At 32.3% G+C, this 120,058-nt stretch overlaps 7 protein-coding genes and 1 pseudogene across 14 annotated transcripts; 6 read left to right on the forward strand and 2 right to left on the reverse strand.

The window, feature by feature from the left end:
- The first annotated feature begins 9,560 nt into the window (after window positions 1-9,560).
- LOC25495493 (basic leucine zipper 43) lies at window positions 9,561-10,531 on the forward strand. The gene has a single exon (XM_013595716.3). It carries the CDS (start codon window positions 9,669-9,671, stop codon window positions 10,269-10,271), a length of 603 nt encoding a protein of 200 aa, XP_013451170.1. The 5' UTR covers window positions 9,561-9,668; the 3' UTR covers window positions 10,272-10,531.
- Window positions 10,532-16,232: 5,701 nt separating this feature from the next.
- LOC25495494 (probable galacturonosyltransferase 9) lies at window positions 16,233-20,071 on the forward strand. Its single transcript, XM_013595717.3, has 3 exons — window positions 16,233-16,657; window positions 17,773-19,011; window positions 19,427-20,071. Exons 1-3 carry the CDS (start codon window positions 16,505-16,507, stop codon window positions 19,700-19,702), a joined length of 1,668 nt encoding a protein of 555 aa, XP_013451171.1. The 5' UTR covers window positions 16,233-16,504; the 3' UTR covers window positions 19,703-20,071.
- A 2,712-nt stretch (window positions 20,072-22,783) lies between these two features.
- On the forward strand, window positions 22,784-26,796 carry LOC112422728 (uncharacterized; annotated as a pseudogene).
- Window positions 26,797-28,504: 1,708 nt separating this feature from the next.
- Window positions 28,505-49,860, forward strand: LOC112422613 (uncharacterized). Its single transcript, XM_024785851.2, has 7 exons — window positions 28,505-28,640; window positions 30,891-31,778; window positions 36,559-36,714; window positions 47,353-47,442; window positions 48,136-48,225; window positions 48,303-48,733; window positions 49,075-49,860. Exons 2-7 carry the CDS (start codon window positions 30,896-30,898, stop codon window positions 49,681-49,683), a joined length of 2,259 nt encoding a protein of 752 aa, XP_024641619.1. The 5' UTR covers window positions 28,505-28,640; window positions 30,891-30,895; the 3' UTR covers window positions 49,684-49,860.
- Window positions 49,861-56,463: 6,603 nt separating this feature from the next.
- LOC25495497 (putative disease resistance protein RGA3) lies at window positions 56,464-60,654 on the forward strand. Of its 3 annotated transcripts, XM_013595720.3 has the most exons (3): window positions 56,464-59,243; window positions 59,358-59,848; window positions 60,305-60,654. In XM_013595720.3, exons 1-2 carry the CDS (start codon window positions 56,766-56,768, stop codon window positions 59,844-59,846), a joined length of 2,967 nt encoding a protein of 988 aa, XP_013451174.1. In that variant the 5' UTR covers window positions 56,464-56,765; the 3' UTR covers window positions 59,847-59,848; window positions 60,305-60,654. The 3 variants fall into 3 exon arrangements, with proteins under 3 accessions (XP_013451174.1, XP_039682688.1, XP_013451175.1); XM_039826754.1 differs by lacking the exon at window positions 60,305-60,654 and adding an exon at window positions 60,079-60,279 and having other exon boundaries at window positions 56,464-59,848; XM_013595721.3 differs by having other exon boundaries at window positions 56,465-59,848.
- Window positions 60,655-64,892: 4,238 nt separating this feature from the next.
- Window positions 64,893-69,108, reverse strand: LOC25495499 (putative disease resistance protein RGA3). 2 transcript variants are annotated; one of them, XM_039835020.1, is made up of 2 exons: window positions 65,783-69,108; window positions 64,893-65,151 (listed from the first exon to the last, which is right to left on the reverse strand). In XM_039835020.1, exon 1 carries the CDS (start codon window positions 68,935-68,937, stop codon window positions 65,785-65,787), a length of 3,153 nt encoding a protein of 1,050 aa, XP_039690954.1. In that variant the 5' UTR covers window positions 68,938-69,108; the 3' UTR covers window positions 64,893-65,151; window positions 65,783-65,784. The 2 variants fall into 2 exon arrangements, with proteins under 2 accessions (XP_039690954.1, XP_013451177.1); XM_013595723.3 differs by having other exon boundaries at window positions 64,893-65,176.
- A 3,240-nt stretch (window positions 69,109-72,348) lies between these two features.
- Window positions 72,349-78,126, reverse strand: LOC112422609 (uncharacterized). 3 transcript variants are annotated; one of them, XM_039834951.1, is made up of 8 exons: window positions 77,992-78,126; window positions 76,095-76,959; window positions 75,707-75,862; window positions 74,188-74,277; window positions 73,821-73,943; window positions 73,500-73,724; window positions 73,294-73,373; window positions 72,349-73,029 (listed from the first exon to the last, which is right to left on the reverse strand). In XM_039834951.1, the coding sequence occupies exons 2-8, from the start codon at window positions 76,951-76,953 to the stop codon at window positions 72,427-72,429; spliced, it is 2,136 nt and encodes a 711-aa protein (XP_039690885.1). In that variant the 5' UTR covers window positions 76,954-76,959; window positions 77,992-78,126; the 3' UTR covers window positions 72,349-72,426. The 3 variants fall into 3 exon arrangements, with proteins under 3 accessions (XP_039690885.1, XP_039690884.1, XP_024641605.1); XM_024785837.2 differs by having other exon boundaries at window positions 72,402-73,029; window positions 73,294-73,724; XM_039834950.1 differs by lacking the exon at window positions 73,821-73,943 and having other exon boundaries at window positions 73,294-73,724.
- A 15,143-nt stretch (window positions 78,127-93,269) lies between these two features.
- LOC112422495 (uncharacterized) lies at window positions 93,270-98,235 on the forward strand. Of its 3 annotated transcripts, XR_005642263.1 has the most exons (6): window positions 93,272-94,075; window positions 94,252-94,357; window positions 96,171-96,427; window positions 96,502-96,920; window positions 97,753-97,802; window positions 97,963-98,235. XR_005642263.1 is itself a non-coding variant. In XM_039827191.1 (4 exons), the coding sequence occupies exon 3, from the start codon at window positions 96,165-96,167 to the stop codon at window positions 96,918-96,920; it is 756 nt and encodes a 251-aa protein (XP_039683125.1). In that variant the 5' UTR covers window positions 93,270-94,075; window positions 94,252-94,357; window positions 96,088-96,164; the 3' UTR covers window positions 97,161-97,745. The 3 variants fall into 3 exon arrangements, 1 of the variants encoding a protein (XP_039683125.1); XR_005642262.1 differs by having other exon boundaries at window positions 96,171-96,920; XM_039827191.1 differs by lacking the exons at window positions 97,753-97,802; window positions 97,963-98,235 and adding an exon at window positions 97,161-97,745 and having other exon boundaries at window positions 93,270-94,075; window positions 96,088-96,920.
- The last annotated feature ends 21,823 nt before the right edge of the window (window positions 98,236-120,058 follow it).

Genomic DNA, 120,058 nt, shown 5'->3' on the forward strand with positions numbered 1-120,058 from the left:
GCAATATACCTTTAAGATTCTTGCTGAAAAAAATGTCGTATGAAAAAGCTTATGATAAAGTACTAAAGTACTATATATCCAATATGAAAGATTCTTATGTCTTGATCCTTCATCCTCTTACTTCCCATGAATTCTGTAAAATTGTTTTTGTTTGATCTTTAGATGAACAATGTGTTATGCTTGGTATAATTTTGGTTGATGTAAAGGAAAGAAATGAATTGATTGATTAAATGTTTGTGTATATTTGATGAAATCTCAACCTTTCTTGTCATGAGAAATGTAGGTTGTGATAGTGGGGTGCACATATATATTTTCATGTGACATCTCCAACCCATGCTTACTCCCCAAAATTAAAAAAGGAGAAATAATAGACCCCACGACACGAAACCAAACATGTACAAGAGAAAGTAGAATGAATTATAAATTTCAAAACTATGTAATAAAAAATTAGCAAACTTGTGGTAACGGTTCAATATACATATAGGTGGAAATTAAATAGTGCATTAGAATTTTTTAAGGGGAATAGTGCATTAGATTTTTTTTTTTTTTAAGGGAGAATGTTTAAGTTGTTTTTTCAAATTAAAATACCTAGGGTGTATATATTCTTTTTAAAAAGTTGACGTACATGCGCCCGTAGAAAAGAAAAGTTGAAGTACATGCGCCGTCATTGTAATATGAAAGTAATTACACAAATTACGTTATAAAGAACAAAACAAAAATCGATTATTTTACATACTAACAATTACTCAGTTATGCCATAACATTTGTTTTTTAATCAAAACTATATAGTGTTTTCCCTCCCTAAAAAAAAAACCTATATAGTGTTTGATTGAATTATGGAGGTGAGGTGTTATTCATGATATACATCAACAATGATTTGAATTATCTAAATTGTAAAAAAAAAACAAATTGTGAGGGTTATAATTATGATCTCATTATTTGAATGTATTGAATCCCACTTAAAATTTTAATTTTGGGGAGTAAGTTGTAGAAGCAAATGCATTTCAAGAGTGAGATCATACATATAACCCTTTCAATTTTTTTCATAATTAAGAGAATTCAAATCCACGTCAACATTGTTGTGTTTTGTTTTAGAGAAATCGAAACCGCTAATCACTTAGTCTTAAGTTGTTGAAGACAATGGTAAATTTTGGATTGCATTTTCAAATTGATGGATTGGAATTCTTCATGGTGGGATGGGAAGCTGGATTGATAGAAATCTTTCTACTCTTTAAAGATGAATGCAAAAGCAAAAGTGGTAAGAATGTGTTTCGTTGATATGTTAGTTAAGATCATCTTTACTTCTCAAAATAATTGGAGGAATGTCATTTAGATATAGATACATATAAAAATTAATGGTGGATCCTATTATTAAGTGGGTTCCACCACTATTAAATATTTTGTATTTTTTTTTTTAACTTTTTAATGTCATTCTATTGCTAAATCGATGAATGGGGAGGATCATAACCCTTAATTTGACTAACAACGGTGTGGTGCATATGATTGAAGTGTAACGATATTCTCTTCAATGTAAAAATAGTGAATAATGCGGATGTAGTTAATATTATTATCTGATGTTTCTTTCCAATCTACCTTCTCAGATGGTTGGTAGTGGCTCCCGAATCCTTCAGGGAGTACTCAGTTCGTGATGTCTATGATATGCTCACTACTCAAGAGCACCCGCCTATGTGTTCAGACTTAGATTCCATTGACACAAACAGGTTTTGTTGAAGGTCTCCATTTTTACGTGGCGGTTGCTTCATGATCGTTTGCCAACTAAGGCGAATTTGGCAAAGCACAATATCAGTTCTATAGCAGATCACATTTGTATGGTTGGGTGCGGTCATGAGGAGGACGTTCAACATTTATTCCTCTCGTGTAGCACATTTGATACTTTGTGGCAGCTAATGCGGTCGTGGATCAGTTTTGATGGTGCAGATTCTCAGGTGATTACAGATCATTTTCAACAGTTCATTTATTACACAGGTGGTTTGAAATCGTGGTGGTCCTTTCTTAAGTTGATTTGGTTACTATGTGCTTGGATTGTGTGGAATGAGCGCAACAACATGTTATTTAAGCAGAAAGAAAATACTATGTTTCAATTATTAGAAAAATTAAGTCGTATTCTTTATGGTGGCTTCAAGATAAGAAAGTGCATTTTGTTATTGGGACTCGTATGTGGTGGTTGAGTCCGCTTGTTTATTTTGGCATCGGCTGATTTGTATTTGTATTCAGGTACTGACTTTGTAAATTCTTCGTGATCTCTTTGGTACACCTTGTACTGAAGAGATTTCTTATCAGTGCTAATATATATCATTTTTGCTTGTTAAAAAAATAACATGATCTTGATTTATTTTTAAAGAAGGTAGTTGTAATTGATTTAGAGTATATTTTGCACTCAACTCATGTTAATAAATAAGAAGTGCTATTTTCTACAACTAAAGTTTACAACAACACTATAAGAACATTAATTAAATTCTAAAAATATTAAATTTTTGACATAAAAATCCTTAATTTAAAAAGTTATATGCTAAATAATATTTAGGATATGAACTAAAAAATGGAACATAAAAATTTAGGGAATTAATGGTTGAGTTGACGGTATGAGCAATAGGGCTAGAGAATGGTGGAATGGGTAGCCATGCGTGCTTGTTAGCATGGACCCCACAAATTATATCTATCGTGCGCCCGCGTTTCTCCTCTTCTTTGTCCTTCTTCGTGGAATTTATCTGCCAAGTGTCAAATGTATGTAAAAAAGCTAAAACGAAAAGCAACTATAAAATTACACTAGACATGCAAACCCTCTAAAATGTCATCAAATAAGAGACTCAAAATCTTATTAGCCAGACAAAATAATTTGGGGTGGCTGTCATCAAAATAAATTAAAATATATAAATCATATTGTATATAACATATTTAAGTTATAATAAACCAAAAATCGATCATTTAAAATTTAAACTATATAATATATAAAATCAATAGTTAAATACTTAAAGAGACATTTTACGCTTTTCAAGTGACTTAAAATCATCAATAATTGACTCGAAACTAATACATGCATTAATTTTTCTTTTAATATAAATTGACATGCTATTGGCTAGAAACTTAGGTTCCATCTTGTTTCTCAATTTAACAATATGTAATGTACAATAATGATTGAAATTGGCAAAGGATCAAAGTTAAGTTTACTAGGCAAGAAAAATGGATTTATTAAAGTATCATTTACAATTCTGTCAAATTAATTATGCAAATTCTAGGGTATAATTTTTTTTTTTTTTTTTAAGATGGGGTGGCCAAGGCTCCCCCTTGCCACCCCGGTTCCGCCAGTGCTTATTAGGAGGATTCATGGTAGCATTGAATGTCAAAATAATGTAAAAAGAAGTTAAAATTAGTTAATCAATCAACACTTTTCTTTTCATAATATGTATGGTTGAATTGCATCTGTCAGTTTTACTTTAAAAAGTTTTGTGCACGACACATTAAGATATGCAGTTTTCCATTAATTTTGAAGTTGTTCTCTTTGATCATCTCAACTGAAGTTTTTGAGTCGATTTTCACTTGAGAGTGGTGAAATCTTAGTCTCCAAACCAGCTCTATTACCAAGTATATTTCTCATGTTTCACCACCAAAAGCATCACAAGTTTCTATTTTACGCGAGTATTCTTTGTACAAAATTAACTTTAATGTAAAATAAATAAATTAATACAGGTCTTACGAATTATAAGTAAAAGGATATTTCTTATTATTTATACCAAATCAACATGCGTAATATTATAATCTTCAACAAATAAGAACAAAAACTTCAAAGCTATCTCGTTTTGTTGATGTTATCTCTTATTTAATCCAACAAAATTAATGTATGCAAAGATATTCAAGTCTCTTAATTATCCAAGAACATTTATACGAGATAGTTAGGAATTATTCTTCTAATAATTTTTTTAAGTGAATTGCGCGTCTGAAGCTTACAAGAGTTAGAGCAGACTTTAGAACTCAAAGACCGTTTGCATAGGTACCTATATATCTTCCATCAAAGATGTTTGAGCTAATATAATAAGTGAGAGACTTCATAGTAAGAAATACAACATCATGATTGTTTTCAAATAGTTTGAGTTAAGTGATGATGAAAGTTATAAATTCAAATCCAGACAAGGAAGAAAAATACAATAACCTACTGATTTTTCTTTTTCATGATCCAACATATATATCATCGAATGTGATAGAATTTATTGATCTAATAGTAAAGAAAAAAGTGTACCATACTATATTTATATCATTTGTGTGCTATAGTTTTAATCCAAAAGTAAAAGTCAGTATGATATAGTTGTCCACTTGTCCTTATGGTTGAAAATCCTTTTAATTTTTTTTTTTTTAAGATAAGTTGGTTTATAGCATTTTGATTTGACAAAACCGATGCATGGTAAGTACTACTAAGTACATGTACAATGTAGAGTACAAGTATAAAGTTAAGTGATCGATATGCTGGTCATCTCAGTCTCCTAGATTAAATACAAGATTTTTATTTTTAGGAAGAATAATACAAGAATTAATAATTCAAGATTACAACTCTTTTATAAAATAATTATTCAAACAAAAAAGTTCAAGATACAAATTTTAGACATATTTACTCAAAAAGAAAAATTAGACATCTAAAGAAAATATATTAGACATATTATCTAGTCATTCTTTTTATATAAAAAAAGTAGTTAAACAATAAATTAATTATCATAATTAGCTTGGGTTCGAATTCAGCCTTGAATATGCAGCAGGGCCGTTCCTAGCCATGCGCAAGGGAGCTCTACGGAGTCGAGCCTCCAATTTATGGGGGCCTCAATTATTTATAGCTTGGGTTCGAATCCAGCTTTGAATATGCAGCAGGGCCGTTCCTTGCCATGCGCAAGGGAGCTCTACGGAGCCAAGCCTCCAATTTATGGGGGCCTCAATTATTTATAAGGGTATGAGTATAATTGTTGGGATGTAGGATAATATTTTCTTTTATTATGTAGGTCTAAATCAAACACTTATTATTTGACAAAAGTAAAGAGTAAATGGACAAGTTAGGTCAAACCCACACATCTATCAACAACAAAAATTCAACAAAAACAAATTAAAATCAAAATAATGCTTATTGTTAATTTACAATTATTTAAATTATCATTAATTATTTTTATTAGGGGTCATTTTTAATATTAGAGTCGAGCCTCCAATTTTATTGGAACGACCAACAACATTAAAACTCTTAGGAAGAGCTTGCCGTTCATTTGGGTCCTACAACGTTCGATGGATTAGTCTTCGCAGTTGCGTGCGAAAAATAACTAATTTATAAAAAAAAATAGTTAGCTTTTACTAAATTATATCCTCTATCCTCTATTAAATGATATAAGCATTTATATTTTTTTGGGAACTAAGCATATTATAGTACTTTGTAATCATATTGAAACACTTTAATGTAAGTTTCCACATGTGTGGAAAAATAAATAAAGACAAAGTAAAGAACAATCAAAAGACAAGAATGAAAGATGGGTCAAAATCTGTCTTATGATATTGTTGACCATTCAATCCACTCAACTCAACTAGACACACACGGGTAAGTGCATAGCATTTGTCTAACAAGATTTCATGTTTCTCATCTTTCTCAATGCATTTAGCTGGCTTAAGGGTTAGTGGAATATACAATTTAAAGTACAATTCTTGTTCAATAATTTCCACTACATTTGTTATATATGACTTTTTTCCATGAATGGTTAAGATATCCATTCAATCTCTTTTCTTTCCATTTTTCCTAAATGAGTAATTAAGCTTGTGTCAATTTGTCAAAAAAAAAAAAAAAAAAAAGATTAATCAAACTTGTGTCAATATAGCAAATAATATAACAACACTCAATAAACTATATGGATATCAATTTGAGGAAGTAGTTCAGAGAGACAATGATCAATGTATTGGATAACAATGTTTGAAATAGTGTCCCTCTAGGGATCACTTGTTCCCCATTAGAAATTCCCCAGCATTCATGTAATAATATGATTTTTGACACAATTTGAGATCTATGGTCCATATACTAAGGCTTTGTTTAGGAGTTTCAATGCAGGGGAAAGGAGGGTTTTGAAGAGTTGGAATATAAGGGTAAATGAAAAGATCTTTTACATTTTTTTATAGACTTAATTGCAGTTTTGACCTCCTAAGTATCATAATTTTGTGATTTTGGCTCTCTATAAAAAAAACAATAACAAATCAGCCCCTAAATTTACCCTTTTTTTACAACTTTAACCCTCGAAACCAATTTTGATTGATTCAATGCATACGTGACACCGAGATCAATCACCGGCCAAACATTACTCTACTCTAAACATTAGTAGTACGTTGCAATTATCTTAGCTTACTTTGGAGGATAGTCTATACTCTACACTAAAATAAAAAGCATCAATCACTGGCTATGGAAACTTTCTCAAATTAGCACCAACTAAAAGACAAAGATGTGGAAAAGAAATGTAACCAACTACTTTACAATTTAGAAAGTTTGCAACATAAGAAAAATGTATCCTTTACATTTACCTTCATAACATAAATGTTTGTTGTCTGTTTTTTATTAGCCAAAGCAATAATCTAACTTATTATTACATGAATGAATTGACTAACACTACTTGAAACTCACCTATATAACTGTGAGATCCTGAGTTTAAATCCAATAAAAGTGTTCAGTCTAACAATATTGATCCTACTAGTTGAGCTATACATTTTGGACGGTGCATAACCAAATATTTTAACAGTACACCTTATATTAATAAACACCTATTCATATCTTTGACTGTTCACCATCATGAAACCATGTTCAAGTTAATTAAGGGCAATTTGATGTAGAATAATCATGAGAATATGCCAGTAAATATGTAAATTATTTAAAATCAATGGTAACTTTAAAGTTTACTATAGAATAGGCATGTGGAACTAACGCAATGAGCATAATGCATTAATTCAACATTTAAGCTGGCATACAATTGGCATGTGGTCTTGAAACTTCTAGTTGTGTTCCCTTCATTGTGATTATACTGTTGAAGTCGTCATTACCATGGCTTAATAATATACTTTGATTATCAAGTACCTAACCCTACTAAATAAAACAAGTGATTGCTGATGGGTTAGTGATTTGGCTTCTATTTAACCCACATATACACATTTTGTTTGAGGTCCCAATAGAAGTGGTCATTGAGTCATCAATATTCTTAATCTTTCTTTATTTGTCTCTCATGATTTGTTGCCAATTTAGAAAGTTGTGAATTTCACAATTACCTTTTTTATTTTTTTTATTTTTTTTTATTTTTATCTAAAGTCTCTTACACCATGGTATGTATTGAGTCTTGTGCAAGTTCTCATGATTTTATCCTTTGTAAAAGACTTAAATAGTTTATAAAAAATCACACTCCTCAATTCACCGAGACGTCTTTAACAAAAAGCAAAACTGTGATATGTGAATTGGAATTGGTGTAGCGGACTTGAAATTGGAATTTTTGTACAAGTAATATAGGACCTACGCCACACTCGATTACTTAAAATATTTTTAGGCACGAAATTTTATTCTTATGTCCGTAAGACATACATCAACTGACAATGTTGATATTGTTAGGATGCATAACTTCACCACATTATAAACTTGAGACGTTATAGTTGTGTGTGTTTTAATAGTGTTTGTCATTTTGTCTATATGTATGGGGAATTTTTTGTGTCCCTATCCAATAATGTATTTCATATTTCATGAATGGAAGCAAGCTTCTAATCTTAATATAAATAAAATAAACCGTAATATTACACTCGTTCTTTGAAGATATGGACCCTCTTGATTAAAATTTCTAAAGTTTCCCTCAACTCAAATATCAAATTGCCTGCTTTGGACATAGTGTAATTTGTTACTTAAGATTTTATTTTCCATTGAGTAGTGATTGCAGTTATGATACAATCTTTCAAACAATAAAATATTACAACTAAGGATGATGCAACCTTAATTAATTACAATTGCAATGAATGATTGAAGAAACCTAAAAAAAACATTAACTTACAACCACAATTTTGATTATACTTTAAAATATTGATTATATTTAGTCCAATAAAATCTTAGCCAACCTAATAAGCCTTTCTCAACCTTGTTTTTCCACAATTCCACCAAAATCTTATGTCACTTAAGTGAATACTATCCACATCAAAACAGATAATAAGCTTGGAAGTACAAAACACATGTATTATAATAAAAATGACTTTAAACTCCAAACATTGTATTGTGCTTGCTTTCAACATAACAGTCTTCCATTATAGTTATTATACTCCCCATGATGTGAAATCCCTCTGTCTCTATATTACGTAAGCATATTTTTTTTTCTTCAAAATGATTATATCCACAAAACCAAATCGCATTCACCCTTTGGGCCACTTGTGTGCATCATCCATATACATAAACATGTCACATGTATGTTGTTATGCACATAAATACACACAAATGAAATTAGATTTTTTTTTTCCCTTGATGAAATATTCATACACATTAAACTCCTCAAGTGGTTAACACTACCAAAAAACCAAAATTAGTGAGGGAAAACAAGAAATTCCTCTCTAATTTTGTCATTAAATTTTGCGATCAAAGAATTTGTGAGAGATTTTATTTTTTCCGTCATTAATTTTCCTCCCTAATTTTGCTTTTCCTAATAGTGTAAGGCAAGAATCAATTCTTATATATAAGAACCCACCAAAGAGTCTACATTTAGAGATGTTCCAAGTACAACTAATAAAACTGTCATATATATTAATAAATTAATTTAACTCAAGTGGTTAACGAAGTTCAATAAAAGTCAAATCGATTAAGAGTATGAAGTTTGAACCGTGTTTTTTATAATTATTAGTCACACTTTACTTATTTTTCGTTTGATCAACGAATTCATAGAGCCACTTTTTCTTGAAAATCGTTGGGTTAAAAAAATTCACCACATACACATGATGTGCATCTCCAACATGATCGCGACATTATGAGCTTCAAATGATGCAATTACTCAAGTGAGAATCGATTCTTTTAAAGAAGTGTTAAGAGTCCCACATATCAGATATGTGATGGTCTGACAATGTGTTTATAAGGGGGCAATCCTCACCTGACAAGTTGGTTTTGTGGGGTTGTGTTAGGCCCAACCACAATTCTTAAGAATAAGAACCCGCACGCAAACGAGTATGCATAAATAGAGATGTTCCAAGTGCAACTAATTAAATTCATCATATATTAAGTTTTTGGATTCAGATGATCAATAAACTTCAATGAATGTTGATTTAATCAGATATACTTAGTTCGAATCTTGGTTGGAACAATTCTTTATCGGACTATATTTATTTCCCGGAAGAAATTTATATTAACAAACCCTTTCCCCTTAAAACCAAAAAGTTTTATTCAAAAATAAGCCACATATTCATGATGTGCATGTCATTCCATCAAAATACAATAAGCTTAATTATAACAAAACATCAACATTGTGAACTCTACTATTATCCAAGTAGGGCCAATTCATCAATTTCCCCTCCCTATATAATACCTACTCTGCTCACCTCACTCTTCAAACACAATTGAACCTTCCACCACTCTTATTACTCAACAAAACCCTTTCAATCCTTAAATTTTTCTCATATATTCCTTAAAAAAAACCATGCAAACAAGAGAAGTAACAACTGGACTCAATTACATGCTCCCATCAAACACATCACCTTATCTACAAAACTATAACAACATGATTCAAAACAATAACATTTCCTCATATCAACTCCAAAAATTCTCTAACCAAATATATGGTAATTACCTAAACACCCCTCATCAACAATTTCCTGACTTCAACTATAGTCCACAATCATCATGCATAAGCAGCAACTCAACTTCTGATGAAGCAGATGAACAAAACCTTAGTCTCATCAATGAGAGGAAACACAGAAGGATGATATCAAACCGCGAATCAGCGCGTCGTTCACGCATGAGGAAGCAGAAACACCTTGATGAGCTTTGGTCACAAGTTCTTTGGCTAAGGAATGAAAATCATCAACTTATAGAGAAACTTAACCATGTTTCTGAGAATCATGATCAAGTTGTTCAAGAGAATGCTCAGCTTAAAGAAGAAGCTTTGGAACTTCGACAAATGATAAAAGATATGCAGATTCATAGTCCTTTAATCCCTTCTTTTAGTCCTTTGGATGATACATATCTTAGAGATGATTCTTCAAACAATTCCATCTCAAGTTCAATGGATCTTCTTGGTTGATTTCAAGACAAATTTTTATCTATTTGGTTTAATTTCTTTACTTTTTTTAGTTTGTTTGTGTCTTGTGTTGATGTCAAAATCAGTAGTTTTCTCCTCCTTTTGAGATATGTATGAGGTGAAAAGGATAAATGGCAATAACTTGAGTTGAGTTTCATTATTTGAGCCTTTTCACTTCATTAACTATGAAACTACCTCTCATTGTATAAAAGAGTAGTATCTAAATTTGTATGTCTTTAGCAATAAAATTTTATGAGCCTCAAGAGTTAGAGTAAACAAGTGTATTCACTATAGTCTCTTAATGCATTTAATATTAGGGTTACGCTAACGAGTATCCTTAGGTCTTAAGGGCACTTGTTAAAGACTTAAAAAAGAAAATAATTGTTAAATTTCATGTAGAAAAAGTTTCTTTTTAATCGTTCAATAAGTTGAATACACAATTTCTAAGATAAAGTTGATACTTTATGTTTCTTATCAAGGGTCGTTAGGGCACTTGTTAGCATTTTTCTTAATATTATCATGATTGTGTTTCTGTCAATGAGTTTCATCTTCAAATGTATCTTTTGTTAGTTAGTTTATATTCCTCGGATTTATTTTCTGTTAGATAGTTTAGTTTTCAAATATCTTTTGTTAATCACTTTAGTACATGAAGTTACGAACAAAAAATGCACTTAGCGATTATTTAATAATTTTGATACATTCAGAGACTGCAATAACATGTTTGCTTCATATATTTAGTGATTAAAATGAAGGTTTACTCCAATAGTTATTTTTTTCTTATGTTCTTGAGTAATCTAAACATTTAATAAACATTTGAAGAAGTTTAGGAGTTATCTATAAGCATGTTGGCTTAATTTGTTGAACACCAACTTGCAAGACACACACAAGAGTCAGAAACACCATTATCATATTCATGTGTAGAAAAAAATATTGAAAGACTTAATAAATGACCTCATCTTCAAGCAATAACACTAGAGAATTGTGGATGGATAAAAAAGGAAACAAAAGAGAAAATCATATAATATAGAAGATATGAAGCCAAAAGAAATCTAGATGAATGTGAAGCCAAGAAATATATAATCAAATTAGTATATGATTTGTGTAGAATAATGGAAGTAATTATATCAGGTGGAATTGGATAGGGAAGGAGTTGGACATGACACTGAATTAAAAAGGTGGTGTAGTGGTCATTGGATGATATGATAGAAAAGTTGCCATAAAAAGGAAAAACATTTGGACATGCCAACCCACTAGAAATTATTATCACACTATTTATTGGCTTTTTCAAGAGCTACCTTGACTGCATATTATTGGAATATAACTTCAGTTTTGGTTTTTTTACTTTAGGTTTTGATAGGGATCCAACAGAAACTGTGCATATTAATCAGCTAATGATGTACCTTATATTCTATAATACTACCTCCGGTCCTATTTATAAGAAAAATTTAGGTCAATAAAAGTGAATGTATTTGGATTGAATTTTTAACTAGATACATCAACTTTTGTTGACTCAAAATTCTCTTATAAATAGGACCGGAGGGAGTATATGTTAATTTGTTGATAAAATAATTTTTTCTATAATTTATTATATATTACATTAAAAGTTATATATTTCCTGTCTCCAAGGTGTAACTCAAGTAGTTGTACAAAGAATTTTGAGAATGAACTCTAAATTCAAACTCTAACTACCAACATATATACCATGTTAATAATCGTAAATAAAAACATAATATGTTAATAGCTCTTTTAAAAAAACATAATATATTATTAATTGACATTTATTAAATACTCCATCTGATCCTATTTATATAAGAAATATTTAGGTCAACAAAAGATGAAGTATCGAGTTAAAAATTTAGACCAAATACATTAACTTTTGTTGACCTAAATATCTTTTATAAATAGGACCGGTAGATATATTTATTTACACAAATGAACATAAATATTATGTCTTGGAAATATGGAACTTTTCTTTCTTAATTTTGGAGGGGCATCTTTTTTCACATTGGTATTGTGATCCTCTTATGCTACAAAATCTTAAGAGACCAACACCATGAATAAGATATTAACATCATAAAATTAGGCACAAGTTTTCAGTTAGTAGTAGGTCGGTAATGCTTTGTTTGCTGCTACAAGCTAAAAGTAGTGGAAAAGCTAAACAGTCTTGGCCACAATTTAGGCCACAAATGGTTTTTATTTTTAAAATTGAAATGAAAGAAAAATGGGAGGATTGATTCTCCTTTATTCCTATCCTATTTTAAACAATTAAAATAATAAAACCTAGTATTATTTTCTATTTCACCTTTCAATCCCTTTTTAGAAGTTTAAATTGAACTTTAATCATCACTGTTGGCTAGTTCACAAATGTTTTTGAATGGTTTCCTACATATAAATCTATGTGTGAATCACATGTTCATGAATTATATTATTTCTAATATTTCAGCTAATCTATATATAGAGAAAACATAATCCATTTTATTTTGTTATAATGTTAATTTTATGTAAACAATTAGATATAAAAAACTGCAGACTACTTTATTATAGAAAATATATATGATACATTTTGTATACTATGACTTAATTTAACAAAACTAATTCATTAATCATCAATAAAAATGAGGTTTATTTTTAAAAAAATCGGGGAAGGTGAAAATTGCCATTAACTAAAAGTGACGATTTTCAGTTTTACTACTTTTTTAGATAGAATTTGAACTCCGTCTCTTGAGACTATAACTTCAAACTCTTATCGCTAAATCAATATCTCGCAAACATTAACACGAGGTTATTGCATGTATTTTCCATTTTTGATCCATAGATTTCCATTTCATTGACAAGGTTTTGAATCAAGTGGTAATAGATGGGCATGTGTTTTCTTTAACCAGGAGTCCTATGTTTAATCATATAAGTGAACCCCATGTAGGAGCATTAAAATATGTTTTGGGTTCAATATATTTTCGTTGTGTATAAGTATGGATCCAATAAGGAGCTTTGCTACAATGTGTGTGTGTGGAATTGATAGTGTTAAAAGAGTGATTGAGACTCAAGATTGATTTTGGGCCTTGAGTTTGAAGTAGAGTGACTTTTTGGGCTGCTATATATGTTTGATGATTGGCATAGAGTGGAATCTTTAACCCCACGTCATGTTTTTCTATAGTTTAAAAACATGTGCTAACTTACCTACTTACTAGTTGGTCATAACTCATATGCTTAATTTTATAACAATCTTTTTATTTTTTTTCTCTTTTAAAAGGCAAGTAAATTTGATATTGAGCCAAGCCATAAAAGGACTGTTCAATATTGGGATTACGCCTAACATTCATGAAGCAAAACTTGAGTAATTGTTTAGAACTAAAAACATAATGATACTTTAACCAATGCTTTTAAATATTTTTTCTGTCAGAAAGGCCATTAAAAATAAATCAATTAGTTTTTGTTCTTATTAGATTTTTGCAAATCTCAAACCATAGTGGCATTAAAAACATAATGACACTAATCTTTCTTGTGTTTTTATTAGCTTAAGGTTGCATTTTTCTATAGGGTGATTTTTATCAAAATTCAAATCCATTAAGGTGAGTCTGAAAGACACCTCATTCTATATCGCATAATCATAATTTATTATTAAAGCAAATATATATAGGAGGAGGAGGTGGTGGTGGATGGGGTGGGGGCAAGACCCTCCAAATGCAAGGGAAAAAAAATTAATAAATAAGAAAAGCAAAGAAAAATGGTCCTAGAAGAGAAGGTGTTTTACAACCACCCTTGGATCGAGTGTTGTAGAAATTGAGTTTATTTATTGTTGACGAAAGGTTCGATCGACTCCTTGTGTTGAAAGTCCTCCTGAAGGGTGTTCAGGCGGCGGGTTCTGTTGTGTACGGAGACAACGGCGGTACAAGTATAAGTGTGTGCGGATGAAAGAGCTTCCGTTTAAGGGGTGAGCATGATGAATTGATGGACTCACATTTGAGGGGAAGATTGTTGTGTGCAAGTGTGAGTTATATGTCCCACATTGAATAGAAAAGTGGAGGTTGAACACTTTATAAGTGAGATGATCCATAAACTCATTGCCTTAAGATTTTGGATAAGAGTGTGGCGTCTCTCTCGCTTGTATGGTTGCTCTGTCTGGATATGGAGGTCCCTCGGGCTACCCTCGTGACCTAACAAAAAGGGATGTCAACATTTTTACCTTGAATAAGATATTTGCTAACAAGATTAAGTTCCTTCTGAAGTTGCATATCAATATGCGCAGCTGCCTTTATGTGTTCCAAAGGCACAACTACTTCTTGGTTATATTAACCATCTACATGTTCACTACCAGTTGCAAAATAAAATGTTTGTGATTACGATTTTGTCCAACCAAGCCATAAGTATCAACAATATCATCAGTGACAATTTGATAATGGAAAGATGTGCTTGACTTTGGAGGTTACTCAAGACGAGCTATTTGGGAGGCAACGTGTTCATATGATACAGTGTGACCTTTTGTACCTTGTTGCAATGGTGTTTTTGTAGGCGTCACGAGTGCAGTATCCGGATCTACACTAGGGACGACAACAAGTTCTGCATGAGAGATAACTAGTACTGCATGTAAACCTCATTTTACCAACAATGGAAACACGGTGAACCTACCTAAAAGCAATTTAACTCCATAAAAAAAAATGTGTATGGTAACTTTTTGGAAGAATCAATTTTGGTGGATACAATCACTTCTACATCAAGCTACAAATACTCAATCCGATCGCATTTATAAGGAAAAAAAAACTTTTTAAGTACATTAAATAACTAATATATCTGAGATATAAATATGACCGAATACATTAATTATTCAATAAACGTAAAAAATCATTTTTTGTTTATAAATATGATCAGAAGGAATAGTAGCTTTTACGGTGCCCAATCTCAATTCTACTTGAAACTTCAAAATAATGTATATATTGTGGTTATGCGGGGACGAAATTTGATTTAGAAAGAATTTAATTAGTTTATTTTATCGGTGTACATTTATTTTATACATTAAATGATGTGTTGCTATGCCAATGAATAAATTTATAAGTTTTTGTATATTTATATTCATTAATTGACATGACTACACATTGTCTAGTATACGTGTAAAATAATAATACACCGACAAAATATACTAATTAAATTGTTTTAAAATTAATTAAAAAAATTATATCATCAAATGTTTTGAATAAATACTTGTTAAAAATCACAATTCAGCATATACAAGTTAAATCAATCCTAAAGTGAAAAAAATGTCTTACAATAAGTGCCACGAAAGTCTTTTTTTTTTTTATCACGCGAACTTGTGTTTTAAGGTATATGTCCGAAACTAGTAGTAGAAATATTCTTTTAAATTTTGTACATTAAAGTAATTAAAAAAATAAATTGAATATACAAATCTTCGTGAACATAACTCACTTAATAGAAACAATGAATCTTTATATGTAGAGGTCGGGGTTCAAACCGCTAGATTACTTAATTAAAAAAATTAATACACCAATTCCGACAAAATATATTTTACATTTGATTTATTGACTTACTTTTCTAGTCACATCTTTTTAAGTTTATTGAAGGACTTTTTCAAAAATAAATTATTGAATGATAAATATATGTGATCTTATTTTTAAACTAAATACATTAATTATTTAATAAATTAAAAAAAATTATTTTTTGTTTATAAATATAACTGAAGTAAGTATTCCTATGCATAAGTATGCAAAATACATTAAATGAGTAGTATATACTTCATGAAGTCGGCAGATTGTAAAAATGCATAATCACATTAATTTCCTACCAAAAAAAAGTCTTCCCTAACACATTAAATTGGTGCATTTGTACTTATCATTACCACTACAAACAAAAACACCACATCAAAGTCAAAATAAGAAAACAATAAATAAATTACAGTTACCAATTGTAATGTAATGATGGACCCCATAATCAAACAACAACTTGGATTCAACCTCAAAATCATTAACTATCCCACCTTCAATTAATTCTTCACATTCTACACATAAGTCAGAAAAAAATACACTCACACACACACACTTATCAAATTCATTCAATTCATTGCATGTTCTTATTTAAGATTTTCATTTTGTTACATTAATTCAATTCACTATTTCATCAAACAAAAACACTGAAAAGTGAAAAAAAGAACAAGAAAAAAAAAAAAGTACAAAACAGTTTTGTTTTTGGATCTGACACTGCTCTGTTTCAAGAGAGTACAAGATCCAATGGCGGTTTCTGGTAGAGGAAGCAGAGGTGGATCTACTCTTCGTGGATTCTTCTCTTACCGGATCTTTATTTCTGCTATGTTCTCTCTCCTTTTCATTGCAACTCTCTCTGTTCTATTCACTACAAATCCTTCTACAGAAAATGATGACTCTGTAAGTTCCTCTGTTTTTGTGTTTTTTGTGTGTGTTTTTGTTGTAAAGTTTTGATTTTTATGGAAACCTATTTTTTACTTTGGAAATTGGAAATGACCCTTTATTTTAGATTCAGTTTTAAGCATAACCCATATGTTAATTTCATGAATTGAATGAATCTTGTGGTATAACCTATGAAGCCCAGACACCAGACACCGGATACGATATTGACACTAATAATTTGAGAAAATGAATTATTTGAACGTAATCATAAGTGTCCGGACACCAATTTAATTCATCAAATTTTTGTGTTTTTGTTGCAAAGTTTTTGATTTTTATTGCAGCCTATTTTCAGTTTTGGAAATTGGAAACGACTCTATTTTAGATTCAGTTTTAAGCATAACCCATGTGCTAATTTCATGAATTGAATGAATCAATAAATCTTCTGCTGTAACCTATGAAGCACACGGGATAGGATAATGGACACAACACCGACACACATTCACACTAATAATAATAATTTGAGAAAATGAATTATTTGAACGTAATCATATGTGTAAGTTCGGACACCAATTCAATTAATCAATTTGTATGTTTTTGTTGCAAAATTTTGAATTTTATTGAAATCCATTTTCAATTTTGGAAATTGGAAATGACCCTTCATTTTAGATTCAGTTTTAAGCATAACCCATATGTTAATTTGATGAATCTTGCGGTGTAACCTATGATGCACCAACACAGACACGACACTGACACATGAACACCGGTGATAATCTCAGAAAATAAATTATATAAACATAATCACATGTGTTGGTATCGGACACCTGCCACACCTTTGATTAGAGTTGTTAGTGCTATGGAGGGTGTAACAAATTAGGTTTTTGTTTACTTGATCTTCCTACTACTGGTAGTGCATATGTGCATAGAACATTTTTGTTTTTGTTTTAATCTTATCCGCATGCTTAGAAAAAGGCGATTGTTACCGACACATAGATCCTGGTGATAATTTGAGAAAATGAATTAGTTGAACGTAATCACATGTGTTGGTGTTAGACACTTGACACACCTTTGATTAGAGGTGTCGGTACTACGGAAGGTGTAACGAATCAGGTTTTTGTTTTTGTTTTTGTTTACAGGATCTTCCTACTACTGGTAATGCATATGTGCATAGAACATTTTTGGCATTGAAATCTGACCCACTTAGGACAAGAGTGGATTTGATACATCAACAAGCTAAAGATCATATTTCATTAGTGAATGCTTATGCTGCATATGCTAGGAAGCTTAAGCTTGATATTTCTAGGCAGTTGAAGATGTTTGATGAATTGGCTGGTAATTTTTCGGATATTGCTTTGAAACCAACATACAGAGCATCATTGTTTGAGTCGGATGGTCCGATTGATGAGGATGTGTTGAGGCAGTTTGAGAAAGAGATTAAGGATAGAGTGAAGATTGCAAGGATGATGATTGTTGAGGCGAAAGAGAATTATGATACTCAGTTAAAGATTCAGAAGTTGAAGGATACTATATTTGCTGTTAATGAGTCACTTGCTAAGGCAAAGAAGAACGGGGCATTGGCGAGCTTGATTTCTGCCAAATCAGTTCCCAAGAGTTTGCATTGCTTGGCTATGAGGCTGATGGGTGAGAAGATTTCGAACCCGGAGAAGTATAGAGATGAAAGCCCTAGGCTGGAGTTTGAAGATCCGAGTTTGTATCATTATGCAATATTCTCAGACAACGTGATAGCTGTGTCGGTGGTGGTTAGATCTGTGGTGAAGAATGCAGTTGAGCCATGGAAGCATGTTTTTCACGTCGTTACAAACAGGATGAATGTTGCTGCAATGAAAGTTTGGTTTAAAATGAGGCCGGTTGAAGGGGGTGCATTTTTAGAGATAAAGTCGGTTGACGAATTCACGTTCTTAAATTCATCGTATGTACCAGTGTTGAGGCAAGTTGAGGCAGCAAAAATGCAGCAGCATTACATTGAGAATCAAGGTGATAAGGCTACAAATGATGCACGTGACATGAAACTTAGAAACGCCAAATACCTGTCGATGTTGGACTATCTTCAGTTTTATTTGCCAGAGATGTACCCTAAATTGCGTAATATCTTACTTTTGGATGATGATGTTGTGGTGCAAAAGGACTTGACAGGTTTGTGGAAGATTGATTTGGATGGGAAGGTGAATGGTGCCGTAGAGATCTGTTTCGGTTCTTTCCACCGATATTCACAGTACGTGAATTTCTCTCATCCTTTAATCAAGGAGACCTTCAATCCAAAAGCATGTGCTTGGACTTATGGTATGAATATATTTGATCTTGATGCTTGGAGGCGTGAAAAATGCACAGAACATTACCATTACTGGCAGAACAAGGTAATTTTTTCTTGCTTGTAGTTATTACCTTGTTAATATCTTTGCTTCTCTGTCTTTTGAAAGCCAATAGCTTGTAAACTCTTTGCTTTTTCGAAAGTCATTAAGTAAAAACAAGTGACATAGAAAAATTATTAGATTATATATCATAGAATCTAATAATTCAAGATTCAAGTCATAAATTAAATGACAAAAGAAAAGCGGTTGCCTATATAAAATTGCCAAAAATAGGTGTTTGACTACACTGAGTTTAGGCAGTAATTCATATTTATTGGGTAGAGTTTAGTATCGAATAGATATACAATTGGCATGTATTGTAAGATACTGATAACCGTGGTTTCTTGAATAATGATCAATATGTTCCTTTGTACAACCGTAAAGTGGAACTCCCTAATTCTTGTTTGTATTCTGTTATCAGAATGAAGACCAGACAATATGGAAATCGGGGACGCTTCCACCTGGTTTGATTACCTTTTACTCAACAACAAAGTCACTGGACAAATCATGGCATGTACTTGGATTAGGATACAATCCAAGTATTAGCATGGATGAGATCAACAATGCTGCTGTTATTCATTACAATGGAAACATGAAACCTTGGCTAGATATTGCTTTGAATCAATACAAAAATCTCTGGACTAAATATGTAGACAGCGATATGGAGTTTGTCCAGATGTGCAATTTTGGCTTATAGATGAGATTAACACACAATCGTTACTATAGTCACAATCTTGAGATGAAGTGTCCACTGTGGCTTTACCATATTCTTACTGAATTGAGAAAATCTCATGTTAAATGGTGCTTGCCACAGGAAAATTCTGCATTGTCATCAAGTATCGTCTATGCTTTGAATGCCATCTGAGAATTCGTTGTTGATTATTTTCAGATGCTACAAGGCAGTGATTTTTATTTGCTGAATTTGGAAATGTACACGAAATAGTGTTTTTTTATATTTTTTTTCATTTTCTAGTTTGGAGCATATTTATCATTTAATCATTTGCTGATAGTATTGTTATGACTTTAATTAATGAATAATGAGAAAGCACTACTGTTTATTTATATAGTAATACAATTCCTACATATGATAGTTTGTTTGTTTCTGGACATGACTCTTTATTTACATTATTAATTTTTGATAAGTTTGTTCGTTTTCCCACCTCCAACTTCTGTCCAGAAGTATACATCTGAAAAAACGATTTTTCACATTCAGGTGTGTGCTTCTGGACAATTTACGCGGTTTGGATGCACACTTTTTGAAACATAAGGGATTTTTAGTAGCAAGGGCAGGCAGGAAAATAGTACAAAATTGTTTGAGATGAGAACACTTTTTATGTGCTATTAATATTATCCAGAATTTGTTGTTCCATTCTAACTGGTCACAACCAAGTCTTCTTTCCTTCTACATAATGTTTCTGGGTTTCCTAGTTTAGCTTTAAGATAATAATTGGGCTAGTTTGAAGATGTTAAGATATATCTTTTTAAAAAACCTTGTGTACCATGTAGCTTCTTAGGTTGTGCTGCTGTGATATAAACACTTATGAATAATTGGATCTATTAGAAGAGTTTTTAAAATCCTTGTGATATGAAATGCTACTTCAGTTTTGTGAAATTTTAAATTTAATAAAAAAAATAGAGGGTGTTGACACAAGCATACACGTCTATCTATGTCCATGAGATATTAGTTCAATGGTAAAAGTTTGATTTGGCTAATCAATCTGTATATTGATTTTCTTATCTGAGAGTATGATTGAAAGAGAGGTTCATGTTACTTATATCTCAGTTTTATGCAATTCCATTCAAATTGTAGGTTTTCTTTAAACCTTGCTTTTAAGATTTAACCTTCTATGTATATGTTATTGAATTATTGTTGGATTAGTGTATATGATTAATGAACTTTTGTTTTTTATTAATGAACTTGTTTGCTTAGAAACTTTACCTCTATATTTTTTACTTCTGTACTTTGTTGTGGCCGGTTTTTCATGAAATCAACAAGACTGTAAATATTGTTGCTGATTTGAGTTTGTATCATAATTTCTCACCAATTAACACACTTGGTAAATGTATCAATTTTTTGGACCATGGTCTTGGTGGTGCTGGTTTAGAATTTTGCATGTAGTGGTGGGTGTAATTCTATTTTTTCTGATTTGTTAGATTACACTTTATAGTAATATATGATATTGAAGTAAACAGAAAAATGACAGTAATTGATTGCAGATGAATGAATAATTTTTGTTTGTTTGCAATTGACATAATTTGTAAATTTAGGATTCTTTGAACTTGTTTTGTAGTTGAGGTTAATACTTATATTTTGAATAATTGAAGCAAGGATCAACCCCCTAGACCTCCTACCTGTACCCCATCAACCAACTCATACCACTAGGCTACACCAAAACTTGTGTGACTCTTTTTAAGAGCTTATGAAAACTGCTTTTAACATGTGCATAAGTTGTTTTCAGATTATTAAAACAGCTTTATGAAAACAATTTGACTTTATTTTACCTTCTGTGATAGAAATAGCTCATACGTAACCACATGTATGATAAGCGCTTATGTTATAACCGCTTAATTAAGTTGTTTATCCAATCTGGACCTAAGACTCTAGTTTCCACATTACAACTTTATTTTTCTTCACAAGTCAGAAATGCATGCATGCTTAATGATTTTGTACTTTTTTTTCTCATGTAAATTATTGAACATTGAACAACAAATAAAATATGGCTACGTCTGAACCTACAAACCTTGCAAGAATAGGCCTAGCTGTAATTGGTCAAAACCTTGCTCTCAACATTGCTGAGAAAGGTTTTCAATTTCAGTTTACAATAGAAAGAGCAAAACAAGAAGGAAACCTTCCAATATATGGCTACCATGACTTTAAATATTTTGTTCAATCAATTTAAAAACCAAGAGTCATAAAAATGCTTGTTAAAGCCGATTCGTCTGTCAATCAAACCATCAAGACCTTATCTGCATACTTAGAAAAAGGTGGGTGTATAATTGACGGCGGTAACGAATGGTATGAGAACACTGAGTTAAGAGAGAAAACTATGAACAAATTAGGTTTCCTCTACCTTGGAATGGGAGTATCCAGTGGTATAGAAGGGAAAGATTGCCAGCAAATTTGGTCCAAGCTCAAAGAGATTACTTTGGTGCTCATACATATGAAAGAATTGACATGGAGGGTTCTTTCCACACTGATTGGTTCAAGATTGCTAAACAATCAAGAAGTTAGGTTTATGGTATTTCAAACTCATGGGAATTCTCAAGAAATGTAATGTTTATTCTCATGACTTCTCTGCTGATTTGAATTTACATAAATACAATGTTGTGACCTTTTATTCCATAATAGAGTCGAGAGTTGTCAAATAGTGGTTGTAGCAGCGCAATAGTACCCAGCGTATCAGAATTTGGACAAACTGCTATTGTTCCACTATGTGATTTGGTACAAAGTATTGTCAAATTGAGCTTATAGCACGTAGTAGAATTTTCTTTCTTTCAATAATAATAATAAAAAAAAAGCACGTAGTAGAATTTGTACAAATCACTGTTTTCCGCAATTCGCCATTGGCAACAGTAATAATATCCATTTGCATAGGTTTGAAACTGCCCTAGTTCATGGCGTAGTTTGAATGTATACCATTTGAGAAAATTTCACTAGCAACATGGATTGCATTATGAATAAATGGATTTTTACGAGGCCGGTCCCAAGCCCGGGTAAAAGGAGAGGGTTGCGTTAGGCCTCGACAGTCAACGTAAAACTTTGTCGAATCTCTATGACATGGACCACATACGAAATAGTGTGAATGCTAGGTCGTTGCCCGGAAGCAACTCGTTGTATGGCTCGAGTACAGTGTCAAATGAGCAAGGGCCGCTGCATCGCCGCTTGGATGTAGTGAAAAATAAGCAAGGGTTCCCGCATCTTCGTGAACGGGTGCGGGTAAAGAAGCTAGTTCATGAGAATAGGATTCGTTTTGGAACCTGGAATATAGGTACACTTACAGGAAAATCTATGGAAGTAGAAGACACAATGACTAGGAGGAGGATCAATTTCATGTGCCTACAAGAAACTAAGTGGGTGGGAAAAAAGGCGAAAGAATTAGATAGTTCAGGATTTAAGCTTTGGTATACTGGTCAAGTTAGATCGAGAAATGGGGTAGGCATCATTGTGGATAAGGAGTGGAAGAAAGATATTGTAGATGTTAAAAGGATAGGAGGTCGGATTATAGCCCTAAAGATTGTAGTGGAACAAGACACCTTTAATGTAATTAGCGCTTATGCACCTCAGGTAGGGTTAGAAGCACACCTTAAAGTGAAGCTTTGGGAGGAGCTAGAAGGCTTAATTTAGGATATCCCGTTAGGAGAAAAGATTTTTCTAAAAGGGGATTTAAATGGGCATGTACGGAGTGTTTCGAGAGGTTTTGAGGGTTTGCATGGGGGTATGGTATCGGGGAGATTAATGTGGAGGGTAAATCCATCTTAGATTTTTCATCGGCTTTTGATCTTACTATAGCTAATACTTGTTTCGGGAAAAGAGAGGAGCATCTTATCACTTACAAGAGTGAGGTCTCATGTTCTCAAATAGATTTATTTCTTATTAGGAAATCCGACAGGAAGATTTGTTTGGACTGTAAAGTCATACCTGGAGAGAGCTTAACTACCCAACATAGAGTGATGGTGATGGATATAAGGGTAAAGAGGAGGGCTAAGAGAAGAAGTCAAACTGGGGCTCCGCGAATCAAGTGGTGGCATTTAAAGGGTGAAAAACTAAGGATATTCCAACACAAGATATTAGAGGGAGGCTTCAGGCAACCACATGGAAGTGCAAATGATATGTGGGAGAGGATGGCACATGAGATTAAAAAGGTAGCAAAAGAGACGTTGGGAGAATTTCGAGGTTTTGGACCTAGGGGTAAAGAATCTTGGTGGTGGAATGACAGTGTTCAGAGTAAACTTCAGATCAAAAGAGATTGTTTTAAAGATTGGTCTAGGTGTAAAAATGTCGAAACTTGGGATAAATATAAGATAGCTAGGAAAGAGGTTAAGAAGGCGGTGAGCGAAGCGAGAACTCAAGTTTTTGAAGGATTATACTAATCTTTAGGTACCAATGAGGGAGAGAAATCTATATATAAGCTTGCTAAGGGACGAGAAAGAAAGACAAGAGAGTTGGACCAAGTAAAGTGTATTAAGGATGAAGAGGGTAGAGTTCTGGTTCAGGAAAGAGATATTAAGGGTAGATGGAAGAAGTATTTTCACAACCTATTTAATGAAGGATATGAGATATTACCAGACTCTAACAGGTTAGACATCGGACAGGAGGACCGAAACTATAATTATTATCGTCGGATTCAAGAGCATGAGGTTAGGGAAGCGTTGAAAAGGATGAGTAGTGGCAAGGCAGTTGGGCCAGAAAACATACCTATCAAAGTGTGGAAGAGTCTTGGCGATAGAGGGATTGTGTGGCTTGAAGTTGAAGTAAATGTCACTAGAAGGGGGGGTTGAATAGTGACCCTTTAAAAATTTCTCTGTACTCTTAGAGAGTTTGAACTCTCAAGACTTTGCTTAGAGTAAGATGATTAGTAAAACAATAAGTAAATATGTAATACTGAAATAAACAAAGCAGAAAGTAAAGAGTAGTGTTTAAGAGAGATCACACAGAGAAGTTATCCTGGTTCCCCCAATATGGGTTAGTCCAGTCCCCACAACTTTTGTGAGATTATCCACTAGTTCTTGGGAGTTTCTTCCTCCTCTTTGCAATGTGCAAAAAAATATGTATTCTCTAAGCCTCACCAGGCTTACACTGACTCTCGAGCTCTCTATGAGCTTGAGGCTAAAACAGCTATGTATTTTCTAAGCCTCACCAGGCTTACACTGACTCTCGAGCTCTCTCTGAGCTTGAGGCTAAAACAACTATGTCATTGTCCAAGATGCATCATTGTCATTGTCCTTGCAAAGCTTTGTCTCCAAGATACCATTTATAAATTATATTTGCATACTTGGTCACCAAGTCATTGTACTTTATGCCTTTTTGCTTGCTTGCTCATCAAGATACACAATAGGGCTTATGTCATCATCCTTTTCTTTTTCAAATGATTAGCACATGATTGAAACAAAATGTTTGTTCATTTTCCCTTGCTTGTGCGCATGGCATTTCCTTTGTAATTCTTCAATAATTAACCTTCCTTGATTAATAATGAATTACCATATTCTTCTTGAGAGCTTGAGCATAAGCATCCAAAGATACATGGCTTTAACAATGTGTGAGAATTGGACTTTCCTATCCTTAATAAAATTCACTCAAGAGCACACATTAAATAACCAAATAAAATTATAATCTTAATTTTAATACAAGAGTTTGTTTATCATTTAAAAACAAGTTCAAAGGGATTTTTGCTTCAACATGGCTCACATACCTTTTTAACGAGATTATGAGGACGAAGAAAATGTCGGACGAGTGGAGAAGAAGCACTTTAATTCCAATCTATAAGAACAAGGGGCATATACAAAATTGCGCGAATTATAGGGGAATTAAGCTAATGAGTCATACCATGAAGTTATGGGAAAGGGTGATCGAAAGAAGACTAAGAAAGGAGACTCGAGTTACGGATAACCAATTTTTTTTTTTTTTTTTTTTATGCCTGGGAGGTCGACTATGGAAGCAATCTACTTACTTCGACATGTGATGCAGCGATATCGGACGGATAAAAAGGACTTGCACTTAGTTTTCATTGATTTGGAAAAGGTGTATGATAGAGTACCGAGAGAGATTTTGTGGAAAGCCCTGGAGAAGAAAGGGGTTAGGATTGCCTATATTAGAACTATCAAGGATATGTATGAGGGAGCTTCGACTAGTGTGAGGACGCAAGATGAGACTACCGAAGATTTTCTCGTAACAATAGGATTGCACCAAGGGTCAACCCTAAGTTCTTATCTTTTTACTTTAGTTTTGGATGTATTGACGGAACACATCCAAGAGTTAGCACCGAGATGTATGCTTTTTGCAGATGATGTAGTCTTGGTGGGTGATCGTCATCGCTTGCCATAGAATCTTTGCCATGGAATTTGGAGAGTTTTGCTGGAATCTTTGTTATGCCCATAGAGTAGATCGTCATCGCTTGCCATAGCGAGTCACCTCAGTCGCCTCGCGAGTAAACCTAGTTATCGCTCGCCATTGCGAGTGAATCGCTCGCCATAGCGAGTTGTCCAGTGAGAAAAATATGATTTTGTAAATTAACATTTTGGGTCAAGTTTTATATGGTTTTGAGTGCCTTAACCTGTATAGAAATGATTAGGCAAATTTTTGGATCAAAATTGGGCATAGGGAAGTTAAAAATGAGATTTTTGAGTGAAAAATGTCAAACTCCCGAGAGCCATCAGTTTTAGCTCGTCACGGAGAATACCTTATTCGCCATAGCGAGTAACCCTTTTGTTGAACTCGCCATAGCGAGTAGAGTGGCTCACCATAGCGAGTTACTCAATGGCAGTCAACCTTGCTTAGTGTTCTTGCGTTCTTTGTCGCACGTGTCGTTCTGAGTTGGTCTTTAGGGTAGGAATGAAAGTTGTTTATAATTGTATTATCTTTCAATGAGTCTGAATTAATCTGAATAATGTTGTTGGATAAATTGAAATGCATATATTATGTGAATATTGTATGTTGTAGAAATTGTTGTTCATATCATTCAAATTGTTGTTGTTAAAGTTGCTAAGTTGCAAGATGTTATTGTTGCTGTCATTGCTGTTGTTGTTGTTAATGTCATTAAGTTGCAAGTTGTTGTCAAAGTTGCTAAGTTTTAAGTTGCTATCTAAGTTGTTAAAGTTGTTGGTTGCTGAGTCCATGCATTAATCATTAAAGTTGAGGGCTTGATGCCCTGTTGAATGTATAATCATTCATATTAAGTTGCGGGCTTGATGCCTTGAGAGCCTATGCTCTATAAGTTGGGGGCTTGATGCCCTGTGAGCCTATTATGCTTTATACGTTAGGGGCTTGATGCCTTGATTGGTACCACATGCATGTTTTAAGTTGTTGTTGTTGCATTGTCAAGTTGATGTCGTTGTTGTCGCATTGTCGTTGTTGTCAAGTTGTCAATTATTAATGAGTTGTTAATGAAAACTAGGTGAAGTATTACTATTGTTTAGTTATACTTGTTTATGTTGTTAGATTCAGTTGATGAATTATATGCTTATTATTATTGAATGTGAAATCTCACCCCTTCTGTTTGAATGTTGCCTCTACGTGGGTAACGTGCAGATAACCAGAATTAGCTGTTGAAGTGAGTTGACTCTCTCACGCGTCGTCTTAGGGTCGCTCTGATACGTAACAGGATGAGGATCTTGCTTTGTTTTCCATGTGTTACGTATTTCTATGATTTATGTTGATGAACCCCTTAGATTGGAATTTAATAAGTTGTTTTATGTTGAGGTCGTAGTGTCATTACGTTGAATAATGAATGTTTTCCGCTACAATGTAGTTTGAATTGTTGACATGAGATATTTTACTCTATTTATCTTTTAAAGTAGTGTGACATCCTGTTTAGGTTGATTACTCTAATTATTATGTAAAAAAAATTAAGTTGGAAAAACAGGGTGTTACACTCATCACACCACCGCAACCGAATCTATATCTTGCTGGAGCAATTTGAAAAAAAAAATAATTGGAAGAAGGGTAATGGTGGAAAGATTGGTTAAAGTTAAGGCGGAGGTCGTGTGTGTGGTGAAGGCGATAGAAAGCCATAAGAAAACTTCATGGAGACCAACAAGTTTTCATTAAAATATTGTTATTAATTATAGTTACTAATAGAATAATTAGATGATGTTTTTTTATTTTTTTTTGGAATAGTAAATACTTAATGCTAAGAAAGTAAAAAATAGATTTTTTTTTCGATTAAAAATAATATTTTAATTTTCATAAAGTTGAACATTACACTTTTCACCACTTTTCAATATAAATTTTTTATATTAGTTTTCTTATTTGATGTCCTGGTGGCATTAGTTAGCATTTCCCATGCATAATTATAGTTACTAGAATAGTTAAAGGAGTTGTTTCATTAATATTTTAAATAGTTAATTTAAGAGTGATAAATAGTTTAATTTTTTTTTTTAAAACTCGATATTCAATTCAAAGATCGATTAATTGAGAGTTTTAATTTTAAGTTCTATTGTGAGAACTCCATTTAAAGACAAATAGCTATGTATGAATTAGCCCACCGAAATTGACAAAAGAAGAATTAAACCTGATATCATTAAATGAACACACTCCAATATCCTAAATAAACATTATAAAATGATAAATAATTAAAAAGACAAAATATTTTAAATAAGAACATAATATAAGACAAAGAGAGTACCAACCAAGTAGAGGATTAGCTGGTTTTGATATAAAATTCACGAGATATGATTCTTGTTTTTTAAATAATAATAACTCAAAGACTCTCCAAGTCTTTTGATACTCATAAATATTAATTATCTCACCACAAAAAAAAAAAAAAAAAAACACAATATATCTTGAGTTCCCTGTCACCAAAATACAGGCCTAACTGTTCAGATCAGCAAGAGTCCCTCGTTTGAGAAGCGTTGACCTTACCTTTTGCAAACTGTGCAACTCATTGGCTTTGAGAAATCAAAGTCAAAAGTCTTCTCAGGTTAGTCTCCCTCTCTGACTGATTAGTCTCCCTCTCTACTGAGTATCTTTTTCGAAAATTTAGCTCTAGCCATGCACACACAGGAAGAAGAATAGAGAATGAAAGATGAAACTGGTAAACAATACGGCATGCTTCTCTTCTTTAAATCATAAATAATTGATTTAGGGCCATGTATATATTTTACTACGGGCTTCGGTATATGTGTCACTTTTGAGCTTGGGTCATGTTACATACACTCATATTTTTGGACTTTAGGAGCAGAGGGGGGAAAATTTAGATTTTTATTTTTATCATTTCAAACTTGGTTTTTTTGTATAAATTTCCTTTTTATTGTAAGAGCTATGCATACATCCAGTTTTTTATTATTATTATTTTTTAATTATCATTGCAATATTTAATTATAAATATCATTATGGCCCCGTTTGGATAAACAGCTTATATAGATGCTTATAACATTAGAGCTTATATCATAAGCTCTTATACTTAATAAGTTATTTATGTTTGGATATGTACACTAAAAAGTACTTACATAAATTGAAGTGTTTGGATGTGACATTACATAAGCAATTATCGAAATTTTAAATATTTTTAACTTAACAAAAAAATCCAAGAATTGAACCACAATTATCAAGATTTTTTTTGATAAAATTAATCAAGGCGTAAAAAAACAATATTATAACATATTAAATATATATATATATATATATATATATATATATATAGTATAATCAATTTGTCCTTAAAAAAATATCAATATTCATATATGACAAAATTAACATTAGAGGTGTAAATAAACATATCATATATATTGATATTAGTGTGCAGTTTGTTACCCAAAAAAGACAAGTTAAATTTGTTTTTTTATTCAGTTTCATTTTGTTACGTAACAAAAAAAATAAATAAAAATCTTCTTAAAAAAAAAATCTTAGTTACGTTTGTTACTTTAGTAAGATAAGTATATAGCAATTTTGTTACTGATGCACCGCCAAAGATAACTAACATTATAATTAAAATATTCCTTCAAAAAAAAATTATAATTAAAATATATGTTTTGAAAAAGTGGATCCAGAGAGAATCGAAGGAGGTTACATAAATTCATAAGCTCCTTGTTAAGCCAGAGGGTAAGCTGAAAATTTAGGCTTATTAAAATATGACATAAGCAGCTTATGAAACTATGATAAGCTATTTTTATTTATTTACCCAAACACCTTTAAAAATGCTTATGGGAGTAGATAAGCCCACATAAGCTCAAAATAAGCCAATCCAAACGGGGCCTATATCATAGGAGCGCACAGGGGCGGTTTTACCACCCAGCTAGCCTGGGCACACGCCCGGACTCTGTCCTGGATCTCGTAGGTGATCCATAGGTGCCACTGCAGTCCTCAACGTACCTATAATTATCATATTATCCATAATATATCATATGTTACATTGTGTTGCAGTGGTTAGGCGCGCTACGACGTCGGTTCAGTTCAATCCGTGGTAATTATACAACGTTTAGAGCATTTCAACATATTAAGAAATATAATTAATTTTGTATGAGAAAAATATATTATGAGTTGTTTTACAAAATTGTCCTTATTAATTTGTATGAAAAAAATAAATTAAAGGAAAAAAAAAAGTTAAGGGTATACACCCTCCGGTCACATTTATAAACAACTATTTCTTTTTTAGATTCATTGAATAGCTTATGCGTTTGAAAAATGACCGGAGAGACTAATATGAAAAGTAACATTAATATTCTAATATGAAAAGTAACATTAATGTTTTATTGATATTGTAAAACGATTTATAATATGAGACAATTTTGTTTTACTCCAAAACCACTTGTAATTTAGGACGAAGAGAGTTTTCTATTATAATTGTACCCAACCTATAATTAAATGGTCCGTATAGTTTATTAGTTAATAATTGATTTCTAATAAATATAATAATTTTAATTGCATTTAAATAAATGGTGTTGATCAAAAAAATAAAAAAATGATGTTGCTAACGAGTGCTTTTAAAATATTCTTTAAACATTTTTTTTTTTAAGAAACTGCTTATCGAAAAAGTAATAGATTTAATCTTCGATGCATTAAATTCATCAGTTTTATAAAAACTTTTTTTTTTTTTTTTTGAAATGCAGTTTTTATAAAAACTTGTTATTTAAGGTTGTTACAAGGTACCTTTAGGGCACTTTAAAACAACCCTGACCTAGAGTCCTAAATACACCCTTGTTGGCTGTGTCATCCTTATTCATTTTGGCAGATCATATGGCAGCTGCAAATATTGCATCAACTGGAATAGTTCTTGAAGTTCTAACAAGAGATAATTACTTAGATTGGAGTGTGCTGGTGAAGAATTATCTCATTGGAAAAGGTCTTTGGGACAATGTTGTCGAGGTTAATGTCAATCCTATACGGTCTGATGGGAAATCAAAAACTGATGATGCCTTACATTCTGAACAGTCTGATTGGAAATCAAAAAATGGTCAAGCCTTACATGCTATTCAACTATCATGTGGTCATTATAATCTTCGCCAAATAAGAAATTGTGTAACAGCACAAGAGGCTTGGAATCACTTAAAAGTTGCCTTCAGCGAAGATTTAAGAGCAGACTATGATTCATTCAACACAAAAAAAAGAGAAGAGCATGATATTGAGCAAGGAGGTCTTCAAACTGACATTGACATGTTTCATGTGGCAGTGAAGAAAGGCATGTGGAACGACGCAATTTTCTTCATCAGACGTGATGGAGATATTATTTCACAAAAGTCATCCTTTAATGGTTGGACTTCTCTTCACGTTGCAGTTGATGCTGGACAAGATAAAATCATGAAGGAGTTGGTTAAAATGGGGGCATTGTTGACAGAGAGAGATTGGGAGGGATACACACCCTTTGCTCTTGCTGTTAAATCAACTAATGATATACAAATTGTTGAGTGGATGCTTAATAAAGGAGGAGCTGATCTTCTAACCATGAAAATCAAAGCTAATGATAATAAAGGTGACATTCCAGTACTTCTAGCCGCAACCAATGGCCACAAAGAAATGACGAGATTTCTTTTTTCCAAAACTCCATGGTCCACCCTAGAGGAGAACGATTGTTTTTATGGTGCTAAACTTCTTTCACACTGCATCCATGCCGAATTATATGGTAAGCGTTCATGTTCCAACTTTATTTAACATTCTTTTTTGGATCAAACCCTCTTTCTTTTTTCCACTGAATTGACTAGAACGATACTCACTTATAAAATCATTTTTAATAATCTAAAGGCTCATAATTCTTCTTTAAAACCATTACGAAAGTTATCTCTCTAAACTCCATTTCCTTGTACGTTCTCTTCTTCTAAAAGTCGTACTCTCTGTGTGTTTCCCTCTCTCTTTTTGATTGAAAAATTCTATGGTGAAGTCATGAGAATGATTTTTCTGGTGAAGTTAACACTATAGTATCAAAAGTGTTGTGAGTAACGCCCCACTGTTTGTAAAGTGGCATCAAAAGTTCAGTCACCATAGTATCATCAATTCATCAGATTAACAAGAATATCCTTGATCTAATTTTTATCCTACCTTGTTTTAACACTCTACAAGGTATAACACTTAAGACTATCACATGATATCAGCAACTCTGTTTCCATGTTAAAGATGCCAACGATAAAATAGTACCAGTAAGTCCAAAATGTTGCAAGCATTACTATATGAATTACTATTGATCATTAATCAACAATTTAAAAATGAATCAAACATTAAAATTAAAATTAATTTTTTCAAATTAACCGTAGAAGCTCCCTTAATTGTTACACAAAATTAATTCATAATCAAAGTTTTCTAAAATTCGATTTTTTCAATAGATTTAATCAAACTTAATTAAAAAGAAAGCAGATAGTACTAAAATTACAATTAAAAAAAAAAGAAAAGAAAGAAAGAGAGCCATGAGAGCTAAGAATCTCTGAGCAGGATTGGAGTCACAACAACAGGTTACTGGCTTGACCCAAGGGGAACAATTTTCATCCTTTATTTTATGGGAAGGATGGATATTATAATCCCGATCTATGTTGATCGGAGGATAAAAATATTCCACTTGCACCAGAGCATTTTTGAAAGACTCATCAGTAGCTTCAAGAGTCTCCTCGATGGTAGAGCGCATATCCTCTTTAAAATTCTTCTTCTCATCCCTGGAGGCCTTGTGAGCAACTTTTACTTTTCCTACAACTTTCTTCTTCCCTTCAAGGGTTTACTTCACCTCTTTTAGAACTTTCCACCTCTCGCCAACAATCAGCTGATTTTCCACCAGGGATTTAGTCTGCCTTTCTACATCAACCTCTAGGGCAACAATCATATTCTTCAGAGTTTTGTTTTGGTCGGTCAATTCTTAGGCCGACTTCTCAACATCGGCAATCGACTTCTTCAAGGAATCCTCCTTCTCCCTAGCTTTGGTAGTCACTTTTTCAATGTCACCCTTCACTTTGGCAGTCACTTCGTTACCGTTGGCAAGCACATTTGAATGCTTTAGCATCATTTAAATGATATTTTAAAGACTTTTTAGCTCAATATAATTTGCTTTAGTTGAGTTTTTGAAAATAAACTGGTGGATACACATGGAGAGGATACACAAATAGCTTGAAACATGTCAATTCACCTAAACTAGACAACTATATGGTTGTGCTATACTTTTTACGAGATTATCAAAGCGACTTTTAGGGGTATAGTCACTACAGACGTTTCGATGAAGCAAAATCAGACAAGGGATGAAGAATTAGAGATGAGATATCTACTGGAAGAAGCGTGATGGATGTAATGAGACACATTGTTGCACAAACAGAAGGAAAATTATAGTGGATAACTATTGTCCAAGATGCGACACGCAGAAGATTGCATGCGCCGCACATTAGATCAAGGAATAAAATGGATCGTGACGTGAAGAAGGCTACACGCGTCGTGCAATTCAAGAATGCAATTATTCCATTTAGTTTTATTCAATTATACTTGTTCTTAATGGTTTTTATGCATTTAGGAATGACCATATCATGATCCAATTGGAATGACCATTAACCCTGGCTGCAAGATTTGCAGTAGTCTAACTCTTTAGTCTGTAGTAGTTTAGAAATAACCTATTTTAGCCTAATGAATATAGTTTTCTTCTCATTCAATCTTATCGAATACTAAAACACACCATGACAAATAAAGATATTGTACCTGGACAAGAGTGCTAGTACCTAACTACAGCTTAGTTGTTTTTATTTCGTGATACCAAGTAGGCAGTTGTAGGATCTGGACCTAGTTTGCAAGCAGTGAAAGAGAGAACAATCAATAATGAGCTAATCATTTTTTCTCTCTATTTGCGTCAAAATAACCTTTGCTAAGTGCAAACCCCCTTGTTATATAATTCTAATCATCTTCATAGTCGTTACATAGGAATTTCATAGGGGAGCTTCTACGGTGCAGTCAGAAAACTTACTTTTTTAAAAAAGTTAATTTTGATCTTAATGTTTGATTCATTTTTAAATTGTTGATTACTGATTAATGATCAATAGTAATTCATCTAGTAATGCTTGCAACATCTTGGACTTACAGGTACTATTTTATCGTTTGAATCTTTAATATGCAAACAGAGTTGATGATATTATGTGATAGTCTTTAAGTGTTACACTTTGTTGGGTGTTACGCTTAAAACAAGGTATGATAAAATTAGATTAAGTGTAGTTTTGTTAATCTAATGAATTGATGATACTACGAGTACTGAACTTTTGATGGCATTGTACAAACAATGGTGTGTTACTCACTACATTTTTTATGTTACATGTTAACTTTACCAAAAAAATTATTTTCATGACTTCACAATAGAATTTCCCATTTCACGATCTCTGCGGAAACAAACTTAATATAAACATTATTACTTGATACAAAGTTTATTACATTTTCTAAACTGACCATCAGTTAACCAACATTTAGGTTAGAGAATTTTTGTTTTATGAAGCTTCCCGACTCCAAAAACATTTGAATCATTCGCAGCAAAAGGAGACATCAAATTGCAAATCTCTTAAAAACAAGGAAATTTCAGAGTCGATAGCTCCATACGACAAGGACTGTACAATTTTGCTAAGTAATTCCAACCAAACTTGCACATTACAGCCTCAAAGTCCCATTCAGACAAATGAGGATTTTTTTGAGAAACACTAGGGAAGGCTGAGGGCCTGGCACGAGAAGCAGTAGGAGGCAACTCGGGAGAGCCAAAATTTGTGGGTTAAGGAAGAATATTACTGTTTCCCCCAATCACGGACTTTTCAGAAGAGTCGACTTTTTTATTTTTCTTGACAGACTCTTTGTTAGAAGTTTCTTTTCTTTCCATCCTCTTGAAAGGGACATTTACCCCATAAGTCGACACAAAAACAACTTTTGAGATACTGATGGACGAAATTGACAAGTGCATTAAATCGTAAAAAATAATAAAGTAGAAAGTTTATCGTTCTCCACAAGGATTGTCGTTCTACTTAGTAATTATAACATAACTGAATGAAAGAATTAAATTAAAAAAATTCAACAATGAATTAGAGATTCATCTTAGAATCCTACCCAATTATGGTTTAGTTACTAATGGTAACTATAGACAAAATTACAAAAGAATAAAACATACCCTAGATACTAAGGACGACGAAAGAGACTCCTTCCTTGAATCTCTCGGCGCTTGCATTTTGTTTGAACTGCTTCGTTCTGAATGAATAATTGTCAATGATATGAGTTGTATTTATAGGCTAATTTTCAAATGGATTTGGGATGGAAAACTGGGCTTTTCCCTCAAACCTGCACAGAACACAACAAAAAATTATTTTTCTCATGGAGGCGCACGTTCGCCGTGTGTGGGAGGGCGCGCCTCGCATATCATTTCATTTTATGCACTAGTTTGTGTAACGCCCTATTTCTATTAAAGCGATAAAACACGCGAATAATAATTATATTCAAGAAATAGACGCTACGTCATCAACAAAGGTCAAAACAACATGCATGCATATAATTCTCAACAGTCGCAGCGGATTATAAACCATATACTTCCATTCAATAGATGCCATGATATCAAAAATATATCAACATCAAATTCTCAAAGTTCCAACAATGGGCAAATCTCCAACATAGATAAAATCCAACAAACAATCCAGGGTAGACACAAAAGACACCTAGATCAGAGCCATCCTAGACTCTAAGACACGATAGCGGATATAGCTCCCACTATCCAAGCAACCACGAGCAACTCACCGAGCAAGTAATCCTGCACAACGTCTACCCATTCATACAGACAGGTAGGCGGTCAAAATCACTGGGGGTAAGCATTACATCATACATAATCATTGAAATAGATTTGAGCATAAATTAATCAATTCAAACTTCAAATAATTAACATGAATATTTGATCATCAATAATAATTTATAACGATAAATTCAAACATCACAACCAATCACTCACATCCACATGTATGTCAATTATTTCACATTTAGGACTCATGCAACAAATGATACGTCCCAAATCATGACACATAAATGCATGCGGTACCGTCGTCACCAACGTCTAGGCCGTCACCCCATGATGCCAAAGAACATCATAATCATGTTGCCAAACGCGGAGTTTGAATTTTGCATTGTATTGGGTCTATGTAATGGGTCAAAGGTCCTTTTGGCCGGTCCAGAACAAATACCGTATAAAAATATGATTGTGTATCGTATGTATGTCTCTTATGTATCTGAAAAATTGTGTTCCAATAGCATTTCTGTAAAAAAAAAAAAAAAAAAAAAAAAAAACGTGAAAAACATCAATAGTATGTTATTGACAACCTATGAAGTTATTTTACTATTAGTTACCCCTGATTATTTGCATTTTTTTTTTTTGAGCAATATTTGCATTTTTTTTTATAAAAGCTAATTATTTGGATTTAATATTGGTGCAGACGTTGCCGCAGCATTACTTCAACATCATGGTACACACATGCCCCTTAATTATGAATCTCATCAATGTACGCGGCCTATATATGGATTAGCTCATTTCCCTACCGTATTTGACGGTGCAACCCAACTTAATTGGTGGCGACAGATTTTTTACAACGGTGAGCTTTTTAAATTTCTACAACAAGAAAGCATGATATATATATATGTATGGCAAATTCTACGATACACCCAACATATTTGAGTGTATCGGTACACAAACCTTTTAATTTTATAGGTAAATGAGTTGTTTTTTGAAGAAAAATATTATTTTTATCATTAATAATTATAATGATTAAATCTTATTCATCAAAAGTGTAATCGAAATAATTTATTTTTATTTTTATCGCTCAAAATAGAGAACTTTGATTATTTTATACAATAATATGTAAAAAAATTATTATGACTCTTATAAACAATGAATGATGCATTTTTCTTCTGAAATCATATTTTCTAAGATATAAATGCCGACAAATAACTATTTATTTCATAAAATTGATCGTTAGTTTATAGATTTATGAAACAAGAGTACCGATACATCTTGATTTACGAGTGTACCGTAGAAATTCCATGTATATATAATAAAATAATTTACAAACATCAGTTTTTCTTTAAATAATATAACACATTTTTATAAATTTAGGTTTAAATGCAGTTTTGATATCATTTTATAAATTTAGGTTTAAATTTATCCCCACATCAATTTCGTTTCTGCTGCTTTAAGAATGACTTCTTCTATCGTTTCGTCTGCGTTTATATTGGAGGAGGAGTCCAACAAAGATATTTCGCATGAATGATATTTTGTCCGGCTGTTTCTTTATGTTTGGTGCGACGATAGTTGAAAGTAAATGAAACTCAATTTGTCCATTGAGGAAGTTGTTTTTAATGGTGTAATGTTAATCTTGATCGGAATCTTGAAAGAGCTAGATTGTGGGATAAATATTAAATAGAATGAGACTTTTAATCTTGTTGTTGTGATTTTTACGGTATTAGTGTCGATCGTTACGAAGAAGCAATTTGAATTTGGATACATTACGTGGCGATAGGAAAGGGTTGTCATTAAAACAAAACATATGCAAGGACTTGTTAAGAAGGAAACTTACATCCTCACAGGTAATTTTTTTTTTATTTTTTATTTTACAGAAATCAGTAATCAATTAGGCAGGGATGAAACCTTCCCAACTGTTACAACCAACATGCTTGGCTAGACTAGCAAGGCTATGAGCCACTTTGTTACAATTCCTGAGAGGCACCATGAAGGCAATTAACCACAGATTCTGCATCAAGTTCAACAATAACATTACACAATTGCTTTTCCATGGCCCTAGCGAGACACCACCGCAAACCCATGCATTCAGCTACCAAAGGTGACACCGAGATACCATCAAATCTTGTCTCTGCAAACAAAACCAGACCTGCAGCGTTGCGCACAACCATCCCCCAACCTGTCGTACCATCACTAAAACACCCGGCATCGACGTTGATCTTAACATAACCACTAGGAAGTGGAATCCACTTAGTGAGAGCACTAACCGGAGGGGAGTTTCAGGGAGGATTAACAGAGTTGAACTCCTCAACTAAAGAGGCTGCCTTCTTTGAAATAACAATAGGCTCAAACACAGATTGGTTAAAAACTAGTTGGTTCCTATGACTCCAAATCAGCCAGAGGGAGTAGCAGAATAATTGTTGGGCACGGGTGTCCGGCGCTGACAGCCACACTTTCATCCACGATATCAAGTCCAATTGGTCCGGTACATGGATCCCAAGAGGGGAAGAGAACCAGACTGCTAAGGCAGCAGGGCAGCGCATAAAAAGGTGATCTGAGTCTTCTATTGAGAAGTTACAAAGAGGACAACTCATATCCAGGGATATACCTTTCTTACCCAAATTACTTCTAGTTGGAAGGATATTTTTTGTCAACCTCCATAAGAAATTTTGTGCACTTTTAGGGACGGGAGTACTCCAAATACGCTTCCATATCTCAGAATTGTTGCTATTTGAGGATTCAGCCTGCTCCGAGTTTCTATCCTCACACATTGCATGATGCGCCGATCTCACAGAGTAGACACCATTCTTTTCCCAATGCCATATGATTTTGTCTGTTGGACGCCTAACAGATAAAGGGATGCTTATGATTTTCCTGGCTGTGTAGTTGTTGAACCTACTAAAAATAAGACCCCGGTCCCACTGATTTGTATCCCTATCAATTAATTCCGCAATAGTAGCATCACCACTAAGACCTCCTCCCGGATTGTTGAGAAGAAAACCATTGGAACAAGGGATCCACCTATCTTTGAAGATGCGGACAAGACTCCCATCCCCTATTTCCCATCTTGCACTAGTTTCAATAACCCCTTTTGCAGACAACAGACTTCTCCAAGCATAGCTGGGTTGAAATCCAATCTTTGCTTCCAAGAAAGTGGTACGAGGGAAGTATCTAGCTTTGAAGATTTTTGCAACAAGAGAAGTGGTGTCTTGGATGATACGCCAACATTGTTTGCCAAGCAACTCTTTGTTGAAAGCTGAAATAGATCGGAACCCCAGCCCTCCTTTACCTTTTGAAATACCCATCCTCTTCAAACTCATCCAATGGATTTTCCTAGCGGTTTCGTCAGAACCCCACCAGAACTTTGAGAGCATTCCTTCAATATCATTACAACAGCCCTCTAGTATTTTGTAGCAGCTCATTATGTAATTTGGGATGGCTTGCGCTACTGACTTGATAAGGGTCTCCTTCCCTGCTCGGGACAAGAGCTTTTCTTTCCAACCTTTGACCTTCTTCCACACCCTTTCTTGAACAAGCGAGAACACATCCTTTTTTGACCTTCCAAACACAACCGGGAGCCCAAGGTATCTTGAATGCGATGTCACAGTCTTAATACTAATCTGCTGGCAGATCATATCTTTCTCAAGGATTGGCACATTTCGACTATATGACATTTCTGACTTATCCAAGTTTACCATTTGACCGGATGAATCTTGGTAAGCCTGTAAGACTTTCAAAATTGTTACAGCCTCATACCTTTGATTGACCCTAATGCAAGTTCATACACAACGATTTTGATGTAAGTCAAGTCAGATGCCAATATGCACCTACTCTAAGTATGTCACACTCCCAAAGGCATTGAAAGCATTAATGAGCGATGCGTACAAAAATTAAATAGTTCTTAGATCATCACCGAATAAAGGACATGAATTAATAAAATCCAACAAATAAATGTAAAAAAATAGAAGTTCCCCCATTAATAGGTGTTTAGTTACTCTTGATATAATAAATATTACTCTTGATATAAGAACAAGGGTTGAGGAGAGCCGGTCATCTTGATGCTAAATTCGGAATGATAATGTGTGAAAAAGAGCTCTTGTATTTATAATTTCAGTTGAGTTTGGGCAGGAAATATTGGAATATTTTATTATTTATTATATTCCAATATCATTATGTGGGCAAATATAGTAACAATAATTATATTACTTATTTGTCAATTGTCAGCCTTACTTGATTAGTGATGAAATTAAGTAATAAGGCTATTAAATTTCTAATTTTGATAATTAATTAAATATTTAATTAGTTGATATGGACTTGAGTGGATCCCATTAACGGAATTATGGGAAACCAGATGACCACCAATATAAAAGAGGTTATGGTCCCTAATACTCTCTCTCCCTATTGAAGATCACTTGAGGCATAAAAGTATCGGTTGAGGAAAGATCAACGACCGCTAACCCTATTTTGTGTTTCAGATCACCTCTCTCTCTATGTGTGTTGTGAATTCCGAACGAAACCACACCGATGCAAAGAATGATGTGTGGAGCAACGGAAAGTAGTAACCACTAACAAAGTGTGTGCAAGCTATAATCAACAAAAACAGCACCTTGATCTAATCTAGGTAACAAGTGGAAAAACACAATACACAATCACAAGATACAAGGAGAGGGAAGAGGAAAACAAAGACACCAAAGAGATTGTTCACCCAGTTCGGTCCAAACTTGACCTACTCTGGAGGAGAGATTGAACTCTCCAATCCACTATCAATGAGTTCTTACAAAAGAGTTACAAGAAATTAGATTTGACAAGTTCACAAAGAACAATCCTAATTTCTACCATTTTTCCAATCTCACCAAAACACTCAATGATTTTCACTCACCAAGGTGTTTACCATGTTTCCCAACCAAAGAGATACTCTAATCAAAGAACCCTAAACCCTAGAGTTGCTCCCTTTGATTTCCCAAGTTTCTCTCTCTACTCTCTCACCTTCAAATCTGCACAAGAACACTTAAATACTAGTCTTCCCCTGATAAAATCGTGTCACGATTGGTGCGTACGTCCCCAGGTACGACCAGTCCTTATCATGGAAACTTAACGAGCAAGTTTGCAAATCGTGTCACGATTTAGCACCCTGCAAACCAGCTCACGGCATCACGAAATCGTGTCACGATGCCAAATTCGTGTCAGGATTTCCCTGTTCTTCCAAACCACAAATTTGAAGACAAATCTCAACAATGTGCTTTGTCGTATTCCTAATACCCTAATTCTTAACATCTTGATAAATCAAACACGTCGTAGATCCGTTCTTCATGTTCAATGTTTTGTCTACTTCCGCTATTTGATTCATAATTGTTGTTGAACATGTTTTATGAAATTTGTTTTTTATTAAGACCTAAGTTTTCAACAAGTGGTATGAGAGCAATCTTCATGTTTGATTTAGTAGAATATATGAACCCTAATTTATTTATTTTTAGGTCGCCGATATTTTTTTCAATGATTGGATTATATTTCATCGTTTGTTTACGGGATGGATATATATCCAATCAGGTTTCGTGTTTGATTTGTTTGGGTCAATTACGGTCATGGTTTGTTTGAACTTCCAGATATTTATTCAATGTTGTCGAACCCTTAACTCTGCAAATTGGGTTTATTTTTGTTCGTTGCACAAATTACAAATACATTGATTTTTACGATTCCTTTTCGTCTGGAATTTTGTAGATCATTTCCTTTTGAAAAATAATATATCTAAACCGCATGAGATTGTGGTTAAATATATTTTATTCATATATTTTAGATCCAGGCTATTTTGATTTGTCTGAGGTTTTGTTCTTTTTGACATTGTTTTTTGGGTGCAAAATCTTTGACTAAACCTCACACACTCAGTACACGAATTTATGGTCTGTATGCATTCAGTGAAAAGCGTGTACATTTTTTGGTTGATATTTGTATATACTTTTTTTTTTTGGGTCGTGTTGCTTGCTTTGCCCTCTCAACTTAAAATTGTGATTATAATTGATTACCGTAATTCAATTGTTGAAAATATAATGGTTGATATAAGGCATGTTACATATATGTATTCTTTCAAATATGGTTGAATATTGAGCACACTTTGGTTTGTTTTTTGGTAGGATTAAAATGATACCATATTAATTTATTTGGATCCTGATTGAATTTGGTTCACATATATGTATTTGTGCACTATTTGAATCTAATAAAAGATTTGAAGTTTCGTTCCTTCCAAATTATGGATTCTACAAAACAAGGATTAATGTTAAACTGAGTGCACATGAAAGCATGATTTGCAATTTATTTTTAAATGACCTTATAAGTTTTGGTCAAAATATATTTATGTCTCTGGATCATGAATTCAACTTTATCATGAACTTAGTTTGGCCTAATGACTTTATATTCTTCTTATTATATAGTTTGATTTCTTTTGAAATTAAAATTGATTCACAAAATTGTACATAAACTTAATTTTGAGAAATAAACAAACAGAGTTAATATATGTTTGATTCTCATATATTATTTATAAAATTTATTGTCTCTTTTGAATAGTGTTTAACAACACATCTCAAAATATTTTGAAAGAATTGTAGCACATGATTTAAAGATTTGATTCTTCTAATTTTGAAAAATATGGAGTTTAGAGCTGTTTTTTTTTTTTTTAAGCATATAAAGATTTGTTTTCTTTATGTTCGAAATAATTGGTTCTAGAATTATTTGTTCCTTTATTTAAATAATCATTAAGTGTATATGTGAATCAATTGTGACATGAATATTTTTGGTACATAAGATTCAATTTTCTTTTGATTTGAAATTGAATATTTGGTTTATAGCATGATTGTGATGTTTGAGTTTATTGTTATTAAGTTTCTACAATAACATTTTTTTTTTCCTTCTTCTTCCAATCATGCATTTTGGACATATTTCATGCTATTTATGTTGTTGCTTTTATGCGATATCTCTAAATGTATTGTCATACACACATTGGTGTGATTTTTGACATGCATCTTCTTTCAAATTTTTGTGAATTTGTCTTCACACTTAAGGGTTGTCGAGTGACCTTATGTTTATTTAGTGACATAATGAACTAATTCGGCCTACATTATGTTGGTAGTGCCTTGTAAATTTAAGACATTTCTCATCTGCCTTGTAAATTTAAGACCATTTCTGTCTAAATTTATTTATTAAATTGTCTAGTAATTTTGGTTGAGTTGGTTGAAACAACAAGTTGCAAAAGTAACCTATGTTTTATAAATTTGATTCAATTGGAATTACAAAAGATGTAGTATGAAATTGTTCATGTGAGCTATTTTAGTCGGCCAAAAGGAAGGCACAGCTTGGCCGGTTAATTACATACATGCGATGGTAAATATGCGGTAATTATTAAGTTTTACATGTGGATAATGAGGACTTCTTAAGTTTTATCCTTGTGGATAATGAGGATGTCAAAAGGCACCCATTGTCTGACAGGACTTATTACCATACTTGATCTTTGCATTGAGATACTGTTTGCAGTTTATTCTAGCAGTCAAAAGATTGTGTTTTAATGGTTCTTTGATATCTTGTTTTGGGTCTTTTAATTTACAACTTGTGATGTTAAATATGTGGTAATTTTTAAATTTTTCATGTGGGTAATGAGATGTCAAAATGCTCCCATTATCTGACAAGACTTCTTAAGTTTTTTCATGTGAGTAATGAGGATGTCAAAAGATACCCATTATCTGACAGGACTTATTACCAATATTTAGTCATTGCATTGAGAGTACCGCTTGCAATTTCTTAGCAGTCAAAAGATTGTGTTTTAATGATGCGTTTGGTATCTTGTTTCCGACTTTCAATTTACAAATAAAGATAAATTGTGCATGTGTTATAATTAAGGAACATTGTTAACAAGAGCCCTAAGGACATTGTTTAAGCATATAAAAGTAGCAACTTTTGCATTGAAAATTATAGGGTTATGACTTTAAGAAGTGTTTGACATGTATTTTCAAGACATAATTTCCTTTTGTGGGTTCCTTAAACAATGCCCTTAGGGCACTTGTTAACAAGACCCTATAATTAATTATTGACATGTCTACTACTGTTGTGTGAGTGTAAACTCATTCAAGTATTTGAGAGTTAACATTCACACGTATAATGGTAACCATATGACAATTATAAGAATTTATTCTTTGTCAAAGTAAATTGTCGTTGTTTGATCATTGTTATAAAATATCAATAGCAATTGATATTATTGTTTAAAGGCTTGATATTGATGGTGCACTTGGTTGGTATTTTGATGAGTGCTTTTGCTACTTTTGTTGATCTCTTTAAGCTAATATAGTTTAATGTATCTGTTAATTTGAGTTAAATTTTTTTAACAATTAAAAGCTTTAACTTTTAGGACTTAAAGAATAATATTAATATTGTTCTTGGATCTAGACCTTAGATAAGGGTGGTCAAACTCACATTCTTTCACAAATTCAGGATCAAATGTGAGAATTAAGTTTGATAAATGAGTATACACCAAATCTCATAGGTCATGTGAGATCATAAAGCTAAAATATCATATGTATTAGAGGTGTTATTTAAAGTAAGTCATATAGTTACTATTATGATAGTATATTTGGATCCTCATGAGAACATTATTGTGCTTCCTCTCAATCAAGTTAAGAAATTATTTCATATAGATCAAACTCAACACCCTCAAGAACTAGGGATTCTAGTGTCATTAAGAATTGACTGAAAAGAGAAATTTAATTTAGTTTAATCGAAAGACTCTATTAGGACAATCATGATACTAGTTTGCTTAGTATAATTTTGGAGTTGCATAAGATGGATTTCAATATAGTGTTTCTTAATGGTGACATTAATGATACAATATGGTGCAGCTGAATAAAACTTTTGTGTCAATTGATACAAAGTAAATGGTTTGCAAAGTCATGAAATCCACTTATAAGTTAAGAAATTTGTCTCTTTAGTGTTACCACAAATTCTCATAAGGTAATTGTCTCTTTTGGTTTTGAGATAATATTATGGAGAATTGTGGATTTAGCAAGTTCAGTGGGAGTAAGTTTATACTCCTAGTTTAATATGTCAATTTTATTTTATATACTCAACGATGATATATGTTTGTTATGTGAAACCAAGAAAATCTCTAACAAAAGTTAGTGATGAAAGATTCTGGGGACACCTCTTTTGTATTAGGCATTTCAATACTTAGAGATTCTTCTCACGGTATTATTCGGATATCACAAAAGAGTTATATCAATAAAGTTGAAAATGAAATGACATAATTTTTGGATGACCTCAATCACCGAGAGAGACTTTTCAATCTCAAATATTGTCCATAAGAAAATTCATGAATTCAGAAATTTAAGTATTTTCCTACACTTTGCCTATAGGATTTTTATGTTTGATTTTATTATACACATTTGGAAATAGCGTATATAATAAGATTGTTTGGCAGATATGTGAGCAATTCAAAGTTTGAATTGTTGAAAAAGCAACCATAAAGATTATTAAAGAGAACAAGAGAGCTTATGGTCACGCAAGAGATCTGACAATTTGGAGATCATTTATGTGTCAGACTCTGAATTTTTGGATGTAAATAGATAATACACATCCTAACTCAATAAATGACTGTAAGTATTTATATGTCACTTGGTTGCATATAGTAAAAGGTAATGAAAGACCACTTAAGATATATAGTGACATAATTTAGTCATATAGTTATTCAACAACATTAATAAAGTTTATTTCCTTATACATTATTGTTGTTGAATGATAGAACAAGTAGAGACAAATTTTATGCTAGCTGATCCACTAATCAAAGACATGACACATAAGGTCTTTCATATGGTTGTTGTCATTAAGGATGTCTTGGATTAGTGAGAGTCTCTTTTACTTTATGTTCTATACTTTTGTTTTGGTATTGATACAAACTTTATGTATTGATCCGTTCATATTGATGTTCAATGTTTTGTCTGCTTCCGCTATTTGATTCATGATTGTTGTTGAACATATTTTATGAAATATGTTTTTTATGAAGACCTAAATTTCCAACCGGAAAAATTGGGCTTTTACCCAAACCCGCATAGAAAATACAACAAAAAATTGTATTTTCTTCGAACATCACGTGCATCGCGTGAGAAAGAAGACGCGACGTGCTTGGCACTAAACAAATGGAGTTTTGCTTCCTGTTCCAGGCCTCTAGGGTACGCAGGGCATACTCGAGGCGAGTGGCTCAACCTTATGTGCAGTTTCTACCTTTTTGATCATCTTTGTGAGTGTTTTTTTATTCGCTTTAGACTTGGGACTTTGGAATAAAATTCCCCCAACTTGTAATGTATTCATAGGCTTCTTGCTTTGTCAATTACATGATTTATCACTAAAAGACTCAAATCACCTATGTGTTAGATCAAAATTGGTTAGTAAAATAAAGCCCTTAAAGTTTTGCTGATAACAAAACATAATTGAGAACAATTAGGATTCTCTAATTTGTATTTAAATGTGCAAGAAATTCCAATTACATGAAGTATTAGCTCTGTATCAAGTCAAAGATTTGAACCAAGTCAAACCTCAGGACGTGAAAGCTCTGTATCCGGTCAAAGCTCTAGACTACGTGTTGCTTCGCACTAGGGATGGGAACAGGCCAGGCCGTCCGATAGGGGCCTACCGGCTAGCCTATTTAAAGCCTAACTCGGCCCAGCTCGTTTATTAACGAGGCCATGCTCAACCTTTTTATAAGGCCTATTTAATTAAATAGGTTAGGCTAAGGCTTACAAAAAAGCCTATTAAACCCATTAGGCCGGCCTATTAAGCTTTTTATATACAATATATCTTCCATTTTTGATATTGTTGAAGTTTTTTTTTCCTCCATAAACTCAAGCCTTAGTATGATTGGTTATTTAGTAACAGATATTTTGGTGTGATTAGACCTTCATAAGATTTCATTATTTAGTAGCAAACATGTTCATGTGCTTTAGGCCTTCATAAGTTTTGGCCTATTTAGTAGTAGGCTTACATGTGTTGCAAGGCTTTAGTGTAAAATAGGCTTTTAAATAGGATTTTGGGCTTCATCGGACCTTTAAAAAGGCCAGATCAGGCCTCGAAAATGAGCCTATGATGGATAATAGGCCAGGCACAGTCCTATTTCCATCCCTACTTTGCACTAAGTATTATGAAGATAAAGGCAAAGGCAAAGCTCTTCATCCCTACTAAACCCTATATCAAACTTGTTGAGCTCAATGTCATAGACAAAGGCAAAGCTCTTCACCAAGGATAAGGTCAAGTGTGGAAGTCAATGTTGATATACAATCCTCTATAGCAAGCATCTGACTCAAGTGAAACATCATTAATTATGCGCACAACGACTAGTATCTCAAAAAAGGAAAGTTTATTCTGACTTACGAAATGGAATAAAACTCATTTATAATTCTCTAGATGTATAAGAAAAAAGATATTCGAAAAATAAATTTCTAATGTGTTTTTTTTTTTTTTTTTGCAGTTTTGTGGATTCCACCTTACATAGACCTTGAGGACAAAAGAATTACACTCAAATCGGATGGTGGAGAATCAATTGCATATACTTTTGAAGGTATGTTTTTACTAGCATTGTTAACAAAATTTGCTTAAAAATTGGATTTATTTTAAAATATGACATGGGAACAAATTTTGAATAGACTGAGCCTTAATCAAAGATCTAAAAAAATATTATGACTTTGTTTGGTAAAAATATGATATACAATTAAATGTTCTTAGAAAAATGTAAAATGAAATGTAACAATAAAAACGAATATTTTTTTCAAAAAAATAAATAAATAGAGATCTTTCATTTGTGAGTATTTAGAACATAGATATTTTATTTGAAATTATAAGGGTAGAATTGGTTTTTAGAGAAAATAGAAAGGGTAAAGATGAAAGAAAAAATGATAAGCTATAAGCTCAAACGCTACTTGAAATAGTATCTGAAAAATAGCTTATAAGCTCGCGAAATAAGCTATAAGCTCGTGGTGAAAGACCATTACCAAACAGAGCTTTTTTGGTCAAACGAGCTTATAAGTTATCCACTATAAGCTATAAGCTAACTTTTGGTCTTACCAAACAGAGATGTTATTATAAGTTTCATGATATGTATTTCCAAAACAAATTCAAGTCTATAGAAGAATTGCCTAAATACTTCAATACTAAACAAGTAAAAATAAATATTATTTTCTTTTTGGCTAAAACAATATTTGTATCCTAAGATTATCCTCTGGTAAAATTTCCATGATGGTGAAATCTCTTGCAGGTGCTGTAACAAAAGTTGTAAAGTGCTTTCCTCGAACAATGATGTGGTTTCGTCGATATGGTGCACAATCTCTACTGATCAAGTTACCTTGTAAGTGTATCATGAAGCTTCTAGTTGATTGGGTTCCCTCATTTGCGTCAACCTTATCAAATTTACAATGCTTTCAGGTATTAAGAAGATATACGGGATAAAAAGGAACCATTACCTAGTAAGAGAGATTATGAGGCGTTTGTGCGAAAAAATTGAGAAAATATCATCAGAATCAGAGTTACATCAATGTTCAATTCATGATGCTATGTTACAAGCAGCCAAGTATGGAATTATAGAGTTTATAAATTCAATGAGGGAAGCAAATCCTGACCTTTTATGGGCCATGGACAAATACAAAAGAGGTATATTTGCACATGCAATTTTAAATCGTCAAGACAAAGTGTTCAAACTCATATACGAGATGGAAGGCCAAAAAGAGTTGAAAACTACCAAAGACATATTTGAAAATAACTTATTACACCTCGCAGCTGAGTTAGGCCCTTCCTCCTATCGTGGCTGTCGATCCAATGCTGCTCTTCAAATGCAAGGCGAACTTCAATGGTTTAAGGTAATCAAATTTATCCATTTAAATGATTTAATTAATCGCATAACAAATATAATTTTTTTTTATTTGAGGATATTAAGCGTTGAGCCATGTTTAGCATCCTTTTGACATTTAAGAAAAAAGGTTCATAAGTATTTTAGCAGGGGAATAAACTAAAATAGTGTAAGATCCACGTAAAAGAACATTTTCCATTATTTTTCCACAAACAATTAAAAAAAAAGTCGAGTTAAAATACCAAAATACATATAAGCTTTTACAAAGGAAAACTAATTCATTTCATAAAATAAATTTGACAAAAAAAAAAAAACCTATTACATAATTGATTAACTATTTACTCCATACAGGCGGTAGAGAGTACTGTGCCTCCAATGTGCAAGGAAGCAAAAAACGCAGACGGTTTAACGCCTCATGAATTATTTACGAAAAATCATGAGCACCTTCTGAACGAAGGTCGACAATGGGCAAAAGATATAGCAAGTTCTTTCACAATTGTGGGTACTCTCATCATTACCATCATGTTTGCTGCAGCTTTCACTGTTCCAGGAGGAAACAATCAGGATAAAGGAACACCTATCTTTTTAGGTAAAAATGCATTTTCTTTCTTTATTGTAACAGATTCCTTATCTCTCATTGCATCCGCATCATCAGTTTTGATGTTTATTGGGATTCTTACATCGCGTTATGCTGAAGAAGACTTCAACACGAGTTTGCCCGCTAAGTTATTGTTTGGCCTTTTCACAATTTTCTTGTCTGTGGTATTCATGATGTGTTCTTTTTGCTCTGCACTTGCTCTTATGCTCAAGGGGTACCGATGGATCATAATAACAGCAATAGCATCTTCAGTTATTCCAATCTTAGTGTTTATGTTTTCGCTATTGCGCCTCTTTTCAGAGGTTTGCATTTCTTTTCTGAGATCCTATTTCCTCAGGAAGAAAAGAAGAATGAAAATATAGTTGTGTTGCTTTTGATGTACTTAATAATTGTAGTAATCTATCTATATATTTCTATATACAATGAGAATCCAGCAACAAAGACACATTATTCCCACTAACATCTTTATTTTGTTAGTAGTTAATGTTACAGTAATTGAGCTAGCAAAGCTTTGGTAATAAAAAAACCTTGCTTCAACATTGATCTTTTTTGTTATGAAGTTGTTTGTTGAACAGGTTATTCCAAAAACAAGAGGCAGGAATCTTGTCCTTCAAAATTTGACAGATAAGAGCTTAAATATAAATAAATTTTTTGGATGGAAAAGCGCATTAAATAAATTGTTCAATTCAAATATAATAAGAGCAAGGATCCGTTGACACCAGGTGTAAGTCAAAAGACTTACATCAAATCTAGACCATTCAAATTAATCAATCTAATGGCTTACAATATTTCGTATGTGAGTTCTCATGATCCCTTTTTCCCTGTGCACTGGTGATCACACAACAAATTTGCAGAATACCTCATGCCGCTTGTTCAGTAACAACACGAATAATAATTTAGTTGAGATCATATCATGGCACTATTGAAAGAATGATTTATCAATTTTGAATTTCTATTCAATAGGGAAATATCATGTGTCCTCTTTTCTCAATTTCTAGTCACCGAGCTTTTGCATCTGCCATCATATTTTGAAGATGAAGGCCACCGTGATCCTCTTTCTGTAATCTATTAAAAAGCCATTTATTATCCTTTTTCTTCTCCATATCGACATATTTGGAGAAAGATCCAAATAATGCTAAGAACAATTATAGGGATTATCCCTAACCTAAAGTATGGGATTCTTGGGTGGTCAAATCCCTGTATAATGAAGTGTGATATGAATCCCTAATATGTTGCTATATATCGAAATCTCCAAACAATTGGTATTAATAAATTTTTATTTTTTTTGACAAATAATTTATTCTTTTTTAAAATAGTATTAATTTATCCTTGAAAATTCAAGGTTTCAAGGAGAAGAAGAAAGGGGAAGCACGAAAACAATGAAGGTCTGGATATCTCCATTTGATTGTGTGATCCTCTACTATGCTCTTCCAATTCTTGCTTTGTTGAGATATTACGAGCCTTAGGATTGGTTGGTTTTAAGGGTTCAGATTTGACGTAAGTCTTTTGACTTACACCTGGTGTCAGCGGATACTGACTCATATAACAAATAATTTTATTTTTTTGAAGGATATAACAAATAGTATTGTGTCCCTTATAAAAAATAATATTGTATAAACTAAAAATCACAATAAAATATTGTACAAAAAAATGATTTTTTTTTGTTAAGTTGGTGCTCACATCACGTATTGTATCGGGATGTCTTTACTTCATTACCAAGCTGAGAAAAAAATAACAAAAAATTAAAGAGTACAAAATAAATTATAGAAATAAAAAAATGGCATAATCACCAAGGGATTTCAATCAATAACGTGCTTTTAAATAGGTTCAACTAGAAAATTTACAACTTAGTACTCCAAAAAACAATAATAATGTCATGGATACGTGGTACGGATGCAGGTGCGATACGATACGGGTACACGGATACACAATTTTTTTTAAATTTAAGATATAATACAACAAAAATAGATTAACAAAAATTTTATACTAAAATTTATATGCATGTAATGTAACATACTTGAAAAAAAAGTAAGCATTGATTACTCTTCATTATTATATTATTATAAAATTCTAAATTTTGCCGTACAAATCATAGTATCTTTTCATTCATATGTTAAGATATAACCGCGACATTGTTTTTTTTCTTTCAAAAAAAAAAAACAGAAACATCGTTAAAAGAACTCAACACAAATTTTTCTCATTACCTTAATCCTCAAGAAGTATACATAAAGGCTTCACATGTTAAGATGTCCAAGATCTGGTATCTTCTTTCCTAGAAACTCCGACTTTCACATTCAAGGCTTCTCAGATGCTGACAGATGCAAAGACACAAGAAGATCCATATCAGGCTAGTGTTTCTTCATAGGCAAATCCTTAGTTTCTTGGAGAACAAACAAGCAACTCACAATTTTCATATCTTCTTCATAAGCAGAATATAGAGAATTGTCTTCAACTTCATGTGAAATGTAGTGGTTATTGTACTTGATGAAAGATTTGCAGATTCAGTGTAACAAAGTACCATTGATCTATTGTGATAACCTAAGTGCAATCTATATTGCTGCTAACCCTGTATTTCATGAATGTAAAAAGCATTTGAAAATTGATTGCCACATAGTTAGGGAAAGGGTGCAAGCAGGAACACTCTAAATGAATAACAACGCATCAAATTAGAATAATTATGAAACACAAATAAAGTTAAATTAATAGTACGAAATGTCCAATGCATGAGAATGTTTGGTTTACTCCATGGGGCCACATGTCATGAGCAAGCTTTGGAAGATTTATATTTCCATATATACATTTGAAAGAAGAAGAAAAAACCTTGAAATATATATGATATAAATATAAATATAGATTTTATAGATACATATCTCACCTTTTCCCAATCAATGGCGAGATGGATAACAATTGAAAAACATTTGTAAAAAAGCTGAGAGGTTCATTTCCGGTCATTAACATCACTTTAATTAAAAGGTTTACCTAACTTGTACAACATTACACATGTTAAAACAACCGAAATTAGTAATTTGATAAATTTACACATGAAAAAAAAAATCCTCAGTTAAATAATAAAAAGTTAACCACATTCGGCTTAGGCCCAAAAACAAATCAACCACAATACCACATATGGCAGTTTACTCGCAACACACCCCTTCCCCTCGCGGGGGGGGGGGGGGGGGGGGGGGGGGAACATAGACCATTTCAAACGAACTGTAACATCTCTTTTCCACGTTCTCGCGAATCTCTCGCCGACAGTTACACTTTCCACGATTTCGTAACCGCCAGACACATGTGTGCTATTACTGCAACGGTTCTGCATTCACCCACCTCTATATAAAGGGGACTCCTCGCAGTCCCCAAGGTAGAACCTCTCTCACTTCTAAATCTCCATTTCTGACCTCTACTGACTTGAGCGTCGGAGTGTCTGAGATACACCCCCTCGTTCCAGTATTCAACTGACGTATTTCCACCACCTTTAACCACCACTTTAAAGAAGCACCGACAGACACCTTCTGATCAGATACGATCAAAAACTATAGTTGAAATTGATACACATGACAGGGAAATCGCTTGGAACTTTTCTAGATTCCTCCCAAACTAAACAACCCTAGTGTTGTGCTTATAAGTTATACCTCAAGCATTAATTAACAAGGAATGCTAACAAGATTCTCTTTTCAACATTTTCTCAAACACTCGTTCTTTTATTGAATAAAATCAATGCATGTCCTACCACTTTATGTGGGTTTCATTTTAAATACATAAGACCAAGATTGATTTAAGTCAATTAGAAAATGAATATTAGAGAGAGTGTTTAAAAAATAGTTTTTAATTTTTTTTAAAGTTGTTTAGTGGATAGAATTCACCTTTTCCAAAATAAATAAGTGAGGTGTTCGGAGTTCACCAACCACTATATATAATAATGCATTGTTAACACTACTCAATTAATTATTGTAATACGTTTGTATTATCTTTTTTAAACTGCAAATTATAAACATAGTTGGTGCAACATGCACACAAAGCTGGCGGAGAAAACAAACCGAGAATACAACAACAATAGGCACCGAATATTCCCTAATAAAAATAGGCACCGAATATAATCGGACATCAAGTACACACCAAAGAGAAAAAAGAAAAAGAAAAAAAAAAACAGCCGGCCAAATTAATAAGAAGCGCAGCTTCCCTATTGGAGTACGTTTGTATGATAACGATCAGAGCAATGATATTTGAACAACTATTTGCTAACAATTTTTATTTCTTTTTATTAGGTATCAGTTCTTAAATGTTTAAGACTCTCCCATTGTAGATGCTCTGAGAGAGAAAGTTGTCGAAAAAGATTGTACAAATATCATTTCTCTAATGATTAATACTATTTAAAAAGTTTGTAAGATAATATGATTAATACTACCCCATCCGTTGTCGTTTTGAAATATCACTAAATCGGGGAAAGTGTATTTTTACACATTTTCTTTCTATTATACTTTCATTTTAATCCACTAATGAATTATTATTTTCTTGCACACACTTTCCGTTTTCAATAAATTTAATATGTCATCTTTCTCTTGTAACAAACAATTGTTAGTTAACAAATTCATATTTTTTTGCACACTCTCATTACAAATAATTTTCAATTTTTAAAATATTGTGCACATCTCTTTAATTATTTAAGTCAATTTAAAATGAGTCTTTAACTATCACTTCCTTTTGAATATTCATGGAGTTTTTTTATTTTTGTTTCTCTCATATCTATTCTTTTACTTTACACTTTAAATTTTTAACAATTACTACTCATCTTATTTATAAAATTTTAACTCTTCATTGAACAATTATTATAGGTAACAAAATTTTATTTAAGTTTGAAGATAACAAGAAACAAACTTTGTTTCAAAAAAACAAACAAACTTTGTTTAAAAAACAAACTTTAGTTTTCCAAATATATAACATTAATTAGTTTTATTTAAAAAGATAAGAGTAATTGATAAATGGTATAACTGACAAATCGTACTATTAAAATACTAAAACGACAGTTGAATATGAACATTAAATATGTCGTTAAACGACACGAAACGGAATAAGTATTTAGTAATTCAATAAAAATAATATAATTTTAATTAACTGCGGCTTAATTTAATAAAAATAGTGGATAGCTAATCAATGATATGCTTGCGTATTTTTTATCATGGGAAAAAACAATAATTTAATTAGTATATTTTTTGGAACCCACTTGGATTGGCCTGATGATATTGACTTGTAATAAGGGTGTATGTTCCACCTCAAGGTCTTAGATTCGATCGATACTCCCTAATGTCAATTTAGATGTTTCAATTTAGCTTCTTTAAACAAAAAAATATTAGTATATTTTTCGACCCTTATTTTATACATGCATGCAATGATTTGATGTTTGAACATACGTGGAAATTGAGTAATTGACTAAACACAAATTCCCACAATGGGTAGAACTAGTGTAGTGTGAATTGAAAAAAAATGGAAATCCCACATCGGATGAATTACACATTAGTAGTGTTTATATAGTCGGGGTTTACCTATAATTAATGGGGGTACATAATTAAGTGAACGAAGTAAGCACTAGAAATATATATATATATATATATATATATATATATATATATATATATATATATATTATTTGAAAATGATAAATTAAATGATTGTTTTAATCATTATTAGAAAGTGTTTTCTTAGTCCCCAAGTTTTGCTAAAAATATTTCGGAACGCAATCTAGAATATTTTGGAACACAATCTGAAATATTTTGGTAGACAATCTAATATATTTTAGTGCATGATCCGAAATATATTTTGATACTCAATAATATATGTTCTGAATAATATATTTTTGTACTCAATATGATCTATTTTGAGAATCAATTTGAGATATTTTTGTACTAGATCTAATATGATAATTACTTGCTCCCAAAGTTTCTCACTTATTAGTTGGGAACTTTCTATATAAATAGAGAGCTCACACAGTGCATTCAACACACCGAAATTCACAGTTGATGCTTCTTGTGCTTTTCCTCTCTTCTCCCTCATTTGACTTGTGTTGACAAGTCCTTATCCTTTTTCTACTCCTTTCTGTACCTTCGGAATTAAGAGCGTTTTTAAGACTATAGTCCCTATTCGGTTTATTGTCCTTTCGAAAATAAGAATAGTCTTAAGAGCATATAAGAATGGTCTTAAGAGCATAGTCCCTTCAATTGTTTATGTCTCTCTAGAATAAATAATATTTTAAGATCATAGTCCTTTCTGATACAATAAGAATGATCTTAAACACACACACACACACACACACACACACACACACACACACACACACACACACACACACACACACACACACACACACACACACACACACACACACACACACACACACACACACACACACACACACACACACACACACACACACACACACACACACACACACATATATATATATATATATATATTCTTCTTCTATTCATGGAGAAGTTAGATGTTAGAATGGTCGTAGCACTATATTTGAATGCTTGAAGTACCATATTGATATTTGGAGAAGTTAAAAATTAGAATGGTGATAACACCATATTTGAGTGGTCTTAACACATAATAGAGTGGTAACAATATTATATTGGTTTCAATATTAAAAATTAGTCTTAGTACCATATTAAAGGGTGTTATTTCTCGAACGATTATTTACGGTGCAATATTTTATTGAACAGTAATTGAATAGGTGAACTGAACTGCTGAACTGTTTTATCCTGGAGGCGCACGGTTATTAGTCTACCTTGCACAATTTCAGGTAATGTCGTGATTCGTCTTAAAGAAAGCAACCTGATCGTGACTCAACCCAGTAGGACTTCAATAAGACTCAACATGATAATATCTTCGGTGATGATTTCGATTTTATCAAAAAGGTACGTTTCTGAACCCGAAAAACAATATTTGATAAAAATGATTTGATATCATGTCAAGTAATAAATATGAAACAAATGAAATCGCATGTGTAAAATTTGATAATTATACATTAAAATTTTAGTGTTTTTTAAGGATAATTAAACTCTATTTTTTTGACTAAGGACCTAGATCTAGACTAAATGTATTCATTCCTTCACGTCTCTTACTAGTCAACCTCTCTATATTCTTATTTCTTAGAAAGAAGAAAAAAAAAAAAAAAAAAAAAAGCTCTCTATTCTCATCATCATTTTCGTGTTTTACTCAATCTACCTGTAACTACTACGATCTTACTTGAACACAGGATCTGTTGCATTCAATCAAAAAGAAAAAAAGAAAAAAAAATCTATTTCATTCAATCAAAAGAAGAAAAAAACAAAAAGATTTGTTGAAATCATTCTCAAAAAAAAAATCTGTCTCCTTGATCTCCAAGGAGATACGAACCCGAACCTGCCTTTAACTTTCTTTCTTTCTCAATCACCCGAACCGAACGATGGCTGATCAGCTTGAGTTGATATCCTACAGTGTGTTTGAAAGCGTCATATATAACTTGACTATGTTAGCTTCCAGCGACTATGGAAGGGATCATGGGTTCAGTGATAAATTGAATACCCTTTGTGATAGAATTAAAATACTCAAAGAAAATCTCGTGGATGCTGATAAAATGCAAGAGCTAGATCGAACAAAACATATATATATAGAAGGTCAGATTTTTGTTATTGATGACTTCTGGGATTTAATTGTTACTGAAATTTTGCGTCTAGATCGTTTTAAGGCATGCAATTTATTCTCTTGCATGGATAGATTTCATACTCAGTCTGCAATTGCTCGCAATATATATCGGTTAGGAAATATTATAGACAAGACAGGAATGGATAGGATTTTGAGTTTTCAGCCGATGGAATTTGACTCAGCAAGGAACATACTTGGTAATTCTTTCAATGAATCTGATATAATTGGAAGAGAAGATGAGAAAAGGGAAATAATAAGGCTGTTGATGCTACCAGCTGATGGGAAGGAAAATATTTCCATAATTGCTATTGTTGGTATGGGTGGTATAGGCAAGACAACTGTTGCCCAGATGATATACAATGACAGACAAGTCAAAGGTTTCTTTGATATCTGCATATGGGTCAATGTTTCTTATGATTCTGATATCAAAAATATTGCAGATCAAATTTTAGATTCATCCAGTGGAAGCACGAACAATGATCAAGACTCACTGGAAACCTGGCAAAATGAGCTCCGCAAAAAATTAAATGGTAAAAAGTATTTGTTAGTGATGGATGACATCTGGAACGAGAGTAAGGAAAAATGGACGGAATTGAAAACTTATTTGACAAGTGGCGCTCCAGGTACCAAGATTGTAGTTACAACTCGTAGTGAAAAAGTAGCCGAAGTGATGGAAGTTTACACATCGGTTCATTTGACAAGCTTGAGTGAGGAAGATTCTTGGTGTTTGTTAAAGAAGTTGGTGTTTAGGAATGATGACGATCCAAGGACCCATCTACTAGAACCGGTTGGTAAGAAAATAGGGAAAAAGTGTCGTGGAGTTCCACTAGCAATTAGATCGGCGGCACGCGTATTACATTCCACAGATACTGAAAGTGAATGGATTTTGGCCTCAAAATTTAAAATTGATATCAATATCATGTCTTCTCCAGAAACGAGTTACAAGGATTTGTCGCCTCCTCAATTGAAACAATGTTTAGCTTATTGCTGTATATATCCTATGGGTTGCGAAATTGAAAAGAACGAGTTGATTCAATTATGGATGGCACAAGATTACCTCGGATATATAAACAGTGAGCTGGAAATGGAGGATGTTGGTAATGGATTTGTTAATACTCTTCTGAGGATGTCATTTATCCAAGATCCAAAAATGGATGAATATGGAAATGTAGTTAGTTTTAAAATGCATGAATTCAAATGCAATTACGATGACTTTTTTGATGATGGGACAGTCAATAGACCCACACACATGTGCTTGTCATTGGAATCTCACGCCTTTGATTTGTTGAGAAGAAGATATCCAAAAAGAATGAGAACATTTTTACTACAACGGAAAAGTGATCGAGAAAATGTTTGGATGACAAGAGATCATTTGTCTGTTGTTGTTAGACTCAAATATTTACGTGCGTTGAATTTGTCCCATTCTTCTCTTAGGATGTTTCCAGATTTAATTGGTCAGTTGGTACGTTTAAGATATCTTGACTTATCTTGGTGCATAAAACTAGCAAGGCTTCCCAAATCGATTGGAAGGCTTGTTAACTTGCAAACCTTGAAGCTGACTGGTTGTGAGACTCTTGAATTTTCTACTGAAGTTGTCACGAAGTTAATCAATTTGAGGCACCTTGAGATTCATCGTTGTAAAGCCTTTGAAGAAATGATGCCAACGGGACTAGGGAAATTGTCATCGTTGCAATCGTTATCAAGCTTCTATGTTGTGAATGATCGGAAGAAGAAATCTGGGAAACTGAATGAATTACAGAACTTAAATAGTCTGAGAGGCAATTTAGAGATTAATAGACTTGATCAGGTAAAAGATGTGATGCTGGAAACACAACATGTGAATTTGAAAGACAAGAAACTCCTTGAGTCCTTGGATTTAAATTGGGAGAATCAGGACAATAAACAGAACAACTTTCGACTACTAGAAAACCTTTGTCCCCACCAAAATCTAAAAAGACTGCATGTGAGGTGGTATCCAGGTTATGAGTTTTCAAGTTGGCTTTCTTCTATAAACCATCTTTCTTACATCTCTCTCTTTGGATTTGATAATTGCAAATCTCTCCCACCATTAGAGCATCTCCCATGTCTCAAGTCTCTTGAGATAAGTTCTATGAAAGTATTGGAGTACATACACCTTGAAGAGGTGTTTCACACTGCAGCAACATTCTTCCCGTCATTGGAGCGGCTCAAGTTTAGTGGTTGTAAGAATTTCACGGGATGGCAGAGAATGAAACGTCAGGTCAGTGTAGATAAACTCTCGCACCCGCCATTGGGTCGTCTCTCTCAACTAATAATCAACAAATGCCCAGAGTTGACTGACTTGCCTACTTTTCCAAATGTTGAGGAATTGCAGTTGTGTGAATCTATGGTGACGCCATTGAAAGAAACGCTGGATATAGCATCATCCTCTTCCTCCACTCCTCTTTCCAAGCTCAAGTCACTAAAGATAGAAGGCAAACTTCCAGAAATTAGTGTTTTACCATCTCGGTGGAAACAAAACCTTACTTCCCTTGAGCATCTTGAAATTGGAGATGTTGATAATTTAGATATTTGGTTTGAGGACAACTTCCCTTCTCTGCAGAAAGTTGTGGTATATGGTTGTGATTTACAAGCTTTGCCACAGAAGATGTGTGACTTGTCATCACTTCAGCATGTCAAGATGATGGGATGCCATAAATTGGCGTCATTGCCAAAAGAAATGGTTAACCTTAACAAATTGGTTACACTAGAAATCTGGGATTGTCCCCTCTTGGTTGAACGATGCCAGAGTGAAACAGGAGTAGATTGGCCCCAAGTTAAACATGTCCAAAACATAATTTTGAAGGAAAATTTGAGGCAGTAAAGGTACTCCTACCAACCTTTAACTAATACTGTGAATTTTGTTTCTGCTTGATATTTTGTATTTTCATTCTTTTAATTTCAATATAATTTGAATTGACTCCTGAAAAATAGGACATAGTTATAGAATCACTTCCGAGGATGCTAACTCCATATACTTGTTATTCATAATTGATTTAATTAAAAATGTATAGTGGACTTTCAAATTGAGGTCATGTCTTATTTTCTCTCGCCAGTTGTGTTTCAAACTTGTTAAGCATTATGGTGTTTTTGGAAAAGCATCAGATTCTCATGATCTAAGATAGTCTTAGCAGAAGATCCAGATCATTCATTTGAAAAGAATGTATGTTTATCAATGAAAATATATTCTACGTTGTGTAGGAATTACGGTGTGTTTATCAATGATTTTGTGAACATAATAATTCTGATTAATTTTTTTGATGATGGTACATTTATTTGAAGGTTCTATTGAAGACAAAAAGGTGCAGTTTTCATTCATCAAGCTTCAGGGGAAGAAGAAGTGACTCTAGCTTGGTTGTGTGAGCTTTCAAGAATATGGACATTGTTTCCTGGAAGTTTAAAGATGGAATAATTGCATTAATTTGTCTTCTCGCATGCGTTTCTATTGCTCTCATATTTTCAGGGATTGTGTAGTTTATGTTGTGTTGTTGTTTCTTTGCACTACACTCTTTTTTCCTATACCATATTTTATGGTAAGGTTTTTAACGAGGTAGTTGATGTTCTTGTACAATATTGTTACTTTGGGTATTGATCTAGTCTCGCAATCTTTATTTTTTCTATCTTTATTTTAATATATTTTTTATGATGCTGCAAATGATCAGACGATCGATTTGGGGTGCCAAACTAATTGAGATGTCAAATATATCATTTGTTGTGTTTGCACTCTATTATCTCTTTTTGCTTTAAAAAAGGAAGGAAAAAAAAAGTGTCAAGGTTGAAACTCATGAGAGGAAGGAATGAATTTTTTTTTGAGGAAAGAGGAAGGAATGAATTCTCACTCACACAAGCTCAGCCATCTTTTCAATCATATAATATTCCATCATTTTTTTTTTCTCTTTTCAAATGGCTTGAGAAGACCGTATGGATAGTAAAACATTTAAGTTTTTCTCGAAATTCTAATTATGTCGTGCCCTTTACTATCTATGAAAACATTTAGTATTAGAAAATTAATATCTCTCTATACATAAGATTTTACTTACAAATTAAATCATTAGCGTTAGCATGCTATCGTGTTGGTCTGTCTCTTCTTAGATTTGGATTTACGGAGGGAAGGACTCGTTTGATTGATATGAAACAAATTTAGGGGTGAAGAATTGACTATTTTGAAAAAATTTAGAGACAAAGTTAATAGATGGACATATAGATATATATATATATATATATATATATATATTAAAGGGTTAATTATGTTTTTGGTCCCTATAAATATACCAACTTTTCGTTTTAGTCCCTCTAAAATTTTCCTTCAACTTTTAGTCCCTATAAAATTTTCAATCTTTACTTTTGGTCCCTATTTTAAAGTAAACTCATATGTAGAATTCATATTTTTAAATAAAATTTTGGAGAAAAATGTATAATATTATAAGGATCTCTCCCAAAAAAATTTAGTTTTTTTACCAAAACTTGAATTAAATATGAATTTTTATATTTTTTGCAGTAAAAAATTCATGTTCTGTTAAAAATTTCTAATTTTTTTTTAGAGTGGTTTTTACAATATTCCATAAATTTTTGCACATTTTCATTAGAAAATACAATAATTTATTTAAAAATAGGGACCAAAAGTAGTGATTGAAAATTTTATAGAGACTAAAAGTTGAAGGGAAATTTTAGAAGAACAAAAACGAAATGTTAGTATATTTATAGGGACTAAAAACATATTTAATCCTATATTAAATAACAACGTATTTTTCATTTTTTTTGGTTGAAATGCTAGCTCAATATAAAGAGTTTAATATTTTTTGATAAAAAAAAAGAGTTTAATATTGTAACTTTGTACAAAATTAAATTCCGTTAGGAGGTTATAATAAAAGGGTTATTAGTATACGAATCCTCATAATTTTATATCAATACCTATCTCACCTTTTCCCAATCAATGGCGAGATGGATAACAATTGAAAAACATTCATGAAAAAGTTGAGAGGTTCATTTCCGGTCATTAGCATCACTTTAATTAAATAATAAAAAGTTTCCCTTGGCAATTGCTTGGAACTTTCCTAGATTCCTCCGAAACTAAACGACACAAGCGTTGGGTTTATAAGTTATATACCTCAAGCACTAATTAATGAGAAAGACTAACCACACATTTTTTCAACACTATCTCAAACACTCGTTCTTTTATTGAGTAAAATCAATATATATCGCACCATCTTATGTAGATTCTATTTTCAAACCGTAGGACACACATTGATTTAAGTTAATTAAAAAATAAGTATTTAAGAGTGTTCAAAAGAAAGTATTATTAACCTTACTCTTAATTAATTCATTGGAATACATTTGTATTTTTTTATAAACGACAAATTTATTCAACTTGGTTCGTGCTCGCGCAGAGAAAAAACGGAGAATAAAACAAAAGGCACCGAATACAATCGTGTACGCCAACGCCAAGTACACACCAAGAGAAAAAACAAACAGCCGGCCAAATTAAAAGAAGCTCTGCTTCCCTATTAGAGTACGTTTGTATGATAACGATTGATACTATTTTGAAAACGTTTATATGATAATATGATTAATACTAATAATTCAATAGAAATAATATAATTTTGATTAACTTCGGCTCAATTTAATAAAAATAGTGGATGACAGATAACTTATAGCTGATGACAGATAATTTATAGTTGATAGCGGTTGTTTATGGCTGATAACTGATAAGTTAATTGAAGTTTTTGGTGAAATTAGCGAATGAACTAATTGATAAATGTAAAATTACACAAAAGAACATTTTTAGTTTGTAATAAAATTTATATCAATTCATTAAAAAAATCAAATTAATATTTAAATATTTAGAATTTAATAACATAAATTTGTTAATATAATATATTTGTTCGGAACAAACCGATAAATTTAGCCAAAGAGGATAAAGATACTTACAGTGGTGGTGAATCGTCGAGAGTAAGTGCACTTATCGTTGATGGTTGTGCTTCGAGGAGAAGGGGTGCTATACCTGCAGGGCCGTTCAGAGGCCCGTTGTAATCTTGATAATTTTAATTTAAAAAGTTTTGGAAAATAAATTCAACACTACTTAGAGTAACAAACATCTACATCCTAGTTAAATATACAAGCAATGGTTCAAACATGACTTTTACCCACAACTAATTAGACATTTACCGACGGATAATGTATAATTGACAGTAAAATAGTTGAATTCTGGACTTCTACCCAAGGAAAAATGACATTTAGTGACCGATTTTGTCCATAGGTACAAGTTTTTTTCAACTAATTTTTAGGCCCCTTTAAGTTGGAGACCTTGTGCCAAGGGCTTTGATGCACTTGCACGGGGCCAACTCAATATACCTGCAAGCGCTCTGACGCCCAAGTTAGTATATGACCAAGAGTTGGATGAAGCATAGAGATATACATACCTTGTGAGCTTGTCAAAAGCGCATATAGGGTCGAGGAGACCGTTGTATGGTCATGGTACAATCATTATGAAAGGCATCCATTATGACGGGATCGAATGGTCGTTACAAACAATTAGTAGCCGTTATAAGCTATTGTTGGTTGAAGAGGATCCTACGTTGAGGGTGGGCTTTTCTTGTTGGGCCTTTGGATAAGTGGGCCCTAATTTGTGGTGGGCTAGGCTTTTTGATAGTCAAGAATAGAAGCCCGTTAATGACGAGCAAGAAGGGGGTGTCAAATTTATTTTGATTGGAAATTCAGTGCTGTGTGAAGTCAAGGAAGCACAACCTTAACAAAACAAAAAGAGATTACGTGAATTTCTATTTTAAACACGAGAAACTTGGAATTCAACGGTACAGTCATAGAGCATATATACAAATTATAAAATACTTCATATTTTCATAATAAAGATAGATCAAGAACATCGGTTTCGATTTAAGGTTATGCATGTTAGATTTTCTTCATATCTTAATCGTTTGATTGGATAACGTTTAAAAAATAGAGGCAATTAAAAAAATAGAATGATGAAACTCATCAAAGTCAATTAAAAAATAGAGGCAAATCAGTAATTAATCTATAATTAACTCTTAATAACAATCGACCATATTTTATATTAATAATAATTTAGAAAGAATTTATTATGTCAATCCACAACTGATTAATTAAATAATTAATAGTATACTAGTGTCCACACACTAACATGGTATTTGATTCTGTAGTAGAAGTAAGGGAAAGAATTTCAATAAACTTCTTGTTCATTTCTAAATTACAAGCGTAAGATTAGATTATGTATACAAACCATTGAAGGAATTCCAAAAAATAAAAAACATTGCATATCAAGTTTGATAATAGAGTTTTTAAGGTGAGGGATGTCATTTTATTTTTTTTAGGGGTGTCACTCGTTATAAACTCTTTTATAGAATCTATCATTATTTTATGTTGAGTTTCTCTTATAGAGAGAAACGATGAGATGAGAGCGAGAGCACGATGACTAGAGAAATGAGATCACATGGAGGAGTCAAAGAGAATTATGAAATTCTCTCATTTTAGGTGGAGTTTCAAATTCTTCAAAATCAATTGAAAATATTCAATAAATTTCAAGTATTTTAAAAATATCCTAACTAATTTTTATCCAAACAAGATACTTTAAGCCAAGTCATTTTAATTCCCCTAAAAAGTTACATTCCCTCTTGAAGGTAAGAAGAATAAGGATAATGCTGGAGTGCACTTCGACAAATATATTCATATTCCACCTTTTAAATCAATCTTTACCTTCTCTCAGACACTTGAAGACCACATAATTAGATAGAAAACTTAAAACAATAGTATTAAGTAAAATAATATAAAATGTTTACAAATCTTTTTGCATAACAAAAGTCATAATTGAATTCAAATCATTCATATAGTTGATGTCACACATATAAAAGCTTTTTCTTCACACACATATAAATAAGAGCTTAACAATCCCTTTTATAAAATACAAACATAGAAATACAAATAAACTTAAGAATTTCATTGAGTCTCCCTCAAGCCAAATTGCTTGTGAAGCCATTTGATGAAAAACATATTCCTTCCTCTTATGAGCTTCAACTGTGATTCTTCTTCCATTGAAGCTTGCTGAATGAAAACAGCATCTTTTTTTTCTCCTTTTGTTTGGATAGCTGATCAAGATTCTTGAGAAGGACATGAGGTGAACCCCTACGAAATATTTGTCAATATGTGAGCCCTTAGGTATGATTATATAATGATTCACGCAGAAGAAGAAATAACAATGCACTATACTTAACAAAAGATATGATGAAATGACACACTAAGTGAGAATCAAATTAAGCCATTTTTTCTTTCATCCGTTTTTATAGCAGTAGAACTTAATTAGAAAAGCAATAAAGTTTATCATGCAGCAGTACGTTAAAGCTAGTGGAAAATATATCATTGATAAAAAATACATTCTTCTCGTATGAATGATCTGGATTTTATGATAAGACTATCCTACATCATGAAAATCTGATGTTTTTGCAAAACTACCAATAAGCTTAACATGTTTAAATCTGATAAGACTATCCTCAATTTGACGTAAACCAAGAATAACAAGTATATGGAGTCGGAATCCTCAAGCATAAATAAGACTATATTTTCAATGAATATTTCAGAAGTGATTCTCTTACTATGTTATATTTTTCAGAAGTCAATTCAAACTGTATTGAAGTTAAAAATATTCAAAACACAAAATGTCTACTTTTGAAATGTAGAATATCAAACAGAAACAAAATTCACAGTATTAGTAAAAAGTTGGTAGTACAGTACCTTCACCGCCTCAAATTTTGCTTCATTATTCTGTTTTGGACATGAGAAATTTGGGGCCAATCTACTCCTGTTTCACTCTGGCATCGTTCAACTAAGAGGGGACAATCCCAGATTTCTAGTGTAACCAAGTTGGTAAGATTAACCATTTCTTTTGGCAATGACGCCAGTTTATGGCATCCCATCATCTTGATATGCTGAAGTGATAACATGTCACACATTTTACTCGGCAAAGCTTTTAAATCGCAACCATATATCACAACTTTCTTTAGAGAAGGGAAGTTGTCCTCAAACCAAATATCTAAATTATCAACATCTCCAATTTCAAGATGCTCAAGGGAAGTAAGGTTTTGTTTCCACCGAGATGGTAAAACACAAATGTCTGGAAGTTTGCCTTCTATCTTTAGTGACTTGAGCTTGGAAAGAGGAGCGGAGGAAGAGGATGATGCTATATCCAGTGTTTCTTTCAATGGCTTCACCATAGATTCACACAACTGCAATTCCTCAACATTTGGAAAAGTAGGCAAGTCAGTCAACTTTGGGCATTTGTTGATTATTAGTTGAGAGAGACGGACGAATGGCCGCTGCGAGTGTTTATCTACACTGACCTGACCTTCCGTTCTCTTCCATCCCTTGAAATTCTTACAACCACTAAACTTGAGCCGCTCCAATGACGGGAAGAATGTTACTTCAGTGTGAAACAGCTCTTTATGGTGTATGTACTCCAATACTTTCATAGAACTTATCTCAAGAGACTTGAGGAATGGGAGATGCTCTAATGGTGGGAGAGATTTGCAATTATCAAAGCCAAAGAGAGAGATGTGAGAAAGACAGTAAATATCAGAAAGCCAATTAGAAAACTTATCACCAGGATACCACCGAACTTGTAGTCTTCTTAGGTATTCGTGGGGACAAAGGTTTTCTAAAAGTTGCAAGCTGCCCTCTGTTTTGTCCTGATTTTCCCAATTTAATTCCAACGATATAAGGAAGTTTTTGGCTTTCAAATTCACATGTTGTGATTCCGGCATCACGTCTTTTACCTGATCAAGTCTGTTAATCTCTAAGTTGCCACTTAGACTATTTAAGTTTTGTAATTCATTCAGTTTCCCAGATTTCTTTTTCTTCTGCCGATCATCCACCACATAGAAGTTTGATAATGATTGCAACGAAGACAATTTTCCCAATCCTGCAGGCATCATGTTCTCGAAGGCTTTACATCGATCAATCTCAAGGTGCCTCAAATTGATAAACTTTGTGACAACTTCTGTAGAAAATTCAAGTGTCTCGCAACCAGTCAGCTTCAATGTTTGTAACTTAACAAGATTGCCAATGGATTTGGGAAGTCTTGTTAGTTTTACACACCAAGATAAGTCAAGATATCTCAAATGCTTCAATTTACCAACTAAATCAGGCAACATCTTTAAAGAAGAACGGGACAAATTCAATGTACGTAAGCTTTTGAATGTCAAAATAAGAGACAGCTCTCTTGTCATCCGACCAGTGCCTCGATCATTTGTCCGTTGAAGGAAAATCGTTCGCAGCCGACTTGCATCTATTGATGCCAACAAATCAATGGCGTTAGATTCCAATGAGAAGCACATGTGTATGGGTTCCATGACGTTTCTCTGACTACCCAAGTAATAGTCATCGCTAGCTACCTCCAATGCAAGATCATGTATCAAACCATGCATTTTAAAACTAACTAGATTACCACATTCATCCATTTTTGGATCTTGGAAAAATGACATCTTCAGAAGAGTATCAACAAATTCAATTCCAACACTTTCCATTTCCTGCTCACCATTTAAACAATTAAGGTAATCTTGTGCCATCCATAATTGAATCAACTCATTCTTTTCAATTTCCCAACCCATAGGATATATGGAGCAATAAGCGAAACATTGTTTCAATTGACGAGGCCGCAAATGCTGGTAACTAAATGCTAGAGAAGACATGATACTGATATCATTTGTACTTCTAGCCAATTCCCTTTCACCCAGTTCCCAAGAACTACCTTCTAAAGCATTAATCCATTCACTTTCAGTATATTTTCCATCTAATATATGTGCCACTGTCATAATTGCTAGTGGAACTCCTTCACACTTCGCCATAATCTTCCTACCAACCGATTCTAGTCGATGGATCATTGGATTGCTATCATCTCCAAACACCAACTTCTTGAACAAACTCCAAGAATTCTCCTCAGTCAAGCTTCGCAAACGAAACAACATTTTAGTTCCCATCGCATGACCTACTTTTAAACTACGAGTTGTCACTAAAATCTTGCTACCTTCAGCTCCAGACATTAAATAAGTTTTCAATTCAGTCCATTTTTTGGAATCCTCATTCCATACGTCATCCAAGACTAACAAATACTTTTTACCATTTAATTGTTTATGAAGCTCAATCTGCAAGGTTTCCATTGATTCTTGATCATTGCTCCTGCTTCCACTTGATGAAACTAAAATTTCATTCACAATAGTTTTGACATCAAAATTCAGAGCAACACACACCCACATGCGGATATCAAAGAAATCTCGGACTTGTGCATCTTTGTATACCATCATAGCAAGAACTGTCTTTCCTATACCACCCATACCAACAATACCAATCAGAGAATCATCAGAATGTTTCTCCTCAGATGGTTCCATTAACAGTCTATCAGTTGGTTCCATTAACAGGCTTATTATCGCCTGTTTCTCCTCTTCTCTGCCAATCATTACTGGTTCATTCCTAACATAAGAATGTTCTACCATTGCCAGTCCCCTTGCCGGTTCCCTTGCCAGTTGGTCCCATTTGATCATATACTCTAAATTCTTTCCTATCTCATCTATTTCACGAGCAATTTGTAACTGAAAAACAAATGCATTAATGCAAGAAAATAAACTGCGTACCTTCCCACCATCAAGACGCAAAATTTCGGTAGCAATTTCATCGAAGAAGTCATCAGCAGCATAAACCTGATCTTTTATCTCTCTTATCCAATCCTTGTCAATTTTTCTCTGATCATCCTCAAAAATTGCTTTGATTTCTTCAACTCCAGCACGAAGCCTTTCCAATTTTGCATACAATCCATGAACACGTCCAAAATTGTGGAAAGCTATCATAGTCAATTTATGAATGAGGCTTTCTAAGGGAATCAACTCAGGATGAGGCATCGTTCGGTTTGGGTGATTGAGATTTAAGAAGATGGATGAAACAGATATTGTTTTTGGTAGTAGTTGTTGCAGGTAGATTGAGAGGAAATGATTATGAGAATAGAAAGAGATTGACAGAGGTAGTAGATAATAATAATTTCAATTAAAGTGGAATATTGCAGCCTTGCATCACACTCCATCCCGCCACTATTTGTCGCATTTATTCTTTTCTAACTGAGCTACATTTACATGACCGCTTTTGACAATTTCATAAAAGGATTAAATGTTTTTATTCTCCTAAAAATATCAACATTTATTTGTAATTCTATACAAAAGAATAATAATAATCGTCCTCCTAAACTTTTTTTAAAAAAATCGTCCTCCTAAATATTTCAATATACAACATTGTTTCTTAACTCCCATTAACGGAATATGATGTGACAAGAACACGTGCCACTAAGAGTTACTAGAGGGGACCAATTTTGAAGATGGAAAAGTTTAGAGTTTAGGGTGACCATCATTCAATAAAAAATTTAAAGAGACTTAAAATAAAAGTTAATATATTTAAAGGATTGAAAAACATATTTAACCTTTTATAAAAATTAATAAATGAAAGAAAAAGAATTATGATTTTGTTCAAGGTAATCAGAACCGGACCGGACATTAAACCGGTAAAGGTATGTGTTTGAGGTTTAAAGGTTCAACCGGGGTCGAACCGGGGTTGAACCGTTTTTAATAAAATAATTCATTTATATTTTTTTTAGGAGAAAATAAGTCATTTATATATAAAATAGGTAGTATTGCAATAAATAAAAGGAAATAATGTTTGGGTACAATATTAACTTAAGATATATATGTTTGGCCCAAACCCACGTTTCTACATGTGGCTCAATATCACTTTTAATGTAACCCTAATGTTATTAACTGCTATTGCTTAGTGAGATGAAACAGCCGCCGCTCACTTGCAAGCCTCTCTCTCTACCGTTGCATCCTTTATTTTTTTCTTCTATTTTTTGTTTACGGTTTTCATCTTCTTCGTCTGAATTTGGATCTGTGCTTTTTCTTCTTGAATCGAATCATACAGTCCAATTATTTCTTCTTCTTCTAGCAATCTTGGTTGAATATTTCTCAATCTGTGCTGTGTATGCGAAGAGACCTAGGAACCGTTTTAATTTTTTTGTGCAGTAAGCAATCAATCGGTCCAACCCCTCAATCATCCAAAACCGCCGGTTTTGTACGGTTTTACCGGTTTTCCGGTTTTTTATCCGGTTTAATGACAGAGCGGTTTTGAGATCATTCCGGACCGAACATAGGTCCGGTTCACGGTTGAACCGGCCGGTCCGATCCGGTTTTAACTACCATGATTTTGTTAATTTACTCTTACTATTTTTTGATAAATTTCCATTACAATAAATGGAAAATAATCACTTACGAGTTGTGTAAATTTTATTAAGAGCAATGCTATATATCAAGAAAGATTTTATCAAGAAAATTTTAAGAATGACATGGCAGAATAATCACCCTTAGATTTTATCAAGAAATAGTCTTGAAAATTAATGTTAGCCAATAAAATATCAGTTTGGCCAGAAATCATGGGGTGGTGGGTGTTATGTATTTTTTTTTATATGAAAGATTAATAAATGAGACTGAAATCTAAAAGTGATTATTGTGCCATGTCATTCTTGGAATATTAGTTTTGAGCAAATACATATTCAATCAATGACTTTAGCGTCGTCAACGTTGCCTCTTCTTCTCCCTCTCAATCAAACTTTTTGTTGCCATGATGGTTCATTTCCTATTAGTATCAATGATAGAAGTCGGATCCTGGATTGTAGAAATAGAAGAAGGTGGTTTCCCTTCTTCATACAAAGAAATGATATTTTTGCAGATACAATAAAGAATCAAATTAACCAAATTTACCTGATGTAGAGGCAATCAAGAAAGCCGCATAAGTAAATATATAACCTACTGAAAAGTGACATGATTATTCTGGAGACTTGAATATAGTTATGCTTGTCGGCATAGGTATTGTCCCGTTTTATGCTTTTAACATGGATGATGTGAGTTTGTTTGCAAATTCATCCTTTTTGCTTTTAGCTACTTTGAATTTATAATTTAACGATGTACTCTATCAATTTGAATGAATGAATATCGCTTATTTTTGTCAAAAAAAAAAAACTAAAATAATTCTTATAAAGATATTTGTCCATATAATAACATTGAAATATGATTAAATTAAATAGTAAAATAATCCAATACATCAATCTCGTTACCAAGTTTAATCTAAATTTATGTTTGAGAGAGAGAGAGCAGCTCATATCCACTATCAATGAGACTCTTTACAAGAGATACAAAGAAATTAGCTTGAAGTGCTCTCCAAAAGCAAACCTTAGACGGCCTCAATGATTTTCAATCTCCAATGTATTTCTCGACCTTAGGTCCTCACCTTAAGCCCTCAACCCAAAAGCCCTTTTTTCTTTCTGAACTAACCCAAAAGCCCTTTTGAATTCCCTCTTTGATGGTGTTGACTCGCACCAAGAATCTCACAAAAAGCGCTGAGCGCAAGAGCCATGTAGTTCTTTTTTTTTTCTTCCCCTCTCCTTGCCTCTAATTCTTGTCTTCTGAAAGGCACCAACCCTTAAGGTTTAAGTTCTCCTAGGGTCCCCTCTTTCGGTACTATATGATTTCCAACCCTAAAATCTCACTCAAAAATTCTCAACACGCAAAGCCCTAATTTTTTTCGTGCTCTCTCTAGTCTCTAAGATTCTATTTTGTGAGTTGTTTACAAATGTTGTCAAAAGTTACAGTCTTAATTTGAATCATAACATAATGATTCAAATGAACTTTACTGAAAAACCAAAATAGCCACACAAAAAAAACTGTCATGATTTGAATCACGCACAACGTCGATTCGAGTCAAGCACTAGAAACTTAAAGTTGTTGATTTTAAGGCAATATCCTCTACACAAACTTGAAACCTAACCTACACTAGTGCACGTGAGACCAAATGTCATATCTGCTTGACGACGTCGAATGTGAGACCAAGAGCATGCTTTCTAGATCACAAATCACTAATGGGGAACATCCTTTGAGTCTTAGCAATACCAGCATATGTAATAAATTTTCCAGGTATTAGTATATATCATATATGCAAACTCTTATGTTTCTTTATACAGTTGCCTTTATCATAATTCATGCATTCTCCATGACTTATTTTAACTGTTCAATAACATTAGGTATTGAAGGATGCCTTTTATATATTACTTTCATTTAAATTTCAGCAAATTATATTCCAGTTCCAAACCTTTATTTTTTTCTGCCTTTTTTTCTTCTTCTGTGTTTTCAGCAATTTACCTTCAAGTCTTTAATTTATCCTCTACATTTACCTTTGTAATTTATACGATTAAATCAATTTAATTTACCTTTGTCTGATTAATCAAAAAACACAGTAAATAGATATATAAACTGTTTGACTATTAAGTACATAAAAAAACAACACAACCATATTATTTATTTTTGTTTCTTCCCAAGGAGGAAATAAGATTGCACAAAAGAAACGCAAACCTCTGAAAAAATGCGTAAGAGCGTCAACATAAACACTAATATTGGAATAACTGAAGATGATATTGCTGCTATTACGATCCAGCGGTACCCCTTTAGCATGAGAGCAAGTGCAGAGCAAAAAGCACACATCATGAATACCACAGACAAGAAAATGGTGAAAAGGCCAAACAATAACTTAACCGGCAAACTTGTGACGAAGTCTTCCTCGGCATAACGCGATGTAAGGATACCAATAAATGTCAAAACTGACGAAGTAGATGTAATTAGAGATAACGCGTCTGCTATAATGAAGAGAGAAAATGCATCATTACACAAAAAAATAGGTGTTCCCTTATATTGATTGTTTCCTCCTGGAACAGTGAAAGCAGCGGCAAACATGATGGTAATGATTAGAGTACCAACAATTGTGAAAGAACTTGCTGTATCTTTTGCCCATTGTCGACCTTCATTCACAAGCTTCTCATGATTTTTCGTAAATAATTCACGAGGCTTTAGACCATCTGCATTTTTAGCCTCCTTGCACATAGGAGGCACAACGCTCTCTACCGCCTGTGTGGAGTAATAATCTATTAATTATGTGATCTTTAAGTAATGAAAATTTAAACAAATGGGATTAAAAATAACTTTTCTTAATAATTAATAACTTTCTTCTTGGTTATGCATAAATGTTACTATGTATTATATTGTCTATGTTAATGTCACCATATATGGAAAAGAGATCACAACTCTTTTTCTGAAAACACATCATAAATAAGATTGATAACATGAATCACCACATGATTCTTATTTATGTGATTCAAGAATAATGGATACCTTAAACCATTGAAGTTCTCTTTGCATTTGAAGAGCGGCATTGGATCGACGACCACGATAAGAGGATGGGCCTAATTCAGCTGCGAGGTGTAGTAAGTTATTTCCAAATATGTCTACGGACGTTTTAAGCCCTTTTTGGCCATCTATCTCATATATGAGTTTGAACACTTTGTCTTGACGATTTAAAATTGCATGTGCAAATATACCTCTTTTGTTTTTGTCCATAGCCCATAAAAGGTCAGGATTTGCTTCCCTCATTGAATTTATAAACTCTATAATTCCATACTTGGCTGCTTGTAACATAGCATCATGAATTGAACATTGATGTAACTCTGATTCTGATGATATTTTCTCAATTTTTTTGCACAAACACCTCATAATCTCGCTTACGAGGTAATGATCCATTTTCATCTCATATATCTTCTTAATATCTGCAAGCATTGGAAGTTTGATAAGGCTGACATAATTAAAAAATAATAATCTATGTACAAATTGGAACAAAATAGGAGCCTTCATGATACACATACAAGGTAATTTACTCGGTTGAAATTTCCCAACATATCGACCAAAATATAACATTATTGAAGGACAATACTTTCTAACTTTTGTCACGGTACCCGCAAAAGATTTCAGCAACCTGAGAATTTTACCTAGAGGATGTATCACATATCACATAAAGTTAGGGAACAAATATTGTTTACGCAAGTACAAAAAAAGAATTTATTATTTATTATTTTTTGTTTAATTTTGAAATATTTAGGTAATTCTCTTACCAATACACACTATTTTATTGGTTAAAATTCATACAAATTTTATCAGTTTTAATCTATATAATTATTTTGTTAATGATTAATATTTGAGAGTGTATTGCTAATACTCATCTTAAAAACATACCTGTAAAAGTATATGTACTTGATCCTCCATCTTGCGATTCAATTGTGATTTTTTTCCTTTCAAGGTGTATGTAGGGTGGTATCCACAATACTGCAACTAAAACATATTAGAAAAGTAATTCTCTAATATCTTCTTTTTTATACACCTAGTGAATTTTTTCTCAAATACTATCTCAGATTGTGGCAGTCCGCAAGCAAGTGTTTTAGAAAGCCTTTTTTGACATTTCCGGCGGATTTTACTAAAACTTCTTTTTTCCTTATTTTTGTCTTCCATGAAATAAAAAACTGGTAAGATTTTTAGTTTCTTTAGTTACAGTTGCCAGATTTGCAGCGACGATGAACAATGATACGAGAAGGTGGAACGATGTAGAACTCGAAGGGAAAGGAATGAATGAATTGATCTAGGGGTGTTTGTGTAATAGACACAAGAGATAATTTTTTTATTAGAAATTGATCTAGGGTGTTTGTGTAATAAGCACAAGAAAGAGAATTGATATAGGGGTGTTTATGTAATAGACACGAGAGAAATTTTTTATTTTTTTAAAACTGACCTACGAGAGAGAAATTGATACAGGGGTGTTTGCGTAATACACACAATTTGACTGGCCATTTTACCGAAAGAGTAAAGAGGTAAAAGCACGAAATGGGTTGAAATTTTGACCATTGCTAAAAGACAAAATAGCGCCACGTGGCGCATTTATATTGGGTCGTTTTTTGGGTCTGACCATACGAATCGGTCCGGAGCACGACCCTAAAAAATTTGTAAATGAAATGTTCAACCATTTTTGTCGCAAATTCTCAGAAGTCAATCAACAACCCATTTTAATGTTACTGATGAACCGCAAATGCAAGAAAAGTGTTTCATAATCTGTTGAACAAAAACATCACCAAGTGTCTGCCATAGGGGTGCAAGGTGCCTTAGGCTGCTACGAAAGCATTGTTTCACACTGCATTGGTCGCAAGGCAGCCGGTAACACACGTGAAGTGTCTGCCCGCGTTCGGGTATAAAAACCAGAGTTTTTCTTAAAGATTGAATGATCTAGGTCATCTCCAAAAGTAGATTTACTGAAGGAATGGTCTAAGTTTTTTCTCTTATTTTGTTGATATTTGAATTTGAGGGGTTGAAAGATGAAATGAAAGAAATTATGGATTGCTCGGAGATAATTTGATCACTTTTGCAACTCTCTTTGGAGAAAGCGCGAAACGGTAGATATCAGAGTTTGTTATTAGAGAACTCTTGAAGCTAACTTATTTTAACTTTTAAACCAGACACTAAATCAAACAAGTGAATAATAGTTTTGATAGACCTAACATTTTCAATTTGTGGGCACCAATCTATAAAGGGTGTACTTTTATCCTCAATCTTGATTCTGGTAAACTAAAATATCTAGCTTTGTCGTGATTATATTATATGTTTGTGTTATGTATTTCACTACAAACTATATAAAATATTTTTAAAAAAATAGAATCTATATAAATATTTGATGATGTTTCTTGCTGTAGAAACTAAAAGAATGCACCTTTATAAAAAATTTGTCCGTGCCAATTTAGTTGGGTTCCACTGTGAAATACGGTAGGGATATGAGCTAATCCATATATAGGTCGCGTACATTGATGAGATTCATAACTAAGGGGTATTTGTGTACCATCATGTTGGATTAATGCTGCTGCAACATCTGCAACAATAGTAGATGAAAATAATTAACTAATAAGATCGCGTTGAACCGACGAGGGTCAAGGGGTATAGTTAAAATTTCATCTAGTTGGAGTGGAAATGGGAAGAAGGTGAAACCAATTGGTTAGTAATTAATTTTTCTCAAACAATGTGACAATTGTTGTTTGTTTGTTTAATCCAAAAAAGTATTTAAACAAAAGAATGTTAAATGAATTTCAAACATCAACACTTACCAAATATTTCTGCATGGATGCAATATGAAAGAAGTTTAGCACCATAATAATAATTGTTGTCAGTTAAAGTGAACCATCGAGTCATGGAAAATAGAAATCTCGTCATTTCTTTGTGGCCCTTTGCTGCGGCAAGAAGTACTGGAATGTCACCTTTACCATCATCAGCTTTTATTTTCATTGTCAGTAGATCATTTCCTCCCTTAGCAAGCATCCACTTAACCATTTTTGTATCATCTGTTGATTTAGCAGCGAGAGCAAACGGTGTGTATCCCTCCCAGTCTTTCTCTGTCAGCAATGCCCCCATTTCAACCAACTTCTGCATGATTTTATCTTGTCCTGCATCAACTGCAACGTGAAGAGAAGTCCAACCATTAGAGGGTGACTTTTGCGAAATAATATCTCCGTCATTCCTGATAAACAAAATCGCGTCATTCCACATGCCTTTCTTCACTGCTACATGAAACTTGTCAATATCACTTTGAAGACCTCCTTGCTCAATATCATTGTAAGATTTGTCTGCTCTTAAATCTTCGCTAAAAACAGCTTTTAAGTGATTCCAAGCCTCTTGTGCTGTCACACAATTTCTTATTTGGCGAAGAGTATAATGGCCACATGATAGTTGAATAGCATGTAAAGCTTGACCATTTTTTGATTTCCAATCAGACTGTTTAGAATGTAAGGCATCATCATTTTTTGTTTTCCCATCAGACTGAATAGGATTGACATTACCCTCGACAACATTGTCCCAAAGACCTTTTCCAATGAGATAATTCTTCACCAGCACACTCCAATCTAAGTAATTATCTCTTGTTAGAACTTCAAGAACTATTCCGGTTGATGCAATATTTGCAGCTGCCATTAAGATCTGCCAAAAATATATCCCAATTTACAAAATAAAATGAATAAGGTGATAAGGGTACGTTTGATTTCACTAATGGAAGAGATAGAAATAAATTTAGATAGCTAAATTGATTTCGACTTGCTTGCTTTTTCCAAATCAAAATTAATTTTCTCTCCATAATTGATTATAATTTACCGCTAGAAATTCAAATATTTGCTGCAAATAAGTTGTAGAGACAAAAGTTCCAACTTCTATCTTTAAGCTAGAATTATTAATTCTATAAGACAAGTTAATTTTACTGACAAAAATAACGGTCGCAGTTGCATTAATGATTTCACAATTTCTGTTGTTGCGGATATTGGGTTACATATTGCACAGTTTGAATTAATCACAACATTGCACAAATCTTATTAAAATCATTTATACTATCAAATAATGTATAATAACTTGATTTCTTTTTTCTTTTTTTTTTTACAAACAATTTCTTATTATTTCTTATTTGTTCCCACCATTTGCTACAGCAGTAATACAGTTTCGTCGCATCTGTTTACGTGATTTTTGCTCATTATGCTGAAACAAATAAAAACAGTGTAGAACACTACCAATATCTTTTTGTCGCGGCCGTTTCTGCCGTAACCGGCTATTTTTAAAATAAAATAAAAACTAAATATATAAAAAACAAGTCAAGTCCTCAACTCAAAAATTGGTTATATAATGAAATGGAAAAAGGAAGCACATGGAAATTAAGAAGGGTATAAGTGAGGAAAAGGGAACTTGGGAAATGTGTGAAAAGTGTGATGTAATTGAAATCTTTCCCTTTATTAATTTATGTTCTCTTTTCTCTAACTCTATTTCTCTTCTTCCTTCTCTTTTTATTTCTATAATAATTCTGATCCTTCCAACTCAGTCTGGAAGTGTTGCTTTTCAATATCATTTGATATTAGACTCGTTACATTAACATTAATTATCAATTCTCCAAAATTAGAATTAATAAATAATACACAAAAATCACTTTTCTGCATACACTAACTATTCAGAGAGGGAATGGAGACTAACCTGAAAAGACTTTCACTCTGATCTCTCATAGCCAATGAAGTTCACAGTTTGCCAAAGTATTTAAAAAACAGAATCATTTCGTCAATTTTATATCAAAATCAGCTAATAATTTACTTGCTTCAAATTTTGCAAAGAATCATTATCTTTAATTTATTTTATCTTTTACTTTATCTTTACCTTTTATCTTTATTTTATTCTTTATACATTTCAAGTTTCTTGTTGATAAACTCTTGTGCAAGGCATCGAAGTCTAGTGATATTGGCTTGAGACTTGGATATGTGCTCCACTTCAAAGTCTCAAATTCGATTCTCTTGTGTTAATTTAGCTTCTTAAAAAAAAAAAATTGCTTCTTAAAAAAAAGTTAGTGACATATATTTTTTTTCTTTAATTAAACTTTAGGGAGTGCCTTGTTTTAGTCTTTGTTGGTGAGAACCGCATATTAATATATTATATTTGGGACTAATTTTTTGTTATAGTAAACCTTTTATGCGGTTAAAATGTTTGGCCAGTAAATCTTAATAGGCATCGGTTTTTGAAGTGGTCTAAAATATTAATGTTACTCTTTTGTATCTATTATTATATAGAGTCATTGTTAGTAGATTGAAGAGTTTTTTTTTTTTTTTTCTTCAGACGTAAGTCAATTCGAATCGAATTTTCTTAAATAATCTTGATAAGTTTATTTTTCTACTTTATCTTGTTCGTTTTTTCTTTATTATCTTTATCTTGTTTTCAAGATTCATTAATTGTTCGTTTCCTCTACGCATAGGTTTTAAATGTGTTCTTGTCGAAACATTCAACATTAGTCATCATAATAAAAGTTATTACATCTCACTGTATGGCATTGATTCTTTTTTTACATTTCAGGTTTTTATGTTGTGAGGACGTCATAATGATAACTGAAAAAATTGCATCCACTAGGGTCATTCTTGAAGCTGTCACACTAAATAAATAACATTAGTCAGTGAGCAGCCAGAAACAAAGATAGAGAGAGCAAAGGTTGAGAGGTGCAAGACCAATGCACATGGTTTTAAGAACGAGAGTGAAAAAAGAGAGGGTTTTTCAAGAGCAAGAGTGAAGAAAGACACACATTTTCTCTTGAAGTTATAAAAAATATATTTATTGGTTGATTTCTTTTTAAGTGTTTTTTAGAATTTTAGAAATTGGATTTTAGGGAAAGATTAGTGTTGTGAATCCCCGGACCTCCAAGGCCGGATCGAACCATACCAATACAAAGAATAATGATGTGTGGAGCAACGGAGAGTGGTAACCACCAAACAAAGTGTATTGTGCAAGCAAGAAACAACAAAACACCACCTAGATACTAGTCTCTCTCTTCCAACCTCTTCTCTCTCTTCCAACCTCTTCTCTTCAAATCTGCACAAGAAACTTAAATACTAGTCTTCCTCTGTTCCAATCGTGTCACGATTTTCCCAATCGTGTCACGATTTGCATCCGTCCCAAGGAACGACCAGTCCTTATCAAGGATACTTAACGAGCAAGTTTCTGGATCGTGTCACGATTTCCCACAATCGTGCCACGATTTTCACCCCTGCAACCCTAGCTCACGGCATCCGAAATCGTGTCACGATACCAAAATCGTGTCACGATTTCCCTGTTCTTCCAAACCACAAATTTGAAGACAATCTCAACAATTAGGATCACAAAGTTGTTTAAATGTAAGAACCTTAAACAAGATTAACAAGAAGCAACCTCAACACTAATCGCCTTTTATCGTTAGAAATGTTTTTAAGTGTCTTGGTGTCACAAAGTTGTTTCATTATCAACCGCATACATCGTTAATTGAATGAATTTAAAAAGTAAATTTGCTTGTATTTATAAATGGATGGAATATTTGATACTTAACTTTGAAATGTAAAAATTCTCCATAGGTTCTCAAATATAAGAAAAGATTCTATTTTCAGGTTCATTAAATAATTATTGTATCTGTTTTGCAATATAGATCAGATACATTAACTGCAAAGAATTTTTTCTTACATTTAAGACCGGAGGAAGTAATGATTAATAAACAACAATAAGATTATATTAGTGAAAGGGAACTCATTTATTATTACTCAATTATCATATTTTTTGGTTTCTCCATAAGTTCCCTCGACTGAGGTAATTCTATTCGAAGTGTGTGAGACACTAGGACACTATTACTAAACATGGGACGCCACTTCCGCTAGACCCAACTCCCTTCCTAAGAAAAGTTGAAAACTACTGTATGGCATTACCAATTATATATCATTCAGGATCATTAAAAAAAACTATGCTGTTAGTGGAAAAACATGCTTAGCGGTAAAAATAACCGTGTAGGACATATAGAAGAATATTTGCACCCCTTCTGCTATGTTCGTCGCTTACAAGGACTGTACCAACATACTATTAATATTTCGAAATAATTTTTTAAATTTAAAAGTGTTAACTATGAGTTAAGTCTTAGGTTCGATTATTTCATGTGTTTATTTGGTGGATTAATTTAGGCTTAATTACCTTTTTGGTCCTCTAACTATTTAATTGGTATCGGATTGGTCCTCTAATTAAAAATGATTTATTTCGGTCCTCTAAGTTTCTCACTGTTACTACATTTAGTCTTTTCTGTTAGTTTTATTCAAATAAACGTCAAGGTTTGTGTTATGTGGATGTCTGACCTCCTATTTCACACAGACAAATGAAACATAACAATTACAAATAATATCACTCACTATTTAATCATAATATCTTAACGAGATATATGACCAAAATGATACTAATAAATAAAGTTAGAGGACCCACATAACACAAAATCTAACTTTATTTGAATAAAACTAACAAAAAGGACTAAATGTAGTAACGGTGAGAAACTTAGAGGACCGAAATAAATCAATTTTTAGTTAAAGGACCAATCCGATACCAATTAAATAGTTAGAGGACCAAAAAGGTAATTAAGTCATTAATTTAACTTTAGAAAAGTTGCGAGTTAACTTTTGCATTAAATAAAAGTGTGTTGAGTGTAAGCAATATATAAGTGAATATATAAGTGAGATAATCCATAATCAATATGTTTTAAGATTTTAAGTGAAAATTCTTTCAAATATCTTTTTTTAGTGAAAATGTAGTTTAGTTTTATTTGCACGATTGTTCTTTGTCTAATATGATCATCATACTTGAGACTTCTCCTCATGGTCCAACATAAACAAATCACAATTAATCATACAAGTGATTTTAGTAAAGGTTATTTTAAAGTCAAATATTTTAAATAAATGATCCAAATGTTGATTGTAATATTGGATTGTAATATTGTAAAGTTTAAAGTATTAAAGTTAATTATTAATTGTTTGTCTTTAATATTTTTTGAGTCAAGGATAAGATAAAAAAATATAAATTTTTAAGTTCATGAGGCATTTTGCACATAAGTGCAAAACTTCAGATGGTATTTGTAAAACGTCATGTTGACTAACAGAAGAATTTGACAGACGGGGTAAATTGATTAACGTTGTGCAATTTCAAGAAGAGTAATTGACGAAACTTACAATTTCAAAGGGTAATTGTTTATTTACTCATAAAAGAACAAAAAAAAAAAAAAAAAAAAGTAGATGTAGTACTACTTGGTAATTGGAAATCAATTATTTTTCTAATTTTTAATATGCCATTATTAGTATTTGGTAATTGGTAGTAGGGGTGGGAATAGGTCAGGCCGTTCGTCAGGGGCCTATGATCCGGCCTACTAAAAGCTCGGTCTGGCCTAACTCGTTTAATAAATAGGTCAAACATGAGCTTTTTAAAAAGTCTATTAATTTACATGAGCTAGGCTTAGGCTTATAAAAAAAGTATATCAAGCCTATCAGCCCGGCTTGTATATGAGTATATTATATTTCCCAACATTTATTATTTATATAGTAATACAAAAAAAAATAGTTTTTCAAATTCTCATACTAAGTTGGTGATTTTTTTATCACATTGAAGATTTTATACATTTGATTTGTGTGAACTTTCGAGGCTTGGTACTCATATGCTTAAGGTTAAGTATGGTTATCAGATCAAGTTTGAAATCCTTTTTGTTATCAGACATGATTATTCTTGAGTTTCTATCCATCCATCAATTTTACGATTGTGTTTTATTAGTTAAATGTGTATCTAATTAATGTTTATGTATGTTGCTCAAATTGAAAAGATAGAAAAATGGATGAATGAACTCCATTTGAAATTTGTAACATAAACTAGGCTTTTAGACAGGCTAATATGTCAGGCCAAACTTAAAATAAAGCATTTGAGGGGTAAAAGGCCAAGGCTTAGGCCTTAGTTTTTTCAATTAGGTCAGGCCTATTTAAGCAAAGTCAGACTCGGCCCGGCTCATTCCCACCCTTAATTGGTAGTATACTGAAAAGTTGAATTTGAACAGTTGAATGTGTCATACAAATAGTCGAATACTGTTTTGGTGTCTTTGTTCCTATCTCTCTTTTAACCATTCATTCTCTCTCATCTAAATAATTTATTTTAATCATTTGTCTAACATTCTCTCTCATTTAAATGAATTAAAGGCACCGAAAGACACCGAAGACAAAGGCTCTGAAGGGTCATCTTTTTAACTTTCTATGGGCAATGTGGTTGTGGTTTCTATGGGCAGTGTAGTTTTGTAGTTCTCAATAAAATGCACGTGTAGTATAGGTAAATAGGTGTTCTTTAATAAAAGCTATGATTGGACAAGTACATGTAAATGTATTACGGATACTGTCTACAAAAATTGCAACGTATTCCGTCGATTCTGGATACTAAGGCTTTGTTCGGATGAGAAAGAAAAATGAAGGGAAAGGAATTAAAAAGAATGATTGTTGAAGGAATGAAAGTGAATGGAAAACAAAAAGTAAGTGAGGTGATTTTTTAAGTGTTTAATTAGAATGAAAGTGAAAAGAAAGTGAGAGGAAAGAAAGTCCTAATTTTATTATTTGACATAAATGCCCTTATATTAAAATTAAAATGATATATTTTATATATAACACATAACACAATAATTATACACACAAAAGTGGTGGGATATAATATAAAAAATATTAATTGTGTCATGTTGAATATGTTGAATATTGTTAGCCTAAAGCCATGTTACGTGAGAAGCAAATAAATTGATAAAACGTATGAACATGTGTTAAAAAATAGTCTTCAAAGTAAGGGCTTTTATGTAAATTTATGGAAATGAATATGCACTTCATACTTTCTACGCATATTAGAAGAGAATGGTTTTGGACATGGGACCCACAAAGATTATTCTTTCTTTCTTCTTAGACATTGCAACCAAAGGGTGGAATGAAACATTTCAATAAACTTTCTATCCTTCCTCCTATCAATCCATTTCATTCACCTTCATTGAAACCAAACAGCCCCTAAATGATCAGGTTTCATAAACCCGCACCCGTCCGTTGACAACTCTTTGTGACTGAAAATTTCAACCCGAAGACCCGTGTATTGTTTAAATCCGTCTATCTAACCTTTTTCATTGTCGGGTTTGCCGGGTTACGGACGAGTCTCATGTTTCTGCTTAGTCCTAACTTAAAGGATCAATCCGTTACAAACTCAACTTATGTGTGACCAAACTAACTTAAATGGTCAATCTATTACAAATTTCAAACTTAAAATCCCTGTTGTAATTTAACCTAAATAATAATGACATCATTTTAAAAAAGTTACTCCGTTCGTTTCAAAATGAATGTCACTTTAGCCAAAAAAGTTGTTTTAAAATGAATGTCGCTTTACATTTCCAATTCAACTTTAATTTTTTCTTCCAACTTTACCTTCAATAAATACTTAAACTTTTCTCTCTTACACAATTTTCAATGCAATTTTAAACATATCTTTTTCATATAAAGTAAAGTTATTTTAGTAAAATTGCTATAAAATTTGTCTACTTTATTTCATTTTTTAATCTGTTTGCAATTGCCTAAAGCGTCCCTAGTTTAAAAACAGATAGAGTATTTGTTTTGATGGAGTAGCTTTCATAATTGAAAAATAGTTGAAAGCATAGTTTTAAAACTTGGACCGGATCGGCCGGTTCGACCGGTTGAACCAGGAACCGGACCCCTAACCGGTTTGGTCTGAGTTTTGGATCGGTTGTGCAGTTAGCCCGGTGTGAACCGGTGCGACTCGGCCAGAACCAGTGAAAACCGGCGACCCGGCGGTTCTGTGAACTGGACCGGTTTCATTATCAAACAAATATTTTATTAAACAAGTTTTGTTAAAAAAGTGGCGCTTGTGAGGTTCGAATAGGCAACCTTACATTTGATTTCCACATGCTTAACCACTGTAGCAGGGCGCTTCATGTTGTTTAATTTTTGTTCTAAACATTCATATATGATAATCATATCATCTAATTAAAAGGTGGGTTGAACACATTAAATAGCAAAACGTTTTAGAGAAAACAAAATCTCATGTCATTTATATATCCCAAAAAAAAGTGTCATTTATATATGAGTAAATTACACTCCCCTCCCCTCAAAGATGCTTGAATTACACTCTCCTCCCCTCTTAAGTTAAAATATACACTTTACTCCCTCAATATTTTTTTATGTTAAAATTTATACTCCCCTCTCTTATAAGATGCTTGAATTACAAACCTCTCCCTTAATAATTAAATATGTACTACACTTTAATCTATTTGAACATAAATAAATATTCTTATAATACATATATATTAATTTTGAATCACCATTTAAGAAAAATTAATTCATTTCTTTATTGTTTAAATGTCATGATAATTAAATTTAAATATATTGCTATTGATTTTATAAATTAGAGTATAAAATTAACTTTTAAATAATTATGTTTTAATGATTTTAGTAATTTTTCACATATTTTAATTTCGTTTTGGGTTGTTTCATGTTTCATGTTTCATAATAGAGTTTAAAACTACATGTTAATGAAATTGTGAATAAAAAATAGCGAAAAATATGTATTCAATTTTTATTATATTAAAATAGACCCGCAATAATATTTTTTTTAAGTGTGTTAAATTATTATTTTTTGCTAGATTATTAAAAATAATAAAAAAGAATATTGAGGGAGTAAAGTGTAGATTTTAACATAAGAGGGGAGGGGGATGTAATTCAAGCTTCTCTTAGGGGAGGGGGGTGAAATTTTTTCTAATATGTTTTGAATAAGAGGGGAGGGGAGTGTATATTTTAACTTAAGAGGGGAGGGGAGTGTAATTCAAGCATCTTTGAGGAAAGGGGAGTGTAATTTACTCTTTATATATCTCAGGAGGTTTTTTACTCCTTTAAAAAAATTAAATTTTTTAAGACATTTTTAATACTTATCTAAAGTCGACAACCGGTCCGAATTTTAAAACTATGTTTACAGGGGTCATTATTTTAATTTCTAAAGTGACTGAGTCACTGATTCAATCCTAATTAATCCGGTTAAATAACTATATAAATTTAATTTAAGGACCGAGTTATCTAAACGAGTCATCCGAGTGGTTCCGGTTCACTCATGCGGTTCGACCAATGACTCAGTGGTTCGACCATTGATCCATTGACCCAATACCCCCGCCGAGTCGATGACCGAGCCGAGTTTTAAAACTATGGTTGAAAGACTATTTGTTGGAGGACGCGTCTATAAATTCTTCTAGTACACTATTTGACCAGGATCACTGTTTATTCCTCTATGTTATTGGGGGTGGGGTGAGGTGAGTGGGGGTGCCGTTTAGTCTGGGATTGCACAACAACTTCCTCATGAATTTACTGAAAACGCAGACATTGGGAGTAGTACTGAGATACTACCTCCGATCCTATTTATAAGAGAAATTTAGGTCAACAAAAGTGAATGTATTTGGATTGAATTTTTAACTAGATACATCAACTTTTGTTGTCCCAAAATTCTCTTATAAATAGAACCGGAAGGAGTAGTATTTAACTATTTGAGGACGCGTCTACCTGTTTCTTTTGCAATACACACTGAAGGGACTAAGAAAAAACTATCAACAATAATTTATTTTAACAAAGAATAATAAAGTAGACAATTAATTCATGCATCCCACATGTAGAATTATTAATTCTATTTTTTATTTATTTAATTATTGTATTGTTTTAATTAAATCAATACCTCAATATTTTAAAATTTATAATTAAATTATTTCAACAAGTAAAACAACATTCAATGGTAGATATACAACCTATGAGTCCCCGTGAGCATAGCTCAGTTGGCAGGGACAATGCATTATTATATGTAGGGGTCGGGTTCGAACCCCGGACACCCCACTTATTCACTTTAAAACTGAATTTCTGGCCACTGGACTACCAGACCAAAAAAAAAAAAAAAAAAAATATACAACCTATGCAAAGAACTTGAATGAGTGTCATAGAACGTTTAAAGTAGTTTATGTTGAAATTATATTAAAGATTTTAAGTACTCCATAAATATTCCCATTAAAGTGATTAGATAGAACAAGACGTGACAGACTCAGTGCAAATAAACACAGTGAGGCGTGAGGTATAAGTATAGTCAGTATACTTTCAGACTTTTCTTTTGAAAATTCGACTCTCCAATCAATCAACTCATGTCTCACCATTTTTCCTCATACCTCTTTCCAATGATTACTTCCTCCGATTCTATTTATAAGAAAAAATTGATTAAGTACATCATCTATACAATGAACTAAAAAAAGTTAAATACTCCCTCCGTCCCTTAATAAGTGACACAGTTGACCCAATTACGCATACCAATGCGTAATTTTGAGTTTAAATATCTTGAATAATATATTGGAAAAAATTATGAAAATTTGATATTTTAAAAATATTCATCGAGACGAATCTAACGACATCTTATATGATATTATTTATCTTTGTATATTAGTAGAAAAATATGATCAAAGTAAGTTAGGTCAAAATTGCACATTTTCAAACAGGTCACTTATTAAGGGACGGATGGAGTATTGCTTATAAATAAGAGTTTGGTTGAGATTGAATGAATGATCAAGATAGAAAACATTTGATTTATAAAATTGTTTTTTTAAGGAATTTATAAAATTGTTTTAAGAACATTAAGAAAACCGTCTTGTGAGTTTATCTCAAATGATAAAGATAATGCATAATATATGCATGATCCGATGTTCAAACATTGACCTCCACCAAAAAAGAACATTAAGGGTATGTTTGAATGACAGTAGAAAGCAGAAGGAAAGATAGTGAAAGGAAAGAATGATAAATGATTGAAAATGAGTAGAAAGTGAATGGAAAGTGAGATGATTGTTTAGCTCTAACTTAAAGGATCAATCCGTTACAAACTCAACTTATGTGTGACCAAACTAACTTAAATTGTCAATCTATTACAAATTTTAAACTTAAAATCCCTGTTGTAATTTAACCTAAATAATAATTACATCATTTTAAAAAAGTTACTCCGTTCGTTTCAAAATGAATGTCACTTTAGCCAAAAAAATTGTTTTAAAATGAATGTCATTTTACATTTCCAATTCAACTTTAATTTTTTTCTTCCAACTTTACCTTCAATAAATACTTAAACTTTTTTCTCTTACACAATTTTTAATGCAATTTTAAACATATCTTTTTCATATAAAGTAAAGTTATTTTAGTAAAATTGCTATAAAATTTGTCTACTTTATTTCATTTTTTAATCTGTTTGCAATTGCCTGAAGCGTCCCTCGTTTAAAAACAGATAGAGTATTTGTTTTGATGGAGTAGCTTTCATAATTGAAAAATAGTTGAAAGACTATTTGTTGGAGGACGCGTCTATAAATTCTTCTAGTACACTATTTGACCAGGAGCACTGTTTATTCCTCTATGTTATTGGGGGTGGGGTGAGGTGGGGGTGCCGTTTAGTCTGGGATTGCACAACAACTTCCTCATGAATTTACTGAAAACGCAGACATTGGGAGTAGTATTGAAATACTACCTCTGGTCTTATTTATAAGAGAAATTTAGGTCAATAAAAGTGAATGTATTTGGATTGAATTTTTAACTAGATACTTCAACTTTTATTGACTCAAAATTCTCTTATAAATAGGACCGAAGGGAGTAGTATTTAACTATTTGAGAACGCGTCTACCTGTTTCTTTTGCAATACACACTGAAGGGACTAAGAAAAAACTATCAACAATAATTTATTTTAACAAAGAATAATAAAGTAGACAATTAATTCATGCATCCCACATGTAGAATTATTAATTCTATTTTTTATTTATTTAATTATTGTATTGTTTTAATTAAATCAATACCTCAATATTTTAAAATTTATAATTAAATTATTTCAATAAGTAAAACAACATTCAATGGTAGATATACAACCTATGCAAAGAACTTGAATGAGGGTCATAGAACGTTTAAAGTAGTTTATGTTGAAATTATATTAAAGATTTTAAGTACTCCATAAATATTCCCATTAAAGTGATTAGATAGAACAAGACGTGACAGACTCAGTGCAAATAAACACAGTGAGGCGTGAGGTATAAGTATAGTCAGTATACTTTCAGACTTTTCTTTTGAAAATTCGACTCTCCAATCAATCAACTCATGTCTCACCATTTTCCCTCATACCTCTTTTCAAAAATTACTTCATCCGATTTTATTTATAAGAAAAAATTGATTAAATACATCATCTATACGATGAACTAAAAAAGTTAAATATTGCTTATAAATAAGAGTTTGATTGAGATTGAATGAATGATCAAGATAGAAAACATTTGATTTATAAAATTGTTTTTTTTCAGGAATTTATAAAATTGTTTTAAGAACATTAAGAAAACCGTCTTATGAGTTTATCTCAAATGATAAAGATAATGCATAATATATGCATGATCCGATATTCAAACATTGACCTCCACCAAAAAAGAACATTAAAAGACTATTGATACGGCAAAATTTGAAATTTTTGTGCCTTATTAAACTACTGTATAACTTTTTGTTACACATATAAATTGTCTTAAATATTAGAATAGCTATTTGTCTACAAAAACTTGTATAAGATTAAAAATTATTTAATATCATAAAAATATATCTTATGTTATTTTACTTTGTGATGTTTTGACAAATACGTATTGTTTAGTATATCAAACACATGTTAAAAATTTTATTGGGTAAGGTAAACATTTTATCCCAATTATTTAAGGTTTAATTACTCTTTTGGTCCTTGCATTTTGACCAATTTACGAAATTGGTCTTACATCTTTTAAATCGAACAAAATCGTACCTAAACTACATGTTTTTTTGCAGTTTTAGTCCTACCTATCTCCCTATTTTCAACTCCAGAAACGCACAGAAATGACAGTTTTAGTCCAACCACATATGCTCAACCATGAAATAAACAATTAATAAATCATGTGGGTACAAGCAATCTACTTTGTTCAACACAGAAACCAAGAAAACCCTAATTTCTCAGACATGTTGCAGGTATGTAACATGTCTCAGAAATTAGGTTAGTGTGTTGAATAAAGTAGATTCCTTGTACCCACATGTTTTATTCTTTGTTTATTTTATGGTTGAGCATATGTGGTTGGAATAAAACTGTCATTTCTGTGCGTTTCTGAAGTTGGAAATAGGAAGATAGGACTAAAACTGCAAAAAACATATAATTTAAGGACGATTTTGTTCGATTTAAAAAAGATAGTACCATTTTCATGAGTTGATCAAAATGGTAGGACCAAAAGTGCAATTAAGCCATTATTTAATGCTGAAAATTTAAATTGAATTTAATATTATTTTTTAAACAAATTCAAAGCTAATACTAGGTTCAATGGTGATGTCTTCAACATTTACGATTCGATATCTATTAGATACTTTTATTGGAGAATTTTTTTTTTTTTGGGGTTATGTAGAAACCATCGATTCACTTAAGACCCCATTCTAAAGTATGATCCACACTTTTTAATATTAAAAAATTGATATATAATAATATAAAATTATTGATAGTTGATTAGTAGGTATCGAAACTGATTCTTCTTACACCACCCCTTAAAATCTTGAGAAAAAAAAAATTATAACCAGGGAAAAGACCAGGAATATTTCCGTTATTTTCATCGTGTAAACGTTTAAATATTATAATTGGTGTTTTTCTATGAAATTTTAATTTTGACTAAAATTAAAAAAAAATATTGTTTTCAAGTTATAAAAAATAAAATAACCATGATTATCTATTTCAATGACATTAACAATATAGAAAAAATATAATCTAATTTTTTTTTCTAATAACACCAAGAACAATCTTTATTATAGAAAAAATTATTTAAGGTATGATTGAGATAATGAAAAAATAAGTAAAAATATATTCATCTAATTTGTTACATTTTCTAAATGATAAATAAAAAAAACAGACATATTTATATATATATTCATGTCGTAATTGTTTCATCTTTTTAATATTTAAATTTATTCTTATTTATTTGTTACATGTGTTATTTATATTGAAAATTGAAGACATTTTTGAAAAGAGAAAAAGTTGGTAAAAAAAACCGAAAAAGAGTTGTTTTATATATATATATATATATAATATAGATGGAAATTATTGCACACAAAAAATCATGTTTGTTACATTTGTTTTTATATTTTTTTTTACATTTATATTTATTTTAATATTTAAATTTATTCTTATCTAAGCGCTCTTTGGTGACCATATGTATAGTGTTTAGGCACACATCCAAAGATACATTAATGTGCCACGTATGCAAATCTACAAAATTGGTTCAGTTATAATGTGCCACGTATGCAAATCATCACAAAAGTGGGGTCAGTGACTATTTTCAAAAACAAAATTTTTTGGAGGGACCAAAAACAAAATTTTATTTTTACAGGGAATAAAACCAAAACGAGGCATATTTGCAGGGACTAAAACCATATTTTAGCCTTTTTTTATCGATAAAAAATAAAATTAATCTAATATTTGGGGGATAAATGCATGATTGTGTGTGCCTAAGCACTATCAATTTGTGATTGAAGAAATATTTGTCCTCCCAATTATTTTTTGTTTAGTCAATTAGTTTAATGATTAAAGTTCACACATTTTAAATGTGAAGAAATTGGGACATAGTTTTAAAACTCGGCTCGGTCATCGACTCGGTAGGGTGTTGGGTCACTCGGTTAATGGTCGAACCACTGAGTCGCTGGTCGAGCCGCTTGACTGAATCAGATTAAACCAAATAACTCAGTTAGATGATCCGGTCTTAAGATTAAATTTTTATAGGTATTTAACCAGATTAAATCGGATTGAACTGATGACTCAGCCACTTAAAAACTAAAAAATTCACATATAATATGCATATTGATATTTGTATAACTATATTTTATTGACAAAAAATAGATTTTATTTTAGATATATATTATTTTGCATATATATTAATATGTATATTTTCTAAAAAAATATACGATGTGTATTTTTTTTAGGGGAGAGATGATAGGTATATTACTTTTTTTTTGAACAGGTAGCCTAGTGGTTAGAATTTTCCTTTTTCAAATGAAATAAGTGGGGTATCCGAAGTTCAAATTCTGACCCCTGCATATAACAATGCATGTCCCTGCCAACTGAGCTATGCTCACGGAGACATTATTATTATTATTGCGTAAATATTATACAGTATATATTCTTGATGCAATTACTTTGCAAAAAAAAAAAAAATGAAGTACTTACATATATAGTAATCAACTTTTTTAAATTCAGATTTTTTCTACAAATTCAAAAGGCTAGAGCAGTTGTCATTTACTGTATAAATAAAGAGTAAATTACACTCCCTCTTATGTTAAAATATACACTCACTTCTTTGAAAAGTAAAATTTATATGCTTGAATTACAACCATCTCCCTTAATAATTAAATATGAACTACACTTTAACCTATTTTAACATAAATAAATATTTTTATAATATATACATTAATTTTGAATCACCATTTAAAAAATATAAATTCATTTCTTTATAATCTAAATGTCAATGACAATTAAATTTAAATATTTTGTTATTAATTTTATAATTTAGAGTATAAAATTCACTTTTAAATAATCATACTTAATCGAATTTAGTAATTTTTCACATATTTTAAATTTAGTTTAGGTTGTTTCATATTTTATAATAGGGTTTAAAATTATATGTTAATGAAATTGTGAATAAAAAATAGAGAAATATATGTATTCAAAATTTGATTATATTAAAACGAACCCACAATGTTATTTTTCTTTAAAGTGTGTTAGATTTTTTTTCCCTAGATTATTAAAAATAAAAAAAATTATTGAGGGACTAAAACGTAGATTTTAACTTTAGAGATGAGGAGAATGTAATTCAAGCTTCTCTCAAGGGAGGTGAATGATATATTTTCTAATATGTTTTGAATAAGAGAGAAGAGAAATGTATATTTTAACATAAAAGGGGAGAGAAGTGTAATCGAAGCATCTTTGAGGAGTAGATGTATAATTTACGCATAAATAAATGGAGCATTCTAGCAACATTTACGGTATTAAGCTCCATAATGGAGCATTAATAGAGTATTAATCCTTGCATAATGAGCATTAATGACTAATTATGAGAATAAACATAAAAAAAATCGGATTGACTCTGAGAACCGGTCGAGTCGTCGGTTTTTAGCGAGTCTTAACGGTTTACACCGGTTTATTTACATGAATGATCAGATATATGACTCAAACTGGTATAGCCACCGGTTCCCGATCGGACCGGTTCAACCGACCGGTTCAAGCCGGGTTATAAAAGTATGAATTGGGGATGTCTTGGATTCAAACCATATATGCAATATCCATATCTATTGAGGTACACTGGATTCTCCCTTTGAACTAATTGACAAAGAGTCTCGGGAAGAGACAACCAACTTAAATAGCTGAAAAATCACTGGTCCCACCCATTAAAGGCATGGGAGACTCTCTGTCGAGTCAAAATCTTCTCCATTTCCTCCATTTAGAGAGATAAAGACACATATAAAGTAAACAATAATTAATGATGGTGGGACCCACCATTTTTTTTGTATCTATCTCTCTCCAAATTACAACAAATGAAAAAATTTATAAATGGAGAGGGTCTTAACCCCTGTTACTCAATGAGAAAGTATGCAGAAATATGCTTTATTTATAGCTTGCTCTTGAATGTTTGTGCAGTAACTAGGGCTGGACAAAATAACCGGAACCGCTCATAAACAGAAAAAACCAGGAAAACCGCAACCGCTATGGGCGGGTCGAAATGGGTGACGGGTTGAAAAGGAACAAAAAACCGGTTAACAGTGAGTTCATATGGGCGGGCTCGGTTTTCAAATTTAGGTCCATCGGTGACCGAACCCGTCCGTTCATATGAAAGCCTACCTTGGTACTCTAAAAAGATACTGTAATTACCTGTGTACTAGTACTGATATTTTTGCCTTGAGACCCACAAAGTGAGATAATATTTAATTTTTTTAGACATATTTTAACCTTTCACGTGTCTATTCCACCAACCTAGTGGCTACCTTATCTTTCTTCAACTTTCAAGACACAACCCCACCTTTTTTCAGAAACAAAAAACACCACACCACATCACTTCTCTCTTTTTCTCTTGTACTACTACATATTCACAATGAATTACAACTTGGATGAGTTCACCATGATACACACATACACAACCTTTCTCTTCTTAAGCTCGTGAAATATTGAAATTGTTTGCTACAAATATTTTCTTATATTCAAGCTTCTGGTTTCTTTTGAGAGTAGATTATAGTTTACAACTTTCTTGAATTTCTTTGATCTCGAAAATTTATCTTCTTGCATTACTCTACTTCATCTCTTGAAACCGTGCAAACCGTCCGACCAAACCGGCATCCGAATAACCCGTCACCCGAACTAACCGTTGAAGCAAACGGACGGCGGTGGGTTTCATTTTTCCACCCGCGGTGGTCACTCGGATTTGCATTTTCCAACCGAAATCCGACCGAACCGTCCGATTGTCCAGCCCTAGTAGTAACCGATGTGGGACTAGACTATATCCATGTTTTCATATCAGTGAGGTTCAACTAGTATGCCTCTAAACTTTTGCAAATTTTTTTATTCTTTGTGAAGTAATAACACAGTTTCACTTCCACTTCTCCTTCTACCAATCTCACCTTGCTTCCATCACAGGGCTATGTATTCCTTACTCTTGCAGGTATATATATATACACACCTCTATCTCTTTCTCACACACATGACATTTGTGAAGTGTAGGTTCTGAGTTGCTGTTTTGGTTCAGGAATAGTTTTGTTGAGGGTGTGTTATTTATTATTCAGATTATAAGGTTTTGTGAGGGACTGTAATTTGTTAATCATTATTATTATTATTCAGGTTATATCTTCTCTAATTGTGTTCAAAAGGAGAAGAAAAAAAATGATAATAATCCCTAATAAAAGGGTAGTTTTCAGTGGTGGAGATACACGTATCAAATTGTAAGGTTAGTTATACATGTATTGATTTATTTATGAACTTGTTCCCTTAATTTCTTCCTCTATGATTGTAAAAAAAAATATAATAATGAAAGTGAAATAGATGATTTTAATTGATGTAACCGGTTTACTCTTTCGATCTATGTCTGATGGGTAATCATAACATTCCTTTACTTATACTAAAATTTTACTATATTTCTCTGAATCAACTCACGTTGGAACAGAGATAGGTAACACAACACAACAATACAATAGATCTCTTGTTCATTTTTTAATCATATCATACCTTCTTTGGCTTATACTTAAAATTTACTATACTATTTGCAGAGGCCAACATGATTTACCTAGAATCCTGGGCTGGGGTTTAATTTATTTATTTTTTGAAAACTTAATTACGGATAATGTCATCAATCAATTTTCACTGATAAACATGAAACTAGTTTATTTGTTTATAGACACATAAAATCTGCAATGAAAATGGTGCAAACATTGAACGATGTTTTGTTAACATCAAATCTGCTCCCGTTAATCAAATCTGCTCCATCTTCCCCCTGTTCATTGCCACTGTTCATCTTCTTTTATCTTCTCTCTTTCAACTGCAAAAGGGGACAAATCAAAAGGAAGAAACTAATCAGGATATGTCCTAAATTTCAACTATCACTGCTCATACTCTAGCCAAAAAAAAAAAAAAAAACTGCTCATACTCAAATTTAGCCTTGAGTTATGGCGCCGTCTCCCGTACGCGAGTGGGATGGGTCGCGTACGGTACGCGACCTTCCATTTTCGTCTTTACCTGCATGTGTCGGTAATGCACAGCAACCTCACCTGCTGTAGAAGGTAAGTTTGTGACATAAATTATTATTTGCAATTAATGGTACAGCCATAATAAGAAGGGTAATTTCGGTAATGCACACATCATAAAATAACAATATGTTTGCCTCCAAGAAACCCCCAATCCAGAACTTATTGAAACATACTGCAAATTAAAAAATTTGTACTATTTTTTTAAAAGATTGCTAGCAATTACGTTATTATTTTGTTAATTTTGTCTTACTAATGTAATTTTTTTTTTATACACTTATTTGAAGATATTATAAAAAGTAACAACACAATTAATTACCATTAAATTTCAATTTTAGTTCAACTATTTTAATCGTTCATCACGGGTAAAATTATAAATGTGTGTAAATAAAAAAATGTAATTGTCGGTCAACACTTGAAAATGAATGTATAGGACTATTTTAAAAAACAAACTTATAAAAAAAAAAGATATATTCCACGTTTATAATATATACGACATGAGAAAAGAAATACTTGCCGTAATTTTTAATTTTTTTTTTTGAAGGAAAAATGCTTGCCGTATCTTTAAAGAGCATGCTTTTGTCCTTAATGAAATTTATCATGCTGAGATTGAATAGAAAAAGAAAGTATCGATAGGTAAAATTGATGGATCAATAATAGCTCAACTTGCCAAAAGTTATACTAAATTTGTGAAAATATATTAAATTTGATATGCAGTAAAAATTGCCGAAGTTTGAGATTTTAATTAGTGAAAGATTTTTAATAGCCTTTTCCCTGCATAATTAAACTTGGCTTTTTCACATGAATGTGCGAAACTGCACATGGAATTCAATTTGCAAATGTATGTGCGTTTCTGGGCAAAGTTCCATTTCAAATTTCACTGATGCATCTGCGTAATTAAACTTAGCTTTTTTTCACTTATATTTCTGTTGGTTAGAGATGTAGGAGGAGAACGTGTTGGGCATATGGATCTGAATGCAGGTTGTTGGACATTTCAAATTTTAAATTTCACTGATGCAGGTTGTTGGGCATATGGATCTGAATGAAGAACAACTTTTTAATGAGCTGTTCAAAGCTAGACGTGGACATCCTACATATGGCAAATACCGAAATTGGTGTGATATTGCCTTATGGGAGGAAATTGTGAAAGAATTGGGAAGACATAGTCCATATAACAATCCCACGATAACCGACGTGTTGGCAGTTGTCTACAAATATTATAAGGAGTATAAAGATGACCCTAACTTGATTCAGAAGCGGTTGAGTCAATCTCTCAGGTTGAATATTCGTCAAGTGTTTGACTCCATTACTGACAAATATGGCTCTTTAACATTTGATGCCATTGAAACAGTGCACAGTATAATTAGGCCGCAAAGCAGTCTGAGTGGTGAAACCATAGAGCCCCAAAATTATTCCCAGGCGTTGGAAGAATACTTTAAGGACAAGGCGAGAAGGATACTTCCCTCCACATCAGATAGAGGGGGAATTAGAGAGTATAAGAAGGAGAGGGGTTATGGGGGGCTTCTAGCACTGCAATATGGTGAAGATTTGGCTGCTCTAGGAATTACTGATGAACTGAAGGTTTGGTTTCTCAGACATTTTAATTCAGACTCTGTTGAATATGTATCTATGGCAAATTTCCCTCCTGAATCAAGACTCAATTGTCTTCTGAAACTTCTTGAACATCCTACACAAACCGAAAGTTCTAGCCACCAGTCCTCCAGTGCTAAGTCTTCTAGAAGAAGAAAAGAACCAAGGATCAATTCCTAGGTACACATTTCCTTTGCAAAATCTATTTTTTGACTTTTTCAAAATCTATTTTGACCCCTGGATTTCTTTAACATTAAGCATTACAAAGAAGTGGCTATAACAAGAGAAACTACTTCATACCCTACAATTTCACCATGTTTTTAAGGCTACTGGATCAACATGATAATTGAATGATGGAATGCTTTATATCAGTAACGATTATTCTACTTTATACTAATACAGATTGTGTTGTACGTGTAGGCTAGGTTGTTATACCCTCTCCGTTTTTAATAAGTGTATGTATCTTTCTCAGAATATAAATGTTAATATTAATATGCTTTTGGCTATCAAATCATCTAATGATCTGAAAATCAACTTTAAAATGTCTTCAGTTACTAATCTTTTACAAAGTCTTATTTGTACAAATTGCCTTGTAAAACTTAAGCAGAATTGTATGCGTGTTATTGGTATTATGTGGTGATATATTTACTAGAAACTTGTTGTTAGCAGCTGTATGGACCATGATCTGATATATAAGATGAAAAGCATACAATTCCATCCAAATTATTTGGCGGACTCAATTTTCATCTTTAGTTTGGGATTTGAATTTCAAATTCCCTCCATTAACCTATTTAATTGCAATACGGCTGTGAGTGCAACCGCCTGCCTTCTTGCCCCTAATAAATGCTGTTGCAATTCCTAAGCTATTTACAACCTTCCTTCTCCTTAATAACTGCCTATATAATAGTAACTCTGCTAAACAAGACAGATGCAAGTAATTGTTTGTTTACGGTTTGATTGAATCATGGCCAACAATGATATCTGATCGAATTTTGTTTGTTTTATTGAACAGCACCCATTAATCGAAATCATGTGGACGAGCTGGACAGGCAAATCAATATGGTAAGTTCATGTGTTTCTGTTTTGACGTCTACTAGGAGATTAAGTTATTGATTTGTCATTATTTTGTCTAATATGTATAATTTGTCATTATTCACCTGGCTTACAAATGGATTCTGTGAACTCACACTTGATGTAAATGTTGTTGTGTCGGTGATGGTAGATGAATGTGGGAATCAGTGGGAATGTTCTTCGCTGTTTGGCAGGCGCCCATTTCTTCATTTTATTATTGGTGGTGGTTTCAATAGATTAGTGATGGCAAGAAGGCTTTGTGAAGGTTCTCACGTGATGGTTGGTGCACCTGTGGCATTATGTTTTTAATTTGCTGTTGTAATTAATTTCGGTTTGGATATTAGTCCCTCCGTTCCTAATTATAAGACCCTTTTGAGAATTTTTTTGGTCCCTTTTTATAAGACCCCTTTGTTATTTTCAACTACATTAATTATTTCTTTACATACATGCCCCTATTTATTATACATCTTTTTCTTCAATCAACAATAAATAATATGTTGAAAACATAAACTAACATTCTTTCTTAAAGGATAAAATTGTAAAAACAATAGTGATTACAAACAACTTTAATACAAATATCCACTATCTTAATTCCCTTGATTTTGGCAAAATGGTCTTATATATAGGGACGGAGGAAGTATATTCCAGCCATGACTTGACCATTACGGTGGTCGCAACTTTTATCTTATAATGTTAAGTGGTCTTTTTTAAAATTCTGGGTTTGTAGAAGTAAAATTCTTGGTTGATGTTTCTATAATCATATAAAGTCCTTTGCGTTAACAATAAATTGGTTGCTTTTATAATGTTGTACACAAACTAATGAATTATGCCTTTTAAAATAAGGATTTCGAAAACCTGAACATCGTATATCGGGTCCATTCTTTCCTACTTTCCAAACTAATTGCATTATTTTTGGAACGTACTCAACCTCTTACACATAAAAATTTGCGCCCCTTCCTAATGTGTTATGTCCATTCCTGTTTCGAAGGCACAATAATTGCTTCTTATTTTTTTGAACGGGATATCTTCTTGTTCTTTATGAAAAACAAAACAAAATCGTTTCGTTCAATAATAATTTTTCGTCAAAATAAGGATTTTTAAATTAATTGTGTCAATAATTAAAAAACATTTTATTTTAAAAAATATTAATCACACTTTTTTTTATTACAACAAACTATAAGTGAATTAGTCAACCTTTTCTTTTATTATAATTAAATTATTTTATTACAATTAAAATAAGGATTTTTAAATTATTTGTGTCAATAATAATTTTTTGTCAAAATAAGTGTTTTAAAAAACATTTTATTTAAAAAAATATTAATCACACTTTTCTTTATTATAACAAAATTTAAGTCAATTAGTCAACCTTTTCTTTTATTATAATTAAATTATTTTAATAAAATCCGTAAGGAAACGCACGGTTCCTTCATATTCCATAGTTTCCCCGGGGAACATGTGGTCCATGACAAATTTGCTCTAACTAGTCTTTTTAGAGTCCACACTTTCCCCGGTGAATTTATGAAATTAATATATTTTAAAATAAAATGTTTTTAAAAATCTTATGTGAAATTCAAAATAATTTTAATTTTTAAGACATTATAATTTAAAAACCTAAATAACTTTAATTTTTAAATTATTTCGGTCAATAATAATTTTCTTTTAAAATAAGGATTTCGGAAACCTGAACATCGTATATCGGGTCCATTCTTTCCTCCTTTCCAAACTAATTGCATTATTTTTGGAACGTACTCAGCATCTCTTACACATAAAAATTTGCGCCCCTTCCTAATGTGTTATGTCCATTCCTGTTTCGAAGGCACAATAATTGCTTTTTTTTTTTTTTGAACGGGATATCTTCTTGTTCTTTATGAAAAACAAAACAAAATCGTTTCGTTCAATAATGAGCTCATGGTTTATGCTATTTCTTTATGGCTAATTTGTTAGTATTTTTATTTCTTTCTGTTTTTTCATTCAGAGGAAGCGCAAATTGCAAAGTACTTCATCTTCCTGTTCGTGGTCTCCTTCCGCAATGAATCAGGTATTTGAGACTGCGTGTTTATGACTTTTACCGGTTAAAAACTGTGTTAACATAACTGCTCAAATCCTTCAGGGGTCGTTTGGTGCACATGATAGGATAGAGACATGATAGGATAAAAAGTTGGATAAGGATATGATATGATAGTGATAGGATAGAGACATGATAAGAAAAAGGATAGCATTAATTTTTTTATCGATTAGCATCAAGCAAGGATAGACTAAAATATTCAGCAAAAATTTGACATGAGAACATTCATGGAAACACAAACTCAAGCATGCAGCAACGATGCAAACACAAACCCAAATATTCATTGCAAAAATTTGATGTTGATTAGCAAGAATTAGGAATCAGAAATTGATGTGAATTTATGTCGATTAGAAATTGATGTAAATTAGGAACAGAAATTTACATCAAATTGATGTCGATTGAAAATTGATGTAAATTAGAATCAGAAATTAACGCTAGAATTAGGAACATAACTAAGAACAGAACTAAGAACTGAGTAGCATAGAATTTGATGCCGATTAGCCCAAAATTAGGAACGGAAATTTGAAAGTCATAAAATTAGGATGAATTGATGTCGATTGGAAAATTAACGTGGATTAGAAATTGATGATCAACGTCAAATTAAAAGTTAGAGTGGTTGAGGTGGGAGTCGAAGATGGATTACTTTGTTAATAAAACAATATGCGTGTGATATTTTTGCTATCAGGTTGTGAGGAGACCCTTCTCACTATCAAACATCACTTAGGCACTCACACACAAAATACATTTTCTCAATTATGAATGTGTGTCTAAAGTTTGTGACCAAACACTTGAAAGAATTGAAGAGGTATTTGAGTAACATCATTTCCAAAAATTGTGATACAAACATTAAAAAAAAAAAAATCAGTTTACCACAATAAACCGTGAAATCAATTCTAATAGCTTGTGTTGGTGGATGAAAACTGAAAGTGTGTTCTACATTCTGGCTGGAATGAACCAGAAATGGTTCTAGATTCAAAAATAAAAATAAAAATTGGAGATGGTTTGGTCCGGATTAAAAAGGTTATTGTACCAATTGTGATAGTTCAGTTTGGTTTGACTCAGTTTCTTTCCAAAACCAAGCCCACCCCTATATCTTTGTATCTTCGTACCTTTGCACAACTGCTTTTATGACTTTCCAATAACTTAGATTTAAAATAATATATTGTTTTTGGAAATTTCTTTATATTGACGGGAATAAAAAATAGGTTATTTCATGATTATATAGGCCGTGCAGGATTTTACGATCTCTGTGGAACAAGAGGGATGGAATCCTAATATGGACAAAGTACTTCTAAATTTGACCGTGGAAGCCCATACTAGAAAAGTACTTCTAAATTATGAAAAGGTAAGGTTCTTTTTTACGTTTCTTTCCTTCATCTTCATGACATGACATGACACAACCCTGATTTCTCGAATTTAGCATTAAGTTCTTGCACTGTTTTTCTTATTTGAGACAAGTAATGAATCTAGAAGATCAATCTTTTTACAGTGAAAACAATTGAGACAAAGTTGTTAATAATAGATTACTGAGAGAAATAGGTAAAATAAATTTCCATCCAAGATTTAATAATTGATCCATTCTTAGTCTAGATAAATACCATCTTCGTATGATAGAAACGAATAAGAAAAAACAAGTTTGAGCTAATGTAATGAAGATATAAATTTAATAATTGATCCATTCTTAGTCTAGGCAAATACCATCTTGGTATGATAGAAACGAATAAGAAAAAATAAATTTTAGCTAATGTAATGTAATGAAGAGATAAATTGTAGTTCTAAATACTCCATATGTTTTATTTATTTAAAAAACTCAGATATGTACGGAATAAAGACATTCATCATAAGTTTTATTCTATCAGATTAAAAACATGAATCTGGACAATTGGGATTTGGAGCCACTACTGAGGAAATTGTTTACGACGCGGCCAAAACTGAGTTTCCCGAAGTTCATCCGTCCGGAAGGTGGGCATCAGAGTAGTAGTAGGCGTAGGAGTATAAGCCCTGCAAGAACCTCTAGTGCGCAATCTCCACTGTTTAATAATTCGACTTTTGTCCATGGGTCGGGATCAGTATTTTCTCCTGGTGCTTCTTCTGTACCGTATACCTATTCTCCTGGTGCTTCTTCTGTACTGTATACCCGTTCTACTCCTGATGGTGCTGCTGCTCTTCCGTATACAGGTTATACCGGTTTTCCTTTTTTCCAGATGCCAGGATCAATGTTTGCCACTCCTTCTGTTGCTCCTTCTGTTGCTGTTGATCGCAGGGGTTGTTCCGAAATTTTGAAGGAAACAAAAGCAATAAGTGATCGATCCGTCACTAAGATTGCTAACTTGATTACTCCTGAAGACATGCATACATTGGTGTCGTTTTATACTGCACAACGCAGGCTGGAATTTGTGAAACAATTGGAAGGTATTTTTTTTTTTTGAGAGAAGGTATTTGTTTCTTGTAATTCTAAATATGAGTTTTAAGGGTATTTTTTGTTTCTTATAATTCTAAATATGAGTTTTAAGGGTATTTTTTTTAATTTGTTCTGTTTTGTGTTTTTTGCTTTTTGTTGATGACTATAGTTAAGCATGTCCATGGTCGGACTTAGAGCTCCGCAGATGAAGGTGTGGAGGTTGTTGGAGAGTATGTCTATGGTTCAAAGCAAACCATTAAGGCTCAAATGAAGTCATTGCTGTTGTTCCAAGTTATCCTAAAAATTAAATTTTTGTTTCAAGACTTGTATCTGTGATATTATGAAGCATCTTTGTGATTTGTTTCAAGACTTTGCATCTTTGTGATATTATGAAGCATCTTTGTGATATTATGAAGTCATTGCTGTTGATATTAGTAGTCATGGTTGGGTTATGGGCTTATGGCTGAGTTAATAGCTACGTGGGCCGAGTACGTGGCCTTTGAAGATTTCGAGTAAGTTTTTTTTTTTGTTGTCAGTTTTTAATGCAGTATACCACACCTCTAAAGTCAAAGATGGAGTTAGAAAACATGCAGTTTTAATTAAATTAATTAATTTTTGCTCAAAAAAAAATTTAAATTAATTAATTTATTATTTTAACTGAAACTGATTTATTTCCATTATATTTTTCTGTTATTGATTTCTTTGTATCTCTTTATTTGTGTCCACCTATCACTTCCTCTCACATATTTGGAAAATAACATTGAATCACATTGTAAGTGGTGGAGAATGGATCCTCTCATGTTATTTTTTCTCATGTTTCCTTATCTCACCCTTAAAATTTACTTTTTGTAATATTGTTCCTACAAGTAAAAATACACAACTAGTATTTTCTATCATAAAAAGGGTGAAAATAGAAAGATGTCTATATCCAAGAAATAAACTTATTTTAAGTTATTTTCTTTTTTCCAATAAAGTTTGCCAAAAGCATTGTACCAAAAAATGTTTTTTTTTGCAGAAAATCTTCTCTATTTTCTTTGTCCTGTGTTTTTTTAATTGTTTTTCTTCTCTATTTCTTGGTTTCAATGAAAAGCTTCGCTCCGCTTTGTATAAACCTGTATGCGTGAATGACATTTCTTTAATCAATGATTTTAGTTCATCCCCATTTTCATTTAGAATATTTGTTTCTCAATTAATTTATCTTTAGAAAATTAGAATATCTATTTAATTAATTAACATCTCTTTTCGCAACTCTATAAATAGATTTATCATTTTGTCTTTATGCTCGATCTTGTATTTTATCATTATACTTATGCTATTTGATTTTTTATTGGAAGTGTATTTACTATAACCTATGAAGCATTTACTTTGACATGTGACAAAATAGACCGAGAAACACAATTGCTTATGAGTTATGACTTTTGACATTCAACTTTATTATAGATATGATGCATTTGGACAAGACTCGACTGCAAATCTATGCTCAAAAGAGAAACTTAAAACTTTCAGAGTATTCTTTTGAGTGGGTTGGTTCACTTCACGCTATGCGTTTCAAGTGCAAAGTTACAATTGATGGACAAACCTTTGAGAGTCCTAAGTTTTATTCGACATTGAAGGAAGCTGAACATGCAGCAGCTGAAAATGCTTTGACATCATTATCACCAAGTGGAATTGAAGAGGCTAGTCTTAATCATTTATGGCTAATTCGATATCTTTCTTATTCTATAACTTAATTCTTTTGCTTGGTCCTTTTTACATATATATGATTGTCTATATTTCAGGATGAAATTGTGGTATACAAGAATCTTTTGCAAGAATTAACTCAAAAGGAAGGATTGAAGTTGCCTGTATATAGTACCAATAAATCTGGCGAGGCTCACAAGCCTATATTTAGTTCACAAGTGGAGATAAAAGGGGAAATATTTACTGGTCAAGAAGCTAAATCCAAGAAGCATGCTGAGATGAGTGCAGCCAAAGTTGCTTATACATTTTTAGACCCAAAAAAAAGAGTGTAATTTTGCCAATCCGTAAAGTTTATTTGCATTGTTTTTATTCCCAATCATATTTATTTTGATTTTGACACTTATTTAGGACATTGAATTTATTTTGAGACTTGTTTAGTATTGTTAGATTTTTATCAATGCTTTATTTTATTTAAACTTCTTTACTTTAAAGAATAATATCGATATTACGAGATGTTGCGAATTAAAACTAAATTAACTTTTAATATATGAAATAATTTGGTCGCACTTTTAATATATGCTAATGGAAAAATCTTACAGGGACTAAGTCCCTATAAAATAAAATCGCACTTTTTAGTCCTTATAAAATTTTCCATCAACATTTTTAGTCCTTGTAAGATTTTTTCATTAGCATTTTTAGTCGCTATAAAAAATTTTCATCAATATTTTTGGTCCCTAAAATGCTTAAGGAAAACGTCTCCGGAACTAAAAAGTGTGATTTTATTTTTTAGGGACTAAAAATAAAACTGTGAATATTTATAGGGACTAAAAACTTAATTAACCCAAATAAATATTGTTCAGACACATAAGATTCTGATGCACTAAGGAATCTTATTATTCAGTTTTTAACAATTACAAGCAAGTGTGTACCTGCACGGCTGTAAGTTCATCTAGTTTCTTTCCAACTTTCTTCCTTGTGGCATCATACTTATGGATAGGAAGCTCAGAATAGACGTTTACCACATTCCTTGGCGGGGCCATGAACAATATTTATTTTATTTGGGTTAATTAAGTTTTTAGTCCCTAAGGACTAAAAATAAAACAGTGAATATTTATAGGGACTAAAAACTTAATTAACCTAAATAAATATTGTTCAGACACATAAGATTCTGATGCACTAAGGAATCTTATTATTCAATTTTTAACAATTACAAACACTAAGCCACTCATTAATTTAACAACTTCACATTTATATAATCTAATTAATGAGTATTTATTATAATTTTTTTTAAAAATAAAAATAAAAATAAAAAATGAAAACAATAACGGTAGGCATTGAAATTCAAACAGACTCCCACTTTCGTCAAAATTCATTCAAACTCTTCTGCTTCAACTCTCCGGAAACTCTTGTGCTTCTAAATCGTTTCAGTCCTCAAACCACTTCTCTTCACGAATCACGCTTCGGATCTTCAATTCTTCTCTTCACACCTCAAATCCGAAATCGCTGCTCATCACCTCAAATCCCAAATCGATTTCAATTTCCTAATCTCATGGTATGTTTAATTACTCATTGCTTATTATCGATTTCAACTTCGTCTGTTATTATCAATTTCGATTTTGAATGGACTGATGTTTCCAATTTGAATGGTTTGGTGTTTACACATGTGAATCGATTTCGATTTCTTACACTTAAAATGTCAGTTTTGAATGGACTGATGATGGTTGATTGTCATTCCTTGATAGATGAAGGAGATAACAATGTCCGATATGCATATAAATAATATCAAGAAATGGAAACTAAATGATAGTGTCAAACAGAAAGTTGAAGAAATGAGTTTTGGGTTCTTGGTGATGCTTCGCGAGAAGTTGCTGAATATAGAAAAGGATTTGTCCTTACCGCTGAATTTTGTAAGTGCTCTCGTGAGCACTTATAATGTTGAAGATAGTTGTTTTACATTTGGAAACGGTGCGGATAAATTTCATTTGGATTTTGGGCTAGATGATATCTTGTATCTTACCGGACTTCCCATCAATGGGATGCCGGTGTCGGGAATGATACATGAAGATAATGTCCAACTCCTGGAAACGCATTTAGCTTTGAGTAAACCTGTTGCAGAAGATTTTCTTACAATTAATTCAAAACAAGGAATGACAAGTGGAGTTGATTTAAGAAAACTTTTAGCTCACTTTCATAAGCCTGAAATTATAGATGAAGTGGATGTTGGGATATTGGCAAAGGCCTTCATATTTTACGGTTTAGGATATGTTTTGCTTCCTATCTGGACAAGCGTCGGTCAGCCGCATTATCTACCTCTGTTGGGTGAGGAGATTAAGAAATATGCTTGGGGGGCAGCAGTGTTGGCCCACATCAAGGGTGATTTGGATGATATAGTTAGATCACAAGCAAAATCAAGTATTTCTTGTTTTAGTTTAGCTTTAACCATATTTGCTTTGGAGCGTTTCCCCATCCTAACGCGGGAATTAGTGCTAGACTTACCAACTAAAGTCCCCTTATCTCTAGGGTGGATTGACATGATCGTCAATCATTTCAGACCAAAATCAAGTAAGAGAAAAAGTTATGCAGAGTTGGAAGGGAACTTTAACAATATGTCGGTGGAAGAAATAAACTGGATGCCATATAATAGGGTGAAAGTTTCTAGAGATTTTGAGGACCAGCTGCGTCTAAGATATGTGGTGGCACCATGCATTAACTTCTATAGTGCATATATGGTTCGCCCCGACATATGTTATAGACAGTTGGGGCTAGCACAAGAAGAAGTGAAATCTATTGAAATTCCAAATAAGCTGCTTCTCAAGCCATCTGCGCTTAAAGGTATAGATCTCAGATCCTATGTTGGTGGTGAAACTGGGCCTAAAAAGAAGAAGGTTTATACCTATCCGCAGTTGCATGAGATGTGGGCCAACAGATTCACCCAGTCAATTATAGCTCTTCCTGATGAGGTATTAAAATATCTTCTTCTTTTTTTTTTTTTTAAAATCTGATGGACCGTAATTTCCCCGGGGAAAGTGATATGTTTCTCCTTTTTTCAGGTTCCCCCAAGTTATAGGTCTTCTTGATGATGTATTAAAATATCTGTTTTTTTTTATAAATCTGATGGACCGTAATTTCCCCGGGCAAAGTGATATGTTATTGTTTCTCCTTTTCAGGTTCAGCCCCCCCACTCCCCCACCATCTCCGGCACCGCAAGTCACACCCACCATGTCGTCTCTATAGACCATGGTATTTCATTCCCTCATTTTTTATGTTTAATTGCACTTTTGGTCTTTGACGAATTCAAGTTTGGTAATATTAGTTCTTATTACTTTTCTTTGAATTTTTATTTTATAATTGACATGATATGTTATATATGGAGTTCAAAAGAAAATGGAGTTGCTCATGAGGAGGGTATAATTCTTTCCTTTACCTCGCTAATCCTTTTTTTATTATCATAATATTTAATATTTACTCACCCTTTTTTTTTTTTTAATCTTTAAAATGATGCGTTTCATGACTATTATGTCATCAACATGAGTGGGGTTGTATTGAAGATGCAGGAGATAACAATGAAGATGGGGGAAGAAACAAAGACCAAGGAGACACTAGGCAAATGGAAGCAACATGTACCCATTTGTCTTCTCCTTCAGTGTATACACGCCGCAAATTGAGGAACACGGGAAAAATGACTTCAGTGTATACACGCCGCAAACTGAGGAACACGGGAAAAACGAAAACCAATGAAGATGATCTTGAGTACATTTCTTCAATACTCTCATCATCCTTCATTCTGAATAGTTCATACTGATGAACTAGCATCAAACATTTAGCCTCTTTCACCTTCTTGCTGCCCTCAAAGTTGGCACATAGTGACGCAAACATAGCCTTCGCAGTAGATTTGTCACTCATCTTCATATATTCGGTGCGAGGTATAGAAGCCACAATAATCCCTCTGATTTTGTGGTGCTTCTTGTAAAGCTTCTTCTGAGCAGGAGTATGTATTCTTCTGTCTACAGCAGCTCCTTCTTCATCTAAATCCAAGTCATCAACTCCATCTTCCAATATGCCCCATAGCTCTTCATCCAAACCCATGATAAAGCTATACATATTTGTTTTCCACCATGAAAACTCTTCTGGATCTCCATTAAACTTTGGAGCTTTACCAGAGTCTGTTTTCTTGTCAGCATTATCATAGTCATGTTTGACACTTGTGTATTTTAAAGATGTAGTTGATTCCTCTCCTCCAGACATGTTTTTCTATAGGATCTTGATCTGTAACACTGTTAAGCGCTATGATAACAGAGCAAGCTCTGATACCAATTGAAGGTGAGAAAAACACAAGAAGGGGGGGGGGGGGGGGGTTGAATTGTGTTTTCTTTTTCTCTCTAAAAATTCTTCTTCTGATAAACCTTCAGAAGCAGTTTGTGAGTGCTTCTGATGAAATGATCAGAATCAGATATGCAGCGGAAAAGAACAGAGCAGAGAAAAGAAAGACAAAGACACAAGCAGTTATCCTGGTTCCTTCCACAACACGGAAGTAATCCAGTCCCCCTTGCACTTCTAAGGAGATTTCACTATAATCACAAAGATTACAAATGCTCAATACTTTCTAAGTATGAGACTTCACAAAAATGCTCAAGCACACACGCAAGAGTCTTCCAATGCTCAAGCACTAAGCAAGAGACTTCTAATGCTCAAGCACGCAGGCAAGAGACTTTTGATCAAACAAAAATACAAAGAATTAAGTTTGACTTGAACAATTGATATACAATCAGTGGTGTTCTCAATACAATACGATAAAGACTCTAGACTTTGAATTTCTAAGATGTATCAAATCAGTGCAGAAATTCAGTGTGCTTTGTAGAATCAATTTGACAGAGTTTTGGCGCTTTTGAACTTGTATATCTCTATATCCAATCTTCAAGTCTTCACTCCTTTATATAGAGGTGTGAAAGAGACGTTGAGATAATCAGCACGTCTAAAGAGTCGTTTGAAATCCTTTGATCATCCACCATTAATCCTTTGCCTGATTTGGGTGTAGTCCTTTGAAGAATTAGCTTCAAATTCATTCCCATCTTGAAGGCACAAATTCTGCAGGCATAGCTGTTGTCTTGTCTTGTAGCGTGGACAAAAACAGAGTAGTGGAGGTAGTGGTTGTACACTTGTACTTTGTCAACTCTGTTAACGAGGGACAAATGCTCAGTGCTATCCATATGACCGTTGATACCTCCCTTTCAATTCTTCGTTCTTCTTAGATAAGATTGAATTGAGAAACAACTACTTTGGATCTTCAGTTTAAATATATGGATTAAATGTAGCTTCTGGTGATGATATTGCTTCTGTGAAACACATTTTGTTCCAACATTTGAGTTGTTGTTTTGGTCGATGTATTTCCGGCATCTCTCATTGTATTTTCTTTTGATTCGATGTAATTTTGTATTGAGTTGTGATATGTGTACAACCATATCTAACAACTTTAATGACAACTTTTATTTACTCTCTTTCTATTGGTCCAAAACAATAGAGAGAGAAAAAGAAAGAGAGAGATTGAGAAGATAATATGAGTATGAGAGATAAAGTTGTCAAAAAGTGAATGTACATATATCATTTCTCTTTTGTATTTCTTATCCCAAACTAAAAGTGTTGTGAACAACTTCCAGCTTACGGGAGGTGGAGATATCATTAGTTGCACTGGTTACTAGTTAGTTAGTCCAGTTGGTTAGCATATAAATAATTCATTTGTACCTAAATTTACTCATTACCATCAATACAAATTTTCTAGCTTTTATTTCATCCTCATTTTGGACGAACCCTCTCCTCGTCCTCCTACTGCTAGGAATATTCCTTTTTGATGTTTCTAATTTTTTGTTTTGTATATTGAGGCCACTGATAGAATTTTTTGTATTGTACCAGCGTCAAGGGCGTTCTTCAACAATTTAACTTGGTTATAAAAGTTAGTGAACCCTCTGCACCTTATGAAACTTTTATGCACTGTTATTTTTTTTTTAAGGTTCGATGATTTGTATGGTTAAATATTGTTTTTGCAGAATTGTGTACCGAATGTCCTAAGGCTGTGTTGTTAGTTAAATCTACCATGAGGAACCAAGGCCAAACTTTGAGATGTGCAAACCGTTCAATGGAACCGGGCCTCAAAAAAAATATTATAGTCTAGTAATACTATTAAGTACTTTCCCTTTTTGGAAGGGTGGTTTGAGGTTCCTTATATATACGGTAGTGATTTCCACCTTTGAATGTACCGCATATATACGACACATTGTATTTATCTTTTAAAAAATATAAATAGAACATTGTTCATTAAAAAAAATATGTTTTTATTTTATAACAGGTTTTTAATTATTATTATAGTCGTAGGAACGGACGTTTGGCAATCAATGTAGGAACGGACGTTTGGCAATCAAGACCCTTACAATGATTATTGCTTTGATGACTCACAACAACTACCAATGATTAGATGGGAAATCAATGTGTTTGGTAAATTTGATAAAAAAAATCGTAGAAGTTAAAAGGCTTAAATATGCAAACCGTCCCTGTAATTTGGGTTTATTTTGATTTTCGTCTCTGTAAAAAAAAATAATTAATTACATCCCTGTAAAAAAAAATTTGTTTTAAAAATGTCCCTGACCCCAATTCGCTGGTGATGTGGCAACGTTTTGGGCTACGAGGCAGTCCACATAATTAAAAAATTAAAATTATTTTTAAAGTTTTAAAAATTATTTTTTTAAATTTAAAAAAAATAAAAAAAACATTTTAAAAATCTGAAAAAAATAAAAAAAATAAAAACTATTTTCTGAAATTATTTTATCATATAATTTAAAAAAAATATTTTTTTTTAAAATTATAAAATCTGAAATTTCTGAAAAAAATTGAAATGAATTTTTTAATTTTTTTTAAAATATGAAGAAAAAAATATAATTTTCAAATTAAAAAAAATTAAAGTCGAAAATTTAATTTTAACAGTTTTTTTTTTTCAAATTTTTTTAATGATTTTTGAATTTATTTTCATATTTTTTTAATTTAAAAAAATAATTTTTAAAACTTTAAAAATAATTTTAATTTTTTAATTATGTGGACTGCCACGTGGCAGAAATTGCATAGTCAGCAACTGGCACGTGGCAAAACCCATGCCACATCACCAGTGAAGTGGAGCCAGTGACATTTTTAAAACAATTTTTTTTTTACAGAGATGTAATTAATTTATTTTTTACAGGGACGAAAATCAAAATGAGTCCAAATTACAGGGACAGTTTGCATATTTAAACCTAGTTAAAATTAATATATTTTTATAAAGCAAAATGAGCCCTATTTAAAGGACCAAATGCATATTTAAGTATAATCCTTATAAACCCAATGGAAGGAATAAACCCAAACTTGTTCGGTGTCCAATGCGAATGATATCCTTTTTTTTTTGTGGTGGTCAGGATTCGAACTCCAACCTTGCATATATTATACATTGTCCATACCAACTAAGTTAAGCTTAGGAGAGCATATATCTTAATTGTAAGCTATTGCACAAGTCTGGTATAGATCAATTTTAATCAATATTTCGTGGCTACAAAATAAGAAAGACCGGCATAATATTTTGTTTCAGTATATGTCATCATCATCCATGAAGGTATCGTTTCTTCTCACACCCTTTTTTACATTCAACTCAAATAATTTTTCATCATGTAAATTAAGAGCACTATACCTTTTTTTTCTTTATTTTTATTAATTTTTCATATGTATGCTGACATGCTATCTTACTTGAGTAGTTAATGTTAGAAGTTACTTGAATATTGTTTTCTGATTTAATTCAATGAATTAAGATTTATTAACTCAGCTAACACAAGTTGGGGTCAATTTCGAAAACAAAAAGAAATTAGGAAGAGGGAAAGAAAAGAAAAGAAAAAGAAAAGGGGAAAAAAGAAGAGAAAAATTGGTATAATGGTACGGTGTGAATATTAAGAAAAAAGTTTTGTCTCAAGTTTTCATTTTTCTTAGTAGCAGAGAAGAGTATTGTGCCAAAGAATAAAAATTAAACAGTTGAATGTGTCATACAAAATACAAATAGTCAAATACTGATACTGCTTTAAGCCTTTAACTTTCTATGGGCAATGTGGTTGTGGTTTCAATGGGCAGTGTGGTTTTGTAGTATAGGTAAATAGGTGTGCTTTAATAAAAGCTATGATTGGACAAGTGCATGTAAATGTATTACGAATACTGTCTACAAAAATTGCAACGTATTCGGTCGTTGTGTTACCAGATTTTACAAAAGTAACAGAAATCATGCATTCTTTTTTTCAAAAAATTTCTTTCTTTCACTTATTTTCTCGTTTATTTAACTAAATAAACCACTATTTCTTTTTGTTTTTGTTCAAAGTTGAAGTCTTTGTAGTATTTATAATAAATGGACTTATGAATGAGTTAAAAAGTTTTCAAAATCGGTATATCATCTTTCTCTTTTCATCATCCCAGTAGTCTTATCTTTATCTTAGCCCATTGGGCAAATAATTCACTGGTCTGCAATGGTTAGATTGAGTTTTTATATATGTTGAATGGCTAGATAATTTCAAGATTTTGAAAAGTATAGGATTAGACGCATCTCTCTAATCATTGTATTTGTTAGGTAGGTGTGATTTAATGAACTTGAGCGCGTTTGAAATCCTACTTGATTGGTTTTCCAACATTTATTTTAAGAAGGTTTAAATGCACTTTTGATCTCAACTTGATCGAAATTTAAGTACTCATATTTTTAAAACGACTATTTTGGTCCCAATATTTTACATTTTTTAGGTTTTTCTTAGTCCCACATCAATTTTAGAGATTTGTCACTCTCTTTAATGATGTGGCAATGATGTGACATGTGTGTGTTGGTTTTTTCATTTTCCATGTCATTATTGGTGGAATTAATCATATTATTTATTTATTTAGAAATTAAAATATTTAAAATCATAAATAAATAAAACGGAAAGAAGAAAAATAAGGGAACACACGATAACCCTTTTATTTTAAAGAGTTAAATATGTTTTTTGTCCCTACGTTTTGCACAATTTTGAGAATAGTCATTACATTTCAATAAATGTTTTTAAAATCCCTACATTTTTCCTCCGTTAGCGTAAATAGTCCATGTTGTCAAATTTCTAACGTGATGCCAATATTGGCGGTTTAATCTTGCCGGAAAACGGCAGAGAACTTCCTTATGAACTTCACCACGATCTTTCTCCGCAGCGTCGTAGATGCGGATCGTCGGTGTTCGTCACGCTTCCAGTGAAATATGTTGGTTTAGAGGGAAAGATTTGGAGGCCGAAAGTGATGATGTTATCGTTGAAAGCGCTTGCTGTTGCGGGTGTGGAAGGTGTTGTGGTGGAGATTTGGTGGGGTGGGGTTGAACTTGTTATGATGGCTTGCGTTTCATCAACATGGCACTGATGGCAGGGACCAATTGCACTAACGGAGAAAAAATGTAGGGATTTTAAAAACATTTATTGAAATGTAGAGACTATTCTCAAAATCGCGCAAAATGTAGGGACCAAAAACATATTTAACTCTATTTTAAACTACACTCCACTTAACTATTTTTTGACATAATTCAAATTTACTTTTGACTAACTATTTAGATTTGTAATATTTGGCACACAAGAGCCACATGCTTGTACCATTTAATTTCCCATTTGCAATGCAACCGCACAACGGATCCAAGGTTGAAGTAGGAAGAGAATTTGCTATAAAGAAAGGGAGATATTTTCTAAGAAGAATAGAGGTTATAAGTTCTAACAAAGTATATAGAGCATAGTGAACCAAACAAGCAATCATTTTCTATCCATTGTAAGTCTGTAACAAAACTACATTATATCCACCATCTTTTAACATTTTTCCTTCACCAACAACACCTTCAACTTCAAGCAAAAATATAAAACAAAATAAACTAGAAACTCATTTGTTAGGTTACCCTAGAGAAACCCTAGCTAGATCAACATACTACTTACCTTCACGTTCACCTTATAATCTTTTGTTGAAACAGAAGCTTCTTGTCCCTCTTTTTTTTTTTTTTTTTTTTGTTTGTTTGTTTGTAATGTTTAGATTGTGGGGGTGTGTTCTGATTTGAGCTTTCAGCTCTTAGGTTTATTTGTTTAGGATGTGTAGTGTTGTCTTTTCAACAAATATAAAAAATCATGCATTCTTTTTTCAAACAGTTTCTTTCTTTCAGTTCTTTGATTGCTTATTTAACTAAATAACCCCCCTACTTACTATTTGTTTTTGATCAATGTCGAAGTCTTTGAAGAATGAATGTTAGGGACACTCTCTTTTCAATATTCTCTCTAACACTCACTTTTTAATTGGCTTAAATCATAGTGCGTCTCACACTTTGGAAATGAGTTCTACTTAAAGTGGTGGGTCAAACATTGGTTTAAGCCAATTAAAAAATGAGTGTAGAAAAAAGTCTTGAAAAGAGAGTGTCCTTAATATTTCTCTAATATTAATAACGAAAGGAGTTGTTAGTATAGTTTGGATCCATAGATAGATTTGTCCAGCTACTATGATCATCCATCTACATCATATTTAACCCAACAACTTCATATTGCCAATTTATATTGGCACATAATTCACATTAAACTCAATTGTTGAACAAGAATATTGATTCATGGTATCAGAGAGAGTAAAATTGTACGGTAATTAGGATTACCTTTTCAAATCTTTTTTATCTTCTTGCCTAGTCTTTTAATTTTGAAGATTTACATCCTCTTATTTCAGATTTAGTGAACTGTAAAACACAATGTAATGGATTCACCAGTTCACCAAAATAATCTAGAAAAGAAAAAAAATCCAACATACACGAACTGCAACATACAATGCCGTATGTGTACAACTTTTTGAACAACTTTTATCACAACTTTGTATTTCTTTTTTTTTGATTGGTCAAAAATAATAGAGAGAGAAAAAGAAAGAGAGAGAATAAGAATAGAATATGATTATGAGAGATAAAGTTGTCAAAAAGTTTGTTGCAAATTGGTTGTTCAAATATCATTTCTCTAAGTTATAAGTATTATTTTCAAATAGAAGTGATGGTTATGCTTTTCTAAATAAAACCAATTAGGGTTGACCTACTGGTTGACTTGGGATCTTGGAGTGTGCTCAAGGTCTCAGGTTCGACTCCCTCTAGCGCTAATTTCGATAGGCAAGTCCATACAGAGCTTTGATCTGTCTTTAAACGAGGCCCGTGCAAGTGGACAATGAGATTTGTCCCCTCAGATTAGTCGGTTCTTGAACCGGATACATGTTTAAAAAAAAAAGCTTTTCTGAATAAAAAATGATCAAGCTTTCCAAATATGGATAAGGTTGATATGAAATCAGTCAGATGATATGTTAAACCGTTTTTAATGTGCATCAATTTATTCTTCATTTTTTTTTTAATTATGACACTGAATAAGAAATTCAAAGTTTGAAGAACATGAACTCTAATTTGGGGATTTTTTGGGTACAATTTAATTAACTCATTAATGAATTAAAATTCAACAATTGAGTTTAATGTGAATCATGTGACCATATAGGTTAGTGAAATAAAGAAGGAAGAATAAGAGGGAGAGAGTGAGAGAGAATTGCAATGAGATACGAAGTTGTTGGGTTTGATTTGATGTCGATGGAGTATACTAAGATTTTGTGGGAAGATTTAATCTAATGGTAGAAAATATTAGTCTAAGTTGGACTAATCTTTTCTTGGGTGCAAACTATACTTACCATCTAAGTAGACTTTGCGAATGAGTTGAAAGATTTTAAAATTGGTTTCTTATATTTCCCTTTTTTTTTTTTTTGAGAGAAATATATTTCCCTATTTATCACCCCCATTTTACAAAATATGAAAAACTATACATTTTTTTTTCAACACACTTTTATTCACTCTTCTATTCTTGTTTTTTGACAAGATCAACCTTACACATATTTTGCTTTTTTCAAAGAAAACAAAGTTTTAACTCTAAGGGCTTGGTCTGGTGCTAAAAAGACATATCTTAAATTTAAAAGGTCCTGGGTTCGAGCTCCACTAATATCTTTAGAGGGACATCAATGTAATACTTTTTAAATGCCTCAAAAGTCTTCTCTGTCTTAGACTAAGACATCATCCCCTTATCCTAAATTGTTGCAATAAAAAAAAGATATAAAGTTTGGTTTTGGTGTAACCCGTCATGATTGGATTAGTCTGAAATATGAACGTGCAAATCATAACAAATTTGTCTCCCCAAGCAATACCTCTAGCATTCTACATTAGGGAATTCTAATTTAGAATGCCATAGATAGTGCTAGTGGGTACAAACTTGCTAATATTTGTAATATTGTTATTTAAACTTATTTAATTGTAAACTATTTTATTCTCACAAGAAAAAAAAATTAGAGGATGGCAGAGAAATGAGGGAATTCTAAGTTGGGTTGATGTTCCAATAAGATTTTTTTTGGTAAGATGTTCCAATAAGATAATGGCATACTTGCCTTTTCTCTTTATAATGAAATAATAAATAGAGCAACTAATCTAGAAGTTAGAGTCAACATATCCATACTCGTTCAAAAGACCCAATCGTCATAACATTACAATTGTTAGCTCGATTGTTTAACCCAACACAAGTGTAGCTGATTCCTTCTTATTTATACTCACTCAACTATCTTAGTGTAAGTTAGGTCTTACGGACTAAATATTTGATACAAATACAGACTATGAACGTCAAACCTAAAATATTAAGGTGCTCTTAATGACCGATAATTGCTACTCAACAACATGCTTCTGGAGTTAGTTTGGAACTTGTGTTATGATCATAGAATTTAGCTTGTGAATTAGTCAAGTGAGAAAATCACATGATTACTTACAGTCGACCTTAAAAGTATTAGATCTATGATGATCATTATTACTTAGAGTCGACCTTAATGCAAGAAAGCATGATGACTTTGTATTTATCTTCCTTCTATATTGTTTTCTCTCTCGTCTTATCTATCATTTTTCTTTTATCTTACTCTGTCATAAAGTATACCTAAATACCACTAAACTCACAGTGACTTTTCCATCACAAAATCAGTAAATTCAAATCCTGTGACCCATGGTAATGGGGAGGTACATGCATCCCCTTGTGTGAAAATAAATAGTAATAGAAAAAAACATCGGTGAAAGCATATTAAGTGTGAGATTAAAAAGAATTCTGATGTAACTGTTTTTTCTTTTCTTTTTTATTTTTGGTTTTTCTCGTTCCTACTTTATTGTTTGTTACTCTTAGTACTATTATAATTTCTATTTTAGTGTTTTTCTTTCACTGTATTATTTTAGGTGAAGTTTGTTTTTGTCGTCAAATTTGGTGAAACTGTTCTTTCACCATTAGTACTATTTTTACTTTTGCAAAGGACTATTAATACTTTATATGTGTGTTACGGTGATAAAGTTTATTTTGAATTAATTGATTATATAAAGTTCATATGTTTTAAAAATTGGTTGAATATGTAAATTAATTTATATTTGGATAGAATAATACAAAAGTGAGTTGGAGAATAAATTCAAAGTTAAAACCAATTTTAGAGGTAAAGTTTATTTTCAAATTAAATTCATTATAAAATAAATAAATTATATTTGAAAACCTTATTCAAAAACATTCAAACATATCAAAACAAGTCTACTCATTTAAAATCATTTTTGACTCTTTTCAAATCCAAATCCATTAAAATCCATTTTCATCAAATCAATCCATTTTTTTTTTATTCATCAAAATCCAAAATCATCAAATCAATCCATTTTGTTGGCTTTAGTTATGCCAAAGAAATGGCAATATTTAGAAAAAAGATTATTACTGTTTGGTTACTTAGAAGAAAAAAAAAAAGGGTCTATAATGGTAACATAAAAAAAGCAAAATTGGTAAAAAGAAAATTTCTCTATTAAAAGGTAGTATGTGTTTGTAATTGGAGTGTTTTTTTTTTTTTTTTTTTTATAATAACAAATGTTAGTAGTTAATTGTTCCATTAATTTTTTTCTCTATTAAAAGGTTTAAGAGTTTTTCTATTTACACCCCATGTTTTTCTGGTTACACCCAAATTTTCTTAATTTTTTTTATAATACAAAAATTGCCCTTTTATATAAATTTTCTTAAAACCCTAGTTTTATTCATTGTCAGTGAGTTTCACCCTCTTTCACCCCACAAAGCGATCGATCAAACAATTTGATGTTCAATATCAATCTCCATGAAAGTTAAAGAGTGAATCAAAATATTTTTCATCCATACTCAATTGGATATAAGTAAGTGAATTTCTTCTTCTATTTGCTAGTTTCAATTTTTTTCCTTCAACTGCAATGATGCACTGTATGATTACGGTTTTAATTTACATTGGCAAGGTTAACTTAAATTTAGTTTAAGTAGGTTCATGTAAACTTAGTTAACATGAACCTACTTAAACTGAGTTTACATGAACCTACTTAAACTGAGTTTACAAAATCGTAAAACTGTGAATCGCAGAACAAGGAAAACACAAAATCAGAACTGAGAACCGACCACAAGAAAAACACAATCGATTGAAGAACAACACTTGCTAACCTGATTTGCTTCGAATTTTCTTTGAAATCATGAATGGACGTGAGAAAGTATGGGTTTGAAAATCTTCGCAGAACACAATCGATCGATTGGAGAATTATGGATTTGGAAGAAGGGTTTTGGGGTGTAACCAAAAAAGAAGGAATAGGCTTTTTGAAAATCAAATTTTATGAAAGGATAATCTTGTCATTTTAGGGTGCAACCATGATTAACTAGGGTGCAAGTAGAAAAACTCAAGGTTTAAACTCATGATTTTCAACCCATTATAATATCATCCTCGTCCTTTCTTTCTTTATATTTCAAAATATCGTTAAAATCATCTTAAACCATAAAACCTTGATAAGATTGAGTTAGTGTGGTAATTAACCAAATCTATTAAAATAAAATAATTCACTTATATATTACTTAATGACTAAATCTACAATTAAGATACATTAATATATATTAGAAGTAGTTTACCTTTAATTAAAATCTATCTCTTATATTTTAAGCTATTTAATTTCGAGAAATAATTTAAAAGATAAAAGATATATATTTTGGTTAAAGGAAAATATTGCTTCTAAAATGTATCATGTGTCTTTCTTGTTTGGTTTTGTATTGAATGATGGTAAAGAGAGATTTTTTTTTCCTTCAAGATATTTGATTAAGCTCAATGAGTCAACCTCGCATCTCCTCTGATGGTGTTTGGTTGATTTTAATGAAAATTTAAATCATTAAAAAAGAAAGGATAATGAAATTTTGAATGAGAATTCTAAATTGGGAAGACGTAAATGAATGCCTAGAACATTTCAAGGTTATGACTATGTATGGATTAAATATTTCTCACATAAATTGTTTTTCCGACCTAAACCGTTTGTAATCGTACACAACTAGAAAATTCGATTTTAGCAGATATTTGTCATGGTATAATTTCCGTCAGAAATTGTGACGGATTTTGTGAGGGCTGTTATAAGGATGTCATTAGCGACGGTTTTTGCGAGGGATTTAGTCGTCGCTAGGCATCCGTCATAAAATCCATCAGAAATATGATTTAGCGACGGTTATATTCCATCGATAACTGTCCCGTCACATATTCCGTTGTAAATTCCACAAATGCTTAGCGACGTCCTTGGATATCCATCACAAAGAGATTTTCGCGTTTTTGTTATCAAATGATGCAAAAATAAATAAATTAAAATTTTTATGCTAACTAAGACTCAAACAGACGACCATGAGCTAACAATATGGAGTATTTACCACCACGCCATGATGACTCCCTTTTTTATAATAATACATTGGTTTCTATTAGTACAAATTTATCTCAGATTTTTTTTTTGTTGAAAACCTTTCCTTTTTTTTTTCTTTTTTTTTTCTTCTACAAAGAAAGTCTTTCCTTTTCTTCCACTAACAAACGCATGACCCCACTAATTTGTATTTTTTTAGTTTTTTTTCTTCATTTTCACTTATTTTTTATTCATATTTAAATTTTAATTCAAGTGTTATTGTTTTTATTAATAAGTCAAAAAAATCACTTATTTTTTACTCAAATTTAAATTTAAATTCAATTGTTTTTATT

This window comes from Medicago truncatula, chromosome 6 (genome assembly GCF_003473485.1).
Source record: "Medicago truncatula cultivar Jemalong A17 chromosome 6, MtrunA17r5.0-ANR, whole genome shotgun sequence".
In the NCBI taxonomy this organism is placed as follows: Eukaryota; Viridiplantae; Streptophyta; class Magnoliopsida; order Fabales; family Fabaceae; genus Medicago; species Medicago truncatula.

Coding starts and splice junctions, on each gene's coding strand:
- LOC25495494 (XM_013595717.3), top strand. CDS start 16,505: ATGGCGGTTTCTGGTAGAGGAAGCAGAGGTGGATCTACTCTTCGTGGA. Junction 16,658..17,772: donor CTACAGAAAATGATGACTCT/GTAAGTTCCTCT, acceptor TTTTGTTTACAG/GATCTTCCTACTACTGGTAA. Junction 19,012..19,426: donor ACCATTACTGGCAGAACAAG/GTAATTTTTTCT, acceptor TTCTGTTATCAG/AATGAAGACCAGACAATATG.
- LOC112422613 (XM_024785851.2), top strand. CDS start 30,896: ATGGCAGCTGCAAATATTGCATCAACTGGAATAGTTCTTGAAGTTCTA. Junction 31,779..36,558: donor CATCCATGCCGAATTATATG/GTAAGCGTTCAT, acceptor ATATTGGTGCAG/ACGTTGCCGCAGCATTACTT. Junction 47,443..48,135: donor AATTGCATATACTTTTGAAG/GTATGTTTTTAC, acceptor AATCTCTTGCAG/GTGCTGTAACAAAAGTTGTA.
- LOC25495493 (XM_013595716.3), top strand. CDS start 9,669: ATGCAAACAAGAGAAGTAACAACTGGACTCAATTACATGCTCCCATCA.
- LOC112422609 (XM_024785837.2), bottom strand. CDS start 76,953: ATGGCAGCTGCAAATATTGCATCAACCGGAATAGTTCTTGAAGTTCTA. Junction 75,863..76,094: donor CATCCATGCAGAAATATTTG/GTAAGTGTTGAT, acceptor CTATTGTTGCAG/ATGTTGCAGCAGCATTAATC. Junction 73,944..74,187: donor AAGTACATATACTTTTACAG/GTATGTTTTTAA, acceptor TACATCCTCTAG/GTAAAATTCTCAGGTTGCTG.
- LOC25495497 (XM_039826754.1), top strand. CDS start 56,766: ATGGCTGATCAGCTTGAGTTGATATCCTACAGTGTGTTTGAAAGCGTC.
- LOC112422495 (XM_039827191.1), top strand. CDS start 96,165: ATGCAGGTTGTTGGGCATATGGATCTGAATGAAGAACAACTTTTTAAT.
- LOC25495499 (XM_039835020.1), bottom strand. CDS start 68,937: ATGCCTCATCCTGAGTTGATTCCCTTAGAAAGCCTCATTCATAAATTG.